Genomic DNA, 125,566 nt, shown 5'->3' on the forward strand with positions numbered 1-125,566 from the left:
CTTAGAATAACTTGTATTCAAAAATGTAAAAAAAAATAGCGTTCAATTCAGCAGCACATATACTGAAATTGGAACAATACAGAGATGATTAGAATGGCCCTTGCAAGAAAGACATGAAAATTCATGAAGTGTTCCACTTTTTTCTAAAACATATAAAGAACTGAAAAAGAAACAAAACCCAAACCAAAACTAGACATCAAGAAAACAAATAACTCAAATTAAAAGTTGGGTACAGATCCAAACAGAGTATTCTCGCTAGAGAAAGCACAAATGGCTGAGAAGCACTTAAAGACATGCTCTATATTCTCAGCCATCAGGGGAAAGCAAGTCACATGACTCTGAGATTCCATCTTACCCTCGGCAGCGGTCTCTCCATCCCCTGGACTCTATTCTTATCTGGTCGTATTATGCTTCCTTTCTTGAAGATGGCTGTGGCTATGTGGTTGAATTCTGGACAAGAAACCAGTGGAACCATTGCATGGGGATATAGAACATACTAACAACTTCTCTCATAAGTGGTCATCCATTGGGCCTCATTGCTCTGTCTCTGGTTCTCGATTGTCAGACATGGCGTTTAGTTGTGAAGTATATCACAATTGGCTGGGAGCTTTGCTCTCTTCCAGCTAGGGCTTACTTACTTCTTTGGGAGGTTCCTCTAAGCACTCTAATGAAAAGCAAGCCTGGATGCCACAGTAGTCAGCAAGGGACACTAGTCTATTGAACGTCATTGAAATCAACTGGGTCCATAGCCTACCCTGGCTACCTGATCACACCTGTGTAAGAATCTAACTGAGATTGGAATCTCGCTGAGAACTTTAGAAGCCAATGGGCCTCATCGTCTCTTGGCTTTCTTTACAGGGTCTGAATATGATATGTTTCCCTTCACAACACAATATGGTCCCTCAAATACCCACAACTAGGAGCTGTACACTCTGTCCCTTCAAATCAGATCTCCCTTTCCTACTGACCCCCAAATAAAACAGTCTGAGCTTTGTTGAATGTCAGATTGGAGAATCCTAAAGAATCCATCAAGCTGTTATGCATTCTAAATAGCAAGATACCACATTACACCGTTGTCAATGCAGCCCTGGCCAGTTAGTCGCATATTTCTCTTGACTCAAAATGTCTGCTTTCCTAGTAATGCCACCCAGAAAGTCATTCTGAGATGGAAGAAAAAAAGAATGAGGGACAGAAAGCCTCTTAAGAAAATGAGAATTTGCCTTGGGGTCCAGTTTGAGAGCTCTACGTTCTTGTACACACTCAAGTCATTAAACTTGATTTTAATTAAGCAAATAGACATGGAGGGCCGTATAATGTCAACTAATTTCATCAGCCTCAGTGAAGCACACGTTTTAAATGTGACTTCTCAGGGATGGCTCACAAGGAAAACCAATCCAGTGAAGAGGAAAGTAGGAGTTAGTTATGTTAACCAATCTCATACTCATACAAGACTGCATTTGTGCTTGGAAATCCAGGGTGGAAATGAATTACGCTTTGTCTGCACGTTTGCTACTGGAGTTAAAGACACATCAGTCACCTGGAATTTGTAAGAGTAAAGGGTGTATGTAACTGCATTTGGGCCACCCATGCTGTCACCTGACAACTCTTCTAGTACTGGGCAAAAGAGACAGAAGGGAAACATGAAAATGCCTAGGAACACCTAAGTTTCCTGTGGGTATTAATGTAAAATCATTAATAATTCTGAAGCCATATGGAGATGAGTAAACAGCAAAGACAAGAGAAAGGGAGGCCTGAAACCTCTGTGCCTACGAATGTGCACTCTGCCTTCCGTGGCGACCTCCTTTTCCTTATTCTTCTGTAGATTTAGATAGCAATGTCTTGTGTCTTTTAAATTTGGGGCATGCCTTGAATACACCAGGCAATGATTTTAACTTGTCTGGCTCCCATCAAACTTTTGTAGAGTCAGGGTCTAGGAGCGATACCTCCCAGGGGGCATTCCAATGTGCTTTGAATAAATAATTAATTTTCTCTCATAAATGAGTGCAAGAGCAGACTACGTTTCTAATGGAACAACACAGAAAGAAACCAGTTATGGCAATGCTAAAACCAAATGTTTCTTTTGATCTTTTCTACAAGATAAAAATATAGCAGGTCGAATCATCTGTCCATGATTTTTAGAAGCACATTATTTTAAGAATATGATTCATGGGGGAAAAAAAGACCACACTCATGTAAAATGCCTGTCAGTGTTGTAAAGTTCAGTGGTATTTTGAATATCCTTTCTCTCTGCTGGAAATTTGTTTCTTGAAATCGATTCATAAAGTCAGGATTCTCCAGAGAACAATTAAGGGGATGCACTCATCATGTCTCTATCACCTATCAATTATTGTTTATTATCTATCATCTGTGTATCTACTTATGTTCTACTATCTATCTATCATTTAGCCAAAGACATTTGTTATAAGGAACTGACTTATGTGATTGTTGAGACTAACAAGTAGATGTCTACGTGATAAACCAGTCAGGGAGAAAGCTGATAACATAAAGTCCAAAGACAGGCTACTGAAGAACGTCTTCTTCCTACAAGATCTTTCTCCTCTCTTTTCTTTTATTCAAGCCTCACACTGATTGGACGGGAGTAACAACTATTCCCAGTTGTCAACTTGACTACCTGGAATGAACTACAATCTAGAAGTGAAGAACTTACCTGTGATCCAGATCTTGAGGCTGGAAGATATAGGCTTTTGATCCGGATCTTGATGTAGGTGACACATGATTTTGATCCAGATCTTGAGGCATAGTAGACATGAAAAGCTTGGACCCAGGTAAGGTGGTATACACCTTTAATTCCAGGAGACAGAGGCAAGCAGATCTCTGAGTTCAAGGCCAGCCTGGGGCAGAGCAAGTTCCAAGTAAAGAACAGGTTAGGTCCAGGTGGTACACGCCTTTAATCTGGGCCATACCTTCTGCTGGAGGCCTACACAAGGACAATGGAAGAAGGAAGGCTGCCTTCTTCTTTCTTTGCCTGCTTGGGCCTACTTGCCGGCCCATCTGTTGGAACCTACTTCTTCAGGATTCCAGCTCACACAGAAGGCCAGCTGAAACACCTAGCCTCGTGGAACTGAGCAACCACTGGACTCTTGGACTTCCTCCCACTCAGAGCTGCCCATTGTTGGACTGTGGTCTGTAAGTCATTCCAATAATTTCCCTTAATGTAGACATTCCATAAGGTCTGTGACTCTAGAGAACCCTGACTAATACTACAGGCATCCCCTTAGTGTAAGGTGGAACCTGCTTTATTTTAACTAAAAATGTTGACTTTACCCCCAAACACCATAGAAGCAACACGTAGGTTTTTGTTTGGCAAGTTACACAAAATTAATTGTGACAGCATTCATGTAGTGATGTCTATGAAAACTGTTGTCTACGACTCTGCTTAGTGATGTCTGAAGGAAATGGTCACCTTGAATGCTGCTAGTTTCATGTATGCACCTGGCATGGACTTCTACTGCAGAGATCTGGATTCCAAACTCTGCTACAGCAGACTAGTTATCTCCATGACATTGAACAAATTATCAAAAGTGTGTGTTCTGGCTTCTTCATTTGTATTTTAGGAATTATAGATCCTCCTTATAAAAACATTGAGGATTAAATACATACACGGTGTTTGGCACACAGGAAGATTTTACAATTTTCCTTTAATGCTAAAAATGGCAGCACAAAGAGGCTATGCTTTAGTAGCAGAAATATACACTCGTGTGTGTGTGTGTGTGTGTGTGTGTTATGTGTGTTTTAAAGAAAAATATGTGAGAAGTAATTCATAATTTACTGAAGAGTTGAGGAGTCGGACAGATTCCATGAAGCAGAAACTACACTCTGGGGTAGAGAGAAAAAAAAGGAGCTATTAAATATTTTTAAAGTTGTTTTTCAAAAGTATAATTCTCTTCCCCCAACTCTGAAATTTTATTATTGAAGGAAAACTGTGTGTTATTTAGTTTTCTGGGGTTGTGATAAAGCATCACTGTAGCTTAGCACCCACTCATGTTGAACTGTAAGCCTCTTGAAAGCAAGGCTAGCAGGACTGGCTGTTCACCTGGGAACCTCGCATAGTGCCTAGCTTTTGCTAAGGGCTCCACATTTGTTTATAGAAAGATCAAAAGGTGGGAAAAGAAATGAGCCTGGAAAGAGAGGATAGAGTTTGAGTACCACAACAGACCAGAATAGAGTTTTAAAATGAGTCTCATAAACTGTCAATTTTACACTGATCATAATGATAGTTTTACATTGTATTTTACTAGTAAATGTCTAAAGATAAACCAATTAATCTCACCAGAGGCTTAATATTAGGTGATTGGTAGGGCTGGTGAGATGGCCCAGCTGGTAAAAGTGATTACTGTCAATCCTGAGGCTCTCAATTCAGTTCCTAGATCCTACTGTGCAAGTGGAGAACTGACTCCCTCCAGTTGTCCTCTGACTGCCATTTCTGGACATGTGCAAGCATGTGTACACACACACACACACACACACACACACACACACATACATACACACACACACACAGAGAGAGAGAGAGAGAGAGAGAGAGAGAGAGTAAATAAATGTGTAATAAAAATTTCAAGAACAAAGACATCTGATTAAAGGATTATTTTACAGGAAGATGCCGCTTGTCTCATTTATTCTTCTCTAGTCAGTCCTTTTACCCTCCTTCGGGGCATGCAGTTTATCACCTCGGAGGTTTCTTGACTTTTCCACTCATCACCTTAAAGTTGTTCATCAGGTCACTCACTAAGCAGTCAGGTATTTGAGTCACTGAGGAAAGTCACACAATCCCTGCTCCTTAGAGTCAATTCTCAGAGGAAGACAACGCTGAGGTCACAGTACACAGGCACATGATTACCAGTGCGCAAAGTCCAGGATGTGCACAGAGAACCATGGAGATGCTTAATGAGAGGCAGCACACAACAACCAGGTTGGAAATCTTAGTACTTGCCTGGGGCATCCTGCAAAAAGACTCAGAAAAGGAGATTCAGAAAGAAAAACTAAAGACATCTTACATTAGCAAGCTAGGGAGAACATTTGAATCAGAGGAGAATCTAGAATGAAGAGGGTGTGAATAAATGTGCCTTTTGAATATTTGTTTAAGAAATAAACGGTGGTTTTTGTATTCTTTTCTACTAGGTTGGGCAGGGCAGCTTTTAAGTACAGAATCTTTTAAGTCCTCGGAGCTTATGAATGCTTTAATCCAGCATTGTAAAGAATCCCGACCTTCTCTGAAGCGGTAACTGAAGCCAGACTTAGCTGAGTAAGAAGGGAGGGGATAACAGACCAGATTTCCAGAGGTTATATGCAGCACAAGAAGCAGCTGAAGGTGCTGGAGTCAAGAGAGGAGAGCCACAGTGCCAGCTAGCTCTCTCCCTGTTCTATGGGGAGACAGCTCTAAGGGGAATCTCATCCGGTTTAAGGAAGATCTTCCCTGAAGTGAGATCACATCAGGACACAGGCACACAGGCTGGCGGGCAGCTGCACTAACAGAGACTGTCAGGCTGATTTCAGGCAAGTGCTTGTATCTGCCAGAGTCTCTCCTGCTCTGGGTCCTTGTCCACTGCCGTGTGTCAGTGTTCCTTTTAGAGATATTTCTCTCTCTGGCTCTTTGAGCAGTGATGGCTTCTCCTCCTGGCTACATTTTTCTTGCTGCAGCATCTACCCAAACCCTTCATCTCAGACCATCTCAGCACAGTCCATAGGTCCCACCTTCTTCTCATCCTCCCTGAGCAGTGATGAATCAACCTGTTATCTGCTTGTCATCCAGAGCCACAGAGGGTCCAGGCACCACACTCTTATTTTAAAGATGCCAACACACAGACACACACAGACACACACAGACAGACCCATATACAATACGCACAGATGCATACCCTCACAGACACACACACACACACACACACAAACACACACAGACACACACACACACAGACACACACAGACACACACAGACAGACCCATATACAATACGCACAGATGCATACCCTCACAGACACACACACACACACACACACACACACACACACACACACACACACACCTCACTGATTAAACTATTGCCAAAGCCAGAGACTCAGCCTAAGCCCTTTAACAAATAATTGTTCTTCCTGTTTCTCAGACAAAAGTTCCTTTAAATTAGTGTTTCATAATTCAGGACATTCCACTCGTTCTTTTCACAATCATGGTGGCCTTTCCTTCTTCCTCACGCTTTCTCCCTTCATGGCCTTTATTTCCTCCTTACAGTTTGCTCAGTATTTTGTTTTCTTTTTGTCAAGTTCTCAACATTGTTCCTATAGATTAACATTGAGAGGCACTGTGAAGAAGGAAAGCTTATGTCATACGGCAGAAGTAGAGGGAATCGTATGATCTTTAGACTTGATCATGGGGGGCTCTCTCTAGTCTCCAAGACCAGTCTTTATGACACGAGTGTTGTATGTTCTCCTCTATTCTGTCTATTCGGAAAGACTGAAGGTTACTTACAGAGTGTGAACAGTGCAACGGGACATATAGGAAGTAATCAGTCAAAGGTTAACCACGAGGAGACAAAATAATAAAATGTCCCTGAAAAACTTACAAATGTACAGTCTGGGATCTGAGTGGGAGCTGTCATCACAAGTCACCAAAGCAGCAGTGACAGGAAGCACACACCGACTTACAAAATTCAAAATACCCACAGGATGGTGAAGCAAACCGGTTGCTCGAGGAGTGTGATAGTTACTCATGTACTTCGGGTACCTGGAATGAGGACACAGTTGATAAGAAAGTGTTTTCATGCTCCTCCCTTAATGGACACAGTTATCAGATCCTTGGGTCACTTTTCTTCCAGTCCCTGGACTTACGACTGTGCACTGCATGTCTGTGACAGTTAAAGGAAGAGCCATGAGAGTAGCAGAGAGTGCTCTTTGATAGCGTTCCTAAAACGTAAAAGTAAAATCTAGATCTTGGAAAAATGGCACCACGTTTAGGAACTTTTCCATTAACATCTCTTCTTTCAGTTTAGTGTTTTTTTTTTTTTTTTTTTTTTTTTTTGGTTCTTTTTTTCGGAGCTGGGGACCGAACCCAGGGCCTTGCGCTTCCTAGGTAAGCGCTCTACCACTGAGCTAAATCCCCAGCCCACCAGTTTAGTGTTTAAACTGGGCAGCTAGAGCTGTGCTGGCAACTCAAGTGCACTAGTGGACAGACTGCAGGCGGAGTAACACTTTGTAAAAGCTTAAAAAAAAAAACCGGAAAATATTTGTGGATGCATTCGATACTTTTTTCCCTTAGAAAACAATTTTAGCTCAGAAAAATCTGCGCAGCAATTACTAGGAAACTTCCACCCAATGTGGTCAATTTGATTGGGAAAAAAAAAGAAAGAAAAGAAAAAGGAAACAAAATATACAAATCTTGAAACTTGAATGTGACTTGAAGCATGAAAGTGCCAGTGGTGGTTATAAAATGCAGTGTTGCAAAAGCAGCAAAAGCAATGTCTGGAAACTGTTTAGTTTGCTCCAATGTGAAGTGCTGACAGTTGGTTCAATGTTGCAGGCAGCCTTAACAGTAGCAGCAATGTTACAAATGTCAGTATTATTGCAATGATTGTTTTCAGTCCACTGATACTGTCCTTAGAAATTCATCATAGTTCCCTTTTTAAGCAAGTATGCGTAAGTGAAGGTCATTAGGGCTGTTTTCACTCTGTTTTTTTGTTTGTTTGTTTGTTTTAATAAATCATAGAATGCATCCAAAAGTAGTGTCAAGTTATGAAAGGGCAACTTAAAGTCTGGAGGAATTGAGGTGCAAATAAATTTGTGTTTTTCCTATTTTTTTTTTGCCTCCCTAGAGGTATTTTTATGAATTCCAATTCTCACAGTGGTTTTGAATTTCAGTTAGGTGTTTATACAAACAGCTAGAAAAGTTGAAACTGAGTTTGTATCACATAACTCACTGCAGATATCTATCTGAGGACTTTTCAGGGTGTTGTATGACAAGACTTTTCCTGGAGAGTGCAACACATACATCTACACAGCCCACGTGGGGAGACCACTACAGACCAAAGTATGACTCCACCAAAGTCCAATCTGGTGAAACAATTAATTTTCCTGGGATTAGTTACAGAAGGAGAAATGACTCAAAGACAGCCGCATTACCAAAGCTCACTCCGGCATGACAGCTTACACAGTTGAGAAGCTAAAGCACACTTCACAGCCTCCAGGCAGCTCAGCAGACTGGAGAATGTCCTTTCCAAGTGACTTTGTTGACCTAAACCTCTTTCAAGGAGTTGTGCTAGTTTCTGCTTCTTCCAGGGGGTTTGTCTAGTGTCTGTTTCCTTTCAGCTTGTCTGAGAGTGACTCTCAGAAGCCTTTCTTTCTTGCTGACTCCTGGAGGAAGGGGCCTAGTGAGTCCTGTTAGTTTTAGGGACTTCATGAAGCTATTTTGAGTTGTTTACCTTCTGCTTTAAGGAATTTCCTTACCAGATGCAGTGCTTCAATCTCAGGGGAACTGCTACATACACAAAGAAGGATACAACTAAGTAGCACATGGCTGTTCTGTAGCAGGTCTCCACAAGGTCCTATGTCTAACCCTATGCAGGTCTAGAAAAGCTTCCCTCATTTCTTTTTTCCCCTGTGTCTATTCTAGTTTAGTCTAGAACTCTTGGAATAGTAATTATTCAGAAGGACTTTTTTTTTTCTAGGATTACTCTTTTGTAATCTATCCTATTTGTGATTTAAATTTTATTTATTTTGTGTTCATGCATGATACAGTGTATGTACGGAGGTCAGAGGGCAGTTTGCAGCAGTCAGTTCTCTTTTTCCATTATGTGGGTGTCATCTCAGGGTTGGAAGTCAGGTCATCATGTTTGGCCACAAGAACCTTTACCCTCAGAAGCATCTTATTAAACCAAGATTTGTGATTTTGAGGAAGTAATCAAAATCAAAAATGAGATTTAAAAAGATATTCCTAGCACGTCAGTCTGTTGCCATAAAAACAATTGAGGCAACACACTGGGTAAGCTCAGTGTACTTCACAGAGACTGACCCTGGAAGAGTCAGGGAGGCACACTATTGAGATTCCCTTTACCCTAAAGCAGCAGATCTCAACCTGTCTGTCGCGACCTCTTGAGGGGTTGAGCCATCCTTCACAGGAGTTGCCTATGAATATTGGAAAACACAGATATTTACAATATGATTCATAACAGTAACAAAATTACAGTTATGAAGTAGAAATGAAATGATCTTAAGGTTGGGGTCACCACAACATGAGGGTCACCATAGCATGAGTATTAAAGGGTTGTAGCTTTAGGATAGTTGAGAACCACTGATCTCCCATAGCTTAGAATCTCCTTATGCCATTCACTATGCATTGCTCTGTATTGCTTTGATATTATGAATCTAGATATTTCATTTCTTTCCTCAGTTACTCATTCCTTGGTCTCTCTAGTCCACTAAACATTTACTGAATACTCTTTAGACACCATGAGAACCAAAAGGAATGAGCTGTGAGCTTCAACCTGCACAAGTTCAAAGCCTGCGCTCTCTCAAACATGGCCTAAGATACAAGAAAAATGTCTTTGTCTGTAATACCTAAGATAGCCTGTGATACCAAGTTAGAAAATATCTGGTATTTTCCCCTGAGAATGCACACAGCTCATAAGCATAACTAGCATAGAATTATGCTAACACGAATACAGAAGAGCCACATCTATCATTAATGTAGCAGCTGTTAAATGATGCTGATAATCCCTGTCTTGGGAATGTCTGCCACCTCATTGGAATGGCTCGAGTTTCAGGTTTCCAGAGTGCCCTGGCACAGAAGCCTGTGACATGCTTTACTTCTGACCTTTTGCCAGGTCAGCACTTTCTACTCAATGGTTTCTTCTTACCAGTATGTAGTTTTCTATCAGGCCTCCCTTTCCCTCTCAGCCTACCACACAAGATATTCGTGGATGAACACCTTAGAGAAAACTCCTACTGTTTTCTTATTTAGAAAACTCCAGGACATCTCCACTGAGCAAATTTTGTCTTAGCCAAGCAACTACCATCTTGGAATGCTCAACTTTGCCTACTTGCAAACGATCATCTCGGCTGGGCTTGTTGACTGTTTACACCTCAAAAGAAGGGCTGAAGAGGATTGAAAGATCTTATCCTGAGTCTTCAGGTGCTCCCTTCTGTTTGTTGTGAACAACTCTGCCTCAATTGGGTTTGGGCTCTGGGAGGGGCTGGAGTAAATAGACAGGGGCAGACTACAGAGGGAGCACCCTCTGTATGGCTACCTGGGAAGCTCTCCTCCCTGCTAGAGAATGGCTTTTTAGGTGTGTCTTGTGGTTGGAGCACTCACAGCCCTGTAAGTCACCCCTCATTGGTGCTCTGTAAGGAAGGAAGGTCAACAAGCTCACTGTTGCCCAGAGTGAAGTTTGAGGCAATCATGGTAACTAGGTTCTGAGGAGAAGGGATAGACATTGCTTGTTTCTCTTGGGAAGGAACTCGGGCAACAACCACTTTAAAAAAAAAAAAAAAAGCAAACACTTGTAATTAGTCAAAAATGTGGCATCCTGAGTTTCACTTTACCCACTCTGCCCCACTTCTTTCCCTGAATTAGTTGCACCATGTTACACATCTGAAGCTTTCTTCACCCCAAAACATTTGCTCTTACAGTCCATCGGGTTGCATAGTCTATCCCCTCTTCATCCTCTCATTTCAAACTCAGCTTAAATTCAGATGTGGTCCAGTGTTTGCCTATAATCAGAGATAAATCAAAATGACTTTAATAGCTTTTTCCCCTGCCATCTCCAATTGCTATGGCTTGCATCAAGTTTCTGAGATTATCGACTATCATCACTGTAATACGTTAGCGTTTAACTGTCACTCAGCTGACTCACGTCCCCTCTGTGACTGCTCTTTCCAACTAGATTATAAGCTGCACTCAAGACAGAGGAGGTCCACTAAAGTGGGCTGTGTGCCCTTTCCTAAATTTAGGCGATCTTCACACAGCCATTCAATGCTGAAACACTGAAGAAATAGTTGTGGAATAGATGAATTGCTAATAACTCCAAACATTTTCTTTTTATACCTGGTAACCTACCTTCTTTTTTTTTGGAGCTGGGGACCAAACCCAGGGCCTTGCCCTTGCTAGGCAAGCGCTCTACCACTGAACTAAATCCCCAACCCCAGGTAACCTACCTTTTTTTTTTTTTTTTATTAACTTGAGTATTTCTTATATACATTTCGAGTGTTATTCCCTTTCCCGGTTTCCAGGCAAACATCCCCCTCCCCCCTCCCCTTCCTTATGGGTGTTCCCCTCCCCACCCTCCCCCCATTGCCGCTCTCCCCCCAACAGTCTAGTTCACTGGGGGTTCAGTCTTAGCAGGATCCAGGGCTTCCCCTTCCACTGGTGCTCTTACTAGGATATTCATTGCTACCTATGAGGTCAGAGTCCAGGGTCAGTCCATGTATAGTCTTTAGGTAGTGGCTTAGTCCCTGGAAGCTCTGGTTGCTTGGCATTTTTGTACATATGGGGTCTCGAGCCCCTTCAAGCTCTTCCAGTTCTTTCTCTGATTCCTTCAACAGGGGTCCTATTCTCAGTTCAGTGGTTTGCTGCTGGCATTCCCTCTGTATTTGCTGTATTCTGGCTGTAACCTACCTTCTTAAGTGATGTGTTTTCCCTTCTCTTTCTAAGCCTTCCTCATCACAAACAACAGGATGTAATTCCTTTTATATTGTGTGAAGCTGGTTTTGTGGGGTCCACTTAAATCCATCTGCAACAACGAGCCAGACTATCTCAGAATATTTGAGCTTACTACTCCACAAAACTGCTGTGCCAAGTAATTGTTACATTTTTCCATCAATTGGGATAGGAGTCGGTTTCCCGGGGCCTGGGTACATGAACTTAGTTTAACTCTGCCAGCAAGATGAAGTTGTCCTTGAGATGTCTGGTCTCAGATAACTGTCTCTTTACAACAGAAGCTGTTTAACTACTGGGAAGTCCTCAGCTTCCCTAGGGCCTAGGACCTTGAACTTACTTTCCCCCTATGATTAAATGGAGTCTGAAAACAAAATGGCAGTATTTAGAACACGTTTCTTTTGATGTTCCCAATAACATATGTGTCTGTGCACACATACAACTGAAATCAAGATTTCAGAGAACTGATCCCTAAAACTTTCCCTCTGATCTCTACACAACCACGTGGCATGCACTCCTACCTCCAATGAATATTTAATCAAAAAAAAAAAAAAACCAACCCAGTGCTCATTATACACGTAGAGGATTTTGCCACCAGTCAAGAATTATAACTAAAGTTTAGAAATACTCTCCATGCTGTGGTCCCGGTAGAAAATGTTTGCAGCCAAACATTGCTAATTTTCGTTCTTGACGGTTTGAACTTTCATTATGATCTTCACGAACTTGAGTTGCTTTACACCACATGGCCTCAAATCACCTAGAATCAACTCCTTCCTAATTCCCTACCCACTGCCCACTTCCACCTTTAGAAATTCAGAACCCCGTTCAATGACATACAAAACATCCTCTAGATTGCTGTTTCACAGGTTACCTTGACAAATTTTGGTGGCCTATAAATACAAATTCTCCAGGTCTACTTTGTAACCGAGTCATTTAGAAATAAAATGTGAGAAAGAAGCCTGTTTAGGAATATAGTTTAAGAATCCATGTTCTACTGCCTCACAATCCATAATCCCAATTACAGTTTTGCCAAATTGTTTAACTTGAGCTTCCATTTCCCCACCCACACAATCCAGATAACATGGATCTCAAAGAACTAACCTATGGCTAAAGTAGAGTATCAGGTAGAGCTTGATGCAGTAGGTCTGGGACACTTAGGAGTGGAAGTAACATTCTATCCTTTCTAAAAACATACCTGTAACTTCATGCTGGTGTTATAAAGTAAGGTTCAGTCATAAGAGCAAAAATAAGATTTCTTTTTCTTTTTAAACATCTGTTCTAAAGTTGGGTAATTTATAATGTAAAAAAATCCATTGCTGGTTTTATAGGCCATAGATATCTGAAAGAAAGATTCTAATTGCTGTGCTGGATTATATAAGAAATGCCTACTGAAACCAAAAGACTGATTTGTTTAATTATGGTAGCTTACATTTAGGTTTTTGCTCAATGTTAGTTTTCAAATCACAACATCTAATGGTAAAGTGTTTTAATTCAGGAAAAAGAGAGTAGGACTGTACACATATTAAGAGGACATACAGGTGGCTGCTTTTAGATAGTACAAACTTGTTTTACTTGCTTGTATGGTCCTTCTTAACAGTTATCCACACCCTTGTTAGGGAGGTCAAACTACTTCCAGGATAGTTTTCGTTGCATGCTTAGCAATTAGATCTCCATAGAAAGCCTTTCTCCTTAACCTTTCCAGTTTAATTCAGCAGGATAGGATCTCAGCAATAACCCCAGAAACTGAGATGCAGGCTGGACTCTCACAGAGAAATCTCAAACTTTCCCCAATATTAGCCTAAGTTGGTCACTCGCTGAGTTAGGTGTGAAGCAATTAAATGAATTGACAATTGACAATTAAAAGAATATCTTCTGAAGGAACACCCATTCAGAGCCTGCCCCACATGTGGCCCATACATATACAGCCACCCAATTAGACAAGATGGATGAAGCAAAGAAGTGCAGACCGACAGGAGCCGGATGTAGATCGCTCCTGAGAGACACAGCCAGAATACAGCAAATATAGAGGCGAATGCCAGCAGCAAACCACTGAACTGAGAATAGGTCCCCTATTGAAGGAATCAGAGAAAGAACTGGAAGAGCTTGAAGGGGCTCGAGACCCCAAAAGTACAACAATGCCAAGCAACCAGAGCTTCCAGGGACTAAGCCACTACCTAAAGACTATACATGGACTGACCCTGGACTCTGACCCCATAGGTAGCAATGAATATCCTAGTAAGAGCACCAGTGGAAGGGGAAGCCCTGGGTCCTGCTAAGACTGAACCCACAGTGAACTAGTCTATGGGGGGAGGGCGGCAATGGGGGGAGGGTTGGGAGGGGAACACCCATAAGGAAGGGGAAGGGGGTGGGGGATGTTTGCCCGGAAACCGGGAAAGGGAATAACACTCGAAATGTATATAAGAAATACTCAAGTTAATAAAAAAAATAAATAAATAAATACATTTCAGTTTTCTAAAAAAAAAAAAAAATCTAGGGGATTCTCTGATGCATGTAAATCCTTAAAATCTGAACAATAAACAATGAATAAGTGAAAAAAAAAAAGAATATCTTCACTAATTCTATGAGAATTTCATACAATTTGTTTTGATCATAATCATCTCCCCCTTGAAAGCCTTTGATAATTTAATGGTAGCACGCGTGTGTGTGTGTGTGTGTGTGTGTGTGTGTGTGTGTGTCTGTCTGTCTGTCTGTCTGTCTCAAAGAGGGGAGGAGATCTGCAACAGGGCAGAGTCTGAGAACTGTCCGCTCAACTCCCCCTCAAGGAGCTGGCCAGGGGACAAAAACTCGGAAAAGACCCGCAGAGCGGGCGAGCGTGACAGCGCTCACGCTTTCGTGACACACCGCCCGGAAAGGGGCAGGCAAGCCCTCCCGGACACATGGAAGGGCGGGCCTCGGAGAGTTAGCGTAGCTGGCTGGTCCAGAGCAGGTGAGGGAGGGGCACAGGGCTTAGGGGCGGGGCCACGGCGGACGAGGGTAGGGCGCAGGGCTTAGGGGCGGGGCCATGGCGGACGAGGGCGGGGCGGCGCCGTGGGGGCGGCGGTGCTTCGGGTGACAACGGTCAGAGATGAAGGTGGCCGCGGCGCAGCGGGGAGTTGAGCTGCGCCGGGCGCGGTTGGCAGCCAGGCTGCGCCTGTAGGACCTCGGGACCGGGGTGGCGGGATGGGGACCCGACTCGGGTAGAAAGGCGGCAGCGGCAGAGAGCGGAACTTAAGTCCGAGGGGCTCGCCTGCTCCGGTCACACTCGCAGTCCTCTTCCACCTGCTGCCGCTCGGCCCCGCGTCCCGCGGGCCACGACGGCGTCGGCGACGGAGGGGGCATGTGGCGCTGGGTCCGGCAGCAGCTGGTGAGTGAGGGCTGGGTGGCGCGGTGGGGCGGCGCGGGCTAGGCCGCGGCGGGGGCGCGCGGCTCTCTCTCGGCCCCTGATCCGCACAGCGCGGGGATGTGCTGCAGCTTGCGGCCACTGCGGGTCGCGAGCGGCGCGGGCCCCGAGGTGGCGGAGGCAGCGGCGCGGGCGAGGGTCAGGCGGCTCCCCGGACTCCGAACTAGGCTCGTGGGGGCTCCGGAGGAGGTCTGGGTCCTTCTGGGCCTCCCAGCGGAAGCTCACCCTGGGCCTAGGAGGAAGGCGCGCCGGAAAGGTCCTCACCGCAGACCGGTGCAACTTCTCTGTGAATCTGTCACCCACCCCTCAAGGCGGTTAGAACGCAGGGGTTTGGAACCAGTGGTTAACTTTCGAACATTACTGTGTTACCCGGAGAAAGAGAAAGAAAACCTTCGAGTGGCTTTAAGTGTCTAAATAGCGTCACCTTTCTCAGAAATTATTCACAGACAAAAATCTCTCATGTCTCTTGGCACCTGCAGCCCAGAAAATAACGCCGAGGCGACAGTCACAGTTAGGGCAGACATCACTTCAGTTCTAGGAATGCTAACCTATGTGCTGTTTAATTTCGAAATTGTACCAGTTGCCGTATTTTTGTTTACGAGGTTTCAAGGCAGTAATACATTTTACTGAAGAAGAAACGTACTGTTTTGCGACCAAATCTTCATTATTCTTTTTCCCTTCGGTAGAACAACTTTTCAGGTAAAAATTAAAAATTATATATTTCACTCAGTCTCCTGTATTTTACAGTAAGCATCATTTTAAATAAAGAAATCTTCTAATTAAAACTAGAACTGCCTGCCACTCCCTCATACAAATGGTGGGTCTTTATTTTTAGCTAACTGTTGCAAATTGAAGTATTCCAGCTTTATTGGGAATCCAAGCTAATGATGTCATTTAATCCACTCTGTTAGATTCTTGGATTTCTTGTGGCAAGCTGGTACAGTAAGGAAGTTAATTATTACATATCTGATCTGCTTTTGATTTCCCAGATATCATGTAAAGGAGGCCTGATTTAACACCTTTTATCTGATGATGTTTTGTGTGAGAAGATCATTTCTAAGTCTGTTTTTTTTTTTTCTCAAGCTTTTCCCAGTATGTTAAGACAGTGTCTCAGTATGAGGTACTTTTTTGTTAGCTCGAATAAAATCCTACCATATGATCATCCCTATTTTCCAGAGAGAAATCTGATAATGTTGGGGAAAATGGCTTTAATGCTTATAGCTGAAAGGGAAGAACCAAAAGCGGAGTGGTCATTTATAAGTCAGCTGTCTTATGGGACTAACAAGTTGAACAAGTTGCCTTACATTAAAAAAAAAAAAAATGCTATCTTGCTATTTAGTTGCCTGTCACTGGTTTTACTTTTAAGATAATCAAGGATTTAAGACCTTGTGTCAAAGCAGGATTTTGTATTGCTAAGTTTGTGTAATCACTTAAATTACAAATTAAGGACAGTGTATACAGAGTGATGAAAGTATGTTTTACTAGCTCAGTGATACACAGCCATTCTAGTTCAAAACATCTGACTTAGATTATTCAAATTATACACATTTTATATACAAATAATGTAAATATATTCCATATGTGTCCATTGGGTTTAGTCACCAGCATTTTGTTGAACGTAAAATTCATTAAAGGGAAAATTTGGGTAGACCAATAAATCATAAGGACAAGTTGTTTTGGAGCTAGAGAACACTTTATATGAATCCTGGCTTTCAATTAACCAATAAAAAGATACTTTTTTTTTTGTTTTTTTTTTTTTTTTGGTTTTTTTTAAAGTATTTATTTTATGGATGTGAGTACACTGTTGCTGTCTTCAGACACACCAGAAGAGGGCGTCGGATCCCATTACAGATGGTTGTGAGGCACCATGTGGTTGCTGGGAATTGAACTCAGGGCCTCTGGAAGAGCAGTCAGTGCTCTCAACCCCTGAGCTATCTCTCCAGCCCTACTTTTTGTTTTTAATTTTTTTATTAATGTGTGTGTGTGTGTGTTTGTGTGTGTGTGTGTGTGTGTGTGTGTGTGTGTGTGTGTGTGTGTGTGTGTGTATCTAAGGCAGGACACCCTGTGTGAGTCAGTTCTTTCCTACCCTGTAGGCTCCAGGAATCAAACTCCGGTTCTGAGACTTGGTGGCAATCTCATCTGTCTCCTGAGACATCTCACTTAATTTGCTGTCTTTTTATGACAGAGACATTGTATCTTTTACTTGTTTATTTGCAATTTTTAAAAATTGATTTCTGTAAAATATTTAACTGCCTAATGATGAGAAAACATGATTAAAAACTGACATTTTCGATTTATGAAAATAGTGAAAACATGTAGAATTTTTTTCTTTTTTCTTTTTTTTGTTTTTCTTTCACATATAATGTTCAAATTATTTTATGTTAAATGATGTTATGCATTCTGGTGTATTTTATAGTCATAGTGTATCCCTTTTCAGTAACATGCTGTACTAACTCGTTCTAGTACATCATTAACAGCATCCCAGTTATAGCTGCATAGGACCATTATATGCCTGGTGTAGTACTATCATTATTATTAGTTTTTTATTATTAGTTTTACCTTGCCGATGCTGGCAGTTGAACACACAGCATTATACATGATAGTGGTAGCTGTTGACCACATGCAGCTGCTAAAATTTGTTAAGAGAAGAATATTTTCAATAGCATTTTTTTTTTTTTTTTGGTTCTTTTTTTTCGGAGCTGGGGACCGAACCCAGGGCCTTGCGCTTCCTAGGTAAGCGCTCTACCACTGAGCTAAATCCCCAGCCCCTTCAATAGCATTTTTTTGCATAATGCTGGTGTCTGCCTTTAAGAAAAAATTCTTGTAAATAAATATATTTAGATGACGTATAAGGTTTCGTTACAGAACAACATAACACCATGTTTTAATAGAACTTTCTTGTATGTAGGTATATGCTAAACCCTGTTTTATGTGAATGTGATAAGGCTCATGACTGCTCTCAGTCAGCCCTCTGTACTGGGCATAGAGTTAGTCTTGAGAATGTTTTCTGGATAATGAATAGATTAGGAAATAATGACTATTATTTCCGTTTAGCAGTATAGTGATAGAATTTAAGACTAGCTAGCCCAGAAGAATGTGGAAAATGGCTGTAGCTGCACACAAGCACCACCTAGCAGGCGTGTGTTTATTTAGCTGGTGGCCCAGGTCTGTACTCCCAGCATCTGGGAGTTAGAGGACGGAAGATCATGAGCTGGGGTACAGGGCAGTGCAGTTCTTAAACTGTTCATAATGTCCCTTCAGACTGGCACTGGTAGTTGTGAAAAGAGGCTGACAACTGTCTCCTGATTCACTGAGGAAATTGGCAAGTTCTTAGCCACAACTCCCTGGGTGCTGTTATCAAATGCATGAGCACACCTGTCTGTGTCTGCGCCCCCCCTTCACTGTGGTCAAGATGCTGCTTTCCTGATTCTCTAGCCTCTGTCAGTTAGCAGAGCCTTTGCTCTTTCTTGTTTCCTTTAGCCTCGTTATCTTAATTGCCCTCTACTGTACCTTCCTGCTAAATGATCTTTAATATAATAATAATTTTAAAAAGTTTATCCTGCATCACAGTTCTGTGTAATATATTTGAAATGTGGCTGGCTCACGTTGAAATTTTCTTAAATATAAAACATAATGGATTTTTAAAACAAGAAAAACGTGGCATTGCAGTTATATTTCTTTCTGTAAGAGTAAGATGGCTTAGCAGGAAAAGGCGCTTGTTACCCATTACTGTAATAAGTACACAGTACATGTGCTCAGTCTGACCCCAGAGATTCACTTGACAGGAGAGATTATTTCCTGTAAGTTATCCTCTGTCTTTTACATTTCTGTAGTGACACGTACCCACTCCCCAACAATAAATAAATATAATTAAAATTTTTAATTGTTTATTTTTAAAATGTGGCTGTTAGAAATGTAAAAATAATGTATATGGCCTTGCGTCTGTGGCCTGTGGTTCTTTTTTACTAGTATGGCTATATAACATTAAAAGTAAGCTTTGGTTTCTTTGGAGCACATAAAATCTGGATATCTTTCTTTATATTCCTATCTTTCTTCATATCTATATATATCTACTGAAAGGGTTTTTTAAATGTACCACAGGCTGGTTTTAACTCGTGATCTTCCTGTTCAGTCTCCTGAGTGTTGGGATTTTGGAAGTGTATTTTTAAATATGACATTTTTCTTTTGGTCAAGGTGAAATGTTAGAGGTGTCTAGGTATTCCCAAGAGCACTCAGGGACCTTGCTTCAGAGCCTGGGTGTTTGCCTTTCCCCAGAGTGAGGTCAGTATACCAGGTGTCACCATTGAAAGCAAACTTATTTTCCTCCCCTGGCAGCAATTAAATGCCAACAGCTCTCCAGCTAAGGGTGTGATTTCATGCCTGCTTCACTTCCTCTGTGCTGAGAGTTTGTTTTTTCTAGCTTGATCTTGGGCAGGCCTTGTGTATATTGTTACAACTGCTATGAATTTGTGTATCTGCCTTGTTGTGTCTGGAAAAGTTGATTTGAATTCATTTACCATCTCTGCATCTTAATCTTTTCAACTCTTTGACTTAGATCCCTGAGTCTTGGGGGGATGGGTGTTATATAGACGTCCGATCAGGGCTAAGCGCTTTGACATCTCTTATTTGCTACGTGTTGACCAGGTGTGGGTCTCTGTGCTAATTGCTATATATTGCAAGAAGAAGCTTCTCTAATGAATTTGGGCAGTGCAGGGATGCATGGGTAGAGCAGTAAGTCATTAAGTCGTTTATTGGCATGCCCATTTAGCAGGTACGTAGTAGGTTTTTCCCTAGAGCTAGTGATCTATCTAGCCACGGATTCTTGGTGTCATGGATGGTGTCCCATATCTCAAGGGACAGGCTTTAAGCTAATTCAGTCTATTACTCCCCACACACTCGAGCTGCTCAGTGCTATCGGTGGGCGTATCTTGCCAGCAGGTTGTGACTGTTGCTCTCAGTGCTCGCAGCTGGGTGAGGCTGATGATTACTTTTCTTGTAGTGGTCAGCACTGCGAACTCTAGGCAGTAGAGATGAGGTTACCAGTTCAGGGCCGGCCGCCTGGGTATCTGTATGTTCTGTAACTCAAGTGTGTGGTGCTTTCAGCATTGGGGTTTCACTGTCAGGTTCTGGAGGCAATCAATCAGTAGCATAGCCTGTACTTGTGGAGAGGGCTTATTGATGCTTTTGGCAAATAACTCAAAAAGAAGTAACCCATTCCTGGTCCTGGGAGCTTCATTTAGCAGTGGATATCTAGTTGGGATATTGTCCTCTCACTACAGAGTAACTCCATTTAAACTGGAAGCTTCCACAATAGTAGGCCTCTGCGACTTTTCAAAAGGCCTTCAGTCCTTGTCATCCTTCCTCAAATTCCTTCTTCTACCCTGTCCTTCCATTCTCAAACCAGTTAATCTTTCCTGTACCAGCTCCTCCTTGGTAGCACTCTTTTTTTCCGTGAAAGACCCCTTTCCTCTCCCGTTCCCCTTTACTAGTTACCTATGCTGTCTGTGTATTCCAATGAGATGCACAGACCTAAAGCTGAAAAAGCATCAAAGACGAGAAGAAATGCAGTGCCTGTATTTCTGGGTTTTGGTTGCCTCACACAGGATGATTGTGTATGTCATCCATATATTTACCTGAAATTTTCATAATTTTGTTGTCTAACAGCTGAATAATGCTCTATTGTATAATGCATAATTTTCATTATTCATTTATCAGTTGATGGACATCTAAGCTGTTTCCCTTTCCTGAGTCTTGTGAATAGAGCAGCAGGGAACATGGATAAGCAAGTATCTCTGAGGTAGAATAGACAGTCTTTTAGTTATAAGCCTAAGAATGGTGTAGCTGGATCTTGTGTAGATCTGTTTCCAGCATTGTGAGGGATGCCTTCCCAGCAGCGGTGAATACATGTTCCACTTTTCTAGCATTTGTGCCTCCCCCCACCCTCCGCCCGCCCCCAGACAAGTGGCTCTGACTAGAATTTGTTATATAGACTAAGCTATTCTGGAACTCCAGAGAATTACCTGCCTTAGTCGGCCTTCTAAGTACTGAGATTCAAGACATGTGCTATTCATATGTAATCTTTAGAGAATTATGTTTAGTTTCATGTTTCATTTTTAAGTTAGGTTGTCCCTTGATGTTTAGTTTTTTAAACTGTGTATATTCTAAATACCAACCCTCTGTTAGATGTATACTTGCTAAAGATCTCCCCATTTTTTTTAAGATTTATTTATTTATTATATATAAGTACACTGTAACTGTCTTCAGACACTCCAGAAGAGGGCATTGGATCTCATTACAGATGGTTGTGAGCCACCATGTGGTTGCTGGGATTTGAACTCAGGACCTCTTGAAGAGCAGTCAGTGCTCTTAACTGCTGAGCCATCTCTCCAGCCCTCCCTATTTCTTCAAGCTGCCTCCTCACTCAAATACTGATTGATATCCTTTGCTGTTCAGAAGCTTTTTAGTTTCATGAAGTCTCATTTGCCAATTATTGGTCTCAGTGCCTGTGCTATTGGGGTTCTGTTCAGAATGTCCTTTCCCGTTCCTATGAGTTTAAGCAGATTTCCCACATTCTCCTCTATCAGATTTGAGATATCAAGTTCTGAGATCAATTAGTGGTTGAGTTTTGTGCAGGATGAGGGATGTGGCTCTAATCTCATCCTTCTACATTGTGTTATTCAGTTTGACCAGAACCATTTGTTGAAGGTGTTCTTTGTTCTCCAGGTGTATATATTGACCGCTTTGTCAAAACTCAGTTCTCTAAACTACTGTACGTGAGGATCAGGGACCATTGCAGAAGGGGTATGGGAAGACTAAAGGCCAGAGAACAGGGAGTTTCAATGAAATGTCTGAATTCACACCCAGTCAGTCTCACCAACCTGGCTGCCTAAACCTGAGCTGAACAAGGAGGACACCAGTAGGTGTGTTAATGTGGAAGGGGGAAAGCCCACGGGGAGTCAACGCTAGAGAAAGAGCTATAGGCAACTAAGGAATGCTGACAGAAGAGAATAATAGTCTACCCAGGGGAGAACACAGAAGTTGACAGTGATGCAGTAATACATGGTCAGCTTGAAACATGGACATACGAGTACTGTGTATTTAGGAATACACACACACACACACACACACCAACGAAAACAATTTAAGACAAAGAGGCCATGAGTTTTATAGTAACTTGTCAGATTTAAAAAACTTGCTTTTTAAAGACATTGATAAATTCTTTTCTTTGTGTGATATCTTATACCAGAACACTTCAGATGTGATATTAGATATAACTGATCTTTTAATAAATCCTATTAGGTTTGTATCAACTGGTTACATGTTCTATTCATAGTCTTTTCTGAATTGTTGCCTTTTGTTTTTAAAGATGGGCCTATTTTGAGCCTTTGTATAGGTACATTCTGTTTTTGTAACAAAAGAAAAACTTTAAGCTGTCTCCACAGGAAAATAGTGACTAAGGGAAGTATGGTTTATTTTAGAGTGAGTACTGTTACTGTACTTGTTTGTTATAAAGGTAGACATCTAGTGTTGAATGCAGGTTTCAATAAAAAAGGAATTAAAATATCAAAAATATTGAATCTCATACACAGGAAGGTTTGGAGGGAGGAAATGGATATATGATTAAATTATAATCTCAAAAATAATTTAAAAATCAGATATCCATAGATATAGACTTGCGTTCAGATCTATATTTCTATTAAGTTAATCAGTGCATCTCTTTTTATTCTGGTACAATGCTGCTTTTATTACTATTGTTCTGTAGTATAAGTTACCAATTTTTTATTCTTCAGAATTACTTTAAGCAATTCTTGTTTTTTTATTTCCATATAAAGTTAAAGATTATTTGTTTGTTCCTTTGTTTCTTTGTCTCTCTCACTCTCCTCCCCACCCCCCTCTTTCTTTCTTTGTTTTTTGAGACAGGGTTTCTCTGTGTGTGTAGCCTTGGCTGTCCTGGAACTTACTCTTAGATCAGGCTGGTCTCAAATTCAGAGGTCTGCCTGATTCTGCCTCCCAAGTGCTGAGATTAAAGGTGCGTACCACCAGCACACTGCAAGATTATTGTTTCAATTTCTGTGAGGAATTGTGTTGGAATTTTTACAGGAGTTGCATTGAATCTGTAGATTGCTTTTGGTAGGATGGCCATTTTCACAATATTAATCCTTCTGATGCATAAACATGGGAACTTGGAAAAAATTTCCTTCTACTGATACCTTCAATTTCTTTTTTCAATGTAAAGATTTTTATTATATATCTTTACTTTTTTTTTGTTGTTGTTCTTTTTTTCCGGAGCTGGGGACCGAACCCAGGGCCTTGCACTTCCTAGGCAAGCACTCTACCACTGAGCTAAATCCCCAACCCCATATCTTTACTTTTCTATTTAAATTTACTCCCAAATATTTTATTGATGTATTTATTTGATGCTAGTATGTATAATATTGTTCTCCTTACTCCTTTCTCAGTATGTTTGTTGGTTGTGTATAGGAAGGTTACTGATGTTTCCCCACTCTGTCTTTTTATTGGATACTTTAGGTATTTACATTTCAAATGTTATCCTCTTTCCAGCCCCACTCCCACCCCACCCCCGCCCCCATTCCCACCCTACTCTACTCTTGACTCTGCCTTCTTGCAGTTCATGTGGCCAGGCATGCCTAACATCACAGGATCTTTGTCCTTGCTGGTTCTTTTTTTTTGGAATATTTTCCCCTCGGTGTCTGCTGGATCCTTTACTTCCTTGGAGTCTTTGTTTAAATGTTAACCTTATATGGTGGTTTGAATGTCTCTGGCATAGCGTCTCTTCACAGCAACAGAAAAGTAAGATCCCTGATCAAACAGTAAAGCCTTTTATACCCTTATGTAGAAAGGTAAAACAAAGAAAGCAAAGCCCAGCACCCCTCCACTGTGGCTTCTGTGCCCCCTTTCCTGCTTTGTCTCAGTGTTATAACACTATTCCACACTCTTGACTCTACCTACTTACCTCATGAAGTGAGCCTGGGATTCCACCCAGTCTTTGTTAGTTCTCCACCTAACAAAAAACGTTTCTCAGTTTTCCATCCCTTTTAGGCATAATTGTTTCCCATTCATTAATTCCCTCTAACATTTTCTGAGTATTGTGGTAACCTGCTGAGAGGATTTGGGACTGTTAAAATGAAGCTCCCTCTCTCTGCTCAGGTAGCTTCCTCAGAGGCTCTTGTCTTAACTGAGGTTTGTTATTAGGTATAAAACAAATCAAAAGTGCACTGACCTTTCTGTAGGTAACTCTGTAAAGAGTGAACTGCCTAGAATGGAATGGCTAGATGACGGCTATGCACTGTGACTGCTAAGGAGCTGCTTCAGTTACATTCCAGAGTACGAGAGTTCCTATCTCACTACGCTTGCTCAAGCTTCAGAAACATCAGCAGGGCTGATGATACAGCTCAGTGGGTAAAGACACTTGTTACCAAGCCTGATGACTGATGACCTTAGTTTGATCCCCAGAACTCACATGGCAGACAGAAGAAGACAATTAACTCCAGCAGGTTGTTCTCTAGTCTCCACCCGTACGTACATTTGTACATGGCATGTGCACGCGCGCGTGTGCACTTACTGAATAAATGTTTTAAAAAGAACTTTACTGGTCTTATGGGTATGAAAAAAATCTCATTTGCTTTCTCCTCATTGCTAATGAGCAATGCTAGTACCTGTTTTTTTTTTTATTTATTTATTTTTTTTTATTAACTTGAGTATTTCTTATATACATTTCGAGTGTTATTCCCTTTCCCGGTTTCCGGGCAAACATCCCCCTCCCACCTCCCCTTCCTTATGGGTGTTCCCTTCCCAACCCTCCCCCCATTGCCGCCCTCCCCCCATAGACTAGTTCACTGGGGGTTCAGTCTTAGCAGGACCCAGGGCTTCCCCTTCCACTGGTGCTCTTACTAGAATATTCATTGCTACCTATGGGGTCAGAGTCCAGGGTCAGTCCATGTATAGTCTTTAGGTAGTGGCTTAGTCCCTGGAAGCTCTGGTTGCTTGGCATTGTTGTACTTTTGGGGTCTCGAGCCCCTTCAAGCTCTTCCAGTTCTTTCTCTGATTCCTTCAATAGGGGACCTATTCTCAGTTCAGTGGTTTGCTGCTGGCATTCGCCTCTATATTTGCTGTATTCTGGCTGTGTCTCTCAGGAGCGATCTACATCCGGCTCCTGTCGGTCTGCACTTCTTTGCTTCATCCATCTTGTCTAATTGGGTGGCTGTATATGTATGGGCCACATGTGGGGCAGGCTCTGAATGGGTGTTCCTTCAGTCTCTGTTTTAATCTTTGCCTCTCCCTTCCCTGCCAAGGGTATTCTTTTTCCTCATTTAAAGAAGGAGTGAAGCATTCACATTTTGATCATCCGTCTTGAGTTTCGTTTGTTCTAGGGATCTAGCGTAATTCAAGCATTTGGGCTAATAGCCACTTATCAATGAGTGCATACCATGTATGTCTTTCTGCGATTGGGTTAGCTCACTCAGGATGATATTTTCCAGTTCCAACCATTTGCCTACGAATTTCATAAACTCGTTGTTTTTGATAGCTGAGTAATATTCCATTGTGTAGATGTACCACATTTTCTGTATCCATTCCTCTGTTGAAGGGCATCTGGGTTCTTTCCATTTTCTGGCTATTATAAATAAGGCTGCGATGAACAAAGTGGAGCACGTGTCTCTTTTATATGTTGAGGCATCTTTTGGGTATATGCCCAAGAGAGGTATAGCTGGATCCTCAGGCAGTTCAATGTCCAATTTTCTGAGGAACCTCCAGACTGATTTCCAGAATGGTTTTACCAGTCTGCAATCCCACCAACAATGGAGGAGTGTTCCTCTTTCTCCACATCCTCGCCAGCATCTGCTGTCACCTGAGTTTTTGATCTTAGCCAATCGCACTGGTGTGAGGTGAAATCTCAGGGTTGTTTTGATTTGCATTTCCCTTATGACTAAAGATGTTGAACATTTCTTTAGGTGTTTCTCAGCCATTCCGCATTCCTCAGCTGTGAATTCTTTGTTTAGCTCTGAACCCCATTTTTTAATAGGGTTATTTGTTTCCCTGTGGTCTAACTTCTTGAGTTCTTTGTATATTTTGGATATAAGGCCTCTATCTGTTGTAGGATTGGTAAAGATCTTTTCCCAATCTGTTGGTTGCCGTTTTGTCCTAACCACAGTGTCCTTTGCCTTACAGAAGCTTTGCAGTTTTATGAGATCCCATTTGTCGATTCTTGATCTTAGAGCATAAGCCATTGGTGTTTTGTTCAGGAAATTTTTTCCAGTGCCCATGTGTTCCAGATGCTTCCCTAGTTTTTCTTCTATTAGTTTGAGTGTGTCTGGTTTGATGTGGAGGTCCTTGATCCACTTGGACTTAAGCTTTGTACAGGGTGATAGGCATGGATCGATCTGCATTCTTCTACATGTTGCCCTCCAGTTGAACCAGCACCATTTGCTGAAAATGCTATCTTTTTTCCATTGGATGGTTTTGGCTCCTTTGTCAAAAATCAAGTGACCATAGGTGTGTGGGTTCATTTCTGGGTCTTCAATTCTATTCCATTGGTCTATCTGTCTGTCTCTGTACCAATACCATGCAGTTTTTATCACTATTGCTCTGTAATACTGCTTGAGTTCAGGGATAGTGATTCCCCCTGAAGTCCTTTTATTGTTGAGGATAGCTTTAGCTATCCTGGGTTTTTTGTTATTCCAGATGAATTTGCAAATTGTTCTGTCTAACTCTTTGAAGAATTGGATTGGTATTTTGATGGGGATTGCATTGAATCTGTAGATTGCTTTTGGTAAAATGGCCATTTTTACTATATTAATCCTGCCAATCCATGAGCATGGGAGATCTTTCCATCTTCTGAGGTCTTCTTCAATTTCTTTCCTCAGTGTCTTGAAGTTCTTATTGTACAGATCTTTTACTTGCTTGGTTAAAGTCACACCGAGGTACTTTATATTATTTGGGTCTATTATGAAGGGTGTCGTTTCCCTAATTTCTTTCTCGGCTTGTTTCTCTTTTGTATAGAGGAAGGCAACTGATTTATTTGAGTTAATTTTATACCCAGCCACTTTGCTGAAGTTGTTTATCAGCTTTAGTAGTTCTCTGGTGGAACTTTTAGGATCACTTAAATATACTATCATGTCATCTGCAAATAGTGATATTTTGACCTCTTCTTTTCCAATCTGTATCCCTTTGATCTCCTTTTGTTGTCTGATTGCTCTGGCTAGAACTTCAAGAACTATATTGAATAAGTAGGGAGAGAGTGGGCAGCCTTGTCTAGTCCCTGATTTTAGTGGGATTGCTTCAAGTTTCTCTCCATTTAGTTTAATGTTAGCAACTGGTTTGCTGTATATGGCTTTTACTATGTTTAGGTATGGGCCTTGAATTCCTATTCTTTCCAGGACTTTTATCATGAAGGGGTGTTGAATTTTGTCAAATGCTTTCTCAGCATCTAATGAAATGATCATGTGGTTCTGTTCTTTCAGTTTGTTTATATAATGGATCACGTTGATGGTTTTCCGTATATTAAACCATCCCTGCATGCCTGGGATGAAGCCTACTTGATCATGGTGGATGATTGTTTTGATGTGCTCTTGAATTCGGTTTGCCAGAATTTTATTGAGTATTTTTGCGTCGATATTCATAAGGGAAATTGGTCTGAAGTTCTCTTTCTTTGTTGTGTCTTTGTGTGGTTTAGGTATAAGAGTAATTGTGGCTTCGTAGAAGGAATTCGGTAGTGCTCCATCTGTTTCAATTTTGTGGAATAGTTTGGATAATATTGGTATGAGGTCTTCTATGAAGGTTTGATAGAATTCTGCACTAAACCCGTCTGGACCTGGGCTCTTTTTGGTTGGGAGACCTTTAATGACTGCTTCTATTTCCTTAGGAGTTATGGGGTTGTTTAACTGGTTTATCTGTTCCTGATTTAACTTTGATACCTGGTACCTGTCTAGGAAATTGTCCATTTCCTGAAGATTTTCAAATTTTTTTGAATATAGGTTTCTATAGTAAGATCTGATGATTTTTTGAATTTCCTCTGAATCTGTAGTTATGTCTCCCTTTTCATTTCTGATTTTGTTAATTTGGACGCACTCTCTGTGTCCTCTCGTTAGTCTGGCTAAGGGTTTATCTATCTTGTTGATTTTCTCAAAGAACCAACTTTTGGTTCTGTTGATTCTTTCTATGGCCCTTTTTGTTTCTACTTGGTTGATTTCAGCTCTGAGTTTGATTATTTCCTGCCTTCTACTCCTCCTGGGTGTATTTGCTTCTTTTTGTTCTAGAGCTTTTAGGTGTGCTGTCAAGCTGCTGACATATGCTCTTTCCTGTTTCTTTCTGCAGGCACTCAGCGCTATGAGTTTTCCTCTTAGCACAGCTTTCATTGTGTCCCATAAGTTTGAGTATGTTGTATCTTCATTTTCATTAAATTCTAAAAAGTTTTTAATTTCTTTCTTTATTTCTTCCTTGACCAGGTTATCATTGAGTAGAGCATTGTTCAATTTCCACGTATATGTGGGCATTCTTCCCTTATTGTTATTGAAGACCAGTTTTAGGCCGTGGTGGTCCGATAGCACGCATGGGATTATTTCTATCTTTCTGTACCTGTTGAGGCCCGTTTTTTGACCAATTATATGGTCAATTTTGGAGAAAGTACCATGAGGAGCTGAGAAGAAGGTATATCCTTTTGCTTTAGGATAGAATGTTCTATAAATATCCGTTAAGTCCATTTGGCTCATGACTTCTCTTAGTCTGTCTACATCACTGTTTAATTTCTGTTTCCATGATCTGTCCATTGATGAGAATGGGGTGTTGAAATCTCCCACTATTATTGTGTGAGGTGCAATGTGTGTTTTGAGCTTTAGTAAGGTTTCTTTTACGTATGTAGGTGCCCTTTTATTTGGGGCACAGATATTTAGGATTGAGAGTTCATCTTGGTTGATTTTTCCTTTGATGAATATGAAGTGTCCTTCCTTATCTTTTTTGATGACTTTTAGTTGGAAATTGATTTTATTTGATATTAGAATGGCTACTCCAGCTTGCTTCTTCTGACCATTTGCTTGGAAAGTTGTTTTCCAGCCTTTCACTCTGAGGTAGTGTCTGTCTTTGTCTCTGAGGTGTGTTTCCTGTAGGCAGCAGAAAGCAGGGTCCTCGTTGCGTATCCAGTTTGTTAATCTATGTCTTTTTATTGGGGAGTTGAGGCCATTGATATTGAGAGATATTAAGGAATAGTGATTATTGCTTCCCGTTATATTCATATTTGGATGTGAGGTTATGTTTGTGTGCTTTCATTCTCTTTGTTTTGTTGCCAAGGCGATTAGTTTCTTGCTTCTTCTAGGGTATAGCTTGCCTCCTTATGTTGGGCTTTACCATTTATTATCCTTTGTAGTGCTGGATTTGTAGAAAGATATTGTGTAAATTTGGTTTTGTCATGGAATATCTTGGTTTCTCCATCAATGTTAATTGAGAGTTTTGCAGGATACAGTAACCTGGGCTGGCATTTGTGGTCTCTTAGGGTCTGTATAATTTCAGTCCAGGATCTTCTGGCCTTCATAGTTTCTGGCGAGAAGTCTGGTGTGATTCTGATAGGTCTCCCTTTATATGTTACTTGACCTTTTTCCCTTACTGCTTTTAATATTCTTTCTTATTTTGGGCGTTTGGTGTTTTGACAATTATGTGACGGGAGGTGTTTCTTTTCTGGTCCAATCTATTTGGAGTTCTGTATGCTTCTTGTATGTCTATGGGTATCTCTTTTTTTAGGTTAGGGAAGTTTTCTTCTATGATTTTGTTGAAGATATTTACTGGTCCTTTGAGCTGGGAGTCTTCACTCTCTTCTATACCTATTATCTGTAGGTTTGATCTTCTCATTGAGTCCTGGATTTCCTGTATGTTTTGGACCAGTAGCTTTTTCCGCTTTACATTATCTTTGACAGTTGAGTCAATGATTTCTATGGAATCTTCTGCTCCTGAGATTCTCTCTTCCATCTCTTGTATTCTGTTGGTGAAGCTTGTATCTACAGCTCCTTGTCTCTTCTTTTGGTTTTCTATATCCAGGGTTGTTTCCATGTGTTCTTTCTTGATTGCTTCTATTTCCATTTTTAATTCCTTCAACTGTTTGATTGTGTTTTCCTGGAATTCTTTCAGGGATTTTTGCGATTCCTCTCTGTAGGCTTTTACTTGTTTATTAATGTTTTCCTGTGCTTCCCTAAGTGTGTTCATGTCTTTCTTGAAGTCCTCCAGCATCATGATCAAATATGATTTTGAAACTAGATCTTGCTTTTCTGGTGTGTTTGGATATTCCATGTTTGTTTTGGTGGGAGAATTGGGCTCCGATGATGGCATGTAGTCTTGGTTTCTGTTGCTTGGGTTCCTGCGCTTGCCTCTCGCCATCAGATTATCTCTAGTGTTACTTTGTTCTGCTATTTCTGACAGTGGCTAGACTGTCCTATAAGCCTGTGTGTCAGGAGTGCTGTAGACCTGTTTTCCTCTCTTTCAGTCAGTTATGGGGACAGAGTGTTCTGCTTTCGGGTGTGTAGTTTTTCCTCTCTACAGGTCTTCAGCTGTTCCTGTGGGCCTGTGTCTTGAGTTCACCAGGCAGCTTTCTTGCAGCAGAAAATTTGGTCTTACCTGTGGTCCCGAGGCTCAGGTTCTCTCGTGGGGTGCTGCCCAGGGGCTCTCTGCAGCGGCAGCAACCAGGAAGACCTGTGCCGCCCCTTCTGGGAGCTTCAGTGCACCAGGGTTCCAGATGGTCTTTGGCTTTTTCCTCTGGTGTCCGAGATGTGTGTGCAGGGAGCAGTCTCTTCTGGTTTCCCAGGCTTGTCTGCCTCTCTGAAGGTTTAGCTCTCCCTCCCACGGGATTTGGGTGCAGAGAACTGTTTATCCGGTCTGTTTCTTTCAGGTTCCGGCGGTGTCTCTGGCAGGGGTCCTGCCGCTCCTGGGCCCTCCCCCACGGGAGCCCAGAGGCCTTATACAGTTTCCTCTTGGGCCAGGGATGTGGGCAGGGGTGAGCAGTGTTGGTGGTCTCTTCTGCTCTGTAGCCTCAGGAGTGCCCACCTGACCAGGCGGTTGGGTCTCTCTCTCACCGGGTCTGGGAGCAGAGAGCTGCTGCGGGCCGGGATCTGCGGGTGTGGGACTCGCTAGTACCTGTTTTATTCATATAGATAAATGTCCCATTTTTCTCCTGAGTAATTTATTAGTTTCTTGTTGCTGTGATAAAATCCTTAACCAAAGCAACATAAGGAAAAGTTTATTGTAACTTACTGTTCAAGGGTAGTTACGCATATCACGGCAGAGAAATCATAATGATGGGAGCTTGAGGCAGCTAGTCTCGTGTGCCTTTAGGGAGCAGTACAGTGGTGATCAACTTTCTCTTTTTTACTCAGTCTAGGATCTCAATCTAAGCCTGGTGCTGGCCCACGTTAAGGGTGGGTCTTCTTATATCAATTAACCTAATCTAGACAGTCCACCATAGGTATGTCCAGAGGTTTATGCCCATCGTGATTCTAAATCCCATCAGATTGACAATTAAGATCAGCATTAGGGGCCTGGAGAAAGCCATTCAGATCGCTTACTGCTCATGCAGAGGATCAGAGTGTGGTTGTCAGCACACACATCGGGTGGCTCACAACGACTTGAAATTCCAGCGTCAGGGGGAACTGGACTCCTGTCCTCTGCAGGAACATGCACTCATGTGCATATAACCCCATCCCTCCATAATTTAAAATAATAAAGATGTTTAAAAATGATTAATGTTATAAGTAGTTCTTCATTCCTTTTATAGTGTAGATGCCATTTCTTTGTTATATGTGCTATAAATATCTTTTTCTATTCTTTGCTCTCTAAATAAAATTTTGTTCATATTTTTTTACACATTCCCCTTTAAGTTTCTTTGTATGTAGAAAAATTGATTTCTGCCTTCAATTCTACCTAACAATTTCTTTCCTTTATTAGAATCAGAATTTCTTTAGTATTGTTTTCTTCAATTGTCTTAAAAATAGAGTTTTCAGTATTCAAATTTAATATACTTACAATTGACTTTTATATATAGAATAAGGGGATTTGTGGTTTGCTGTTGGAAAGTTATTTCATCTCTCTGTTTGTTGGATGAGCCATTTTTGATGTCTGATATATGTGTTTGCCTTCTCCATTACAAATGACATTTTTAATTTCCCTCTATGTTCTCTTTTTTCTATTTTACTCATCTATTGGTATACCAATAACGAGTAATTTTTTAGTGTTTTAATTATAGTCTTTGCATTATGAGTCATTTGTAAGCCACATGTCTTGGTTTCTCTTTCTCAGAATTGCATTGGACCTTTGCTCTTCCATTTATGACATAAAAGCAGGTTTTGTTTTGTTTTTTATTCTCTGGGGGGGGGGGGGAAATCAAGGATTTTGATTGACTTTGCATTGAAATTTATTTGATTATTTAATTGTGTGTGTGTGTGTGTGTGTGTGTGTGTGTGTGTGTGTGTGTGATGGGGGAGGGCATGTGTGTGGATGTCAGAGGCTAGCGTTGTTCAGGAGTGGCTTCTCACTGTCCACCTTGTGGCTTCTTTGGCTGCATGTTGTGTTCTAGATTAGCTTTCAGCACTCTGGTATTAAAGGTGTACACACTGCATTTGCCTTTTTTATGTGGGGTCCCAGGATGAAACTTGGGTGGTTAGGTTTGAATGACTAGCACTTTATCCATTGGGCCATCTTCCCAGTTCTGAGTTCTTATATTTATATTCTTTCCTGTAGAGACCTAGCAGCTGGGCCTGCAGGATGCCTCAGCAGGTAGGGTTCTGCTGCCAAGCCTGCAGCCTGAGCTGTGTCCCTGGGACCTTCATGGTAGAAGGAGAGAACTAGTTCTTCTTCTTTGTGTATCTTAGATTTATTTATTTTTAAATTAAATTAATTTATTTATTTGCTTTACATCCCAATATCAGCCCCTGTTCTCCTCCCAGTATCCCCTCACATAGATGCTACCCCCATTCCACCTTTCCCTTCTCCTTTGAAGAGGAGGAGTTCCCCTCTGGGTATTCCCTCTCCACTCTCTCTCTACCCACACACATCAAGTCACTGCAGGACTAGGTAGGTGCATCCTCTCCTACTGAGGCCAGACGAGGTTGTCCATTTAGGGGAACGGGATCCACAGGCAGGCAGGAAGGCAGCAGACTCAGTGACAGCCCCAGTTACAGTTGTTGGGGGACTCGAGTAAAGATCAAGCTGCAACATCTGCTACATATGTGCAGGGGACCTAGGTCCAGCCTGTGCTTGCTCTTCAGTTGGCGATTCAGTCTCTGAAAGCCCCAAGGGTTGAGGTTAGTTGACTCTGTTGGTCTTCCAGGGAAGCCCTGTCCTCTTTGGGTCCCTCAATCCTTACCCCAACCCTTCTTTAAGACTCCTTGAGCTCCATCTAAGTGTGTGAGTTTCTGCATCTTTCCATTGGCTGCTGGGTGGAACCTCTCAGAGGACACTTCTGCTAGGGTCCTGTCTGCAAGCCTAATGGAGTATCATTAATAGTGTCAAAGATTGGTTTTTTGCCCATGAGATGGGTCTCAATTTGGGGCAGTCATTGGTTGGCCATTCCCTCAGTCTCTGCTCTGTCTTTGTCCCCAACACATCTTGTAGGTAGGACACATTTTGGGTCTAAGGCTTTGTGGTGGACGGGTTGCTGTCCTTATCCTTCCCTTGGGGAGTCCTTCTACTTCAGGACCCATATCCCCCACTGCTAAGACTCTCAGCTAGAGTCACCTCCACAGACTCCCTGGGTCGTTGTGACCCCATCTCAGGTCTCTGGCACATCCTCTGACTTCCCTTCTCTTTCCCGTTCTCTCTACATTTAATCCCCACCTCCCCTCCTACTCATCTCCACCTGTTCCCCATCCCGTCTCCCACCCAGATCCTCCATCCATAGACCTCTGCTATTACTTTGTTTCCCTTTCTGATAACCAGTTCTTAAAAGTTGTCCTCTGACCTCTACATGCATACCATGACATGCTGACACTCTATCCCATGGGAATACACAAAATAAAAAGAAAATTAATTTAAAAAACTTAAGATTGATAGCTATAGACTGTACATTCATTTTTTTCTATCTATGTCTATAGTTATTTAGCTGTGTCCTAAGTCATAGCCTAACAGAGTTTTTCTGTGGGGTTATATTTTTATAACCCCACAGAAACCTAAAGAAGTAAATTACTGTAGCCTTAATTTTATAAGATATTATCAACCTTTCCCAAACTTCTATACAATTTCCCAGTCAGATTTTACATTCCTGTGCCTTTATATATTTTTTCTAACACTTTTTTAAAAATTATAGTTATCCCAGTGTGTTGAAATATAATTTTGATATACATTTCTATAATGGCAAAGGCTGTCTGACATCTTTATGTATCTATTGATTTTTTTTTTTTTGGAGAAATGATCAGTCTAATCCTCTTGTTCATTCTAATTGACATATTTATCAGAGTCTTTTTTTAAAGATTTATTTATTTTGTTTATATGTGAGTACACTGTAGTTGTCTTCAGACACATCAGAAGAGAGCATCCCATTACAGATGGCTGTGAGCCACCATGTGGTTGCTGGGAATTGAACTCAGGACCTCTGGAAGAGCAGTCAGTGCTCTTAACCACTGTCACAGAGTGATGATGTCACAGAATTCGTTATACAGTCTGCATTCAGTACCCTTATTAGATATTACATTAGTTTTAATTTCATCTTTGATGCTTTATGTTTTTAGTCTGATTGTCATATCATTTTTTAAAAAGATTTATTTATTTATGTATTTGAGTACACTGTAGCTGTCTTCAGACACACCAGAAGACAGTATTGGATTCCGTGACAGATGGTTGTGAGCCACCATGTGGTTGCTGGGAATTGAACTCAGGATCTCTGGAAAAGCAGTCAGTGCTCTTAACCACTGAGCCATCTCTCCAGCCCTGTCATATCTTTTTTTTTTTTTTGGTTCTTTTTTTCGGAGCTGGGGACCAAACCCCAGGGCCTTGCGCTTCCTAGGCAAGCGCTCTACCATTGAGCTAAATCCCCAACCCCCTGTCATATCGTTTTTATACTGTTTTTCTTCCTCTGCATTTATTTTTCTTTCAATCTGAAGATTGACATTACTATAGTTAGGAACATTTTCAACCTCCTTTTTAAAAAATGCTGCTCCATGCCCCTTAATTCTCGCATTCTAGAGTTAACTGGTGAGCATAATGTTGACTCCCTTTCCTGTTTGCTATAATATTCAGTGTTCTTGTCATTTTGCTGCTTTCATTACTTCTAGTTTTATTTTAAAAATCATTTTACTGTAATGACTTAACCCCTCCTGTGTACACACACATGCACACACCAAAAGTAACAGCATGTGCCTCCCCAAATCCTACCCACACAACTAGATTAAGGTGGCCACTCAATCCTAGCCTCAAATGGCAGCTACACCATCTACTGGAAGTCTAGGAGGCTCGAGTGAAACAGTGTCTTCTGGCTATGAAATGACCACTATTATATATGAAATAAACTAGACTACACTTTTAATGCTTTATTCAGAAGAATGTGCTTGATGATACACCCAACAACATAATGCTACTTCAGTAAGAATTTTTCTCAATTTGAAATATGTTTTACTTTTTTATGATGAAAGAATGTATGTCTAGAATTAGGCAGCTGGACTTGGTTTAGATGATCTAGATGGTTTAGAGATGGATTTGATGCAGTGTGTTGTTTTGTAATGTTCCCTGGCTGCCTCAGGACTCAGGCTGGTTTGTTTCTCCTGGTACTGCTCATCAAAGGGAGCTTCAGTGTCAGGCCCAGATGGTGGGCAACATGCACATTTTCTCCTGTTCTTCCTGTGTTTTGGCTTTTGAGATGACGTCTCCTTATATAGCCAGGGATGACCTACCTTGAACTTACAGTTCAGACAGACCCTCCATCCTGACCCCCAGGAAGCTGGGGTTTAGATGGGAACCATGCCCGGCTGTGGCTGTGGGTGCCTTTCAGCACTGCTCCATGGCTTGGCTTTCAAAGCCTTGCTGTTGTTTGTTTTTGTTGTTTTGTTTGTTTTTGTTTGTCATGAGGAGAGTCAGGAATTTATTTCTTTCCTTTCAATGCCATCTTCGGATCTTTTTCTGTGCTTGAGAGGGAATCCAGGACCTTGGTAGATAAGAAGCTGTATCTTCTATCATAAAGGCCTCATTTTTAAAAAATAAAATTTCATTTAGAGTAAAAATATTGTCTTCTCACTTTGGTATTTCAGTAGTTCCAAGTGTTTCCTGGCACACAGTCCGTGCTCATTGTATTTATAAAATGGAGATTGCAGGTAAAATGATAGGATGGTTTAACACATAACATTCTAAGTGATTTGTTATTTCAGAATGGTCAAATAATTAAAAAAATTGTCGCAGTGCTCAGCACAGTACTGAACACGTTTTCTCAGCATACATTGCCTGTTGATGTCCTAAGGCTTGACTTGAAGAATCTTTATAATGTGTATGGTAGACTGTAGGTGGTCCTGTTGCTCAGCACACCACTGAAGACTTGATTTCTTGACCTCTGTTCCTCCCAGGCTTGCTTCCCTTGGCACTCCACTAAGGCTTTTAAATTAAACAGTGTGCTCAGAAAGTTCCAGTAGTGGGAATGACTTGATTCTTTGATAGTGAGTGACAGGAATGTCCATAATCTTATCTTTTAATGTTGAACTTTAAATTTGGAAAAGGGTTTCTGTCCCAAATAAGAAAGATACCACCCCACGTTGAGGGTCAATATCTCTTTATTTTTCTTTTTTATTATATTTTTATTATTTCAAACAATTTTTTTTAGATTATACTGAATGCAGGTTTATTGGAAGCTGCTCTTGGCTGGGCAAGTTCAGTGGCCCCAAGGAAGGAGGCCAGGGAAGTCTCCATGGGATGGGAAAGAGGAGAGAGAGGGAAGAGAAAGAAAGAGTGCACACACAGAGAAGAGAAAGAGAAGCTTAAAGTAATTTTAAAATATATTTTGATCATATTCCTCACCTCCCCCCCAGTCCTTCTAGATCAGTTGTTCTCAAACTTCTTGATGTTGTGACCCTTTATATAGTTTCTCATGTGATGACCCCAACCATAAAATGATTTTTGTTGCTTCCTCATAACTATAATTTTGCTACTGTTAAGAATTATATTGTAAATATCAAATGTTTTCCAATGGTCTTCGGCAACCCCTGTGAAAAGGTTGCGTGACCTCTCCACCAACTCCCCCAAGGGTTTATGACCCACCTGTTGAGAACCACTGTTCTAGATCCTCTTCTTCCTGCACACCCAACTTTAAGTTCCCTAATGCAAATTTAAAAAGAGTAGATGCACTAGTTACTTGCTATGCTAATCTCTTGTTTCCTGGTTGGTGGAACTGTTTGGATAAGATTTAGAAGGTGTGGCCCTAGAAGAGGAGGTGTGTCATTTGGGACTGGCTTTGAGGTTTCAGAAACTCACTTTGTTCCCAGTTAGTACCTTCTCTCCCTTCAACTTGCAGAACAAGATGTAAGCTCTCAGCTTTTCCTGCCACTACACTTTTGCTTTGCCACCAGGGACCCTAAGCCTCTAGAACTGTAAGCTCCAAATTAAACACTTCTTTTATAAGTTGTCTTCCTTGATCAAGTTGTCTAATCACAAGTATTGAAAAGAAATTATCTATGAAGGGATGTCATGGCAGGAAACTGGAGGCAGGAACTGAGTCAGAGGCCGTGGAAGAACATTATTTTCTTACTCCCTGTGGTTTGCCCTCTAGCCTTTCACCCCTAGTTTATCAATCAAGAAAATGACCCATACAGGCCAGTGTGATGGAGGCATTTTTCTTAGTTGAGTTTCTCTGCTCTCAGCTATCTCTAGCTGTGCCAAGTCAACAAAACACTAGCCACACAGATGGTCTTCCGAATTTAAAGGCAGAGTATGTGTCCTGCCAGGAATATTACAAAAATATTTCTGGCTACAATTCAGGAAATCTTACCTGTTTACTGCTACAAAGAAATGATTCAGTGATATAAATCTGTGAAATGAATCTTAGTCTTTTGAGAACAAAACTCTTTAAAACTAAATTGATCTTGGTATAAGAGAGGTTAAAGATGAATATAAAACTTTGCTATTAGGCAAGGTAACCACATATTAGTTAGACATATTTCTGTTTCAGTAATAATCTCTTACAGGAGAAAGCAAGGCACTCATGGGAGTAAAAGGTAAGGAATGCAGTCAAGAATGCTTCTAAAGCTCTCATATCTTTTTTTCCTTGTAGCATATTTTAGAGTGCACTTTAAGGCCAATACTATGTATAATTTGACCAGTTATATAAAATGAATAGTAAAATATTATAAGAACTAGCCTGCTGATTAGTATTCTTTTTCTGTTGTTTGTCCTTAGGGTTTTGACCCACCACATCAAAGTGACACAAGAACTATTTACATAGCCAACAGATTTCCTCAGAATGGCCTTTACACACCTCAGAAATTTATAGATAACCGGATCATTTCATCTAAGGTAAGAATAAACAATTTTGGGGATTTAGCTCAGTGGTAGAGCGCTTCCCTAGCAAGCGCAAGGCCCTGGGTTCGGTCCCCAGCTCTGAAAAAAAAAAGAAAGAAAGAAAGAAAAAAAAAAGAATAAACAATTTTATTATTAAACTGTTGTTAAGAGCTTGGGATATATTTGTAAAATAGCTCATTTGGTAGAATTACCTGCCATGTACAAAGCTGAGTTCAGTCTTCAGCACCACAGAACATCTTGAGCGTTATGGTGCGTGCCTCTAACCTCAGCACGCACTCTGAAGGTGAAGGCCACCTTTAGTACATACCAAAGTTGAGGCCAGCCTGGTATACATGATACAGTGGTTAGTCCTGGTATATATGATGATACAGTGGTTAGTCCTGGTATATATGATGATACAGTGGTTAGTCCTGGTATATATGATGATACAGTAGTTTGTCCTGGTATATATGATGATACAGTGGTTAGTCCTGGTATATATGATGATACAGTGGTTAGTCCTGGTATATATGATGATACAGTGGTTAGTCCTGGTATATATGATGATACAGTGGTTAGTCCTGGTATATATGATGATACAGTGGTTAGTCCTGGTATACACGATACAGTGGTTAGTCCTGGTATATATGATGATACAGTGGTTAGTCCTGGTATATATGATGATTCAGTCGTTAGTCCTGGTATATATGATGATACAGTAGTTAGTCCTGGTATATATGATACAGTGGTTAGTCCTGGTATATATGATACAGTGGTTAGTCCTGGTATATATGATGATACAGTGGTTAGTCCTGGTATATATGATACAGTGGTTAGTCCTGGTATATATGATACAGTGGTTAGTCCTGGTATATATGATGATACAGTAGTTAGTCCTGGTATATATGATACAGTGGTTAGTCCTGGTATATATGATGATACAGTGGTTAGTCCTGGTATATATGATGATACAGTAGTTAGTCCTGGTATATATGATGATACAGTGGTTAGTCCTGGTATATATGATGATACAGTGGTTAGTCCTGGTATATATGATGATACAGTGGTTAGTCCTGGTATATATGATGATACAGTGGTTAGTCCTGGTATATATGATGATACAGTAGTTAGTCCTGGTATATATGATACAGTGGTTAGTCCCAAATAAACAAACAAAATGGGAGATTTGTAACATTTTAAAAATGATTGACTGAATGTGTGCACGTATATATGTATACTTTTAAAAAGCCAAGAAGCGGAAGGTTGACAGATAAATCTTACCCAACATGCTGTGTGAAAGAAAGAGGCTGTTAATTGCTCCCAGGTAACGACTTTCTCCAGCTGTGACTGAGCTGTGGCGGCTGTCTGCTGAGCCTGTTTCTTCTCATTTTATGTCATTTCATCTTTGCAACAACCTATGTGCAATAACTATTAAATCTTGTTTACAAAATGCTATATTTATATTATCATGGTTCTTTGATTCCAGTGCTTGGAAATTGAATAATTTTCTCAAAATTGTAAGTGGCTTGGTTAGAGTTGAACTCTTTTCTATGTGATTTTAAAGCCTCCTTGTCCCATTATCTAGACTTTAAAATTAGTGTAAGGTACTACTCCATTCTTACTTATTTTTCCCTTTGGCTCTGGAAGAAGTCATGTGTGTTAAAGCAGAGGGTTATAGAGCAGTGCTGTGCAGTTCATTTCTCTTTCATGATAGAAGTGAGTTGCATGTTCGGTAAGATAGCTCATAGCATGTAGGACTGTTGCAGCCTTGGAAATATGGCTGGTACAACTGAAGAACTGAACATTTGAAAATTATTTTAATTCAAATGTCAGAACTCTATGTGACTAGTGACTCCCTTACTAAATAGTGCTTTTATTAAGGATGTGAATCAGAAAGACTGAGGGTAAAGTTCTTACCCAGACCTGGCACTCACGTGTAGGGTACCACAGGAAACCTGTGTATGCGCTTGCCCTGCCTTCCAGAGACACTGATACTTTCCCTGGGATACTGATCTCATCTTTCCTCAGATGCCACCTTAGCTTATCAGTCCCTTTGCCCTACTCTCTCCCCTTTCTTCTGTCACATTATTTCTCCATGTAACTGATCCACTGATGGCGGGCGCTAAAGGAACTTGCTCCAGCTCTCATATATTTTGGATGCCGTATAGGTTTAAAAACAAGTTTAAAGTCTAATTCTTTTATTTAAGATATAATTTTATCATTCCCCCTTTCTGTTTCTCTCTCCAACTCCTCTAACGTCCCACCCCCAACCTTCATTCCCTCTCAGATCTGCAAGCTCTTATTCTCTGTTATTTCTACGTAGGTAAGTGACAGCTTGCTGAGCTCTTTAGTGTCTCTTGCATGTTTATGGTGTCAGGGTTGACCCCTGGGGAAGACTAGCTCTATCGCTCCTTGCTTAGTTACTGGCCGCTGTCTAGGAGTAAGGCACACTGGGAGTCCTCCTTCCCTGTAAGCCTGGGTTTTGTTTTATCCTTGCTGTGGTCTTGTTTAGGCATTGCTGAGGTCATACTTGCCTGTCACAATCTCACAGCTCATTTTCTGGTTCTGTGGCTCTTACATCCTCTCTAATCCCTTTTCTTTGACACTTGTCTTGCCTTAGGTGTAGGAAATGTGTTGTAGATAAGTTCATGGGGTGTGGGAACCCCACAGTCCGTTCTACATTTGGAGCAGCTGCGGCCTTCTGCAGCAATCTCTGTCTATTGCAGAGAGACGCTTTCTTGATGATGCATAAGAGCTGCACTCACTCATGAATACAAAGAAATAATTGAGGATACAGTTAGGAGTTGTGCTGGTTTATTAACGTGATGTATTGGGCTGGACTATAAGATCCATGACCTCTTTAGCCCTGGGTAGCTGGCTACAGTTTCAGTACCAAGCATGGTTTCCTACCTGTTGAGTGGGCCTTAACATTCAATAAGAGAGGTGTTGGTTACTACCAGAATGTGAGTGCCACTGATGCAGATACAGATTTATCACTGATGAAGATACTTTAGGAATATCTTACCATGCTGATCATTGTTGTAGCTCACAGGCATCGCAGTGGAGTGGGATGGCTGGTTGTCCCTCTGTTGGCAGCTTGCTTAGCACCTTCCAGTACTGTGAAAGCTAATCTTCCAGGAGGAGGCTTTCAGATCAGAGCTAAAACTAAGATTTAAGGTTCTTATCTGTAGAACTTCACATAAAACATCAGTCAGATTCACATTTTGGCGGGTGTTGGAGACCAAGAGTCCTGGAAAGTGTTGCCATTAAATAAGTGCCTTTATATGGCTGTGTTATATGCAGTTTAATGTTTTTGTCCAGAGTTTCAGAAATGTAGGTGTTTAAATAAGTACTCTCCTAAGCCATTTTAGCATAAGTAAGTTTCCTTCTATGGCTTTCCTACTTTATTGTGTCTGTTTCCAGACCCTGTAACTGACTGTGTTGCTGCACTCACACAGGGAACTCTTTCCCACTGAACCTTTGCTGGGTTGCATGCTTCCACACTGGTGCTTAAGTGTGAGAATTTGAAGATGTTTAGGTCATGTCAAGAGCATAGATGGTTGCTGACTCTCTTCTCTCATGCTGCAGTGAGGCTGGCACCATGGTGGGCTTTTTAAAACTTCTGTATTATTGTTCTCTGACACATTTTCTACAAAACTACAAGGAGCTTTGCCGTTTGTTTTACATGTTTGTTTATATATTTTATCTTTAACTACAACTATTAATCTCTTTGCTTTGCCTCTAAGCTTCTTAGTGTATCTGACATGTTGTAAATCTTTCTTGTTTGCTTTTCTTTTCTTTTTTTTCCCCGGACAGTGACTCATTAGGTAGCCCTGGCTGTCCGGGATCTCACTGTGTAGACCATGCAGGGCTCCATCTCACAGAAATCTGCCTGCCTCTGATGCCGGGCCTAAAGCAGTAGTTCTCAACCTTCCCAAGCTGAGACCTTTTAATACAGTTCCTCATGTCGTGGTGACTCCCAACCATAAAATTATTTTTGTTGCTACTTCATAACTGTAGTTCTGCTACTGTTAGAAATCATAATGTAAATGTCCGATATTCAACCCATATGAAAAGGTCATGTGACCCCCAAAGGGGTCATGACTCACAAGTTGAGCACCACTTACTTACCTGAAGGTATGTGCCACTATGCCCAGTTTAGATAATCTTATATCTTAATTCAATGACCATATTCACCTTATATTAAATTTAAACTTCCTTGAAAAGGTCAGTTATAAAGTAATACATGACCATAGAGAGGTTTTTACTGATTCTGTTCTCTTACCCACTATTATATAATAGTTAAGATAACTTTAAAGCTCAATAAATTATTTTTTAAAGTATTTTCACACTGAATAGTATGTTCCTCCCCTCTCTATGGTAGGATATGTACAGATTGATTTATTCAATATGTTAATGTCTATATATTAGAAAACATGAAAATAATATTTTGTTAGTAGTAAGTTGCTTTGTATGTGAAATTTTTTTTCTTTTTTTTTTTTTTTCTTTTTTCTTTTTTTCAGAGCTGGGGACCGAACCCAGGGCCTTGCGCTTGCTAGGCAAGCGCTCTACCACTGAGCTAAATCCCCAACCCCTGTATGTGAAATTTTTATCCTCAGCTTCCCTTGTTTTTATGAGCTTTATGAGGTAGCCAAAGGAAATCTGTTTTTTTTTTCTTTCTTTTTTTTTTTTTTTCCGGAGCTGGGGACCGAACCCAGGGCCTTGCAGTTGCTAGGCAAGTGCTCTACCACTGAGCTAAATCCCCAACCTGGAAATCTGTTTTTTAAAACCAGTTTTTATGGGACTGGGGAGATGGCTCAGAGGTAAAGAGCATTTAATGCTCATACAAAGGACCTGGTTTCAGTATCCAACATCCACATGGCAGCTTTCAACCGTCTGCAACTCCAGTTCTGTGGTATATAATATGTTCTGTACTCCACAGGTAACACACACACACACACACACACACACACACACACACACACACACACACACACACTTTTACACACACTTTTACACACACATTTTCAAAGGGTTTATTATTATTTGTGTGTGTCTGTGTGAGTAGTGAGTATAGGTCAGTGAGTGTGAGTGTCTGGGGAAGTCTGAGGATTCAGAGCATCCTAGAGCTGGAGTTACAGGCAGTTTCAAGCCACCATCTTGGGTGCTGAGAATTGAATTTGAGTCCTTTGTCAGAGCAGTCTGTACACTTAACTATGGAACCATTTTCCCATTTCTCTTGAAAGCAAATATCTTGAAACCATTTACCTTACTGCCAATTTATAGAATTGTTTTCTTTAAAATTACAGAGAGAAAAATATTGTTGGTATCATAAACTAAATAGGTGTTTGTTGATTCTTCTTTTCTCTTTTTTCCTAGTATACTGTATGGAATTTTGTCCCAAAAAATTTGTTTGAACAATTCAGAAGAGTGGCAAACTTTTATTTTCTTATTATATTTTTGGTTCAGGTAAGTTTTATCTCTCCTTGAATATTTATGAACTTGCTGTCTAAACATATATTTTACAATATGGGAAAATTACATTATATTCCTTGTTGTTTGAGTATGGGGTTGTTTTTCTTCTGCAGCTTCCCCATTGTATTCATGAATAAGTTATCTAAATCAAATCTAGGTTTCTAAAACATAGGCTATAAATTTTAAGATCAATTGCATTTTGTTTCTTTACTAGTGTGTCTTAGTACTGGTAAGTGTATCACTAAGAACAGTGCTTGTGATTTTTCCTATGCCTGTCTCAGAGCTGTTAATAGGCAGTGCATCATTGCCATATGGTCTGCCTAAGGAGTCAGTACAAGGTTGTGTGTAATCACAGGTACTCAAGAGGCCGGCAGATGAGGATTGCTCATACCCAGGAGTTTGATGTTAACTAGGCAGCATAGTAAAATCCCAGCCCAATAACTTTTATTTAAATTTATAATTTTTGAACATTTTGCTTCCTCCCTTTCTTACTTTGTCCTCTTCTTTTCTTCCACGTCCTCTTCTTTCCTTTCTTCTCCTCCTCCTCTTCTTCCTCCTCCTTTTCAATGTGTGTGTGTTTCTTAGAGTCTCATTATATAGCCTAGACTGGTTATGAACTTACTTTCTGTTTGCGTGTGCCCCTCTGGAGTTACAGGTGTTTGCCACCACATTCAACATATTACTTTAATTTTTAAGTATTTACAAGAGTACTTTTCTGGGTTTAAATCTGAGGTCATCATAAACTATTAAGTAGCTTCTTAATCTAAATTCTTTTGGGTGTGTGTCTGTATCAAAATATAAGTTGAAATAAATATGAATCAATTTATAAACAAAGTAATTATCATTTTCTCATAGTTATTATTTCTGATAAAACCTTAGAATTTTTCTTCAATGTTAAATTAAAACTTTGTTTAAACTCTAAACTGGTCTCTCAGTAGAACCTAGGATTTCAAAAAAAAAGTTAAAATTACTTAAATCACTTTAAAGCTTTAGAAAACAACTAGTTTTAAAATGCTTTTCTTCATGAATGGAAAGGAACTTCTAATTTTATCTATAGAGCATCTAGTGATTTTCCTGGAAAATGAAATTATGCTAACTATATTCACTTGGCATATATGCAGTTGTGAAATTGCTAGCTAAGATCAGCATTATATTGAATAGCACAAATTTAATTACCTATCCAGAATGAAGGAAAATTAATAAATCATAAAATGTGTGTTCTTTCTAACCTATGCAAGTACTTCAGCAACTTATAGAAACTTCAGTTACATGATTTATATCATAATTGAAACACCATTTTCCTGGCTGTCTTCCTCTGATTATTTTCCATTTTCAGTTCTTTTTCTTTAAGATTGAGTTTGTCTTGAATCCCAGGTTAAAGTTTCTGACAGACTCTTCAGCATTTTGTAGGATGTACAAAAGAATATGAAATAGGACCCATTGTGGTTCTACTCGTGGGTAACATTGCCGAAGAACTGTGAAAACAAAGTAGCCATCTTGATGGTACATGCCTAGAATCCCAGCAGTTGAGCTGCAAAGACAAGGGGATAGGGAGTGGTTCAGTTTGGTGTGGGCATATGTAGTAAAGTCCTGTCTCAAAAGGCAAAACAGCAGTAAACAGGTAGAGTAGCTGAGTTCAGTCTAGCAGCGTATGAGAGTCTGCAATAGAGACTCAACCAAGCCTATGAAGTTGCCAAGAAGGGGAAATAGCAGATTACACTGTATGCATTGTACAACGATGTGAGATTTGGGGTATTAATAAGACAACAATACAAGATGAATATGTAATACTCTATGTTCTTTCTTTAAATCTAGCTCATGATTGATACACCTACCAGTCCAATCACCAGTGGGCTTCCATTGTTCTTCGTGATAACAGTAACTGCCATAAAACAGGTGCGTAGTACTTCCTGCGTTGTTCTTCTAAAATATTTCCAGATTAACATTATTGTGAGAACAGTTTCATAACAAAGCAGCAGATTTATTTGATACACAACCAATTATATTCCAGGTGCCTTGTGGCTCTTGAATGATGGCAATCATTAGAATATACTATTTTCTTGATATAGGAACCAATCTAAAGACAAATATATGTACAGACTAATTATGAAACAAGTTTGTATACTCATTTTTGTAAAGTATGAAAGTAAAAGGTGAGGTATGATTCAAAGGAAGTAAGTGATTAGAGTAAAGCATTTGCATTTGGCACGAACATTTGTACTTTCCTAAATTTTATAATTTTCTTCAACAAAGTTAGTTTTTGTGTGTGTTAGTACCCTGTGGAAATAATTTCAGCCAGATTATAAGTTGACATTAAGATTTAGGAAAATAGAAGTAGAATATTGGATAAGCATACTAATTAAATAATATCTTTTTTTCTTTCTTTTTTTTTAATTGGGTATTTTTTTATTTACATTTCAATTTCAAATGTTATTCCCTTTCCCGGTTTCCTGGACATAAGCCCCCTATCCCATTCCTCTTCCCTTCTTTTTTTTTTTTTTTCCCTTCTTTATTAAATTGAGTATTTCTTATTTATATTTCTTTTTTATTTTTTTTTAATTTTTTTCCATCTTTATTAAATTGGGTATTTCTTATTTACATTTCAAATGTTATTCCCTTTCCCAGTTCCAGGCTAACATCCCCCTAACCCCCTCCCCCTCCCCTTCTGTACCAGTGTTCCCCTCCCCATCCTCCCTCCATTACCGCCCTCCCCCCAACAATCCTGTTCACTGGGGGTTCAGTCTTGGCAGGACCAAGGGCTTCCCCTTCCACTGGTGCTCTTACTAGGATATTTATTGCTACCTATGAGGTTGGAGCCCAGGGTCAGTCCATGTATAGTCTTTGCATAGTGGCTTAGTCCTGGAAGCTCTGGTTGCTTGGCATTGTTGTTCATATGGGGTCTCGAGCCCCTTCAAGCTCTTCCAGTCCTTTCTCTAATTCCACCAAAGGGGGTCCCGTTCTCAGGTCAGTGGTTTGCTGCTGGCATTCGCCTATGTATTTGCTGTATTCTGGCTGTCTCTCTCAGGAGAGATCTACATCCGGTTCCTGTCGACCTGCACTTCTTTGCTTCATCCATCTTGTCTAGATTGGTGGAGATATATATATATATCCCACATGTGGGGCAGGCTCTGAATGGGTGTTCCTTCTGCCTCTGTTCTAAACTTTGCCTCCCTATCCCCTCCTAAGGGTATTCTTGTTCCCTTTTTTTTTTTTAAGATTTATTTATTTATTTATTTATTTATTTATTTATTTATTTATTTATTTATTATAAGTACACTGTAGCTGTCTTCAGATACACCAGAAGAGGGCATCGGATCTCTTTACAGATGGTTGTGAGCCACCATGTGGTTGCTGGGAATTGAACTCATGACCTCTGGAAGAGCAGTCGGGTGCTCTTAACTGCTGAGCCATCTCTCCAGCCCTCTTGTTCCCTTTTTAAAGAAAGAGTGAAGCATCCGCATTTTGGTCATCCTTCTTGAGTTTCATGTGTTCATGTATCTAGGGTAATTCGAGCATTTGGGCTAATAGCCACCTATCAATGAGTGCATACCCTGTGTGTTTTTCTGTGATTGGGTTACCTCACTCAGGATGATATTTTCTAGTTCATTCCATTTGCCTATGAATTTCATAAAAGTCATTGGTTTTGATAGCTGAGTAATATTCCATTGTGTAGATGTACCACATTTTCTGTATCCATTCCTCTGTTGAAGGGCATCTGGATTCTTTCCAGCTTCTGGCTATTATAAATAAGGCTGCTATGAACATAGTGGAGCATGTGTCTTTGTTGTATGTTGGAGCATCTTTTGGGTATATGCCCAAGAGAGGTATAGCTGGATCCTCAGATAGTTCAATGTCCAGTTTTCTGAGAAACCTCCAGACTGATTTCCAGAATGGTTGTACCAGTCTGCAATCCCACCAACAATGGAGGAGTGTTCCTCTTTCTCCACATCCTAGCCAGCATTTGCTGTCGCCGGAGTTTTTGATCTTTGCCATTCTGACTGGTGTGATGTGGAATCTCAGGGTTGTTTTGATTTGCATTTCCTTGATGACTGAGAATGTTGAACATTTCTTTAGGTGCTTCTCAGCCATTCTATATTCCTCAGCTGTGAATTCTTTGTTTAGCTCTGAACCCCATTTTTAATAGGGTTATTTGTTTCCCTGCGGTCTAACTTCGTGAGTTCTTTGTATATTTTGGATATAAGCCCTCTATCAGTTGTAGGATTGGTAAAGATCTTTTCCCAATCTGTTGGTTGCCATTTTGTCCTAACAACAGTGTCCTTTGCCTTACAGAAGCTTTGCAGTTTTATGAGATCCCATTTATCGATTCTTGATCTTAGAGCATAAGACATTGGTGTTTTGTTCAGAAAATTTTCTCCAGTGCCCATGTGTTCGAGATCCTTCCCCACTTTTTCTTCTATTAGTTTGAGTGTGTCTGGTTTGATGTGGAGGTCCTTGATCCACTTGGACGTAAGCTTTGTACAGGGTGATAAGCATGGATCGATCTGCATTCTTCTACATGCTGACCTCCAGTTGAACCAGCACCATTTGCTGAAAATGCTATCTTCTTTCCTTTGGATGGTTTTGGCTCCTTTGTCAAAAATCAAGTGACCATAGGTGTGTGGGTTTATCTTTAAAATGTCAAATTCATATTGCTACCACTTCTCAAAACATCTAGTCACGGTCTCAGTGATTGATACTGAGATGAGTCCTTCCACTAGACATAGTTAATTGCATTTTTTTAACCTAAATGAGATTAAAATCCTCCATTTTGTAATTTGTAAAAATACCATGTTGGTGATGGAAAAATGAAATTAACAAATATATTTGAAGTTCTGGGATGAAGCATATTACTTAGTTAACTTTGTTAATGAAAATTAATTACTTTGTGTGCGTGCCATTTTTTGCTGGTGAAAGTCAGAGGTCACCTCATGAGACTCGGTCCTTTCCTTCTCCATGTAGATCCCAGGTATTAAACTTACCAGGTTTAATGGCAGGTTCCTCTGTTACCATCTTACCACCGACCATACTTTATTTTAATTGAAAGTACAGGATAAGAAGGGTCTATAGAGTATCAATTATGTTATATAACTAGTGTGTTAGAGTAGTAGCCTTAGTTCTTACCAAATTTGATTTCCTTCTCTCTTCTATTAGGACTAGGACTTACTTGTGTAATTCAGCAAGCATCTGAATTATTCCATACAGTCACATACTTAGTTTTCCAAGGGTTATTTATTTCATCAGAGTAACATTTATTTTTCTGTTGGATCTGTCTTCTCTATTTTCACTAAGTGATTTCATCCTGTCTGTGTTCATATTCTCAAGTTTACATCCTGAAACTTTGAAACCATATAAATATACTATATGTATGCACATACACATATGTGCACTCATTTGCACACTCCCATCTAGACACCTCACAGGCATTGTCCATAGAGCTCAGTGCTCTCCCTGCTGAAGCCGTGCTGCCTCTGCTGTTCTCTAGCTTATTAATGGTACTGCAGTTCTTTGTCTGCTTCTGTCCCTTCCTGTAAGATGTACCTCATTAGTCTAAGGAACCAGCATCCCTTGCCCAGACCACTGTGTCATTCTCCTGACAATCTTTTTTTTTTTTTTTTTTTTTTTTTTTGGTTCTTTTTTTCGGAGCTGGGGACCGAACCCAGGGCCTTGCGCTTCCTAGGTAAGCGCTCTACCACTGAGCTAAATCCCCAGCCCCTTCTCCTGACAATCTTTTACTTCTATTCTTAGCCCCCCTGTTTCCATACAGCACCTGAATTGATCCTGCTCTTTTTTCTAAAAGATTTATTTATTTTATATATATGAGTACACTGTAGCTATCTTCAGACACATCAGAAGGGGGCATCAGATCTCATTACAAATAGTTGTGAGTCACCATGTGGTTGCTGGGAATTGAACTCAGAACCTCTGGAAGAGCAGTCAATGCTCTTAAGCACTGAGCCATCACTCCACCCCCCTGAATTGATCTCTTGAACATACTACCCTCCAGTTAAAAGCTATTCAAAGAATTCTTGTTGAATTCAGATCAAATGTCAGTGTTTTCAATTATCTATGGAGACATACACAGTGAAGTTCACTAGTTCCTAATTAACATCCTACAATGTTTACTCAGTGCCTCCTGATCACACTCCTCACCTCATCATCAAACACAGCAAACCTGCTTCTATTACAAAGCCTATGACTTGCTATATACTTTTCATGAAAGGTTCCTCCAGATAATTGCATTTACTCAGTCCCTGACTTTATTCACATACTTAAGTTTTGTCTTTTCCTGGGCTTGTGCATCTTTCATTTCCTTTTAAAATAGTCTCCGTTCATATTGTTTGCCATAAGCTGGTAATCTTTTTAGTCAAATATTTAGCACAACCAGGGCAGAGACTGTCTTATGTTTCCAGTGAGTAACAAACCAAAACTATCCACAGGGGCAGGGGACCCTTTAATAAACATTTTACAACCAAATGAATGAATGAGCCTATTTAGTATTATTAAAATAATATAAAATGTAATAATTTTTGTTCTTAACTCTCAATATATATTTCACCAGATGTAGACTGCATTTAACTAGAAAATGATATCATTAACTGAATTGAAAACATTGTGGTGTTGCATTTAATGATAATAATTGACCACATTTCACCTTTGAAAATTGGTTAAAAATACATATAATCTAACGGGAAGAAGCAGGTAATCTCACACTTCTGTTCCTATGGTTGCTGAAGCTGAGCACTAAATTTAAATAGAAGACAGAAGGAGTAAAGTATAGATTTTTCACAGAGAGTATTTGTTGATAGGATTCATTCACTCTTGTTCTCTCTGTGAGTCTGTGTAGATTTTAGAATGCCACGTTTACTCTTTTAATTAGCATTGTGAAGTTATACTCATTCAATAAATACACAAAGTACATTCATATGTTGTTCAGGTTTATGCGTTCATCACTGTGATCAATAAAACAAAATTTGGAGAAATTATCCCAGTAAATGGTCCTTGTTCTGTTCTCTTTAGTCTGGTTTATCCTTTGCAGTCCAGTAGGGAATGTTGTATTATCACTTGCTGAGTTTCATCATTTCCCATCAGTAGCGTATGTCATGTCTTCTCTAATCATGTATCGTGAGGTACAGCACTCTGATAAGTCATAAGATGCTTGAGGAGGTGTGTAAGAAATATTGAGTTGAGTCTTAGAATCTGGATAAAAGGACAATGGATAAAGGAGGCAAGAGGGAAACATTTAGACAGAGAGAAACTTCTGTCTACAAGAAATGTTCTGAGGAATTATAATTGTGGTTTGTGTTTCAAAAAGTGCTATTGGAAATAGTGATGTCAATTAATGTAAGTGAAAGATTCTTTGCTGTAATCATTGAAAGTCAATAAAATGGTTTTGATAAGGCTGCTGAACTAAAACAATATATTGGGATAAATCTAGGAATGATGCAAACTGAATTAGAATTTATGGACTTACATTAAAAGGATAATGCATTTATTGTTACTGCTTTGCTATTCGCATTGTCTAATGATAGGAAGAAGTAAACTTTTTTCATAGCTTCAGAAATATTTTAACTCTTAGATTTTTCTAAAATTGACATAGCTTAAATTGGGCCAGTATAATTTAGATATCTTAAATGCTTTCCAAAAATATTTTCTCCAAAAAAATAGACTTACAATATTTTGATTTAACACCTCTAGCTCTTAGAGTCTTTCTGTCTCTTGTACAAAGTCCCATTACGGACTGAGTGTTCCTCACTCTCTTACTCTCTGCACATGTCCAGTTGTGTGTGTCTGTGCTAGTTCCCATTACTACGAGAAGAACCCTCTGCTGAGGGCTGAGCCCGTGCCTGATCGATGGCTGCCATTATGTCATTATGTCCTTAGAGTCCTTTTATTGCTGCGTTCTAATGGTAATCAGCTTTCCTCTAGGCTCTTGGTCTGTGGAGTTTCAGGTTCGTGGCTACTCTAGTGGGGTAGGGTAGAGGTGCCATTTCATGGAGTGTGCCTTAAATCCAATCAGAAAGTTGTTGGTTACCCCTATACAGTTTATGCCATTATCACGCCAGTGTATCTTGTAGGCAGATCTCTGTTGTATGTCTTAGGGTTTGTATCTGGGTGATATTGGTGATTTTCCCTTAGGTAGTGTGCAGAGTACCTTCAAGTACCATAAACAGTAGTCACTGGGAGTGAGGTTTCTAGTGAGGCACCAACTCGACTTCTTTGTGTTCGGTGCTGTAAATGTTGTCTTCAGCATCAGGGCCTCACCATTAGTGTGTGGAGAGCAACCAGCAGCCTTAGCAATAGCCTGGGATTCTTGGAGGAGTTCCCCCATTACCCTTTATGCAGTTAGCCTGAAGTTAATTTTATGGTGCAGTATTTTAAATATTTTTGTATATAAAGCAATGTTTTACATGTGAAGTCGGATGTGGATGTGGAATTATCTGCTTTCATATCATGCCAAAATTTAAATTATAATTAATTTTTTGGTCTGTATTTTAGGAAAGGAAAGGAAATCAACCTCACTTTTAAAGCTTTTTTCTCCTTGTTGTCTGCAGTCATAGTCTGTAAATTTATACACTATGATTAAAACATCATTTATACATAAAAGTCATGTAATGATCGGGTAGTTTTAGGAAATTGTAGAAGTTGTAAATGTCACCCTAGACTTTTGGCATGGATAGCCATGGCACTTGTCAACATGGACTTTACCAATAGCATCCTAAAATCAGCGTTGAGTATGCTTACAATATTTATGAGCCCCAACCCTCACTTAGGAACTATGAGTTAATGAGTACAGGGAGGAAGAGTGTCTTTACTCTCTCTCCTCTCTCTTTTATCCTCCAACTGTTTTTGAGATTTTATTTTAATTACATTTCTCCCTTCCTTCTGCCTCCAAACCTTTCATATAATTCCTCCCCCTCCTTCAGTTGTTATTCCATATATACATATATTTGTATGTACATATATGTTCCTAAATGTAGCCTGTTGAGTCCATGTAATGTTAGGTCTGTGTGTTCAGGGCTGTTTGGCACTGGACAGTCAGTTGGGGTGCTCTAACTGCTCCAAGGTTTAAACTGTTGACTGACGGTCCTTGTACAGCGTTGAGGCCTTTGTGAGGCTTTTCCCAGAGCAGTTTGACATGTCTGTTGGTATCCTCAGTGTTCAGCTCATGTTTGGACCATCATGTTAATGAGACTTCATGGATGTAGCTTCTGTTGTTACCCAGCAGATACAATCTCAAGCAAATTCCCTGAATTTGGCTTTTTTTGTTTCTGGCTCTTTCTGTCCATCCCCTCCTGCAACATTCCCTAAGCCTTCGATGCGTGAGCATTTTGTAGAGCTTTTGCGATCGAGCTCCACAACTCTGCATTTTGTTTGGTTTTGGTTTTCTGTAGTGGTCTCTACCTAAGAGAAGTGCCCTTGATGAGGAGGAAAGGCAACATTTATCTGTGGGATAGGGACAAATGTTTATACTGCCGCCGCCCCGCCCCCCCCACTCATGCCCATGCCAGCGACAAAACCTATCTGAATTTGTTCACTTGCACAAAAGACATTGCAGGAGGAGTTGGCTTGTTGAGAGAAAGGTTTCTGGTTGTAAAGGTAAAATGAACCAGAAATACATATTTTCTCAACATACATAATATATGTGAATATTTAATAAAGATATTTATAGGACCTCAAATGGAGATGTTAATAATGCAGTTATAAATTCACTTTTGGAAACCAGAAGAAATGTGAGTTTGAGAAAAAATATTTAGAATTATCAGTATATTTTATATTATTTGAATACATAGAAATAAAAGAGTAATTTTATTATGAAGAGTGAAGTAAGTATGTGGAAAGCACTGAAGGTGGCATAAGAAACCTTCACAAGAAAACAAGATGAGGATCTCAGGATCCCAGGAACATAAGTGTAATAGAAACAGTCAGTGTCTCTGATAAGATGAATGCCAGAATGTCATTTCTGCTGTAGGTGTCAAAGGCCAGAATGTCATTTCTGTTGTAGGCATCAAAGCAGCGTAGTAAGTTCTGGTGAATGTTCCCCAGAAACTATAGGGTAATGTTTCTCCTTTATTTATAGGGTTATGAAGACTGGTTACGCCATAACTCAGATAATGAAGTAAATGGAGCTCCTGTTTATGTTGTTAGGAGTGGTGGGCTTGTCAAAACTAGATCAAAAAACATTCGGGTATGTATATGGAGAGGGATATAAAATTGTATTTTGGTATTATCGTTTTAGTCTTAATTTTATCTATATATTTTATATTATAAAATCCTGTGTGTGTGTGTATATATATATATATATATATATATATAGATAGATACACACACACATATATATGTGTATATATATCTATCTGTGTGTATCTCAGTGGCAGAGTACTCGTTTCACATGTTCCAGTCCCCAAGTTCATCCACATTGCAAAAATATAGTAAAATACTGTGATAAGCCACCTATCTAGAACAAAATGAAAACAAATCCTTGCCCTTTAAAATGTATAATCACTTTTCCCCTGATTTCCTATAGGTGGGTGATATTGTTCGTATAGCCAAAGATGAAATTTTTCCTGCAGATTTGGTGCTTCTGTCCTCAGATCGACTTGATGGTTCATGTCATGTTACAACCGCTAGTTTGGATGGAGAGACAAACCTAAAGGTTTGTTTATGTATATGTTTCAGTACTACTTTGGGTAAATATAATACTTCCTGTTTATAATGTGTTCCTTTTGGTGAAGTGATCAAGTTTGACCTGATAAAGTAAAGTTCTTTTTAAGTTACTGAAACTTAAAAAAAATGGACAAAGGTTGGTGGCCTGGGACGATGGCTGTGTTAGTAGAGTACTTGCTACCCAGTAGAAGCATCTGAATTCCAATCCCCAGCACCTTCTCCATACGGGGACAGGCAGACAGCACTGCTTTTAATCCCAGCACTGAGGAGTTTAGCTGGTGCATCTCTGCAGCTTGACAACCAGCCAGTCTAATCAAAATGGTAAGTTGTCCATGCACTGAGACCTCATCTCAGTAAGTACAGACAGAGCAGAGGGATGGAAGGCTCCCCGTCAGCTTCGGGGCTCTGTACACACATGCATATCTGACACACGTATGCAACTAAAGTTTAAATTTTAAATTTATTGTTATTATGAGTTTAAGGGCATTTTCACCCTAGCTTTGTTCATATTGAAAGGGAAAATGGATAATGTTTTAGAAAAAAATAAAATCTTTTAATAATTTCGATGCTTTTTTTTTTAAACCCAGACTGGCCTCAAGCTTCTGACAGTCCTATCCCTGCCTCTCAACTACCATGATTGTAGATGTGAGCTACCATGCCAGCTCAATATATTTTAGTCAAAAAGAAAAGTTAAACTTCCCCAGTTTTCAGAGTTTAATGAGGGTGAAAATTCACATTTTTCTACTAAATAAGATATAATGAATCTTTAGACAGTTGATTATTTCAAATAGACTCCAAATGAACTCTGGGATTGCTCCAGGTAGGCACAGCAATCCATTTGTTATCTGCCTATTTCTAATTGTTTCTATCCTGTCATCTTAGCAGCGTGATCTACCATCTAGTATGCGTGATTTCATCTAGCAGACATTTGAGGTAGTTGTTATCTGAGGTCAGGGTTAGATAGATATCAATCCATTTCTAATTTTTTTCAGACACATGTGTCCGTTCCAGAAACAGCAGTATTACAAACAGTTGCCAATTTGGACAGTCTCATAGCTGTAATCGAATGCCAACAGCCAGAAGCAGATTTATACAGGTATGGTGTGTTATTTAGTGAACTCATCTTTGTTTAACAGCTTATATTAGAAGTAAAATGCTAATACACTGTTATTAGTCACAAATAGCTTACAACATTCTTTTTAAATTTTATCTTATAAAATTTACTAATTTTATATAAAAATTCTAATAGAAGGTCAGCTTTCTACTAAGAAGACCTTGTTTTCATAACCATAAAACTTTAAAATTTTTCTTACATTTTACTTGTGTGTGTGTGTATGTGTGTCTGTCCGCGCGTGAACGCGTGCATTGTGTGTGTGTGTGTGTGTGTAGGCATGTGCATGCTGTGTATGAAGGTCAGAAGACTACTCTTGGGAGTGTGTCCTTTCCTTCTATGTGGATTATGGGGGTTGAACTCAGGTTATCAGATTTGGCAGCAAGTCATGAGACAGCTTGTTCTTAAATTGAAATTCTTATCTGATTTGGTAATAATATTTGTAAGGCCTTTAGTTAAAGTGAGAAGTAGAAAGCATTTGATAAAATCCTAAGCAAAAGATACTAATTAAAATGTTGGTATTAGGTTGGTATTAGTGAGGCAGCATTTTGTTATGCATGTGTTATCTTGGTGTGTGCATGCATGCCTGTAGAGGCTAACGTCACTCACTGTCCTGTGTCTTTGTCCATCAATTCCCACCTTATTTACTGAGGTAAAATCTGTTACTGAAACTGGAGTTGGTAGATTGGGGGAGACTGGCTAGCCAGGGAGCTCCAGGCTCCTCCTGTTCCTGCCTCCTCAGCACTGGCCTCAGAGGTGTGCACTGCTGCACCCAGCTTTCATTCAGGTACTAAGATGGAGTCGTCATGCTGATAGCACACCGTTCACTAAGCCATGTCCTCGGCCTTCGACCTGTAAGCTCCTCTGATAGGGCAAATTAAGTTGAGAGGAAAATGTTAGCAACAACACATGTCATGATCCTGTTTTTGATTTTAAGGGCTTAAATGTGTGTACATGAAGCCTAAAATGCATGTATACTTCCAAATATTAACAGTGTTAAAAAGTGAGATTCCTAGTGGTTGTTGCCATAGTTTGCTTCTGCATTGCTTTGATAAACATGAAGACCAAAAGCAACTTGGCGAGGAAGGGCTTATCTCATCTAGCATGATGTCAGAGCAGGAACCCAGAGGCAGGAATTAGAGTAGAGACCATGGAGAAACAGTGTATGTATAGTGGCTTGCTCCCCACGTGTTTTCTAGTTTGCTTTTTTTCCTCATTTTTTTAAAATGTTAATTGGTTATTTTATTTATTTACATTTCAAATGTCCCCCTTTGCAAACAGTCTCCCCTCTGCAAACACCCATCCCATTCCCCTTCCCCTTTGCCCATGAGAGGGTGGTCCCCCACCCACTCCTACCTCACCCCTCTAGCATCCCCCTACGCTGGGGCAACAAACCTCCACAGAACCAAGGGCCTTCCCTCTGAGGCCATCCTCTGCTACATATGTAGCTGGAGCCATGGACCCCTCCATGCGTACTCTTTGGTTGGTAGTTTAGTCGCTGGGAGCTCTAGGGGCGTCTGGTTGGTTGATATTTCTATAGGGTTACGATCCTCTTTAGCTCCTTCAGCCCTTCCCCTAACTCCTCCATTGGGGTCCGATGGCTGGCTATGAGTATCTGTGTTTGTCTTAGACGCTGGCAGAGCCTCTCAGAGGACAGCCACACTAGGCTACTGTCTGCGAGCATTTCTTGGCATCAGCAATAGTGTCTGAATTTGGTGTCTGCTGATGGGATGGATCTCAAGGCGGGGCGGTTCCTGGATGACCTTTTCTTCAGCCTCTGCTTCATTTTTTTGTCCCCTTGTTTCCTGTGAGCCTGGGGGTGTCAGAACTCCTTGGGGCCAAGCTGTCTCTGTCTATTGCTTTTTTTATGCAACCTAGCACTATCTGCCCGCAGTGGGTGGGGCCCTCCCTTATCAACCCACAATCTAGAAAGTTTCCCACAGACTTGCCTTTAGGCCAGTCAGATGACACATTTTCTCAGCTGAGCTTCCCCCCCTGCCCCCCGCCCCCATGACTTTAGCTTGTGTCAGCATGACAAAAAACTAACCAGTAAAGTTGCTGCTTCCTTTTTGCCATCATATTTTATCTAGTTTATAAAATATATTTGTATATGCTAGTATAGCTCCTATTTCTGATCAGAAAATAACGACATAGTTATTTATACTTTGGAAGGGAAAAGATGAGGTACTGCACAAAGGGTTGGTCTAGCATAGAACTGGCTCAAACACATCCTAGCATGCCGGAAGCGAGAATAACGGCCCTCTCTGTAGAAAGAAAGCAGCCCTCTCTGTAGTTCACTTGGTAAAACAAAAGACTTCCTAAAGGGGTTCAGACTCAATTGGATCTAAATATGAAATCTAGATTAACTTCTTCAGATTAAGGAGAATAATAACAGTATTCCCTTGATATAGAAACCTGATAAAAGAAAAACTGGAGAAATCAGAATGAAGTGATGAAGTTAAATTCTTCAGAAGATAAAAGATGTGGTCCTGGAATGCGAAAGGCAGTAGAGGCATTTGGAAAGGAATGCTAAACCTTTTTAATTTGCTCATAGGCATCAGACATGCATGCCTGTGGTACGTAGACCTGTGCCCGTGAATTACCCGTATGCATAACAAAATAGTAATTCAAAACCTTTTTAGACATCTCTTTACCTAAAGAGTAACTTGAAACCTAGTCCAGAAATTGCTTCTGACTGTAAGAGATGTGTGCTCTTGAATTAACTGTGCACACTGCTGTTTTTAGTCATGGAACCGAGCTGAAAATCTAGACGTTGGAAGTCACTGATGGCGACAAGTCATTCAGCCTAGATTTTCACCACAAAGCCTTATAAAGTTAATGAGTCTCAGGGCCATCTCATGCCTGAGCTTGCTGCTTTAGTCAACTAATTATCTGAGACATTGTGGTTCTCACTGGATATTCATTGAATGGATGAAGTAAATATTTGATCTGGTTCCGTTGATTTGTAGGTCACAGAGAACTGTAGTAAACTGTAATGAAATATGTAAGCATTCATTGTTGGCTGACTTCTGTATGTCTTTTTTTGTGTAGTAATTTATAAGTTAGGATGGAAAGTAGAGTAATAATAGTGTCGTGTGACATTTACATGAGCATTGTGAAATAATTTCATTCATTACTTTAACCATAGCTAGAATAGAGATGACAATAAAAATCAGTTTTAAAAATGTAAAACCTAACTTGGAAAAATATATATATATAATGTATTAGAGCTATGGCTCAGTTAATATGTGCTTGCCTAGCATCTTTCAGACCTAGCTTTTGTCCCCAGCACCAGAATAACAAAATTTCCATAATAGATTGATTAGGGGCTGGACAGATGGCTCAGTGTTTAGCTTGCAGTCATAATAATGAGGACTTCAATTTACGTCCTAGAAAAAGCAACAGGCCTGGTGTGGCCTCTAGTGCCTATAACTCCAGCCCTGGGTGGGGGCAGGGCAGAAACAGGATGGACGCTTTCAGCAGGGTGCTGGCTGGTAGCCTGCATGAAAAACTGAAAGCCTCAGATTCAGAGAGGGCCTGCCTTAGAGGAATAAGACAGAGTAGAGTGCCCAAGGACAGTGCTGTACTCCTGCACACACACACACACACACACACACACACACACGGATTTTACTTCACTTGGTTTATAGTGATAAATGCATTCTCCCCATTGATTCTGTAAGTTACCTGTTTTTGTAATATGATACATTCTTTTACAGATTTATGGGACGAATGATAATAACACAGCAAATGGAAGAAATTGTAAGGTAAGAATAAATCATATTATCTACTTATTGTAATTGGAACCTGTTAGAGAGACCAAAAGTTAAAGGGAATTAAGAAAGTAATCAGCTTATCATTGGAAAGCTTAAGTGTAAAACTGTCATCGGCTGGTAGTTTTTAGGAACAACAAGTGAAGATAAACACTCCATGTAGTGACATAAAAGTAATTTGCAGATTTATATATTTGAATTTTTGATAGTCCTTGGCGGCAACTTTGAAATGAAACATTGCTGTTTAGTTCAGATCCTTAAATATTTACATCCTAATATTCAGAGTCAAGTGAGTTAGGGTTCAGTGTCTTGGCACAGCAAGTACACCATATAGGAGTCCAGAGCTTACTCCTCCTACACAAAAAAGTTCTAGAAAGACGCAGGTCCTGCATAATGTTTAGCAGATGTGAATTCTGTGGTTGGCTTTATTTTAAAGTTACTGAGTGAAACTAAAGTATTTAGTGACCAATTCTGAATTGTTGTACTCGTTCTTCTGATTGGTTTTGGTGGTGGTGGTGGTAGCTTTTGTCTGTTTCAGCATCTAAATAAGAGGCCTTGAGTCAGCTTAAAGATTTGTTAATAGGATGAGATACATTTTTATTTCTGACCTGAACGATCTTAAATCAGCCATTAAGTTTGTCAACTCTGTTCTAGGGGTACAGCCACTGTATACTGGTGCATGAAATAAGTCAGTAGCAGAAAGAGTTGAACATTTTAAAATTAGATCTTCAAGATAAGCCATCATGTATCAGCACTGACTCACATTTAAATAAACATTAGCATAGAAAGTGCATTCAATAAACTTTAATAATATGTTATATATCCATATATATGATGTTACTATATATAAAACATGACATAAAATATATATGAGATCCCTGATGAATAACTGTGACTAAGTTTTTTCCGAGATTTATTTATTTATTTTATGTATATGAGTACACTGTAGCTGTCTTCAGACACACCAGAAGAAGGCATCAGATCCCATTACAGATGATTGTGAGCCACCATGTGCTTGCTGGGAATTGAACTCAGGGCCTCTGGAAGAGCAGTCAGTTCTCTTAACTGCTGAGCCATCTCTCCAGCCCTCTTTAAGTTTTATTTTTATTTCTGTACAGTGAAAATTGTGTGGATGCATGCATCATCTGAGTTATGCTCTAAGTTACTGTGTCTGGTAAAGGAACACTGTGGTAGAGTACACTCACTCCTGCATGGCTGCAGAATGAGCTGTGTCCTTTCTGAAACAACTTCCGTTAACTATTGAATTGCCTTTTATTTGGAAGCTGTTATGGTATCCCACGTCTGTATGCATTTCTGTCAATCATTAGAAGCAATGTCTTGTTATTGAATAGAAAACAATAGGGAATGAATGTTTAATGGGCACATGGTTTCTCTTAGTGATGAAAGTATTTTCAGTGAAACAGGTATTTTGTAGCTGCTGAGTAGTTAGTCACCACACTGGTTCTGGCATATCAGACGTGAGTACTCATCAAACAGAACTCTAGTAAATCCATACTTGGTAAACGTGCCTGCTCTCTTGGTTCAGTGTATTTTGTTTACACAGTGTTTGCTGATATTTTTATAAATGATTCTGGTCTTGTTTGATTTGAATAAGCATATTTTTTGTATGTTTCAGAAAGGCTTAAGGACTATCAACAAGATAAAGACCTTTAAAGTTATCCGAGACAGACTCTTAATCATCTTACAGTCATTAATAAAATACAAGTTCCTCTGTGTTATTCCCTTTCATTTTATACCTTTATAATGGAGAAAAAGTCAAACAGCAAATTGGCCTGCACACTGTGTCGTATAGTCAGCTTGTGTTTTGTGATCTTGCCTATAAAACACTAACATATTTTGTATAGTATATTATATACTCTAATATAATTTTAATTATGTAGAACTTGTGCATTTATATTTTGTAGGTCTCATGATAATTTTATGTTTGCACTGCATTTCCATTCTGTATTTTCCTTTCTAAAACTGTTAATTTTGCTAACAATTTAAGTTTTGTCTTCTAAGTTTTCTTAAATCACTGCTTAATTTTTCATTTTATTTTATGTTTAGAATTTTTGACATTATTGGCTTTGTGGGTTTATTTAAATGTATAATTTTCTTTGTAAGCCACTAACCTTCCTTTTTAAAAGTTTACGTGTATGGGTCTTTTGCAGGCCTGTATCTGCACCACTTAAGGGCCGAGTGCCTACAGTGGTCGGAGTGGATATCAGTTCTCCTGGAACTGCAGTTAGAGGTGGTTGTGAGCTGCCGTATCAGTGCTGGGAACCAAACTGAGGTCCTTTGCAAACAGCCAGTTTTCGTAACTGTGGAGTGATCTCTTTAACCCTGCCATTAATCTTAAAATGACTGAAATGCTAAAGCAGATGTTGCTTGTTATAGTAACAAATATTATTAGCCCAGGAAATATTATAGTAGCCAAGATTCTGATTTTATATGAAAACATGTTGTAACTACAGGTTAAGTACCTCTGACTGAAGATGCCTTTTAATTGAATTGAAATTTTAATAAATTCAGTGCCTTTTGGATTTCTTTTTTCTTTAGACCTCTGGGACCAGAGAGTCTCTTGCTTCGTGGAGCCAGATTAAAAAATACAAAAGAAATTTTTGGTTTGTACATACTTAAGTTTTTTTAATTGTTTGTATGTTTTGTATTGGTGCTTTTATATGAAGCTTTGCTTTTACAAACTTCGAGGTGCTGGGTACTGAACTCAGGTCTAGCATACAGCAGGCACACACTCTGTATAGGTCTAGACAGTATCCCCAGCCTCTGTAAAGGAGCTGTAAAAGCACAGCATTTTATGCTCCTTTGATTGCATATTACTTTATTAAGTGTAATCCGATAATTTTCTTTTAAGGTTTGTTTTACTATTATATTTTGTCATTGTTGTTAATCTCTCCTTGTGGGTAGTACTAGAGTCTTCCTCATAGTGTGTTCGTGGATAATGATCAAGATGATACTAAGACAATGATTCTGGTGTACTTGAAGTAATAAAGATACAGTCAGTGCTTTTCAATGTCACCGTAGTAGTCCACACTTCTTCAATTTGGTTATGCTTGTCATTCAGCTGAATTGATAGCTGCAGACATGCTCCTGTATCAAGTAATTTCTTGCTGAATGTGGAAAGGGTACTTTTTGAAACGTACACCCTATTACAAAGAGTAATAGTGCCCTTGCCTTATAGAAGCCAGGCCTAAAGATCCATAAATGATATGTTCCTTTGCATTTGAAATGCCTTCCATGGGTATATCCAGAATGATGAAGGGCTAAATGATCTCCAGGGGTTAAAGAATAGAAAGAAAGAGGAATAGATATTTAAGCATTTTTTTAAATGATTAAAGTTAGGTAAAGTATTCTAGTTATGTAGAAAAGATGACTAGTCGCACAAAATTGAGAATGCATTATCACCACTCTGAACTCGACATGTTAAATGGTTAGGTGGTACATTGATGTTACATGTATTTTGTTACCATTTTTAAAAAATTATAACAATGTTCTAATATCTGAAACCAGACTAAATCTCCAGGATTTTTAGATTTTTCTCATAAGACACTGAATCTTTGATGACTTCCTGGGAGTAATACTTTTTGTTCTCGTTACTTTAAATTAGGCATCCAAATTATGCTTAGCGTTAGAAGCAAATGTGTATTTGAACGCTTTTAGTTGGTTCTGTTGTCTGCCTTAGAACCCTTTTCATTGCTGTTTCTTTCTGAGGGTTTTTTTTTTTTCTGTGAAGTTAAATGGTTTCAGTGCTATTTTTCATTTTAATTATGATCCCCAAAATTAAAGAATAATCATTTTTAAAATTCCATGTCAGATACTTACTAAAAGGGCAAATTGATTCATGTTGTTTCTTTTGTATTATTTAGGAATGTGAATGAACACTTAAAGTTTGGTCTTGCCTAATTAGTTCCATTCTGCAGTGTGAGTCCCACTATTATGACTGTTCTCTCTCATCTCAGGGTCTCCCATGGCATTTACTATGAATGCTGACTTCATTGTTCTGAAATACGTTAATATTATTCTTCAGTACTTAAGGAGTGGAATGTGCACCCCAGATTCTGACATGCTTGGTCTCTAGCCTAATGCTAGCTCCAGTTTAACGGAAATGTTTCTGTTGTTAATTTTTGACACTGTTAGCACCAAATGCAGAGGCTGTCTGTTATTCCACCCTCTTCCCCCCCCCCCCCCAGTCTCAACTCAGAACATCTTTCACCCAAAGATCTGTTATAACTGAGAAACAAAACTCCATGCAGGTTGAATGTCTAGATCATTAAAATTTTAGGCTTATCAGGCTTTAAAAGCTGTGAAAAGACTCAAGGAACTGTCAAATTATAGAAACTCTCTTACAGTGCTTTTTCTCCAATGTTTTCATGTTAGTGAGTACATTTAAATGGCAGTTTTATTTTATAGGTGTGGCTGTATACACTGGGATGGAAACAAAGATGGCATTGAATTACAAGAGCAAGTCACAGAAAAGATCTGCTGTAGAGAAGTAAGAGAGCTCCTCACGTAATTATATGTGTATCTTGTATATTTATAACATATATGGAAATAGACATTTCAGGAGCTTAGAGAGATGACAAAGTTAACCACTGTTGCTCTCGCAGACAATCTGGTTTGGTTCCCAGCACCCACATGGCAGCTCACAATCATTTTAAACTCTGGTTCTAAAAGTTCTGATCATACATAGAGTGTAATTACACACATCCAGGCAAACTACTTATATACATAAAAATATGTCCTTTAAAAGTATTTCATATTACATATAAAAATGGTATTTATACTGGATAAAGATGATATCTTATGTTTTGTATATATTTAGTATTTTGCATGTTGATGATTTGACTATAAGTGTAAAAATATAGTTAAATATAGTGAAGGTTATGAGGCAGTAGCTCTGAATAAACAACATGATGTGCAAGCACGAGAACCTGAATGCAGATACCCATTACTCATATAAAAAGCTGCCTGTGGTGGCATATACCTGTAACCTTGTCAGCCAGCCAGTCTAACAGAAAAGGTGAACTCTGGGCTTAGTAAATAGGGTACAGACCAAGGGAGGGACATATCAACCTTAAGCACACGTACACCATAACACTTACCTGTACACTGTGTATCCCTGTAGGCATGCAAACCCACATGCAGGTACTCACATGTGCACACACACACAAGCATACAAGTAATGTTGGCACATACATGGTGAGGGTATTCTAACAATCCTAGTACTTAGAAGGCAGAGACAGGAAGATCATGAGTGTGAGACTACCCTGGGCTACTAGCAATAGAAAGTGACCAAAAGCAGGTCAAAATCTAGCAATGAGACCAATCCTAAAGATGACTGGTGGGAAGTAGAAGGAAAAAAGGAAAAGTCTAAGCTGCATTTCTTTACTTGGTTGAATTGTCAGAGGGCAAGGTTTAACACTGGAAGAGCACCTAGGAAGTTAGGAGAAAACAGGTAAGAGAGCACAGAAAATAACAGACCTGAAAACTTATACATAAAGCCTGCCTAAACTCTTGCGTGGCTGATAAAACTATGGAGGTGCAAGTTGGCAATACACAAGCAACAGAACCTAAACGAATGTTGGGGTGTGGGGAGGAGCTAAACAGAATTGTACTTTCACCAATTCCCGTGAATTTAGGTGCTTAAAGTTAACTGTCCACTAGAACACAAATCAACACTCTTCTGAGGAACATGAGAAGCTATAGACTCTTCAACCTGCTATTTACAGTACCCAGGGGTGAAATTTTTAATAAAAATAAGAGAGCAGAATGCTTTTGCCAATGAGAAGGTATACACCAGGGCCTCAGGCTCAATCTCCAGCATTCAAAAATAATGATTATTGAATAAATATGAGTGAAACAGAATTGTAAAGGCAGAAGTCATAAAAACGTTTAGGATCTGGACATAAGCAGATTTTTAAAAAAACAACTCCTGAATGAAAAAGTTAATAAATTAAACTTCGTGTAAATTAAAAATGTTTTCAACCCATCTTGAAAGGGCAGAAAGACAAGCTGTAGTAACATAAAGACTCAGTTAGATGTGATCACAAGTCATCAAAGGAGTGGCAAATGAAGAGATAACAATGTCGAGTCAAAGAGGTGCACGCTGACAAGAGCCAGGTACAGATGTCTCCTGAGAGACATGGCCAGGGCATGTCAAATAGAGAGGCGAATGCTAGCAGCAAACCACTGAACTGAGAGTGGGACCCCCGTTGGAGGAATTAGAGAAAGGATAGGAAGAGCTGAAGGGGCTTGCAACCCCATAGGAACAACAATGCCAAACAACCAGAGTATCCAGGGACTAAACCACTATCCAAAGACTATATATGGACTGACCCTGGGCTCCAACTGCATATGTCGCAGAGGATGGCCTTGCTGGGCACCAATGGGAGGAGAAGACCTTGGTCCTGCTGAGGTTGGATCCCCCAGTGTAGGGGAATGTCGGGGTGGGGGGAAGGGGGAGGGGGCAGAAAAAAAAAATGTTGAGTCAACGTCATTGTCTATTAGACAATATCATCACAACCACCGTGAGGCTAACTCACCGTTTAAGAAACAAGACTAAAAGAATACTCCTTTAATAATAATAAGTGTTGGAAGGAAGCAGAGTTGGTAGGGATGTAAGATGATAATATTCCCATTTGGAAGATAACTTGGCAGTTTCTTTCCATAGCAGCTTTATTTATAACAGAAAAGCAAAACTGGAAAATAGCCATTGTTCCTACATAGGTAACAGTTAGATGGAAAGTCTGGTACAGCTATGTCATAGAATACTATTCAGCAAGAAAAGGGAGAAAGGGAGTAACATTTCATGCATCAGGACAGACTACAAAATTGTTATGCTTGGTACAAAAGTCAAGTTCAAAGATTACATACTGTATATTTCTAGTTGTGTGACTTTTTTGAAATTAAAAAGCTGTATCAGTTGGGGACATATTGCTACCAGGGGACAGAGATTCACAGTGTTGAGTGACATGGTTAAGAGCACTTGTTGATCTTGTAAACGACCTGGATTTGGTTTCTAGCACCCCACGATGGCTCACAACTATTTGTAACTCCATTCTAAAGTATCTCACACCTCCTGACATCCACAGCCACCACATAACCATCTGCTGTACATATATAATATGCATGCAAAACACTCATACACATAAGATAAAATGAAAAATGGTTACATTTTGTTTTTCTGTTTTTGGTTTTTTGGTTTTTTGTTTGTTTGTTTTGTTTTTTGTTTGTTTGTTTGTTTGTTTGAGGCAGAGCCTTTCTATATAATCCTGGATATCATGGAACTCACCATGTAGAGTAGGCCTACCTTGAACTCACAGAAATCTACCTGCCTCTGCCTTCAAAGTGCTGGGGTTAAAGTTGTATGCTATCGTGCTGGGCCCTAGATAAATATATTTTTATATATTTACATATTTATCTATATTTATGTAGAGATATATATTTATATAGCTATATATTTATATATGTAAAGTACTGATGGGACAATTCCTGGTAATGGCAGTTCATCTGTTTATGGAATTAATAGAATGCAAATAAGTTCAATTTTTATAAGTGTGAAGTTAATCAAATCTAATTCCCTGTACCTTCCCAATGATGATTTCCTGGTTGTGATACTGTACCACAACTACACATGATGGCACCATTGTGTTGGGGCTGTAGTTCAGAGGGAGAGAGCTGCATAGTGTCAGCTTCTAGGTTTGATCCCTATCCTCACTTCAGAAGGGGAAGGGATAGGGACTAAGAGTTGATGGAACTCGTACTGATTTCACATGTGAGGCTGCTATTATAAATATTGCAAATCAAAGTTCTTTAAAAAACTATTCATGAAATGGCAAGACAAAAAAATCATTAAAAAACGAACTAAATGGGCAGTTGGAAGAAAGTGTAAATGGAATAATACAGTCTGTGAAGCTGTATGGTCCACATGAAAATTAACTACTGTACTCTTTATTTGTATTTAAAAAGAGAACATTGACTATAAACAAAAGCAGTTAAGAAGGAGACAATTTTTTTAGTTGAACATTTGAAAATAACAATAAAGGGTTAGGAATTTAGCTCGGTGGTGAAGTGCTCACCTAGAAAGTGCTGTGTCCTGGTTTGATTTCATGCACACCACACACTGTAATAGTAATAGTAATAAATTAATAATAGTAATAGTAATAGAATTGGTAAGAGGGTGAACGGGATCCAGTGTTTTTAAGGAGAGTGTCTCCTGAGGAAGTAAGCGAAGACAGTGTGAAGGTGAACCCGGTGAGTGCTCCAACACCAGGCTAAGGAAGAGAGCTCAGGCTCAAGTTAGGTTTAGCTCCAGTTCTCCTGATCATTGTGTAGTGTTTGTTTATTCTTTAGAACCATATACTTTGATATTTTAAAATGTGAGCAATCCTACAATTGAAGTACCAAATAATACTATGCCCAACAACGATCATGAAGTAGAAAATGAGCCCCTTGTTCTTAGGCCCAAATTATTAGTCAATGTAACATTGCATATATTGGTTTATTTATTCCTGATAAAGTTTTTTTAATGTTTTCTAGAATTTCATACTTGCGTACTATGCTTATGTCATTTTCACCACACCCTCTTCTCTCCAGCTCCTTTCCCACAACACCCCAATCCCTCACAAATTTAAGAACTCTTCTTTAGTTATTTTTGTTAAGTATACAAACGTAATTTTTTTTAAAAAAAGATTTATTTATTGTATGAGTACACTGTCGCTGTTTCATACACACCAGAAGAGGGCATTAGATCCCATTACAGATGGTTGTGAGCCACCATGTGCTTGTTGGGAATTGAATTCAGGATCTCTGGAAGAGCAGTCAGTCTTCTTAACCACTGAGCCATCTCTCCAGCCCCAGCACATGTGAATTTTAATACAACTTTCTAAGACAACATTGTGTGTGTGTGTGTGTGTGTGTGTGTGTGTGTGTGTGTGTGTGTGTGTGCTCGTGCTCGCGTGCATGTGCAGTCATGCATGCATTTAGGGCGACTACTTCAAATTGGACAACTTGGGGGATATTTGTAGAGAAGACTGATTCTCCCTCTCTTAGTAGCCAGTAATTCCTGTAGCATTTTATCTAGGAGTGGGACCTTGAGAAATTTCCCTATCCACATTGGGATATCAACTGATGTTGTCATTGTTTAGGTCACCGCATGGTTAAGATTTCATAGATGTAGCTCCCTGTCATATATAGAAGACACCGTCTGTTGTGTGACAAAACTTCTCCTGGAAAGACACAATACACATGTATACTCCAAATACAACACCCCAAAGTAGAGATACCACCAAAATCCAACTTGGTGAACCAATGAATTTTGTTGGGCTTACTTATAGAAATGTGGGTGAGAGGTTACTTTCAGAAGCAGCAATGACTTAAAGACACCTGCATGCATAACCAAAGTCCACCCCAGCATGGGCATCAGCTCACAAAACTGGGACCCTGAAGCACACTGCATACTCTGCCTGCAACTCAACAGTTTCTAAAGTGTTCTTTCCAAGTGACCCAACTGCTCTTAACTCCTTCCAGGCAGCTCAGCCGGCTTCCGCTTTCTCCAGGCAGTCCGTATAACATAAGAGTCTTTGCAGTTCAGCTCTGTTTGGCTGAGGGGTACTCAGCTTTATTCTTACTCGGTCAGGGAGGGGCCCAGTGAGTCTGGTTAGTTTCAGGGATTTCCTGAAACTCTTTTGAGTTGTTTACTTTCTGGTTTAAGGAGTTTCCCTGCAGGATGAAATGTTTCAATCTGGGAGGAAACTGTTACATAACACCATTTCACAGATGTCCTGGTCCTCTGGCTCTTAACACTTTCCTGTCCCCTCCCTCCTCTGCAATGTTCCTTGAGCTTTAGAGATAGAGGTTACGTTATAGATGGATCTGGGCACCTAATGGTCAGTTCTAATCTGTATTTTGACCAATTGTGGATTTCTGTTGTCGTCTCCAGCCGCTGTGAAAAGAAGCTTCTTTGATGAGAGGTGAGAACTACACTATCTGGGCAAACAGCATAGATACTTAGAATGAAGCTGGAAATCATACTGGGTTAGGAAAATGGTATAGGAGGTTCTCTTCTAGGGTTTATGACCTCAACAGCCACAGATGGGAATATTTACAGTACCTGACATGAATTCACTCCTGTAGAGTAGGCTTTAAGTCCAATTAGACGGTCCATGATAACCCCCAAAATATAGGTGTCAAAATATTGTACTTTGGGATATATCTTGCTATGCTGTTGTGATTTTTCTGTTTATAACTGGGTTGATGGTAATTATTTTTTAAATGTTCATTTTTTAAAAAATTACTGTTCTTTTAAATGGCTATAATAAAATCTTAAATATTTTGATATGTTTAAGTATTAATTTGTAAGCAAATAAACATAAAACATTGATATGTTTATATTCTTTTTCTTGCTTTAGATCAATGAACACATTTTTAATAATTTATCTAATAATCCTTATTTCTGAGGCCATCATCAGTACTATCTTGAAATATACCTGGCAAGCTGAAGAAAAATGGGATGAACCTTGGTATAACCAAAAAACAGAACATCAGAGAAATAGTAGTAAGGTATTACGTCATTCATAACCCAGCTGGAAAGGAAGCTCTTTGGCGATGTCGGTGCTGTGGTAGTGACATCTGATCGGAGGCCCGGTGTGATCTCATCAGGCATCATATCGGCAGGCATCTCTCCTAAGGAACAAGCAGCATGTTAGCACTGGTGTACTTTCCCTAGTTTAAAGCCTAAGCAGAACACAAAAGTTTATATGTCAAAACGTGTGCGGTCTACTTCAGTATTATAAATTCAGGACTTTAAAAAAATCACCTATTGTACCTTATAAATGAATTAAAGAATACATTAATTTAATTCATGTCTGAATAATATAAGAAGTCTAAAGAATCTTGACATATGGACAGAATTTAACCTGTAATTTTAGTAAATAGTTGTTCTCTAAATTTCCATTTAAATTAAAATCTCCATACTAGAAAACATGTTGACCTCCCAAGACATGAAGCAGATCGGTATAGGGTCCCTTGCCAGTGCCATCTAAAATCCCACAGAGCACACTGCGAGGCTCTGGCTCTGCTCTGCTCTGCTCTGCTGCAATTCAACTGTAGTCGCCGTCTTCAGATTCTTCCTAGAAAGTGTGTTCCAATATGTTTACGTACTGCGCATATCTTAGTCACCGTGATCTTTAAAGAGTCGTAGTAGGCTGGCAGGCACACTGCATATGGTGTGCTTGTGATTGGGGGTTTCAAATGCCGGTGGCGTTAACTTTTGAAAAGTAATGAATTGAGTCCTGAGAATTTAACCTTTACCTTACTTAAGTAAACAGAGGAAATGCAATATTAAAACAGTTTAGTTTAGGACTTTTGGATCATGGTACTAGTTTACCTCAGAATATAGTTGATGGTTTATGTAGACAGGAACTTTCATAATCCTCATGGATTTTATCATCAAAGAATCATTTCTTTCTCTTTTTTTTTTCTAGATTCTGAGATTTATTTCTGACTTCCTTGCTTTTTTGGTACTCTACAATTTCATCATCCCAATTTCTCTATATGTGACAGTTGAGATGCAGAAGTTTCTTGGATCATTTTTTATTGGCTGGGATCTTGATCTGTACCATGAAGAGTCAGATCAGAAAGCTCAAGTCAATACTTCTGATCTGAATGAAGAGCTTGGGCAGGTGAGGGTGACCCTGGTATTTCCTTTAACAATCGGAGACTCACATGCAACACATGGGAAGACCGTGAAGGCTGTACCAAAGCACCTTCACTTTGCTTCAGCCACTTAGCTTTTTATCCACTTGATATTCTCATCTTTTCCACTTTAGGTCTTAACCTCTTTCTACCACAATTTATCAATATATTGGTATATGATATTGCATTAAGAACTAAAATTTTAGACATCTTTAGTTGTGGAATATAAAGGTAAGCTTTGGGCTAAAGAGATGGCTGAGTCGGGGGACTTGAGTTCCTAGCATTTATGTTGGATATCAATTCAAATTCAAAACTGCCTCTGACTCCAGCTTCAGGGATTTAAAGCCTTTGACTTCCACAAGCAGCTGCGGTCATGTGTACTACCCACATATAGATACACGTGTGAACTTATGATTTTTAAAAAAGTAAATTTTTAGAAAGGGCAAATATTACCTTGCCATGTCATACACATACCCCAAAACTTGTCCACTTTTCCTACGCTGGTGTGTTATAATTTGACATCTCATAAGTACTTACATTATGACTCATAATATTGTTTCCAACTCCTACTTCCTTATTTGTTCTTTGTAATACTATAATCATATTTTATATATTTTCTTTCCCCTAGAGTTAAATGAAGAAAAAGCTAACTCTCTTAGTTTTGTATACCTCAAACAAGTCTTTTATAACAATATTCACCATCTTTCTGTGTATATTCAAATAGGTCAGTTAATCCAGAATTTGCCTACCCCGCCCCATGTATAATTTAGGTTTGGCGTTTGTTTTGTTTTCTTTTTCTTTTTGATATGGGGGCCACAAATTTTTGCTGTTCAAGCTATGCGTAAACTTCTGAGCTCATCCTGGAATAGTGACACAAGCCTTTAATCCCAGCACTCAGGAGGCAGAGGCTGGCAGGTCTCTGTGAGTTCGAGGCCAGCCTGCTCTACAGAGTGAGTTCTAGGACAGACAGAGCTACATAGTGAAATCCTGTCTTGACAGAACAAAAGAGGAACTCTGAGCTCAAATGGTTTTTCTGTCCCAGCCTTCTGGTTCTTAAGATTGCATATATGGACTGTAGTCTTGTATAATAAATTATTATTGTACAGAGTGGACTTCCTATGTCCTTGTAGTTACCTTCACTATAACTCCCAAGAGTATGAATTTTAAAGTACAGTTTCATATCCATTTTTATTTGTTGGTAAAAACAGTTTTTCCACTTTAATTCTTTGATTTTGCACATTGATCTTTTATCCTGGAATCTCACTGAACTTGTTTATTACTGCTAATAGATTTTTTTAAAAAGAGAATTCCCTTGAATGATGTATATGCAAGGTTATTAGATGTGCAAATGGAGATAACTTTATCTCTTTTATCCCTAATCAAGATAACTTGCTACTTCTTTTTCCTGACTAGAAATTTCAATCAATGTTGACTAAAACATGTGAGGACAACCTTATCTTAATATCTCTGCTCATAAGAGGAAGTCACTCAGTGTGGTATTACCAAGTTTTGAAGAACCTTTTATCATAGTATGTTGTGTTTTTATCATAAATAGTGTTGGGTTTTTATTAAGTGATTTTGATGTATCTGTTGAAATGGCCATTTTATTAATAGAATAAAGGACAGGTATCATTAATCAAATTAATTGTACACACCAACTTAATAATGGATTCCTGAGATGTCTTAAATACGTATGATATATGTCTCTTTGTAAATTTCTAGGCTTAATATACATGTATGTGCATATATATTCATGAGAGATATTGGTCTGTATTTTGTTTTGGTTTGTTTTCCTGTAATGGCTCCTCCTTACTTTTCTCGTTATATGCATGTATGTGTGTGAGAGAGATAACAGACCAACATGGGAGAGGGGAAGAGGTGGAGTATGTGCTTACATTGAGAGAGATGCTTTCCCTATTTCTATACCATCTCTCCTGGCCCCCACTCATTTTCCCCATTTTCCAGGTTGTTTAGCATCAGTCCTACCCCCTCCCTTTGGTGGTAAGTGTCCAATCATACCATCCTGACCAAGAGATAGACATGGAATACCTACTCCTCATTCTCAGTCACCTACAAATGAATGTGTATCTAAGATGTGTGTGTGTGAATTTTAAGTTGTTCAACACTGACTCCTAGCCACAGAGTTTTCTTTTCTTTTCTTTCTCTAGGTGGAATATGTGTTTACAGATAAAACTGGAACATTGACAGAAAATGAGATGCAGTTTCGAGAATGTTCAATTAATGGCCTGAAATACCAAGAAATCAATGGTAAACTTGTACCTGAAGGACCAAGCCCAGACTCCGCAGAAGGAAATGACCCTTACCTTGGTAGTTTATCCCATCTCAGCAGCTCAGCCCATCTTACAGCCACTTCTCTTAGAACCAGTCCTGAGAGTGAAACGGAGCTAGTAAGCAATTTCCAAATTAATCCTTATGGGTTTCCTATAAATTAGTTCTCTTTAGTCGATAGGCTCGGGAGAAATTCCTGTCAGTGAAGCAACAAGTATATATTTGAATAGATCTTTGACTTAGCACCACAAAATACTAATGAGACTCTGTAGTTACAGCCCAGTTTATCTTGTCATTACTAACTATATTAGACACCTTAGCTTGCCAGTCATCCAAGTGCAACAGTTAGGAAATGCTGTTACTGTCTTGAAGTGAACAAGAGAAGTAGTATGTAGTTTGGACATTCGGAGATCTTACTTCTTCACAAGGACATAGCTTGCAGTTTATGCTTTCTAGAAAGGTGCACTTACACCAAAGGCTAGTAAAAAAGTATAAGATTGAAATCCTCAGCTTGCTGCTCTTACTCAAGAAATTCAGGTGGTAGGGCTGTTGTTTCAGCTCTGGGGTCTTATGTCTGTTTTCCTGTATGGTACTGGGAATGTGCTTTGATCATGAGTGCTGTGTTTTTACAGATCAAAGAACACGATCTCTTCTTTAAAGCAGTCAGTCTTTGCCATACTGTACAGATCAGCAATGTTCAAACTGATGGCATTGGTGACGGCCCCTGGCAGCCCAACCTGGCACCTACACAGCTGGAGTACTATGCATCGTCACCAGATGAAAAGGCTCTGGTAGAAGCTGCAGCAAGGTGACTGATCCTGATCTTTCTGATCCTCAGAGAATACTCTTGAAGCAAATGTTAGAATATCGGAGAACTGCCATAGAACATTCTCAAATATAAATTTAAGGTTTTAAGTGGCCTTTTAAGAATTGTTTATTACAAATTTTGTATAATAAGCTTGTGAGAATATTTGCGTTGTTTTGGATATAGTCTCGCCTGTCATGAGTGTCCTATTATTTAAAGACAGTGTTATAACTTAAACTTTCAATTATTGTACTGTCATTCAAACCAAGTTATAAAGTTATACTGTGAAGCATGAAATATCTTCCCCTAAATCTTATTGCTTCCTTTTATTCCTAGAGCTGGTATTATATTTATAGGCATTTCTGAAGAAACTATGGAGGTTAAAGTACTTGGAAGAGTGGAAAGGTAAATTCTTTGAAATATGTAATACTCTATTATAAGTACAGGATAGGGATCAGCAAATTATGACCTATAGATCAATTCTGTCCTCCAGTCTGTTCTTGTATAACCAGTGAGCTATGTTAGATTGCATTAGAGCTGTTTACAAAAGAAAAAGAGAGTAGGGGAGAGGAGAGAGACAAAAATAGCTATGGTAGAATGGAGGCTATAGCCGATGATCACAAGTTCAAGACCTACCCAGGCCATAAGTGAGCCAGCCCAGGAAACTTAGTAAGAACCTATCTCAAAATGTAAAAAGCAAAAGAAGGACTAATGACGTAGTTTAGTGTTAGAGCACTTGTCTTGTATGTATGAATAAGCCCTGATATTCAGTGTAAAAGTTCTATAAAGTCTAAAATGCTTTCTGACTCTGTGAAACACTTGCTAACCTCTGCTGTAGAGTGATGTCAGCATTACATTGTATCGTATCACAATCACAACAATATGCTGTCTACTAAATTTATTTACATATTTATAATAAATGGTTGAGATTCCTTAGGTCATTAGAAAAGGAAATGTGTTTATCTTTTGTTGGATGGAACTGGGATCAAAACCAGTGTCTCAGGCCTGTGAGGCAAATGCTGTGCCGTGAAGCTGCACCCAGCCTAAGTTCCTTGTGTCGTCTGGTTTTATATCCAGGCATAGAGGACCAGCAGTCTCCTTATCCTCTCTCTACAGGAATAAGCTGGTGCTGTTGCCTGCTTGTGTACCTCAACCCTTGCTTTGCTTTTCCTTGCTAAAGAAGTAAAGCCCATTCAGAAGCTGCTTTCATGAGGGAACCTGTTGTCAATGAAGAGCATTCATTGCTCACACATCATTATAGAATTATCTCCTGGAAGATTTTCAAGCCCCATTACAGTTATCCTCATAAATTTTCTCTCAGTTCTTTACAGAGACATTTGCTTCCTTGACCCTCCACCTCCACACCTACCCCAGGTCCAGAATCATTGCTGACAAACCTTTGAGGCTGCATAAAGGTTGACTTGGGCAGATGTGTTAGGACAGAAGATGACAGAGAGTCAGATGGGCAGAGCTGGGCTCCAGTCCTTCTCTACTCCTTACCAGTTAGTAACCTTTGTCGTGGTCCTCATCTTGGCTTCTGTGGGAACCAAGTGACCTGAGGTCTGTACCGTATAGTAGTTGTTTAGGACAGAATGTCACCTCCTTTGGGCAGTACTGTATTGTGATTGAGAGCCTGTCATCATGCAAAGGACAAACGCAGCTCTCCTGTCCTACCTTATGCTTGTCTTTTTAATTTTTTCCAAATATTCAGATGTTAATACTATAAAGATTAAGGGTTATCATCTTAATTTCTAGGTACAAACTGCTTCACATTCTGGAATTTGACTCAGACCGTAGGAGGATGAGTGTGATTGTTCAGGCACCTTCAGGTAACCAAGCCAAGCTTTTGTGAGAATTTATTTGCCTAATATAGAGCTTGGTAACTAGGTTTTGTTTTGTTTTTTTTTGTTTTGTTTTGTTTTTTATTTAGGCGAGAAGCTTTTATTTGCTAAAGGAGCAGAATCTTCAATTCTCCCTAAATGTATAGGTGGAGAAATAGCAAAAACCAGAATTCATGTTGATGAATTTGCTTTGGTAAGTACAAATAGCTATGATTTTTTAAAAAAATTAAGAACAAACTTGAAAAATATATTTATTAAAAGGTTGAGATTTCATCTTTCTAGTAGATAATTCAAGTTTTAGAAACTCTGTTGTTATTTGTCCTTTTGCATTAAATGTTGGCTCCTTATACTTGTTGTAAAAACTGACTTTTAACCTGGTACCTTGAAATTTCCTTCCAGCCTGTTCTAGTTCTGGTTGTATATACCGCCCAAACAATTCCCTTGACAAAAATGAGTATTTGGGGCTTAGAGGGAAGCACAGATCCATGGGTTTCATCTCCTGAATGGCTAGGTGTCTTTGTTCTTTTCCTCTTCCTTCCCTTCTCTTTTCCTACCCCCCTCCCCCCAGTTTTTCCTGGGCCTATGGTAGAAAGGCAGAAACAAGACAAAAGCTTGAGCACAGAAATGCAAGAACAAGTGGGGTGACATAATTAAACCCACACTTTTAAAGAAAAAAAAGTGTGTGGTTCAGAGGTAAAGGACAAGAGGTAACAAGACAGAAACAGGCTTACTGGAGAAATATGGAGGAACTCCATGCAGTGGAGAAATTAGAGATTGTACACATTGTATAAATCATGTAGCCTTTGAACAGTTTGTCAGTCTTTAAAAGGTAAAAATGAAGTTATAACCTGTATAACTATATACCTATATATAGTATGGCTATATACCTAGGTGTACACCAAAGAGAAAGGAAAAGGTTTTTCTAATGAATGGGTGCTCCGAGCCCCAAATTGAAAAGGCCTTGATGCCCAGCTTGATGAATGGATAAAATATGATTATAGCAATGTAATGAGATATTACTTAGTCATTAAGAGAAATGAGGTCCTGGTACCTTATAGATGCTACAACATGGATGAACATTGGAAACTTTGCTGAAAGAAGCCAGTCACAAGAGACCAGTCTATGTTTATATGAAAGATCCAGGGTAAGGCAGCTTCATAGAGATAAAACAAGTGAGCAGTTTCCAAAGGCTTCTGGATGAAGGGAAAGAAGGGAGTGACTCCTGATGAATAGGGAATCCATTGCGGGTGAAATATTCCGGTAGCGGTAACAATTTTGTAAATATTCTAAAAAGCACAACATGGAACTCTTTAAAAGAGTTAATTTTATGTAGTGCGATTCTAATTTAAAAGGAAAAATAAAAGAAACTCTTCCAAAAGCAGAAAACCTAATTGAGGCTCTCTCTTGCTCGTGTTTCTATGTGGGCTTCGTACGTGGGCCTCTCCTTCCTTACTTGGTTTACTTGCAGTCTGACCCATCTACCTGCTATAGTGTCTCGCTGCATAGACATGCCATTGTCTGGAATAGTATCCATGCATAGTTATTACAGAGTGATTAATTAGTATGTCTATTAATATGTAATGACCTCTCAGGAAATGGCACTATTTACAAACTTGCAAAACATGGTCATGTGGTGTTTTAAAATCTGCTCTCTTCAAACTCTATTGCTCGAACATTTATTTTGGGTTTTTCTAAGGAAAATATATAGTAAGAAATCTTTAGATTTGGATGCTAATTTTCAGAGATTAAGAAAATTTGAGGTTTGTATAATCAAAGTAGTCAAATACAGATTGCTAAGTTGGTGTAGTTCCAAGTCACAGGTGAAGACAAAATGACCATATTTAAAGTCAGGTTATGAACCTGGCTCTTACAGAGGTATATGCCTGTTTTTTCTTCTTTTAGAAAGGACTGCGGACACTGTGTATAGCTTATAGACAGTTTACAGCTGAAGAGTATGAAGATGTAAACAGGCGCCTGTTTGAGGCCAGGACTTCCTTGCAGCGTCGGGAAGAGAAGCTGGCTGGCGTCTTCCAGTACATTGAGAAAGATCTGGTGTTGCTAGGAGCTACAGCAGTGGAAGATAGGCAAGTATCAGAAGTAGGCAGTATCTTTTCAAAGAACGTTTTAGTCAAGTGCTTTTAATATATGAAAATAAGTACCATTAACATCCTGTAACAAAATAGAAAACTAAAACTTTAATTTTTCTATTCTGGATAATGCTGTTTTATTCCAGCATTAGATATTTAAGATTTCTAGATACTTGAACTAGATAAAAAGAAACAGTTATCTGTATTGTATTTCCAGTTTAGTATTCCTCAGTGTGTCATACTGTCACCAAACACTCTGATATCTCTCCATCTTCACCTTTCCAATCTCCTTCATGCTTCAATAATACCACACTGACTGCCGTGCTGTATACCAGTGGTAGTTGAAACTTGTGGTCCTACCTTTGTTCCTTGGTAAGGCTGTGTCTTTTACGTGGATCAATGCATTTGTGAGCAAAATGTATTCAAAACTAACTCCTATCCAGGAAGATCTTTTCTGACAACTGACACGACTGAAAATGCTCTTCTTTGTCAACAGTCTGTTGCTGGGTGTTTTTTGTTTTGTTTGTTTTGATGCTGTATTAAATTATTTGTTTAAAGATTTTTCCCCTCTGTTAGCATATAAATTCCCTGCAACTTGTTCACTTTTTTAAACTGAGCATCTCTGTCAGTGTTAGTTTGAATTAAGTTGAATTTTATGAGTAAAATTGATTTTTATAAATTAAGCCTATTCTCTTGTATTCCCTGTATCTACAAAGGTGTCCATGTTTAAATGTGGGTTTTCATTTCCCTTTCAGTTGTTTTCATGAGATGTTTTAAACTGACATGAAGTTCTGTAGTCCTGAATTTCCTATACTCTGATGGTTAGCTCTCAGAGCGGTTTTCTTCAGGGATGGGGTAGAGGGAGATCTTTGGTCTGAACTTTCAGAATTTGTAGTGGCACTTTTTTTTGCCAAGCATGCACCAGGCCTCTGTTCGGTCCCCCTCTCCTGATACCACTTCCCAGTGAGATGAGTTTATAAAGGCTACCTACTTGGTTGGGTTCATAAAACAACTCTATTGATAATAGCCTTGAAAATATACAGTTATAAATTTTAATTGGTTGGTTTTGTTTGCACTATTAGTTTATTCTGGTTTTTTACATAATGAGAGAAAATGTCATTCTGTTGATACACTGTAATATTCCTGCAGATCTGTACTTTATGTGTACTGTGTAGCTCATACTTAACATAGACACAGGAGTAGTTTTGACTACAAATTTTGTTCCTTTTATTTTTAGACTACAAGATAAAGTTCGAGAAACCATTGAAGCACTGAGAATGGCTGGGATTAAAGTATGGGTACTTACTGGAGATAAACATGAAACAGCTGTTAGTGTTAGTTTGTCCTGTGGACATTTTCATAGAACTATGAATATCCTGGAACTTATCAACCAGAAGTCAGACAGTGGATGTGCTGAACAGTTGAGACAGCTTGCCAGGAGGTAAGCAGCAATGTGTGGGCCAGCAAGCCTCTTCCTGTTTTCATCAGCCTAGAGATAAAAGGTTGTCTTAAATTTAATGTTTTAACTAAAAAACTGTTTTTAATGTTTGATTTTATGCATATGGCTGTTCTCGTACACATATGTCTGTGTTACCATGTGCATGCCCCGTACCCACTGTGGGCGGAAGAGAGTATTGCATCCATGTACTAGAGTTGAAATGATGGAGTCTTTTTTCTGATGTGTGCTTTTAGCATCTTTGTCATAAGTGAAGTGTGTGTGAGTGTGGACGTTCGTCGGGGTCCTCAGTTATATTCCTTTGAAGTGTGTCTGTGTTTGTGCTCGTGCCATGGTGTGCTCACCACTATGGCTGCAGTTTACCTTGAAATCAGGGTGGTGAGTCTTGCGGCAGTGCTTTCATTGTTCCTGATTGCTTTAGCTACTTTTATGCTTCTTTATGAATTTTAATATTGTTTTTCAATTTCTGTGAAAAATTACATTGGATTTTTTGTGGAAACTGCATTAAGTCTATAATTGGCTTTAGTGGGATGGACATGTTCACACTATTAATCATTCCAATCTGTGTAATGGGGTCTCTCCTTCATCCGCTCTCTTCTTTCATTTCTTTCTTTAGGTTTGTTTGTTTGTTTTTTTTTTTTTTTTTTTTTTTTTTGATTAGTTCTTCATCTTTTGGGTTTTTTGGTATTTTGTTTGAGGCTATTGTGGATGGTGAGACAATTACCCTGACTTTTTTTCTCAGTCTGTTTGTCCTTGTTATAAGGAAGGCTACTGATTTGGGGGTGTTAATGTTGCAGCCTGCCATTTTGCTGAAATAAGAACTTTTAAACTCAATAATGTGTATGGTCCAGAGATTGATATACAAGAACCATGCTTTGGGCTTTGACAGAGTAAGTTTATTAAGTATACTGTGAGCAAAAGTAAAAGCACAAATAGTAAGTAGTAGCTCACAGAAGAGCAGAACCACAGGGAGACATGGCCCACAGGCACTCAGGACATCTGTCAAAGATGACGTTAGCAGTCCAGTTGAATGAATAGGCAGAAAGTTGCCTCATCAAATCGGAGCCTTAGAAACATCCAGAAGAAATCCAGTAGAGAGGCTTGCTTCATTGGGGCAGCCAGCTAGAGTTCACAGTGTGGATCTGCATTGGAATAAGTATTCCACTGGGTGAACGTCCTAGAAAATGAACATATAGCCGCCATTAGATAATACACATATCAGGCATTACAGTCATTCAGCAGCATCCATCAGAGAAGCTAGACAGTCAAACGGAGTTCCTGCTTGAGAGTCCCAGGCACAATCCTCTCTCTCCTTTCCATGGATAGGACAAACAACAATAACTTTTTGGAAATAGTCTACCTTCTGTTCTTATTTCTAAAATTATTGTATTTGATTATTATTCCAGCTGTTTCCCCCTCCCCCCAGGCCCCCTCCCGCAGTTTGTTATGCCATTCCTCCTCCTCCTTGCTTCCTTCCCCTCCCCAACAGGCATCCCCCTTCCCTGGGGCTCAAGGCTCTACAGGATTAGGAACCTCTTCTCCCACTGAGGCAGGACAAGGCAGTCCTCTGCTACATATGCCCTGGGGGACTTGGACCACCTCTTGTGTGCTGGCTAGTTGGTGGCTCAGTCTCTGGGAGTTCCAGGCGTCCAGGTTGCTTGATACTACTGGTCTTCCTATGGGGTCACACTCCCCTTCAGCTTCTTCAGTCTTCCTAATTCAACCATAGGGGTCCCCAATTTCAGCTCAATGGTTAGCTCTAAGTATCTGCATCTGTCTCACTCAGCTGCTTATAGGGCCTCTCAGAGGACAACCATGCTAGGCTCCTCTCTGTAAGCACAACATAGCATCAGTAATAGTGTCAGGCCTTGGTGCCTACCCCCATGAGATGGATCGCAAGTTGGGCTGGTTACTGGACTGCTCTTCTTCCTTCAGTCTCTTCTGCAGTTCTTTTAGACAGGAACAATTCTGAGGCAGAAATTTTGACTGTAGGTTGGTAACCCAGTCCCTCCACTTGAGGCCTTGCCTGTCTACTGGAGGTGAATTCTACAAGTTCCCTCTTCCCACTGTTGGACATTTCATCTAAGGTCCATCCCCAATGAGTCCTGAGAGTCTCTCACCTCCCAGGTCTCTGGTACATTCTAGAGGGTCCTTCCACTATCCACACCCAGAGGCTGCATATGCCCATTTATTCTTCTGGCCCTCTGGGCTTCTCTCTTGTTCCCCTACCTCCATACCTGATCATGTTCCCCTTTTCCCCTCCTCTACCCCCTCCCACCCAGATACCTCCCTCCCTTTGCCTCCTGGGATTTTTGATCTCCCTTCTAAGTGGGATTGAAGCATCTTGACTTGGGCCTTCCTATTGTTTAACCTCTTACAGTCTGTGGGTTGTATTCTCGGTGTTCTGTGCTTTTTGGGTAATAACGATTTATAAGTGAGCACATACCATGCATGTCCTTTTGGGTCTGGGTTGCCTCACTCAGAATGACATTTTCTGGTTCCATCCATTTGCCTAAGAATTTCATGAAGTCATTGTTTTTAATAGCTGAGTAGTAGTATTCCATTGTGTAAATTAACCACATTTTCTGTGTCCTTTCTTCTGTTGAGGGACATTGGGTTATTTTCAGCTTCTGGCTATTACAAATAAGGCTCTTATGAACATAGTGGAACATGTGTCCTTTTGGTATGATGGGGCATCTTTTAGGTATATGCCCACGAGTCATATAGCTAGGTCTTCAGGTATATGTCTATTCCCAATAGGTCTATTCCCAATTTTCTGAAGAACCACCAGATTGATTTCCAAAGTGATTGTACCAGCTTGCAATCCCACCAACAATGGAGGAGTGTTTCTCTTTCTCCACATCCTCGCCAGCATCTGTTGTCACCTGAGTTTTTGATCTTAGCCATTCTGACTGGTGTGAGATTGAATCTCAGGGTTGTTTTGATTTGCATTTTTCTGATGTTGAACATTTCTTTAAGTGCTTCTCAGCTATTTGAGATTCTTCTGTTGTGAATTCTTTATTTAGCTTTGTACCCTATTTTGTATTTTTTATTAGTCATTTTATTCATTTACATTTCAAATGTTATCCCCCTTCTCACTTTCCCCTCCACAACCTCCCAATCTCATCCCCCCCTGCTTCTATGAGGGTGCTCCCCCACCCAACAACCCACTCCCACCTCTCCCACCTAGCATTCCTCTATGCTGGGGCATCAAGCTACCATAGGACCAAGGGCCTCCCCTCCCATTGATGTCAGATAAGGCTGTCCTCTGCTGTATATATATATCTGGAGCCATGGATCCTTCCATGCATACTCTTTGGTTGGTGGTTTAGTTTCCAGGTGAGAGCTCCGGGTGGTCTGGTTAGGTGATATTGTTCTTCCTATGGAGTTGTAATCCCCTTCAGTTCCTTCAGTCCTTCCCCTAGCTTTTCTCTTGGGATCGCTGGGCTCAGTCCAATGGTTGGCTGGAATATCTGTGTCTGTATTGGTCAGGTGTTGGTAGAACCTCTCAGGGAGCAGCTATACCAGACTCCTGTCAGCAAGTACTTCTTGGTATCAGTGTTCGTGTCAGGATGTTGTGTCAGCAGATGGGATGGATCCCTAGATTGAGTGGTCTCTGGATGGCCTTTCCTTCAGTTTCTTCTCCATTTTTGTCCCTGTCTTTCCTTTGAACAGGAACATTTTTGGGTTAAAATTTTTGAGATGGGTGGGTGGCCCCATTTCTCAACTGGGGGCCATGCCTATCTACTGGGGGTGGTTTCTACAGGTTCTATCTGCCTTTGTTGGGTATTTCGGCTAAAGTCATAGTCATTGGCTCCTGGGAACCTCTTGCTTCCCTGGAGTCTGGAACTTTCTAGTGGCTACCCCCAATTCCCCATCCCCCACTGCTACATGTTTTTATTCAATTTAACAAATTCATACATGTAAACAATGAATCTTGATCATGTATATCCCACACTGTCCATTCTTATTCGCCCCCAGGCTACACCCGCATGTCTTCTTTATTTTTCTTTGTATTTTTGTTTTGTTATCTACTAATTAGTGTTATCTGCTGGAATCTTGATTCATCTTGTGTCTCTTTCAAGTGACCATAGCTGCTGTGAGTTCCTGAGTGAAATGTCATGTGATGTCCAGAAAACACTTGATAGCTCTCCTCTTATATTCTCGTGATCTCATGTTTCACAGGGTTCTCTGACCATGAGTGGGAAAGGGAGGGTGGTATGGATATCTTAGGGCTGAGCACTCAGTGGTCACTTACTCTCCACACTCTGACCATTAACGAGCGGAGGTTTTCTCTTCGAGGCTGAGTGCAGCATTAATCTGAAGGTGTAAGCATAGATCTTAGACAGCAGTTTGACCTCACCAGCTGTGGGCTCTTGACCTGGCTTAAAGTAGCAGGCATGAATTCCCTCTTGTGGAGCAGACCTCAGCCTTCTTCCAGAAGTGATTAGCTACCCTGTAACTGTCATGCCACTGTTTTACCAGTGGGCACATCTTGCCTGGTATGTCAGTCAGTATTACAACATTGCTGGGCAGTACCAGCAGAGGCTTTTCACCCCTACTGACCTGCAGGCTACCTTTTGGCACTTCGAGAGCGAGCCAGCAGGGAGGACGTTTTCAGTTCATTTACAGGATGGTTTCTCAAAAAGATATCCTTTGTAGTGTAGTTTGGCTTATAGGTTCAGAGGATGAATCCATAATGGTAGAGACAGCATGATAGCCAAAGTAGGAAGCTAAGTGTCCTTTATGGTAAGCATGAAGGAGAAACTGAAAATGCAAGTCCTTGAGCTCTTAAACTTGTCTCCAGCGGCATACTTCCTGCAGCGTTGCCTGTTCCAACTAAAACTTCCCAAGCAGTGCCACCATCTGAAGACCAAGTTTACAGATTCTCGCGCCTATGGGGGACATTCGTCATTTAAACTACCACATTCTACTCCCTGTCCCCCAAATCCCAATGCAAAAATGCATTTATTCCTACTTCATGTGTCCCCACAGTCTTTCATAGTCTCAGTACTGTTTACAAGTCCAGTCTCCTGTAAAATTAAAAAGTAAACTACATACCTAACATGTGTCACAGAACATACATTTCCATTCTAAAAAGGAGGAATGGAGCATGTTGAGGAAATACTATACCAAAGACTGAAACCCAGCAGGGGGACTCCAAATCTTATAAGATCTATATCTGATGTCAAAGGGCGTAGATGGCAGCAGCCCTCCAGCTTGGCTCCATACACACTACACCACTTTCTGGGTCTGCTTCTGCTCGTTTTACACAGCTCTAAGATATCCATGTCGCTGGCACCTCCAGTGTCTTTAGGTCTCCTGTACAAGCCTATTTCACTCACAGCTTCACTCCCTCCAGGGCCTTCTCACACAGAGGGAAGGCTCTGAAACCATGGTGAAAGAGTCTAGCTGGTTTCTTCACTCTTGCATCACTATGCCTCTAAAGCTAGCACTACGTCAACTGTCCTGCATCCTGGGCATCCACAGCCATCTTAGAATGGACCCTGACTATATTAAATCACATTATAGCAGCTCTTTTACTCAGTTCCTTATTAGAACTAGAAAGTGGCTCAGGCCATTTCTCAGGTTGGAAGCTTCTCTGGATAGGATCTTATTGTGAAGGTACCCTTCTCTTTATATCAGTGCAGAGCAGACCTGTGTGTGTGTGTGTGTGTGTGTGTGTGTGCGCGCGCGCATGCGCGCGCGTGTACAGGCACTTACATTTCAAATGCTATCCCCTGGGGCCTCCCTCCCCCAACCCCCCCATTTCCCTACCTTTCTCTGAAAGGGTGTGCCCCCACCCCCGGGATTCCTCCCTCCCTTGTGCATCAGGTCTTGGCACATCCTCTCCCACTGAGGCCAGACAAAGCAGCCCTGTTGGAGAACTGATACCACAGTTAGGCTACAACTTTAGGGAGAGCCTCTGCTCCAGTTGTTAGGGGATCCATGTGGAAACTGAGCTGCGTATCTGCTACATAGGTGCTGGGAGCCTTGTTCTAGCCTGTATATGTTCTTTGATTGGTGGTTCAGTCTCTGAGAGCTCCCAGGGGTCCAGGTTAATTGACTCTGTTGGTCCTCTTATGGGTTTTCTATTCTCTTCAGGGTCTTCAATCCTTCCCCCAACTCTTCCATAAGAGTCCAATGTTTGGCTGTGGGTATCTGTATCTGTTTTAGTCCTCTGTGGATGAGCCTCTCACAGGAAAGTTATGTTAGATTCCTGTCTACAAGCATAACAGTATCTTAATAATGTCAGGGATTCGTACTTGCCCATTGAATGGGTTTCAAGTTGGACTGGTTATTGGTGGGCAGTTCTTTCAGTCTCTGCTCCATTATTGTCCCTACATTTCTTTTAGACAGGACGAATTTTGTATAGAAAGTTTTGTGGTGTCTTTATCTCTCCAATGGGGTTGGGGGCTGCTGGCCTCTTCAGGCTCCATGTGACCACTGTTAAACATGTTAGCTAGGATCACCCACATTGACTCCTGGGAGCCTTCCCCATCTCAGGTCTCTGGACTTCCTAGAGATTAGCCCCACCCACCCCTGGAAGCTTCATATTTCCATTCATTATCCTGGCCCTCATGTTCTTTCTTCTGTCTTAACTGTCTCTCTCCACACCTGATCCTGCTCCACCCCACCCCTTTCTCCCCTCCCCTCTCTCACCTAATTTCCTCCCTCTCTCGGCCTCCTATGACTGTTTTGTTCCCAGTCATGTGATTTAAGCATCCTTACTTGGCTCTTCCTTCTTGTTTAACTTCTTTGGGTCCGTGGGGTTTATCACAGGTATTCTGTACTTTTTGGCTGATATCCACGTTTACCAGTGCGTACACACCACGCATGTTCTGTTGGGTTAGGGTTGTCTCACTCAGGAGGATATTTTTTAGTTCTATCCATCTGCCTGTCAAATTCATGATGCCCTCGTTTTTAATAGCTGGATAGTACTCCATTGTGTTGAGTCTTTGGTAACTATGGCCTCAGAGGATGAATTAGGTAATGTTCTCCTTAACAATTACAGCTTTTCTTACTTGGCTGTAACAGTGAGCTTCCTAGTGCATTTTTCTTCACACTCTACATTTAGGTTTTCTTTCTGCTCTGCATGGCTCTTCTTCACCGTAGATCTGATAAACATTATCATTAATAACCACACGCAGTCCGGACGCTTCTCCCACTTAATGCCATTTTCTCCATCTAATTTTGCCCCAGGTAAGTTCTTAGGACTCTGACAGAAGGCAGCCAGTTTCTTTGCCAAAATAGCACAGGAATCGACTCTAACCCCGTTACTGTTAGAGTCCTTGCCTCCCTCTGAAACCTCTTAAGCCATGTCTCCAGTCTGCTTTGCTTTTAGCACTACCATCCAGGCTGCTGCTGGGATGGCCTTATGAGTGCTGATTACAGCACTGATTGCTTTCTAGTCCAGAATCCCATAGTCTTCCACATTCCTACAAACAAAACCAAACAAACCAGAAAGTCAACATGGTCATGTTCTTCATAGCAACAAACCACTTTCTTATACCAACTTTGGTAGTCTTTAGTTTTACTATTGTGTGATGAAGCATCATGGCCAAGGACTTTATAGAAGAATAAGGTTCTTTGGTGTATAGTTCCAGGGCATTGGAGCCTGTAATGTCAAAGACTATGGCAGCAGCAGTGGGAAGCAGAGAGCTCACACCCTTTCCTGACACTATGAAGCACAGAGTCAAAGACAGATTTTTAAGAGTGTTACTTCTAGACAAGTCTTTGCACTTTGTCTTGGAAGTGTGCTATTTTGAGAGCATGTGAATACCATTGTGGTGAGTTAATGTTTAAGAATAACGACAAGAACAAATTAACTGCTTAAAAGAATCTGAGGTATATGTGTATATTCTAAAATTACTGATTGGTTATTGAAAGTTATGTTGCACCAGTGAGATGGCTCAGTGGGTAAATGTGCCTGTTACCAAGCCTGACTACTTGAGTTCAGTCCCTGAGACCCACATGAAAAGAATGAACCATTTGTTTCAAGTTGTCCTTTGACTTCTACATGTGGTCATACACATATACACACAATAAATAAATAAAACGTAAAGATTTTAAAAAGTAATATCACTTAAAAATACTGAAAATTCTAAGGAAGATACAACATTGATAATACTATACAATTTGTAAAGTTTGCTGATTGTATTTTTGCATGTTTGCTTTTGGTCTTCTGTATGTGTTCTTTTGGTAAATTAGTTATAGTCATTAGTAGTATTCATTTCTCTTTTTGTGCAGAAGCTGTATTTTATCTCACCTTTCAAGTAATACAACTGAGTTTGTTCACTTTTACATAAGTCATCTAATAGTAGTGTCGTTGAACTGTTCATCTTTCAATAAGTAAAGAATCTGGCTTCAGAGTATGACATAGATGGTATAATTATTTTCTTTTCTAGAATTACAGAGGACCATGTGATCCAGCATGGGCTGGTAGTAGACGGGACCAGCTTATCTCTGGCACTCAGGGAGCATGAAAAGCTATTTATGGAAGTTTGCAGAAACTGTTCGGCTGTATTATGCTGTCGCATGGCACCTTTACAGAAAGCAAAAGTAAGTATAGATCATAAAAAAGTTACATTAAAATATTTAGAGGTAAAAATACTCTTTAAGGAAGAAAGGGGGAGAGAAGGAAGAAGGAAAGACAGACAAACAATATAATTCTTTATTAAAAGTTATCAACTTCAACATTGGGCCACATACCTGTAAATCCTACCAGCCAAGAGGCTGAGGCAAGAGAACTGCAAGTTTGAGGCCAGCTTCAACCAACAAGAAGGGAGGAGGAGGGATGGAGAGAAGGAGGGAAGGGGGCAGCAGCTATTAAGTGATAAATAAGGAAGGTTGAAACCCAATCCACTTTTATCATCTTCTCATTATAAACTGTAGACGAGAAATACTTCAATTTTAAGTTTCTAGGATTCAACTGAAAGCCTACTCAAACAGTTTTTATAAATGTTTGGAATTTATAAAATTTTGGAATTAATAAATTTTGGGGATATTTTGAGGTTTTAGACTCTCTCCTTCAAGACCCATTCTTAGTAAGCCACCAAGATGGCTTGCTCATCAGGGAAAGGCCCATGCTGCTGAGCGTGACGACCTGATGGAAGAACAGACCATATGTGTACCCATATACATAGACACACATGCATATACAAAATGCACAGCTTATAAATAACATAATATTGTTAGCAATACAAATCAAGTACTGGTTGTTTTGCATACAGACATCCATTTAGAGTCATGAAATTTTGCATGGAGATTATAATTAGAGCACAGACATATCTCTGTTCCTGTAAGAACACATCCAAGAATTCTACAGCAGGGTCAATGGGTAAAAGCACTGTCCAGTCAGTTTGGGGACCGTGACTCCATACTTGGGACTCACATAAAGGAGTAAGGAGTGAACCAGCTCCCCAGAGTTGTCATCCCAGGTATATACCCTCCTCCCCCGAACACACAGGTTTAAAAAGTATTTTTAAAAGAATTCCAGATAAACTTGTTTTGATTTCACTGATTATAATATTTTTCTTAAATCTTGAGATTTAGCTACTAAAAATGACTAAATATATGTATTTTTATCAGCGTATTTTCTTGAGAATTTTGTCTGACAGCTCAATGAGTATATTTATGTAAATAAGTTGTTAGTCTTATAAAAATTTTAGAATATGTTTAAAAAAATCTTCTCTTCCTAAAATCCAAACAGAAAGCTGCTTTGTTCTGATATTTCTGAAGGACATTCTTAAACCCTTAATCTCCATACCCCTCCAAAAAGTGAACCTTATTGCATGTTACTGTCTAGCATGAAATTAAATATCCCCTTCACCACCATACAAAAGATTTCAGAGAGGGGACATTACGCAAATACAAGAAAATTGAAATTTAATCACGAATGAATTCAATGTATGTTTTCAGGTGATAAGACTGATAAAAATCTCCCCTGAGAAACCGATAACTCTGGCTGTTGGAGATGGTGCTAATGACGTAAGCATGATACAAGAAGCACATGTTGGCATAGGTGATTGACTTTTCTTGACTTTTAAAATTGGTATATAATTACTTGGTGGTTTTGAATTTTCCTTTTTGTAAAGTACAATGTCCAGAATATGAAATGGAAATAAATACTGTGTGACATTACATGAGAGTATATCCCCATAGAAACCATTTATTATTTAGCCTACTATTTATAATATTTTAGTTTAAAATATTAATTAAAAGAAGTAGTATATTAGTGAAGTTTGTCTTTGCATAGTTAATAATAAAAGTAATTTTATTTTTACACCCCATTTTGTACCATACAATGAACTTTCTTACATCATTTTATCCTTTTTAACTTATATAGTTGCTCTCAAGGTTTTAAATTCATCATTTATAATTATGATTAATTATTTTTATTATTACTAAAAATTATGGTTTGCATTTTGAGGACAATTTTAGAAAAAAAAAAAAAGAATTCCCCCAAACTGATACAAAATAAAAAGAATTCTAAAACTTTTCTGATTTTAATTACATATTATTTTCTATACTCATGAGATCATATATGTCTACTCCCATTCCTTGTTCCTATTGTTTAGTCATTTTAGTGGATTGTTACTATACTGTGCTGGCAGGGGCTCAGCAGTGATGATTCACTGTCCTCCACTCTGATCTGTCAGTGTTATGTTACAGTCAAGACAAGAGGGAAGGTGAGGACCATGGAGCTCCTCTGAGGGATAAAATTCCAGCTTAGATGAGTCAGCCTTGTCCAGGAAGAGTCTTCATGATGTGTATGATGGCTATGTTGAGGCCGAATAGTTTTATGTCTTAAAGTCAACCCTTCCTTTTTGGGATAATAAATATTCATTTTGAAACTTCATCCTTCTTTGTGGTTTCTAAACTATTTTTAGTAAATCACAATTGTAATTTTAAATAACTTTTTTAATAGTTGAATTTATTATATATGAGTACACTGTAGCTATCTTCAGAAGAGGGCATCAGATCTTATTACACATGTTTATGAGCCACCATGTGGTTGCTGGGAATTGAACTCAGGACCTCTGGAAGAGCAGTCAGTGCTCTTTAACCGCTGAGCCACCTCTGCAGCCCAATGTTACTAACTTTATACTATTAACTAAGCACATAAAGCTGATTAGGGCTGTGGAGATGTCCTGCTGAGTGCGCTGATTGCTTGCTAGGCAGGCTGAACAGCCCAGTTCAGCTCTCTAGTACCCACATAAAAGCCAGCCATAGTGCAGGTCTGTAACCTAAGCAGCAGCACTTGGCTAGACACGGACTGACTCCAGGAGTTTTCTACACAGCTCCATTTAGCTGAAGCAGCAAGCCCCAGGTTCAGTGAGAGACCCTTTGCCAAACTGCAGTGTCAGGTGACACTGGTGCTTTGTATCCTTTCTGTCCACTACATGCATACATCAGCAAGTGTGTATACACGGGCACACATATACAAGGAAGGAAGCATTGCTAATACATAGCAAAGAAATACTTAAAGCTGCTAAGTAAGCAACAGCAAGTTACTAAAGAAGGTTGTATGTCTTCTTTACTACCTTTATAAAAACAAATTCCAGATGGAGTAAGGATTTAAGTCATTCTTTAAGGGCATAAAAGTAACTGAAGAAATTTTTATGAGTAATTTTGTTATTTGAGTTATGAAAAGATATTTGAAGCACAATACCACATGAGAAATTTAGTTGACTATGAGGAAGAGATCGCTATATGTGAAGGGGAACAAAGTTCCTGAAAACAAATTTTTGTTGATGTTGTTTTTGTTTTTTTAATTATCTTTAATCTTTTTTACAGTCCACTTGTTACCCACTCCCGGTCTGCCCTCCAACAGTTCCTCATCCCATTCCTCCTCTCCATGACCACCACCACCACCACCACCACCACCACCACCACCACCACCACCACCACCAGCAGCATACCCCAACCCCCACACTCCCATCTCCAAGAGGATGTCCCCACTCCTCCCACCCCACCAAGCCTCCCCACTCCCTGGGCCCTCAAGTCTCTCTCGGGTTAGGTGCTGCTTCTCTCACTGAGGCAGACCAGGCAGTCCTCTGCTGTATATGTGTTGGGGGCCTCAGACCAGCTACAGTATGCTACCTGGTTGGTGGCTCAGTGTCTGAGAGATCTCAGGGGTCCAGGGTAGCTGAGACTGCAGGTTTTCCTATGGGGTCGCCCTCCTCTTCAGCTTCTTCCAGCCTTTCCCTAGTTCAACCACAGTGATCCTCTGCTTCTGTCCAGTGGTTGGGTATAAGTATCTGCATCTGACTCTTTCAGCTGCTTGTTGGGCCTCTCAGAGGACCGCCATGCTAGGATCTTGTCTGTAAGTACACCGTAACATCAGTAATAGTGTCAGGTCTTGGAGCCTCCTCTTGAGCTGGATCCCAATTTGGTCTGATCACTGGACCTCCTTTCCCTTGGTCTCTTTTCCATTTTGTCCTTGCAGTTCTTTTAGACAGGAACAATTCTGAGAGTTTTTGACTGTGGATGGCATCCCCATCCCTCCACTTGATGCCCTCTTTCTACTGGAGTCTCCCCACTGTTGGGCATTTTATCCAAGGTCTCTCCCTTTGAGTCCTGAGAGTCTCTCACCTCCCAGGTCTCTCGTACATTCTAGAGGATCCCCCCACCTACTACCTCCCAGGGTTGCCTGTTTCCATTCTCTCTGCTGGCTGTCAGGGCTTCACTCCTTCACTTCCCCTACCCAATACCTGATCATGTTCCCCTTTTCCCTTCCCTGTCCCCTCTCCCATCCAGGTACCTCCCTCCCTCCCTCTGCGCCCCCACCATGATTGTTTTCTCCTCCATCCCATGTGGGATTGAGGCATCCTCACTTAGGCCCTTCAGCTTGTTAATCTTCTTGAGCTCTGAGATCGTATCCTGGGTATTCTGTACTTTTTTTTTTTTTTTGGCTAATATCCACCTATTAGTGAGTACATACCTTGCATGTCCTTTTGGGTCCGAGTTACCTGATTCAGGATGACATTTCTAGTTCCATCCATTTGCCTGCAAAGACAAACTAGTTAAGAATAATTGTTCTTCATAGCAAAGCCTCACTCTTCGTAATATAAGAGTCATCACACTAGTAAGAGGAAGATCTTCAAGTAGACACGATGAGGAGGGGAGCCATCTGCTGCCATAAAATGACATAACTAAAATGAATACAAAGTGCAGGAAAACAGTCCGTCAAACAAATATGCAAATTAGAAGTCAATGGCAATAATAATAAAAGTTGATAAATTTGGCAACATTTTTGAGACTATAAATCGATACGCACTTTTTGTATAGAACAAAACTTTTCACCTGTGTGCCTGTTGACCTTCCAATGGTGAATGTAGAATTTTATTACAAGAAAATAAGCATTTAGAAGTCATTTTCTTTTAAGTTTTTATAATGGGTAGCCCTGTCTGGCTATGTGAATTTACTATGTGAACCAACCTGGATTCAAACTCAAGAGATTGACCTGCCTCTGCCTCTGTCCCTTTCTCCTGAGGGCTAGGATTAAAATGTGCATTGCAACAGTCCCACTGTAAGTTTTAAGTGGTGCTCTTAACTGTTGAACGAAAAAAACAGTCTTGCTTTTTTATGTAAGTCCTGTTGTGTTTCTTTTTAAAGAAATAAGCCGACCATTGTGCATACATGTGTGTGTACAAACATAGACACACACACACACATACATACACACACATACATACACACATACACACATATACACACATACATACACACACAGACAGTGTTTATTATAGTCACTTATAATTTAAAATATAAATGAAATGTTAGGAAAATACATGTTTTTTTAAAGATGACTTTTATTTTCCAGATAAAATGGTTCAGTGCTTTCAGGGTATATATGAGTTGCCTATTTTTTATCCATTGAAAATTCATAGAAATCTATTTCTTACTTTAAAAACACAGTCACTTACACATCACAGCTTAAAATCGTTAAAAAATGTGCTTATATTTTGATGGGTTCAAATTCCTGAATTTTAGTCTTTTTAGAACCTTTGAAACTGGTGAGTTTAAAGGCGTCCTGGAGCAATGAGCTCATTAAGGTTCAGCACTCTGTTTGTCAGTGTGTGGTTGATGCCTCGGCTAGGTCTGAGCATTGCAGTGTTAGCTTCATATGTATTTCCTTCTCCGTCCTTGAGTATTGATGTCACGTATCTAGTGTGTTGTCTTCAGCTTTTATATTAAATATATTAAGCCATTTTGGATGGCTACTGACTGCTGTATTAGGATTTAAATTTAGTGCCTAAGTGCAGCTACAGCAGCCACAATAATCCAGGTGATATATGCTATAAAATTACAGTTCGATCATCAGTGAACATTCCTTCTCATCTTTATTGCAGGAATCATGGGTAAAGAAGGAAGGCAAGCTGCAAGAAACAGTGACTATGCAGTAGCTAGATTTAAATTTCTCTCCAAATTACTTTTTGTTCATGGTCATTTTTATTATATTAGAATAGCTACCCTTGTACAGTATTTTTTTTATAAGGTAAGTTTTGTTGGATTATAAGAATCAATTATTGATATTTTAACTTGAAATTCCAATTGAAGAATGTTACAGATATTCTAATCATTCTTAAAATAGTTTCTTTAAACAAAAACAACTATTTTATAAATAAATTTATTGCTCGCAGACTGCAAATCAGTGGTTGCCACTGGACACAGTGGTAGGACTGCTTAAAAAGGCTATAAACATTTCTGGGTCAGCGAGAGGGTTCAGTGCCAACAAGCCTGACACCGTGAGTTCAAACCTAGGACCCCCATGATAGAGAACTCCATAGTACAGGAGAGAATGGCTGTAAGTTGTCCTCTGACTTTGCATGTGTGCCGTGATGTAGACTTGCTCACTCAGTCTCCCCGCTGTACTCCTGTCTCTAAGTGAATATCAAAACGAAACCACACGAACACCTGCTTTTTGGCAGAGTTCTCTAGTCTTATGGTATGTAAATTTATCAGGCATTAAAATTTATACTTAAAATTTATTACTCTGTGCAAATTTAGCTACAATAATTTTAATTTCTTTATAAAGCTATTTTATGTTTGTTTAGTAATAAATTTAATTAAATCTAATTTCATGAATTCATAGCAGAGTCCTTAATCTTTTTTTCGTCTTTAAGGGTGGCCCTGTGGTAGTAAATGCATAAGCCTCTCAGTTATGGAGGGTTTATTTGTATAATAAAACAGAATATAATGTTAAAATACTGTTCTCTCATTGGAACCCTTTTAAGGAATTTGGGAACCCATGTTTTGAGTCCCTGCTAATAAACATTTACCATATCAGAGTATCTCATGTTGTGTGTGTTCCTGTAATTAATACCTGCAAGATGAGAGAGCACAGCTATGTGTGTTGCCATAAGCTGATTGACAGTTTTCTTCTAGCCTATCGTTCTGGCTTCCGCTTGGGATAGAGTAGACTGACGGTTCCTGTAGAGTGGTCTGGGCGGTGCTCTTCTGCCTTGTTTTCGCTTCAGTTGTAATAGGAGAAACACTGATAGTAAGATGCTGTGCCAGCTCTAGTTCCACTTGCATGTTCTAAATAGTTTGGCAGTATAAACATTTTATAGCTCTGAAATTTAAGCAACTGTTATGTGTAATAATAGCTATGCTATTATGGACTAAGAGTTGAAAGCCTAACTTTCACTGCTTAGAAGTGATGGGAACTAAGAACATTCATTAAAATATCTGTATGATTCTCTAAGCAGTAAAATAAGAGAATCCGCCGTTCACACCTTACATGGGTGCTCCTTAGACTCTTAGACAGTAGGGATCGGCTGAGATGCTCTTTCTAGGCATTTGTAACTGTTTGCAGATTTCTGTCCCTTAGTTGTCACTGTTTGACTCACTTGCCATCTTGTTTTCCAGAATGTGTGCTTTATCACACCCCAGTTTTTATACCAGTTCTACTGTTTGTTTTCTCAACAAGTAAGTAAAGCAGAAGTCTGTGCTTGTCTATTCAGAAAGTTAGTATATTCAAGTCTTGACATGTATTTAAACATTTTCCTTTGTCCTGCAAGGAACTGGTTATAGTTACTTAATCCACCTACTATCATGATACTTATTCTGGCTTTAATTTGTGGTTACTGTTAATACCAATATATATGTTAATTGTGGACTCTTTTCAAATTGATATTAAATCCTTAACTCTTCATTTGTTTGTTCTTGGGAGGTTCTATGGAGTCTGTGCCTCCCTCTTGCTGTATAGTCAGGGGCCATTCTGAACTGGTCCTCTTGCCTCCTCTTCCCAAGTGGTAGGATTACAGAGTTAAGTTCCCACCACCATCACCCACCACCACCCCGGTTCATATGTTGTTAAGTGTAAACCCCAGTCAAGTACACTTAACAACTGACTCGCCTCCCCAGGCTTGATAATCGTTTTCATTTATTTGTGGTATTTCTGTATAGTCAATAACAAGTCAGAGGAAATACGTATTAAAGGTTCACTTACTTCGTGATGCATAAGTCTTAAAAATTTGCTAAGAACCTTAGTGACTTAGTTCCCAAATGACATAAATCTCACTTCAAAACTAGTTTCCATAATTACACTCTCACATAGCTCCTTATGCATCTTAAAATGCAGGCTACAGTGGTTCTGATCTTCAGTTATAAGTTAAATCACTAATTCTTCTTTGTAATAGTCTTTTCCCCATTTACAATACCAAGCTTTAATTTTGAAATCAGGTCATGGACAGAGTACTAGCAATGGCTTACCTGAATGAAATACTTTCAGACCATGTGACAGTAGGAACCTGATACATTGTGACAAGGTTTTTAAAGAAACAGTATTAATGAGTATCTTCCTTGGGGTTTCTATTTCTGTGATAAAACATCCTGACCAAAAGCACCTTGGAAGGAAAGGTTTGTTTCATTTTAGAACTCTCAGTGAAGTCAGAGCAGGAACTCAGGCAAGAAAGTAAAGCACAGGCCATGGAAAAACATTGCTTATTGGCCTAGTCACTCATGGTTCCTTTGCCTGCTTTCTTATAAAACCCTGAAACACCTGGCCAGGGATAGACTGACTACAGCCAATAATATGGAGGCATTTTCTATATTAATAAAATCCCTTCTCTGGGGGGTGAAATGGCTCAGCAGTTAAAAACACTAATTGTTCTTCAGAGATCAATTCCCATAACTGCATGGTAGCTCATGACCATGTATAAAGGGATCTAATGCCCGTTTCTGGCATGTAGATGTCCATGCAGACAGAGAATTTCTACATTCAAAAAAATTACACAATTTTTTTTCCTTTTCTCACATTTCTCTGATTTGTGTCAGGTGGACAAAGACCAATCAGCACAATGATGATAGGACCATAGGCAAAAGGTGTAAATCATTGGTACCAGCAGTAGCAACCGTGAGACTTGGGAGGACGATGATGTCACCAGGGACTTAGCCATTTAAAAAAATAGCTTCTGGGGTTGGGGATTTAGCTCAGTGGTAGAGCGCTTGCCTAGCAAGCAGAAGGCCCTGGGTTCGGTCCCCAGCTCCGAAAAAAAAAAAAAAAAAAAAAAAGCTTCTGTGGAAATAGAGGTTTTGGTACTGTAGGCAGCACAGAAGATGGGAGGTCGGGGAGAGGAGGTGTAGCCATTAGAGAACTACAGAGGAGCCAAGGATGCATGCAGGAGAACTGTTAAACTGTATCACATTGACCAACTTAGGAGTCTTGAGATGGAAATCCAGTTTACTCCATTATGAAAAAAAGTTCAGTCCCCAGACAACATAGCTCTAGGAACAGTATAGATTCTATTCTAAAACAAAGCACATTTATTAATTGAGAGTCTTTTAAAGGGACTTTGGTATAAATTGAAAAATTAAGGTACTTATTTTTAAAATTTTTTCATGACTATATATGCAATAAAAATATATAATTTAGAATCTCAAAATTTCTCTAATTTCTCTTTTTTTAGACACTGTATGACAGCGTGTACCTGACTTTATACAATATCTGTTTTACTTCCCTACCTGTTCTCATATATAGTCTTTTGGAACAGCATATAGACCCACATGTATTACAGAGCAAGCCTACCCTCTATCGGTACGTATTGTTCATTATTGGATGTGTATAGGGAGTGTAAAGCATGACTGTTGGGTGCTTTAAAGTTTTTCAATATTAAAGAAAAATTTTCAATAAATTTCCAGTGTTTTTAGGAATAAACACTTCCATCCAAGGACTATTGTATACAAGAGTAGTTATTTAGTTGTTAATAACTTCTAGAAAAATTAGTTTATATTTTACTATTACTAAATTTATGAGTTCTAGTCAAAGTTAAGTGCAAGTGAAGGTTAGTAGTTCCTGCTTTTTCCAGAACTCCCCAAGCCAGGTGATCCTAGAGATGTCGAGCCTGCCAGGACCAGCCCATGGTCTTGATAAACTGTCACAGACCACAGTTGCAGGGGTGTCAGTTACAGACATAGCAGTTATGTGAGGAGTCCCTTGCTCTAGTTTACCAGAATACCAGGAGAGTCTGTTATCCTTCTAACAATTCACGAATGAAGCCAGCACATATCCTACCAAAGAGATCACCATGGAGCATGGTGGAATGAGAGCAGATAATCAGGTTTTTCCGTCACTCTGAAAGTACCATGCCTGTATTGTGTTTATTATCAAATGAAAAGATGTTTGAATGTATTATATGAATTCTGAGCTGTTATCAAGACACATGCTATTTGAAATGGTTTGTAAATTTAGTTTATTCTTTTTGATGTTATTTTTTAGCCATCTTAAAATTCTATCATTATAAATTATTAGTTAAATTGTTTAGAAGATAAAAATGAATCCTAATGTGTTGCTTTTTCTTTTTAAAAATAATTGCAGGGACATTAGTAAAAACCGTCTCTTGAGCATGAAAGCATTTCTTTACTGGACCGTCCTGGGTTTCAGCCATGCCTTCATTTTCTTCTTTGGATCCTACTTTCTAATAGGGAAGGATACATCTCTGCTTGGAAATGGCCAGGTAAAAAATGTCTTACAAATGCTTGAAAATGTTAATAATGTTGAAAAGAATGTAAGCTTAAATCACTTTCTCTTAGCCCAACCCCCAAATGCCCCTGCCTCAGCTGAGTTCAGGAGGATGACAGAGTGGGAAGAGCCCCATCTTCATGAGCTCACCCCTCACCCCAAAGAAGGGACCCAGTGTGACTTAAGCAGGGAAATAGAACACGGCATTCCTTAAGTAAACCCAGATCCTCGGGATTAGGCACATAGTTTTAGCAGTTTCGGGTTGAAGCTGCCTGCTTATATCAAAGGACTTGCCACCATAGCCCTGAGACTCGAGCACTCGGGACCCATTGATTTTTGTAATTTCTAGGTCTACCTAAAAAAGTGAGAAATAGGCATAGGTTCAGTGTGATTTCTACATTCTGTGTCTTCTTGGAAGACTGCAAGGTACCACTAAGGAATGTAGATTGATGTTCCATTATTAATAAGCAATGTGTATTTACCATTCACTTTTTATATACCAGAAACCTTGTCCATTCTGCATACTTTGAATGTTACTTACCCTCATTTTACAAATGATGTGAAAGTCAGGGAGCTTCAGTAATTTATCAAGTAATGCTGGTAGATATGGAGACATTAAAAGCAAATCAGCCTTAAGATAAAGTGATAAATGAGTGTCAAAAAACTGCATACTTAATATGGAAATAAAATCTTGATATTCCTTTGGGATTCTGCATGTGTGGTGGACTTTGTAAGTGTGTACTCTAAAGACCAAAAGAATGCTTCTGCTGATACTCCATGCAGTATTTATATGGGGTCCTTTGCAGAACAGTTCCATTGGCCATTTTAAGTGTATTGTTTTATTTTATTGGTTTTTTTTTTTTTTTGCTTACTCAGATTCTTCTATCCAAATGCACTGTAGCAAATGTTTTGTTGTAACTTCTAGTTGGAAATATTTCAGAAAATAACTGTGGACAAGCAAGACAAGAATACAGCATACACTGTATCATCCTAAATAAAGACAGTCTTGATAAGCAGCAAAGTCTGCATTGTGAACCAGCTTTATACTTCTGATTTTATGTATTACCCAAAGGGTCATTGTTCAGAATAGTTACCACAAGAAGGCTTCAATTGTTTTTGTCTTTGTCACTTTCTTAATATAATCAGAATTCATGTGTATATCTGTCTTAAATAACTCAGATAGTTTTTGTAAAGAATAAAGGTACCTTTGTCTTACAGTGGAGTTAACATTGTGTTGGTAAATGACATACAGTCTGTTCCTTGTGTTTAGATGTTTGGAAACTGGACATTCGGTACATTGGTCTTCACAGTCATGGTTATCACAGTCACGGTGAAGGTATGCTACGATATTAGAAACCTGTGTGCACGTGCTCTGTAGATCTCACTTACCTCCTCTTTTACCAACACATATGTAGTTTCCCTTTTGGCTTTTCAACAGTAGTGGTCTCACTAAATTTTAATCATTTATTTAAATTTTGCTGTAAATTTTCCTTCTTGTCCATTGTTTTGAGAAGATTCATATGATTTTTGGTTACAGACTACTGAAATTTGGATTCACTGTATATCTTCTAAAATAACAGGGTTATTTGGTTTTATGTGCCATAGAGTTGGGGGTAACATCTGTCATCACATAATATCTCAATACTGCTTTCCCTCAGAAGGAAAATATTCCAATATTTCCTACTAAGATTCTTTTATTGGTACTGTGTTATCTAAGGAACCGATCCACAGGGCTTTTAGACAGGGTCTAATTGACAAGTTACAGTACACTATTATTTTATATTGCTAAGGCACTTGTTTTGTTTTTGTTTTTTTAAGATGGCATTGGAAACTCATTTCTGGACTTGGATCAACCATCTTGTTACCTGGGGATCTATTATATTTTACTTTATATTCTCTTTGTTTTATGGTGGGATTCTCTGGTGAGTGACTACACTGTGTCTCAATTATGTTGATTTAACAATAGTGGACATTTATGGTGATTGGTTTCTTGATAACCAAAATTCTGTTCATAATAATTTTTATACATTATGCTGATTAGTCCATTTCTTTGAGTTGATATTCACAATTCAATCCTATTGTCCTCAATTTTCTACATGAAAACTGAGTGTCTCGGTCACAAAGGTAAAACCAGAAGAAAGATACTCTAAAGCGTTGTTCTGACCTCATAGAATGGCTGTTATACTAACCGTATTAATTTTAAATCACTTACTCACTCATGCAATGTCATAAACCTCTCTCTGAAAAGTTAGCAGTGTGCTCTGCCCTCATTAAATGTAGGTCATTAGTAAACTCTCTGAAAGATTAATGATTCATGCTTCCCTAAGTTCTTTTAGTAAATGTGGTCGACTGATACCTTATTTTTTGGAGAGCATATGTATTACATGTGTCTATTGTACCTTAGGTCACTTCCCAGGGCAAAACTTTTAAAGGTAAGAACAAAGAACTTGAATCTATTGATCATCAACTTCCATAAAAGGATCATTAAAGAACCCACTTATGCATAGTATTTTGTGTAAACCTTTCTCTGTTTCTATTTTTTCCTATAGTCTCATACAATTGAGATACACAAAAACCGAAAAAAGGATGCCTTCATAATACTGTGGTCTGAGTTTCTGAGTGCATTTATAAAGAAAAGTCTGAGATTTGGATAATCAGGAGGTTGTTCTGGTGTTGTTGCTGGTGGTGGGTGTCAGGGGCTCTGTGCCTCAGCACATATGTGTATGTCAGAGGGCACCAATTCTCTCATCCCACCTTTACTGGGCTCCAGGAAGAGAACTCAAGCTGTAAGGCTTGGGCAGTGGGTAATTTACCCAGCAAAGCCATCTCATTGGCCCAGATGGTTTGTTTGTTTTGTAAGCTATAGAAAATATGTTTTTACACACTTATTTCTTGGTTTTTTATTTCTACAGCATACATTAGTCTAGTCATCATTATTCTTTTTATAATTTGCCAGGAACTAGGGTTATCTGGTTATCTATTTCCTATTTTCATATTAGGAAAAAGGAATAATTAGTACAATACTTTAGCCGGAGTTTACATTCTAACACAGCCTCTTGTATTAGTTCATTTAAGTTCTTCCAGATTCGATTAGAAAAATGCTCTGGCACTCCTGAACCTGTTATTTTAAGTTGTTTGAGTTTTGGTGATATCGTGATTTAACTCTTGAGTTTTTATTTCACTTGTTTCTAGAACAGTGTCTCCCTATATAGGCCTCAAGGTTGTTCTGCATAGTCTTGCAAATATTTATATTACTGGCATGTGATACTATGCACAGCCAATAATCACTTTTAATAAGTCTACTGTCTTTCTTTGCAGGCCATTTTTGGGCTCCCAGAATATGTACTCTGTCTTCATTCAGCTCCTGTCAAGTGGGTCAGCTTGGTTTGCCATACTCCTTATGGTTGTTTCTTGTCTCTTTGTTGATGTTGTGAAGAAAGTGTTTGATCGACAGCTTCATCCTACAAGTACACAAAAGGCACAGGTAGGCATCTCTTCAGTTAGAACAGTTAGTAATGAGTAACTAATTACACATTTTTTGTATTACAAAATGCCTATTCCTATATTAAAGAGTTTTTCAAAAATTTCAAGTGTGGTTTCTTTTAATTTTTTCATATTTTTTCTATTAATTTTTTATGGCCACTAGTAATTATAATTATAATAATTATAATTTTAATTATACTAATTTAAAATTTTAAATAGCAAACTACCAAGTTATTTCTAATGTAGCCATGTCTCTAAACTATAGCAGACATTAGCAGTACGCCAATGCTTAAGGATATGACATTTGGGGACCAGTATTATTTTACTTGCTAGCTATGCCACAATTTCCTCATTGGTAAAATTATTATTGAAATGTCTTTCATTCCCTCTGCAGTGAGGAGTAAGTAGAGAAGAGAATGTTTAAGCATAGTAGATGGTAAACTGTTCCACTGCTGCGTTCCTTAGTTGGTACTATAGTTGTACTGAATGTATGATTACAGTCAGTACAGTATAAGATGGTGGAAATGAGAGTCTTTCTCTGTCATAATGCTTTCTAAATGGTGCTGAAGGAGTTACAGGATTTCTGCGTCTGCCTGTGTATACGTACACTAGCAGGGACAGACTTCCATTGGATAACATATTATTCAAATCTACATCAGAAAGCTCTGTCTTATTTTTAATATCCAGAAGAAAATACTTAGAGTCAAAGCATTACTTTCAATATGCTTATTATACTTGCTTAGGCTTTTCAAATAAAATATTTTGTTTTTAATTTTCAATTATTTGTATATGTATATGTGCACAAGGATTCGGGTGTCCTTGGAGACCAGAAGACGGTACTGTATCTCCTGGAGTTGGAGCTGCAGGTGGCTGTGAACCATCCAGAGTGGGTGCTGGGAGCTGAACTCGGTTCCTCAGCACAAGTGTGTGTGCCCAGTGATTGTTCTAGCTCCACAGTGTAGACCTTTGTGGAGATAGTTTGTCTTACCTTGTGGTCTATATTATATTTCCCCTCAAAACTTATGAGTATCATCATGCTAACCTTTATTTACATTTGTCCTTGACTGTTCTGTGGTTTGAAAGCTTCACATGTATTTTCATAGAGATTGCTTACTGATCCAAAAGGTATGATATTACTTATTGTTACCTTTTCTGTATCCTTGTTTTAAAGTATCACAGAGGAAATATTTGATGTTTTATGCTTTTAAACAAAAGGCTGAAAAATACTCCATATACTTGTTTTAACATAAGTTAAAATTTATTAAAAGGGGAATTTACACTAAATCATTTTACCATTCATGAAATCAGAATAATTTTCCCTTTTTGCTATGTAAATTAATATCCAAATGATTAATGAGATGTTCTGATTGCTCTCATTTGGGAAGGGAAAGGAAAGTTTTACTTCCATTCATGGGTCTTCCAGCCTGTTACTGTCGTTTTTGGTTTTTCTTCTCTTTTCTTTTAAAACTGGGGCAGTACATGGCATTTATATCCTAAGGGCAATGCTATCCCTTTGCTGTAGGGGTGGCCATTTCAGCTTCCACTGTTCCTTCTGATTTCAAATGATGGACATAGGGCTCGTTATCAAAAGTCACATCAAAAGGAGAGCTGCCAGCAGTTATTCTCGGTGCTTTTATTTCCTCCAGAATAAGAGCATGTTTTTAAAAGTGAACAGTCAATTTTTTTAATGGCAAGACCGACATCCTACAAATATCACTTGTGTGTGTACCATGTGTATTTTCTGCTCTTGTGGGAACAGGTGTTTGGTATTTACAAAGCTTGTCCTGTGTCTGTCTCCTAGGTGATGAATACAGCTCACTGACTTGTGTGTGTCCCATCCCTTTTCTGTCCACTTATAGATGTACTCCAACACAGTGGCTTTAAGTGACGAGTTCATCGCACTGCAGCCTTTGTCGAGGGCAAGGAATCAGCTGGGCAAACTTAGGTAGAGTAGGAGTAGAACTCGTTAACGCTTATGCATGCCAAGGTCAATAAGTGATATCCAAAAGATGGGCAGATGCATCAATCAATCAGAATCACGCATGCACAGCTCTGTCTCTAATTTAACCTTACTTAATATGTATATTAAACTTGAAAATGATATCCATTCTTCAAGAAGAAAACTTAGATGGAAATTGAACATAAGAGGAGAGAGCTGTACCTTATTACCTATTTCATACCTATCTTTTCCAGCACAATCTTATGCTTCTGCTTGTCATAGTCATGTGTACGTCTGCTCCTGCATGTTCAGTAGTTAAAGAGCTATCCTAAACTTTAAACCTACGCTAAGCAGTTACCTGGAAGTGAGAAGTGCTCGTTTTTTGTCTTGCCTCAATCTATAGTATAAATCCATGTGCTTGTGTGTCCTTGTATACTACAATGGCTGATATGTATTTCATATCTTTGCTGTTCCTTACTGCTTCTATAAATTGAAATGTATATTTTTTACATCTTATATTTAACTGTATTTCCACAGTCATGCTAATTTGGAAGTTTATAAAAAACAGCTACTAGTCTCAAAATGTCTTGATAGAAGGAAATGAAAGCTGAAATCCTAGAACTTTTGATAATATAGCAACATGTCAATATGTATGTATGCACACACACACATATACACATATACACACATACACACACACACACACACACACACACACACACACACACACACACACTTATTGGTTGGGTTTTTGTTTTGAGACAAGCTGTCTGGCTCGCTTTGCGAATGCTGGGATTAAAGGCCTGTGCATCCAGCCTGACATGTATATGTTTAATGATTTTTATTCTCCAAATTCTAATTTATGTATATTTACGTAATCAAATGAGTAGCTATGGTATAACACACTATTTAACCTTTTAGGTGATATGGTATGAATTTATAATTTAAAAGATGTTTTGAACTTTTACTAACTTTTTTATGTTTTTATTATTGGCTTTAAATTTTTTCATATGTTTAACTTTGAGTGACAACTACAGTAATTATATATTGTAAATGAGTAGTAACTGTTTTTCATATTTCCAAGAACTAAACTCAAATGTAAAAATTCGTTTTGACTTTTGGTTGAGCAAAAAGTGTATATCCCATTTTATCAATAGCTGATTTTCTATAATCAGTGGCTATCATATATTTGAAGGTCCACTTTTTAACTCTGCCAGAAGGAGAGTTTGTTATATAAAAGAACACTGGACAACATTTGATAAGGGAAGATAACTTGCATTGTGATTAATTATATTGTTATGAATGTGTAATTTTACATGTGTTGGTGAAAATCAAGCCCCTTTTAAAAACTAATACTAGACATAAAAGAAAGGGGAAAGAAAACTATAGAAATCCCAGGTATTATATATTATAATAAACTAGTAAGATTACCATTCTCATTCTACAAGTTTACCATGAAAGCAGGATCTTGGATCAGGTGTAAGAAAGGAGGAACTACTGATCTCCCAACCGCTGGCCTGAGTGTGGGGACCACACTCACTGCTCCCTCTAGTGTTTGCACCATACACAGCCCAACACATGTACTTTTCTAGGATTCTAGGTTTGTATATAGCACATGGAGGTTTTTATGCTGTTAACTTAAAATCAGCAACAAAAAAGATAGCCGTCCTCAAACCAAAGGTCAAAGTAAGTTGGCCTTCCCTGGGCTATAGAGATGGTGCAGTGGTTAAGAGCACTGCAGCTGTTCTTCAGAGGACTTAGGTTCAGTTCCCAGCACCCACATGGCGTTTCAAGGGATCCAAAACAATCCTCTGGCCTCCACAGGCACCAGGCAAAAGCACCCATACACTTAAGACATAGTATTCCCTAGAGAAGTATGTCTATTCATTCTATTAACAAGTAACTCACACCCCTTTCTCACATGTACTCTTTATGGTCCCGTGACCCTTCTGCTCTACAGTGTGGGTAAAATAGAGCAGTGTCCAAGGTGAGAGTGTGGGGGTAAGAAAATAAATGCTAAGTCCTGATAGCTCTGAATTTTCAGAGGAACTAGAACTTAACTGAAGGAAAGTTGATTTATTTTTACCAGCCCATGTGCTTCCGAGAGCTTTGCACTCGTGGCTTCACATGCTATGCTTTGCTGCACTCTCCAAGAAACTCCTTGGCTCCTTCTGTCCTGTGACAGTAGCTGTGCTGTTTGTGAGCTTTTGTCTATGCCTCACAGATCATAGACCCAACTTCCTGCTCTGGTTTTAAATGATACAGTGAGAGTGTTATTCTTAATGTGAGACTTACGCTTTTCTGTCCTTCTAGATGGAAGAAGATAAGGGTTCAGTCGGCTCAGCATATGAATTTGCTGAAAGCCAGCACAGAGGGGAGGACAGTAGGCACCTGCTAGCTGAGGCTTGCAGCCAGCAGGACAGTTGTTGCGTGCACTAGGTAGTACTTTGCGGGGCCTTCTTGGGGACTTGTGCACTGCATTCTCATGCTTGGGGCATCCATGGAGAGTCAACGTCACATTTCATTTCACTGTACTAATTCTGCACTGTGCCTTGGGTGTTGTTTTCGTTTAGTTCTTTTCCTTGTTTGTATCCCTTCATTTTCTTTATGTTTACCCCTGAATTTCTCATTTCACATGTTTGTCTGTACAGTGATAAATCATGTTTCACCTCAGATTGTATCGTAGTAAGAGATTTTCACAGCCTGTTGTCTGACGTTCAAGAAATTACTCCTCTCCACTGTTTTTGAAAGTATGGCTTGCCTTGCCCATTTTGAAATTGTTATCCCCTTTGAAGTTGTAATTGTCTATATTTTTATACAATTTAATGTAGACACTGAGTTACTGAAGTTCTCCAGTCTTTTGAGTTGAAATATCAAATGAGCAAGTGTGTTTAGATTTAGTGAATAGTTTTTCATTACTGTAATTTAACAGACTTATTTTTCTCATAAATTTTCATAGTTTTATCTATTAAAAAAAAGATTGTTGGGGCTGGAGAGACAGCTCACTTCCTGTTCTTACAAAGAACCTGGGTTTCGTTCCCAGCACTCACATAATGACTCATAACCATCCTCAGGCCTAGACATCGTGCACATACATACATACATACATACATACATACATACATACACACACACACACACACACATACACATGCATAGATACAGGCAAAACACATACATAGACTAAGTAAATATAAAAGTTATAGTTATGGGGATAGTTTACTCTCCCTTTGAAGAATAAATCCAAGCTACTTCTAGATGTAGTTGGGATATGAACAATATTTTGATTTGTAGCAATTATAAATCCTATCACCAATAATTCTGTTTTTCCTTAGGCTACAATTGTCATTTTAGTGTGATTTTTATTAAGGAACATGTTGTTATCTCATCTGGAATAAGCAAATAGAGAAATTTGAGGACAAAGGCACTTAAAGACTATAAATGTTTAAGCTTTTCTATAATCAGATTATAGAACATGTCTAATAATTCGACATACTTTAAAGTTAGATTTCTTTAGCAAGTTGCCCTCAGCAATGGCAGCTAATTATTTCTCGGTTATTAGTAGAAACAGAAGTAGTAGTTCAGAAGAAAGTCAAGTGAGTTCTGAATTTTCGTTTTGATTTGGTATGTTGCAAAAGACTATAGTTAGGTGGCTGGGGATGTAGTGGTTGGTAGAATGCTTGCCTAGCCTGCACAAAGCCATGGGTTCAATCCTGCCTCTACATAAACTGGACAAGTCCACATGTATTTTCAACCTTGGCCCTCAGGATATGGAGTCAGAAAGATCAGGAAGGAGTTCAAGGTCATCCTTAACTACATAGCAAGTTCAAGGTCAGCCTGGGCTACATGAGACTCCGTTGTTGTAAAAATATAAAAAATAAAAAACTATAGCTGTCTTTGACCTCACTAGGTTCAGCACCGCGGTGCCCCAAGATGTCTGCTGGATATGTTAATTCTCAGTCAGCAAAGTGTCTCACCCACTCTGCTCCATCCCATATCACACTGCGGAAGGCCTCTCTCTGAGCCTGGCAGCAATCTCTCTACCTATCCAGTTCCCAAGGCAGGTTTCCATGCCAGAAACACACATCCCAACTCTGTGGCGGCCCAGGCCAGCCGCTACACACTCCATTACACTTAAACCGCTACATGAAAGGACACACAACACAATAAGCTTTGGCCCAATTGATAAGACATAATTGCCCACCTAAGCATACAAAGCACAATACACATCCCTCCCTTATAAACATTCCTGACAACCTGTAAAGGTACAGCGTGGAATCTTAACGTCACCCGCCACATTCTCCTGCCACGGCTTCTCTCCCTGTCCCTCCTGTCTCTTCTTCTTTCAGTTCATCTCCTCCTCCTCCTTCAAACTTTTCTCCCACCCATCCTTCCTGCTCGTCCAATGACAGGCCTCGTTCTGTCTTGTACCTGCCTCACCTGTGACATCATCCCACAAGACCCTGGAATTTATAAGTAGATTTTTCAACCATGACTGTCCCTTTTCCATTATAATGAGGAATTTTAATGTTTCACAAATACTGATGCTCTTCCTTACCCAAACTATAAATTTCCATTCATATATTGTTAAAGAACCAATTTAATATATACATCATTTAAATAAAATGGCTCCAGTCTCCTTTGAAAATAGGAATGTCAGTTATAAAAATGTTTATATAATCAATATAAATTTTCATTTAGTTTTATCTTTGCATGGTCTGTGTGCATATGAGGAGTGTGTGCGCACGTGTGTGGGAGTGCTTAAGCATGTTCACATGTGGAGTTCCCAGGCCAATCCTAGGAGGCACTTTATCCACTGAAGCGGGGCCAGCCTCCTCCCGTCACCCCACCTCTCTCAATTTACTCTAGCGTTCCCTGTCTCAGTTGGTTTAGCCAGCCAGCTTACTCTAGAAACAGGAGTGTCTGTCTCCACTTACCCAGTACTGGAATTACAGACAGGCTGCCACACCCACTGAGCTTCTGTATGGACTCTGGGACTCCACTGCAGTCCTCATGCCTACACAGTAAGCTTTGCCTGCCGAGCCCTCGCCCCAGCTCCCACTCAATATAGATTTTATTATTTTATGTTTATGTTAAAATGAGACATCTATAGAAATACCTCGCTAGGAACCTCCCGAACCAACATGGGGGTATTTCATTCACATTTGTAAATGTCTTTCAACATTCTATCATTTTGGAATTGTTTGCTTCTTGTGGTGGGAAGGAGAACAGAAAGGTGAAGGAGCAAACTATAAGCTGGAAACAGGTCCTCGTTTCAGGAGCTTTGGAATAGAGGGCCAGCCGTCCTGAGCCATCCCTAACTGCTGTATGAGCAGAGGAAAATCCTGATTTCTCTTGAGAACTTGGAATTCTTAGCAAAAAATTTGACAGTCAGCAATAATTTGATTGTTGATTTCACATTTTAAAAGACATTTCTCTAAAAGCAAACCTTAAATCTAGATAAGGTTTCATACATACACACATATATATGTATGTAATTTATGGGCAAAAGCCCTAACGCAGTTAATAATATGACAATTCTTACTTACAATTTAAAAAAAACCCTTTAGTTGATAAAATTAGAGTAAAAATATTTAAAATGTTAAGATACAGCTTTCTAACTTTTTAAGGAAGTTGTTTGGTAACTAACAAAAATTCAGCATTCATCCCTTGATATGGCAATGAGCAGTAAGTCACAATTTATTTCAGAATTTAGGTCTATAAAGGTGGTTCTTTTTCACTAGGCTGTCATGGCCATGCTATGCCCCCATGGGATGGGGTTGGGGATGTTGCCTAGGAATTTGGGAACCCGGTGTGCTGGAGCATGAGACCGACTACTTAATGATCAAAATGTCTGTATAGTCAAAGCTGGTTACGGTGCAACCAAATGGCATCTCACACCATTACTTTTTGTGGCTTCCACATATCCTGAACATTAAAAGCCTCCCTTGTTACTTTGAATGAAAGGAGACTCTGTTCCCACTCTCATTCCACCGACTGCTGTGGCCCTAGGTTCTCTGTCTGATCCTGAGTGTTGGGATAGGTGATGTGCTGGGAAAGCTCTACTGGAGCTTCGCTGGCTCAGAGCCGGGTTTCAGGGGACATCTTTACAGAGTTCACCATTTACAATGCCCCAGAATTGTTGTTGTTACTATTTCTTTTGTTGTTTTTTTTTTCTTTTTTTGCAAGGGGGGGTTACTTTTATTTCACTCATTAGATGATCTGAAAGAGGGCATTATATAATAGTTTTGACATGTTGCTCTCTTGGGTGTCTAGGATTTAACATTTAGCCATAGGTTTAAGTGATGTGGGACAGCTACCTGAAACCAGATACAGATTCAAGCATTCTTCAGCACATAGATGGACCAAACCTGTGACCTGTGGATGTGACTTTCAAATGATCTTCCTCAGCTGGCTGAGCAGCAGCTATAAGCAAAGTGTAGGGCATTAGACTTAAAAGTTGTAGACAAAGCACTTCCTCTCTAGTTGTTAGGATAGCTCAGAGCTTCCTGAAGGAATGTGTTAAACATCAGTCCCACGGCTTCTTAAATACCCTGTCCTTCAAGTCCCCATACTGCCATGCTGACAGTAAGACTGAGTTATTAACTAGAACATGTAGAAAGTAATCCCTGGTTTAACAATAACTTACTAGATTTACCTGCTGCAGAGTTAGTGTGTCAGATGTTTTCAAGCTCTTCGTAACTCTGCCTCTACCAGTCTAGAAGCACTTCCTTCCTGCCCAGTGGCAGTCTGTGGAGCTTACCATTGAGCCCGCAGTGTCACTGTGCCTCACACTGCTTCTCTGGCTTCTCACTTTACCCTCACCTCACTGGATGAGTCTAGGGCTGACAATTGCCACTGCCTCCTTCAGTTGGCTTTCAGGGCTTTCACCATTCAAGAGATACTTCAGAAGCCATAAAGAGAATTTAGAGATTCCTTCCAGTTGGAGGTAATAGTATTTAACCTGAACCAGGCCCACAAGCATGAACTACACCACCCACAATGGTTGGTGTGGAGCACATAGGGGAGCATCCTCCCTTCAGGAAAGAAACTTGAGCTTATGGGAGCACAGGAATCAGCAAAGCCCAAACTGGGAATTGATGAGAGCCCTTTGCCTAAGCCAGTATCACCCAGAGTTCTTCATCATAAATGTATGTCCCTTCGGTGGCTAATGGTTCATGGTTTTGGTACATTGGGTCGGGTAAGAGAAACAGTTTTTTTTCTTTTTCTTTTTTTTTTTTTTTTTCCGGAGCTGGGGACCGAACCCAGGGCCTTGCGCTTCCTAGGTAAGCGCTCTACCACTGAGCTAAATCCCCAGCGAGAAACAGTTTTTTAAGTGGTTGATCAACACAAAATTGCGTGTGCGTGTGTGTGTGTGTGTGTGTGTGTGTGTGTGTGTGTGTGTGTGTGTGTGTGTGTGGTGTTTTTGTTTTCTTTTGGGTTTTTTTTGCTTTTTTTTTTTTTGTCTTCCTGGGTTTTTGCTTGTTTTTTTAAGGGAGAGAGAAATGAAGTTGGGTAGGAAGATAGGGATGATCTTTGAGGAGTTGGGGGAGGAAAAAGAATATGATCCAAATACATGGTGTGAAAAAATGACACAGCAGATTGTAGGATGGCGGTCTCCAGCCCACTAGCTGGGACATAAGCCCTCTCCTGACAGTCTGAGAGCCTGTTGAAAGCTGTGTGAGATTAGTGTTTTCCAAGGGTCTTAATTAGTCATAGAAACCCCTCTCCTTTTCAAAATGAAATGTTTATGTCAACATCTCACAGAACATAAAGCAATGTTTCGTTAAACAAAGCTTGAAAACAAAGATGTTTAAACTAAAGAATATGTGAGGTTTGCTTTCTCAGTGCTTAGCAGAGCCCAGGGTTTAGGTACAACCAGACACTTAAAACAAGAGACCCTGTTCTACCTCCCACTGCTTGGAATGGGCAGGGAGTCCATACGTGGATACTGTAGCACTCCACCACGTGCTTGCTTTCCAGATATCCGGTTATTTACATTCCCACCTGTCTCTGTCCATCGTGGTTGCCACAGTGTCCTCTGTTACCATCCTCACATGGCGCATGGTGATTCCCTACCTTGTAGATGTGAGCTTTACCAACATTCTCTCCCTCTCCTCTGCATCTTCTAAAATGTGTTGTACAGAACATTATATACATAAAAAATAAATTCAGGTAAATTTTTAACCTTACACTCAGAAGGTAGCCGTAGATCATTGTGATTTCAAAGTCAGTCTGATCTAATCTACTCACTGAGTTCTAGGCCACCCAGAGAGGGAGGGGGGATGTGGGGGGGGGGAGAGAGAGAGAGAGAGAGAGAGAGAGAGAGAGAGAGAGAACACACACTTTGAGGGTTGAGGGTTGGGACTCACTGCTATGTGGTCAGACACTTGCCCTCGCTTTAATAGCTAAGGCTGCTGTAGTACTGAGCAGAGTTATCGTTAATAGCTAAGGTTGCTGTAGTACTGAGCTGAGTTATCTTTAATAGCTAAGGTTGCTGTAGTACTGAGCTGAGTTATCTTTAATAGCTAAGGTTGCTGTAGTACTGAGCTGAGTTATCTTTAATAGCTAAGGTTGCTGTAGTACTGAATTGAGTTATCTTTAATAGCTAAGGTTGCTGTAGTACTGAGCTGAGTTATCTTTAATAGCTAAGGTTGCTGTAGTACTGAGCTGAGTTATCTTTAATAGCTAAGGTTGCTGTAATATTGAGCTGAGTTATCATCTTGCTGAGTCTATTTGTGCCTAAGTCAGACATCTTAGAAATCTGATCAATTCAATTTCAGATCCTAATTGTACCACCGGCTTGCTTGACAAGCCTTGATCCACGTGCCACCAGCTCACTGTTGAAGTAGATAAGCCACTGATCCGCAGAGGCAGCACCTCAGAGCTGCTCAGCACTTAAGGGGAAGGAAAGTGGAGTGGCTGTGTTTTGGTTGTTTTTGAAAGGCACATAAGAAATGTTAATCTTATTCTTACCAGACAAGCTAGGTCCTACCAGACTGTTATTTCCCAGTCCTCAAGAGAGGTTTGCAGTCCACTGTTGTCAGGGGCTGGGCATCTGTCCTTCAGCCGGAATTGCAGGAAGTGCAGAGATGAACTAGAGTTAGTCACTGCCTTCAAAGGAGTTGGCATAGCCAACTGACCATAGCAGATCAAGTGGCAAAACCACAAACCTTTACAGACAGAAATGCCCGTCTCTTCACTTTTATACCAGTAGTTATCTAGGTTCTGCATAGAGCAGGAGGGTTTAAATGTATATGTGACTGTACTCTGCAGGTGCTTGCATCCCACATTGTACTGTGTGTATGTTCATGTCCGCTGCTTTCAGTCTCAAGGTACCTGTTTTGATCTCTTTATGGTTTTCTGAGGTCCGAATCTGTGAATAAGTAACTTGCTCTTCTCCCACAGCTTGCTGAAGCCCCTTCAGGTGTCAAGTGCTTGGACTCCATATGCTGTTTCCCTGGAGAGACCCCGTGCGCATCTGTTGGAAGAGTGCTGGACCGAGTCATAGGACGGTGTAGTCCCAACCATATCAGCAGGTGGGACATTTCACTGGGTAGCCTCTGCTGCACATGAGTGTCCTGGGTGAAACAGGGAGCCTGCTGTTGATTCACATCAGTCACTCTTGATTTGTAGATGTCACTTTGTAGCTTTGTGGTTTGGTCCTTTCATTCAAAGGAAGAGAAGGCAGCTCTGAGGAGACTCCATCCTGGGGAGGACTTACTGGTTTTAGCCTTTCTAAGCTGCAGTGAATAGGTGTGTGTCTGTGACGCTCTTCCTCAGTGTACGGCTGTTTTTATTAGTATTTCACCTCTGCTCTGCTTTATTCTCTGCTAGGGTTTGGTTTTGTTGTTGCTTTCCTGCCACTTTTCTGATACACAGATAACTGCCCCGCCCAACGACAAGCATCTCCACTTTCCTTATTCTTTATCTGTGCTCTCCAAAGCGAGTCAGTCTTTCTTTCACAGCTACACAGAGAAGGCTTTTTATTCTGCATCATGCTCCTTCCTAAGATATCTGTAATGAATTTTAAAGTGAGTTTTCATTTTAAGATTCCTTTATTTGGCATTTATATCCAATTAAAATGTATGGTTAAATATATTTTAACAATGCTGCTGATGTGTTTATAAAAAGATAAAGGAGGGGGATATGTTCTATGGAGGTGTGATGAGGTATGGGGGAAGGGGGTGCCTCAGTGGGCTCATGTTGAGGCATCCCTTCCCCCTGAGGGACCAGCCACATGGACAGTATAGTATAGAATAGAGTTTATTCAGGGCATGGGGAGAGGAGTTGAGAGGGTAGCAGTGGCAGAGAAAGGGGGGAGGGGGGAAGAAGATGAATAGAGGCCAGCCATGAGCACATGGAAGGGGAAGTGAATGGGGAGAAAGTAGGGGCAGGAAGGCAAGAGAGGAGCAAGAGAGCAAGGAAGGGGCAAGCAGCCCCTTTTATAGTGAGTCAGGCGCACCTGGCTATTGCCAGGTAACTGTGGGGCAGAGCTTAATGCTAACAGCTGCTAATATTAACTTTCATAAACTATGGGTCAGAAGAATCTGTGGGGCTTTGTCCATTCTTGTCTGTTTCTTAGATTTATCACAGCTTGTTTTTATAGATCATCACCCAGAAATCTATTTTGGTGTAAATAGCATTTAAAATTCTTTTTAAAAATCTCTTCATATTTACCCAACGTGAGTTTGATTATTAGAACTAGAGAGTGAAATCGCCTCTGTGCCTGGCCTCACACCACTTCCCCAGGTCAAAACAGCAGCGCAGTTAAAGTTGTGATTCCACAGAAAGGAGCTGTGCCCATTCTCCCCAATGTGCCGTGGAATGTTAAGGCCTTCTACAAATCAGTGGTGTAAGAGAGCCTAGGGAAATGCTAGGGGCAAGGTACAAATGAAGCAGTTTGTCTATCCTTTGGTAAAATAACTTTAACATTTGGTTAGCTTTACAGTTTGAAAAATAACAGGTGTGGTATTATTCACATAATATGAAATGTAGTTTCTTATGACGAGTTCTCAACTTACTTTATCTTTAGCTTTGCCTGACATTGTAAATACACTGCATATGACGTTAGCCTCATTTATTCTGACTTGAAATATGGCAGATGATCCAAAAATATTTCTGCAGTGTAGCAGAAATTTCATCCTATATAAACAGATTATGATGAACAGGTAAATGTATTGGGATATTGGTATCTTAAACACAGATGTTTGAAAAGAAGACATATCAGAAAGGTCTTACACTATTATTTTACCTGATGACATTCTTTATTGCTTGGAACCAAGATGGAGTTTAGATTCAGATAGTATATTAGAACTTTACATAGTTTTTACTTCAGTAGAAAATTGTCTTTAGACAGAAATACCTGCCAGCGATTAAAAGACTAGAATTGATTTTTAATGCGCCTTCCCTTGTCTTCTGTGCACGCCTGCTTTCTTAGTCAGCTGCAGGCTCTGAGCCCCTGCCTGCCCCTTTACTGCTCTTTCCCCAACTACCCTTGACCATGCACCTCGGAGTTACTGGATTTATTTCAGCATGTCTTCTTTCTTTTAAAAAAAAGATTGATTGATTTATTTATTATCTATAAGTACACTGTAGCTGTCTTCAGACACACCAGAAGAGGGCATTGGATCCCATTACAGATGGTTGTGAGACACCATGTGGTTGCTGGGAATTGAACTCAGGACCTCGGGAAGAGCAGTCAGTGCTCTTAACCACTGAGCCATCTCTCCAGCCCTCAGCATGTCATTTTAAAGGTGGTTATTATTGTCATTATTTCTGTTTACTGAGAATTATGCCATGTTCTTTTTTCTAAGGTGGTTTTCCCTAGTTAAAGGTTTGCTTTAGTAATTAATTCTTTCACTGGCAGACACCAAATGGCTTCCAGGGCTATCAGCATCTCAGGCTATGCCTTTGATTACTGTTGCCATTTTTTTCTCCTCCTAGCTAAGCAGCCCAAAACCTCTGTGCAGACAGTCACAAGGCACTGAGCGAGTTGGTGTTTTTCAGAAGGCTGTGTGAAAATTACTGTAGCCCATTGTATCATACTCTGACAGTCATAGTTTCTACATGTATGTGTGAAATAGTTTTAGTATTTATGTTTCGATATGAAACTGCCTCTATTCTACATTTGTGGCTCATGTCCAGTTTGAAAGGACAGGCAAGGGTGAGCCCTCCAGGATAAGATGTGGCAACTCAGGGCTGCGTTACCATTAACAATACTGAGCATCTCTGGAGACCAAACAGCTTCCCTATGCACACGGGCCATCTACTCAGTTCGTACTATCCAGACACAGAAGACTTCCTACATTTTTATCTTATGCTAAGGGACTATATCCTACAGTACGTTCAGTTTCCAAAGGAGCATCAAGGTGCCGTGTAAGGGTCCACCACGTTCTATCCTAAGGAGCTGTATTTGAGCACTGACCGACATCTCTGAATTTTTACTTCCAGTCATAATGAATTACCTACTGTTAGTCATAGATACTTGGGAATTTGGGACAAGGGGATCTTAGTTTGAGCCTGAACCACTTAATGAGACTCTTAAAAAAAAAAAAAAAAAAAAAAAAAAAAACAGAAAAAAACAAACAAAACAGAGACCTGGCATTGTGATTGCCGTAGTTTCGTTTCTTGTTAATGTGATTGAACGCTCTGACAAAAGCAACTTAAGGAAGAAAGTGCCTATTTTGCTTTCAGTCCAAGGGCAGAGTCCATCATGGCAGGGCATTCAAGGTGTAAAGCAGCTGGCCACGGTGCCTCCATAGTCAGGAAACAGATGAATGCATGCTCTTGCTCTACTCATTTTGTTGTTGGTGCTGGTATCTTTTGTTCTCCATTTTATACAATCCAGGATCCCCTGCTGAAGCTATGGTCTCACACAGTTTCCACTTTCTATCAATTAATGTAATCAAGATAATCCTACAGACATGCCCACAGGTCATCTCCTTGGTGATTCTAGATTGTCAGGCTGACAGTTAATACATTAACCATCGTCATAATAGACACTGCCAACCTCAGCATGTGGGAAGCAGAGGCAGAAGGTTTGCAAGTTCAAGGCCTGCTTAGATAACGTAGAGTGAGCCTGCCTCAAAATTCAAAAGTAATACAGAGATAGGCTATCAGTTGACTGGTAAAGCACTTTCCTAGCATGTTGAAGGCCCTGGGAGGGGAGTGTGAGGGAAGGAAGAAATCATTAGCTAGTCGGTGTTTCTGGTGTTGAATAGTTTTTCAAAGTAATATCTAACATGAACGCATGCATGTGTGTTTGAAAAGATGAAAAACAAAGGAGACATCACCTGATCAATTTTTCTCTGTGTAAGCAGTGTTTGCAAAGAGGAAAAACTAAGGAAGGATTCCTGCTGATTAGAATTGAACATTTAACTCCATTGGGGTGTAGGCAGTTACAGTTAAAAGAACCCTGCTTCCCCATACTCAGTAAGAGATAGTCATAGTCTTACTTTTATTTATGTTGGCTGCCTAGTACCTGCCAGATTTCAGTTCTCTGTGCTCGAGAATTGTAAACAGGACCCTCCTCAGTCAAGGTGGAGGGTCCTAGGCTTCTCTGAAAACCATGATGAAACAACTCTTAAATGGATACAGACTTTCTGCAATTGCATTACCTGGCCACTGACTTAAGCCTAAGTTGGATACACAGAGAGTCCGTGAGAAAAGAGAGGCTGGGTACAAATGAGTCCCGGCTTTAGCCCTGCCTAAGGAAGGTGGAGACCCTCGTAGTGCTGTGTGCTATGTGTTTAAAGTTATGCACGTTTGGTTTTTACACTGTCCCTGGGCTAAGGGCATGTGTTTTAAGTGTGGCAATCTGTTTTATGGAGTTATTACTCCATCCTAAGTTAATTCAGGGTAATTCTAACCGACAGCTGTAAGTATGATGCTGACTTGCTTAGTTCAGGCCTTGTCTGTCAATCAGCCTTCTATACTAGTGAAGAACCGCAAGTGTCTTTGATACCCTCTGATGCTAACCACTGACAACATTCAGAGTAATAAAGCTAAAATCCTTAGAATAGAATTTATACCCGAAGAGAAGTAACCAGTGATATGAATTTCACTATTTCATTCCAAAGACTTTTGGTAGCTTTATTTGTTTTTCTGTAATATCCAAATACAAGTTCATTTTTCAATAAAACTAAACTTTTTTTTTTACTTTTGCTGTTTGTGTATGTGTGGTGTACATGTACCTTCTTGTGTGGGAGTACATGTGCATGTGCGCATGCATGCTTGCGTGCCTGCGTGTTTGTGTCTGTACCAGAGGCGGGAGTGCACTTGTCCCTCAGTTGTTCCCCACCTTGTGTATGATAATGGTCTCTCCCTGAACCCAGTATCTACCAGTCTGGTACGGCTGCTCACCAGTGAGCCTGTGGACCTCCTTGTCTCCGCCTTCCAGGGCTGGCCTCCCAGGCTCACACAGTCAGGCTCTGCTTCTTAGGCAGATGCTGTGAGTTCAAACTTAGGTTCCGTGTTTGCATGGCAGACGCTCTGTCAGCTCCCTTGTTTCCATCCTCTGGCACCTAGCACCTGGATGTGTGCAATTCTTAATAGTTTGCTTCTTCTCTGGTTATTAAGATTTCAAAAAAAAAAAAAGATTTCAAAAGCACATTATAGCTATCACCTAGAAACTGGCACTGGTAATAAATTCATCATAGATTGGAGTTCATTTCTGTATGGCTATCATACAATTTTTCTCAAGTTTTTATACAATCTAGAACAGGACTCAGTGTTACACTGAAAAACTCTTTAGCATTAAGAAATGAATCAGTGTTTAAATCAATGCATTTATATTGACTCTACAATTGAAAATGGAATTACCATTTTCCATTTGGTTTGACCATTGCAGGACAATAAAAATTGCCATTTTTGTATTAAATTAAAATTGAAAAAAAAAGGGAGGGGGATGTTTGCCCGGAAACCGGGAAAGGGAATAACACTCGAAATGTATATAAGAAATACTCAAGTTAATAAAAAAAAAAAAAAAAAAAAAAAGAAATGAATCAGTGTTTATTTTAAATTTTAAATTGTATTTTAGTCCTACATTTTACTTTAGGTCCTGGTTTCATTTCATTTTCTTTTTCCACTGAATAGTGATTATGGTGAACCCAACTAACTCTTCCTGTTCCTTTCAGGCTGTGGAGTGCGTCGGATCCGTTCTATACCAATGACAGGAGCATCTTGACTCTCTCGCCAATGGACTCATCAACTTGTTAGAGGGACAGTAGGACTTTGTGGGATCAAGTTCACTTGTCCTCAGGTCTCGGGTCACCACCCTGTTGTTAAAGGACAGTTACTTTCTGGAATCTCTGAGGAGTTGAGACTTTCTCAGAGTCCCTGGGAAACAGGCAATCACATGAACCCTTCCCCTTCCCCTTAGTTTGAATGTGAATATATTACAATTTGGAAATAAAGAGATCCTAACAATCTCTTTGTCTGCTTTGTCCCTTCTGCTCATGGGACTCCTGGTGGTATTGCAGCCTTTGCTGAGGCCACTGTACTTTAATATCAAGGTAGAGAAAGGGGTCATTCTTGGTTATGCGTAGTTTAGGATGAGTGTGGTTTGGGACTCTTCTATTTAAATCTGCTTCTGTAAATTATGCTAAAGATTTGCCTTGAGAACTCTATTTTTTTTATTAGATTATATTTGAAGCTTTTCGTGGGGAAAGTTAATGTGAATATTAAGGAATTTTGGTCCTTCAGTGACCTGTGTTGTTAATCCATTAGTGCTTTTTAAGTCACAGAGCATGTTTCCAACCGTTGTCTTTTGCAGTGTGGGTAGTAAGCTTATACTGACACCAAACTCATGCTGTAACACCACCACTGAAGCTGATCCTACAAGTGCAAAGGGAGTTTTGCATCTCATGTCCAAGTCAGAGTTAGGGCCATTCACTAGACCTCAAATTGGTGTTTGCTAATATTTTTGTGGCCAACTGTGTAAACTTGTAGTGGGTAAATTCAATACCATTGTCATATTAATTTATTGCATCTGTCTTATCTTTTGCATGCTTCAACCTGGCTAATATATTTAAATCCTACCACACCCCCTCCTCTCTTCCCCCCATTATTACCTTCCTCCCTCTCCAGAGACTCTGTTCATAGTTTTATGACAATATTGTAAAGTTCAATTGTATCAATAAAAAACAAGTTTGGACAGTGTTTAAATATTGCAAATATATTTAATTATATAAATTGAAATATAAGCCATAAAGTCTTCCTTTGGCCCACTTACAATTGCTCTTGACTTGCTGTAAATCAACCTTGAGAATAAAGGCCTTTTGTTAAGGATCCTGTTACTGCATGTTATCTGATTGAGGGCAGACTGACACAATACAGTGCATTATGCTATGTCCCATTGGAAGGGACATTGTCAGGCATGGTCATTAAAGGGAAATGAAACAGCCTAAACAGCAATAAGTTATCAGCAATAAGTTAAAGCCATGAGTGAGTCATCAGGTCCACACTGGCCTTAGTTTAGTTCCCTGAGTCTCAAATTCTAGTTTCCAGCTCGTCTGTCACTGAGACTCAGTGTTACTTGTTTTATGTACAAACACTGTTTTGGGAGCTGTGAGTGACTACTAAAGAACTACGGCCACCTGCCTCTCTGCATGTGATTCTGTGCACACCCAAGATCACGGGGAAGAGGATGGCGAGGCTTTGTTGTCAGGTCCTCTTGAGAAGGTGGTAATTGCTCGAAGGTTGTCCTGCAGCTCCCCCCCCCCCCCCACATCCTGCGTGAGTGGGACTTGTGGCCTTTGCTGCCGGTAACACAGTGAGAATGACGATTGACTGTATGTACAGATTAGCTGTTGGCTTATCTGTTTCACTGATGCAAGAATACTAGGTTATCCATGTTCGCTGAACATTAATCTTCATAAACAGCTCCTCTTTTACACTTAGACATCACAGGGTTATATTTCAGATGACCTACTATCCTGGAAGTGTGTTAAAGGGATAATACTTACCATCCATGTTGTAGAGTTGGAATATTACATACAGACTCAGCAGACTATAGGAAGATGGTACTGTTACTGCTAGAATGTCGTAGAGAGTATGCATGCAATGGCATGACATTGAGTGGGCATGCTTTATATCTCTTATGGCATTGATGCACTGTCCACCATGCTGATTAAATATGAGGGACTACAAAATCACCAAGAGCAGAGCAGAACTCCACTGGCCACCATCTGGTCTAGCATTGCTTGGTGGAAATTCTGAGCATTCACTATTTTTATTTAGTTAAGAAGACTTGCATAAACACGCAGCCTATATTCTACATAATGAAGAATAGGGCTGGGGCATAGCTCAGTAGCAAACTGTTTGGAAACCTAGACTCCATTCCCAGCAGCACAGTAAGAAGTCAGACATCCACTGGTCTGCTCATTCTGCCTTGTGGCTCAGAACGGTGCTTTAAAAGGAAGAGTGTATCACTTCTCGGCCTTTTGGCTAAGATCAAGTGTAAAAGGAAGAGTGTTTCATTCTTCTTAAGAACATGAGTTTCTTGCATTCACTTAAGACAGTAATCAGAGGAAGCCTTTTGTTTTTGTAGTATTCTGGTACCAATTCCATATGATAAAACTTTACTTCAAGATGCCAGAAGAGCCCCCCTTGTACATTCCTTCAAATTCTTTGCCAGTTCAGTGTTGATAATGAACAACTTTATCTGTCAAAGGAGAGTTTGATGCTGAACCTGTTACTCTTTGTTGGCCAATGGCCTCAAACCTGTTTGCCCATCTGAAGGCTGCAGACTGAAATAATGACAAGCGCCATGTTCGTTAGCACCGTTACCAGTCAGCACCCTCTTGGCTTCAACAGTGCAGACTCACCCAAGACACTCAGATGTGGGCCAAAGAGAACTGCGGCTGCCATGTTTGCTCTCTGGTAAGGACAGATGCAGAATCTATGGTTTTGTAGTATTTTCTACCTTTTTTGGGGGGCTGACGCTCTAGAGTTAAGCTAAACACCAGCATCCTCTTGAGTCTGTAACTGAGACAAATCAGACTGAAAAGGCCTGTGGTTAGCCCTGGCCTGGTTAAGACTGAGCTCATTTCTATTCAGAACAGTCTGGAGCTGAACTTTTCTGAGAAGCTTGAGACTTGTTGGACAGGGGTTAAAGCTACTACAAATTTCCTAACAGAGAGTCTTCAAAATAAGTTTGGAAATTCTATGTTTCTGTTTACCCCAAAGAAATCAATTTAAAAGATAAGCAGGTATAAATAAATCAACCAATGAGATATGTGTTATATTAATTTTAGCTTTGCTTTATAGATGTTTTTATTCCTACCTTAAAATGAATAATTTTCATAAAATTAACACATTATTAAGGTTTGAGAATGACATTCTACAAAAGTAAATCATCACTGATGGTATGTTCGTGGTGGTGACTGCTAGATTCCTGAGAGAGTGAGGAGCAAGAGACATGGCAGCGGAGTTAGGTGTAGCTGTCTGGTGTCCTCTCTCACTTCCTGGCACCATCAGTAGCCATACTGTGCTCACTGCACGGCTTTAACTTTGTGTGGTTTATGAAATTCATCAGGTAAAAATGTTCCTGTATTTGAGCGCTTCTCCTTTATTTGAATTCATTTTTCTGCTCATCAAAACCAGCTATGCCAAGCTTGCTTCAGGTTAGTTTCCAGAATAATTCTCCATGATCATACAAGGATAGTGTGGTTTTCACTGGCTGTATGGGGGGAGGGCGTCTTTTTGAGATAGGATTTTTTTTTCTTTTTTTTTTTTTCTTTTTTTTTTTTTTTTTTTTCCGGAGCTGGGGACTGAACCCAGGGCCTTGCGCTTGCTAGGCAAGCGCTCTACCACTGAGCTAAATCCCCAGCCCCTTGAGATAGGATTTTACTCTGTAGTCCTGCTGGTCTGGAACTTCAGTAGACCAGGCTGACCTCGGAAGTCGTCTGCCACTGCCTCATGAAGCTATCAGGCGTTCACAAAAGGGACCTATCTTGACTGCCCTCCAAAAGGCCCAACAAGCAGCTGAAAGAGTCAGATGCAGATATGTGCACCCAAACAATGAACAGAAGCTGCTGACCCTTCTGGTTGAATTAGGGAAAAGCTGGAAGAAGCTGAGGAGGAGGGTGACTCTGCAGAAAGACCAGCAGTCTCAGCTAACCTGGACCCCAGAGATCTCTTAGTCACTAGATCACCAACCAGGCACCATACTCCAGCTGAGACGAGGCCCCCCAGCACATGTGCAGCAGAGGACTCCCAAGTCTGGGTTCAGTCAGAGAAGATGCACCTAACCCTCAAGAGACTGGAGGTCCCAGGAAGTTTAGAAGTCTGTGGGGTAGGTGGGGTGGGGACATCCTTGTGGAGACACAGGGTGGGGGGGGGGCATGGAGGAGGTGGGGGGTGGACCAGGGGAATAAAATCTGGAATTTAAAAATAAATTAAAATTTAAAAAAGAAAAATCCTGCTCCTGCAGTCCAGACACCACCCAGACCTGAAAGGAACCAGTCAACAGTTCTCTGCACCCAAATCCCGTGGGAGGGAGAGCTAAACCTTCAGAAAGGCAGACACGCCTGGGAAACCAGAAGAGACTACATTCTGCCCACATCTCTGACTCCAGAGGAAAACACCAAACGCCATCTGGAACCCTGGTGCACAGAAACTCCCGGAAAGGGCGGCGCAGATCTTCCTGGTTGCTGCCCCTGCGGAGAGCTCATAAGCAACACCCCACGAGCAAACTTGAGCCTCGGGACTACAGGTAAGACAAACCTTCCTGCTCCAAGCGACCTGCCTGGTAAACTCAAGACACAGGCCCACAGGAACAGCTGAAGACCTGTAGATAGGAAAAACTACACGCCCGAAAGCAAAACACTCTGTCCCCATAACTGGCTGAAAGAAAACAGGAAAACAGGTCTACTCCTGACACACAGGTCTAGCCACTGTCAGAAATAGCAGAACAAGGTAACACCAGAGACAACCTGATGGTGAGAGGCAAGCACAGGAACCCAAGCAACAGAAACCAAGACTACATGGCATAATCGGAGCCCAATTCTCCCACCAAAGCAAACACTGAATATCCAAACACCAGAAAAGCAAGATCTAGACATAAAATCACATTTGATCATGGTGCTGGAGGACTTCAAGAAAGACATGAAGAACTCCCTTAGAGAAACACAGGAAAACATAAACAAGTAGAAGCCTATAGAGAGGAGTCTCAAAAATCCCTGAAAGAATTCCAGGAAAACACAAACAGGTGAAGGAATTAAAAATGGAAATAGAAGAAATAAAGGACACAGGGAAACAACCCTGGATATAGAAAACCAAAGGAAGAGACAAGGAGCCGTAGATAAAAGCATCACAAACAGAATACAAGAGATAGAAGAGAGAATCTCAGGAGCAGAAGATTCAACAGAAATCATCGACACAACGGTCAAAGAAAATGTAAAACGGAAAAAGCTACTGGTCCAAAACATACAGGAAATCCAGGACTCAATGAGAAAATCAAACCTAAGGATAATAGGTATAGAAGAGAGTGAAGACTCCCAGCTCAAAGGGCCAGTAAATATCTTCAACAAAATCATAGAAGAAAACTTCCCTAACCCAAAGAAAGAGATGCCCATAAACATACAAGAAGCCTACAGAACTCCAAATAGATTGGACCAGAAAAGAAACTCCTCCTGTCACATAGTAGTCAAAACAACAAACGCACAAAATAAAGAATATTAAAAGCAGTAAGGGAAAAAGGTCAAGTAACATATAAAGGCAGACTTATCAGAATCACACCAGACTTCTCACCAGAGACTATGAAAGCAAGAAGATCCTGGACAGATGTCATACAGATCCAAAGAGAACACAAATACCAGCCCAGGTTACTGTATCCTGCAAAACTCAATTAACATAGATGGAGAAACCAAGTTATTCCATGACAAAACCAAATTTACACAATATCTTTCTACAAATCCAGCCCTACAAAGGATAATAAATGGTAAAGCCCAACATAAGGAGGCAAGCTACAACCTAGAAAAAGCAAGAAACTAATCGTCTTGGCAACAAACAAAGAGAAGAAAAGCACACAAACATAACCTCACATCCAAATATGAATATAACAGGAAGCAATAATCACTATTCCTTAATATCTCTCAACATCAATGGTCTCAACTCCTCAGTAAAAAGACATAGATTAAAAACTGGATACGCAACGAGGACCCTGCATTCTGCTGCCTACAGGAAACACACCTCAGAGACAGACACTACCTCAGAGTGAAAGGCTGGAAAACAACTTTCCAAGCAAATGGTCGGAAGAAGCAAGCTGGAGTAGCCATTCTAATATCGAATAAAATGGATTTTCAACTAAAAGTCATCAAAAAAGATAAGGAAGGACACTTCATATTCATCAAAGGAAAAATCCACCAAGATGAACTCTCATTCCTAAATATCTATGCTCCAAATACAAGGGCACCGACATATGTAAAAGAAACCTTAC

At 39.8% G+C, this 125,566-nt stretch overlaps 1 protein-coding gene, 1 long non-coding RNA gene and 1 other non-coding gene across 8 annotated transcripts; 2 read left to right on the forward strand and 1 right to left on the reverse strand.

Moving 5' to 3' along the window:
- Positions 1-38: 38 nt before the first annotated feature.
- On the forward strand, positions 39-143 carry Rnu6-1158 (RNA, U6 small nuclear 1158). The gene has a single exon (XR_005501577.1). It is a non-coding gene; the product is annotated as a U6 spliceosomal RNA (small nuclear RNA).
- Positions 144-14,699: 14,556 nt separating this feature from the next.
- Atp11b (ATPase phospholipid transporting 11B (putative)) lies at positions 14,700-120,414 on the forward strand. Of its 6 annotated transcripts, XM_039103613.2 has the most exons (31): positions 14,700-15,022; positions 38,417-38,533; positions 43,898-43,987; positions 45,809-45,889; positions 54,072-54,179; positions 54,519-54,647; positions 55,651-55,754; positions 59,489-59,536; positions 62,102-62,166; positions 63,971-64,052; positions 69,970-70,120; positions 71,044-71,241; positions 73,423-73,662; positions 74,176-74,351; positions 74,685-74,753; positions 76,104-76,177; positions 76,279-76,382; positions 78,092-78,273; positions 79,514-79,717; positions 88,141-88,294; positions 89,654-89,756; positions 94,090-94,235; positions 95,609-95,668; positions 97,651-97,778; positions 98,559-98,697; positions 99,973-100,038; positions 100,521-100,624; positions 102,021-102,186; positions 104,045-104,130; positions 106,438-106,563; positions 113,533-113,663. In XM_039103613.2, exons 1-30 carry the CDS (start codon positions 14,996-14,998, stop codon positions 106,520-106,522), a joined length of 3,486 nt encoding a protein of 1,161 aa, XP_038959541.1. In that variant the 5' UTR covers positions 14,700-14,995; the 3' UTR covers positions 106,523-106,563; positions 113,533-113,663. The 6 variants fall into 6 exon arrangements, with proteins under 6 accessions (XP_038959541.1, XP_038959542.1, XP_038959543.1 ...); XM_039103614.2 differs by lacking the exon at positions 104,045-104,130 and having other exon boundaries at positions 113,533-113,664; NM_001427027.1 differs by lacking the exons at positions 104,045-104,130; positions 106,438-106,563 and adding an exon at positions 119,262-120,414 and having other exon boundaries at positions 14,740-15,022.
- LOC134485899 (uncharacterized) lies at positions 80,629-92,839 on the reverse strand. Its single transcript, XR_010064254.1, has 3 exons — positions 92,679-92,839; positions 81,612-81,700; positions 80,629-80,909 (listed from the first exon to the last, which is right to left on the reverse strand). It is a non-coding gene; the product is annotated as an uncharacterized LOC134485899 (long non-coding RNA).
- Positions 120,415-125,566: the final 5,152 nt, after the last annotated feature.

Source organism: Rattus norvegicus, chromosome 2, assembly GCF_036323735.1.
Source record: "Rattus norvegicus strain BN/NHsdMcwi chromosome 2, GRCr8, whole genome shotgun sequence".
NCBI lineage: Eukaryota > Metazoa > Chordata > Mammalia > Rodentia > Muridae > Rattus > Rattus norvegicus.

Bases quoted from the DNA above. Each gene is read 5' to 3' on its own strand.
- Atp11b (NM_001427027.1), top strand. From the start codon at position 14,996: ATGTGGCGCTGGGTCCGGCAGCAGCTG. The intron at 78,274-79,513 runs GCAAGTATCAGA...TTTTATTTTTAG, and splicing joins GCTACAGCAGTGGAAGATAG to ACTACAAGATAAAGTTCGAG. The intron at 95,669-97,650 runs GTAAGTAAAGCA...CTCTTTTTTTAG, and splicing joins ACTGTTTGTTTTCTCAACAA to ACACTGTATGACAGCGTGTA.